Below are 127584 nucleotides of genomic sequence, written 5' to 3'. Positions count from 1 at the left end.
AAAATGGAGAAAACTTACTCCATTTTCACCTCGCCACAAAAAGCAGCCGTAAGAAGCCTTACGCTGACTATTGGAGACCCGTAACTCCCTAAACTGGCTGCTAAAATAAACCTAACACCTAACGCATGCTCAATGTCTATCTACCTGTCAACCGCGATCCCCCCCCGAAATCCCTAATAAAGTTATTAACCCCTAAACCGCCGCTCCCGGACCCCGCCGCCATCTACATAAACTAACCCCCTACTGTGAGCCCCTAAAACCGCCGCCATCTACCTTATCTATCCCCTAATTAGAACCCCTTACACCGCTGTCATCTACCTTATCTATCCCGTAATCTGACCCCTTACACCGCCGCCACCTATATAAAAATTATTAACCCCTAATTTAATCTACCTACCCCGCCGCCAGCTATGTTATCTATATTAACCCTAAGTATATTATAGTTAATATAGTTATTACATTATATATATTAACTATATTAACCCTAATTATATTAGGGTTAATATAGTTACTATAGTATTTATATTAACTATATTAACTCTATCTAACCCTAACACCCCTAACTAAATTTATATTAAATGAATCTAATTCATTTATAAACTAAAATATTCCTATTGAAATCTAAATACTTACCTATAAAATAAACCCTAAGATAGCTACAATATAATTAATAATTACATTGTAGCTATGTTAGGGTTAATATTTATTTTACAGGTAAATTGTTAATTATTTTAACTAGGTATAATAGATATTAAATAGTTATTAACTATTTAATATCTACCTAGTTAAAATAATTACCCAATTACCTGTAAAATAAATCCTAACCTAAGTTACAAATACACCTACACTATCAATAAATTTAATAAACTACAAACATCTATCTAAAAATACAATTAAATTAACTAAACTAAATTACAAAAAAAAAAAAACACTAAATTACAAAAAATAAAAAAAAGATTACAAGATTTTAAAGCTAATTACACCTATTCTAAGCCCCCTAATAAAATAATAAACCCCCAAAATAAAAAAAATTCCCTGCCCTATTCTAAATTAAACAAATTTCAAAGCTCTTTACCTTACCAGCCCTTAAAAGGGCCTTTTGTGGGGCATGCCCCAAAGAATTCAGCTCTTTTGCATACAACAAATACAATCCCCCCCCCATTACAACCCACCACCCACATACCCCTATTTTAAAACCACCCAAACCCCCCTTAAAAAAGCCTAACACTACCCCCCTGAAGATCTCCCTACCTTGTCTTCACCACACCGGGCCGAACTCCTGATCCGATCCGGGCGATGTCTTCCTCCAAGCGGCAAAGAAGAATTCTTCCTCCGGCGATGTCTTCCTCCAAGCGGCAAAGAAGAATTCTTCCTCCGGCGACGTCTTCCTCCAAGCGGCAGAAAAGTCTTCATTCTTCCGGCGGCATCTTCAATCTTCTTTCTTTGCTCCGCCGCCGCGGAGCATCCATCCAGGCCGACGACTGAACGACGAATGAGGTACCTTTAAATGACGTCATCCAAGATGGCGTCCGCCGAATTCCGATTGGCTGATAGGATTCTATCAGCCAATCGGAATTAAGTTAAAAAAATCTGATTGGCTGATTGAATCAGCCAATCAGATTCAAGTTCAATCCGATTGGCTGATCCAATCAGCCAATCAGATTGAGCTCGCATTCTATTGGCTGATCGGAACAGCCAATAGAATGCGAGCTCAATCTGATTGGCTGATTGGATCAGCCAATCGGATTGAACTTGATTCTGATTGGCTGATTCCATCAGCCAATCAGAAAATTCCTACCTTAATTCCGATTGGCTGATAGAATCCTATCAGCCAATCGGAATTCGAGGGACGCCATCTTGGATGACGTCCCTTAAAGGAACAGTCATTCGTCGTTCAGTCGTCGGGCCGGATGGATGTTCCGCGCTGGAGGTCTTCAGGATCCTGCCGCTTCGCTCCGGATGGAAGACCATAGAAGATGCCGCCTGGATGAATTCTTCAATCGGATGGGAGATCCTCTTCTGCCCCGCTTGGATGAAGACTTTGACCGGATCATGGACCTCTTCAGCCCCCCGCTTGGGCTTAGATCAGGACATCGGAGGAGCTCTTCAGGACGGATCGGTGAACCTGGATGGTGAAGACAAGGTAGGAAGATCTTCAGGGGCTTAGTGTTAGGTTTATTTAAGGGGGGTTTGGGTTAGATTAGGGGTATGTGGGTGGTGGGTTGTAATGTTGGGGGGGGGGTATTGTATGTTTTTTTTTACAGGCAAAAGAGCTGAAATTCTTGGGGCATGCCCCGCAAAGGGCCCTGTTCAGGGCTGGTAAGGTAAAAGAGCTTTTAACTTTTTTAATTTAGAATAGGGTAGGGAATTTTTTATTTTGGGGGGCTTTGTTATTTTATTAGGGGGCTTAGAGTAGGTGTAATTAGTTTAAAATTGTTGTAATATTTTTCTTATGTTTGTAAATATTTTTTTATTTTTTGTAACTTAGTTCTTTTTTATTTTTTGTACTTTAGCTAGTTTATTTAATTGTATTTATTTGTAGGAATTGTGTTTAATTAATTTATTGATAGTGTAGTGTTAGGTTAATTGTAGGTAATTGTAGGTAGTTTATTTAATTAATTTATTGATAGGGTAGTGTTAGGTTTAATTATATCTTAGGTTAGGATTTATTTTACAGGTAAATTTGTTATTATTTTAACTAGGTAACTATTAAATAGTTATTAACTATTTAATAGATATTGTACCTGGTTAAAATAATTACAAAGTTGCCTGTAAAATAAATATTAATCCTAAAATAGCTATAATGTAATTATAATTTATATTGTAGCTATATTAGGATTTATTTTACAGGTAAGTATTTAGCTTTAAATAGGAATAATTAATTTAATAAGAGTTAATTTATTTCGTTAGATGTAAATTATATTTAAGTTAGGGGGGTGTTAGTGTTAGGGTTAGACTTAGCTTTAGCGGTTAATCCATTTATTATAGTAGCGGTGAGCTCCGGTCGTCAGATTAGGGGTTAATAATTGAAGTTAGGTGTCAGCGATGTTAGGGAGGGCAGATTAGGGGTTAATACTATTTATGATAGGGTTAGTGAGGCGGATTAGGGGTTAATAACTTTATTATAGTAGCGCTCAGGTCCGCTCAGCAGATTATGGGTTAATAAGTGTAGGCAGGTGTCAGCGACGTTGTGGGGGGCAGATTAGGGGTTAATAAATATAATCTAGGGGTCGGCGGTGTTAGGGGCAGCAGATTAGGGGTACATAAGGATAACGTAGGTGGCGGCGCTTTGCGGTCGGAAGATTAGGGGTTAATTATTGTAAGTAGCTGGCGGCGACGTTGTGGGGGGCAGGTTAGGGGTTAATAAATGTAATACAGGGGTCGGCGGGGTTAGGGGCAGCAGATTAGGGGTACATAGGGATAACGTAGGTTGCGGCGGTTTATGGAGCGGCAGATTAGGGGTTAAAAAAAATATGCAGGGGTCAGCGATAGCGGGAGCGGCAGATTAGGGGTTAATAAGTGTAAGGATAGGGGTGTTTAGACTCGGGGTACATGTTAGGGTGTTAGGTGCAGACGTAGGAAGTGTTTCCCCATAGGAAACAATGGGGCTGCGTTAGGAGCTGAACGCTGCTTTTTTGCAGGTGTTAGGTTTTTTTTCAGCTCAAACAGCCCCATTGTTTCCTATGGGAGAATCGTGCACGAGCACGTTTTTGAGGCTGGCCGCGTCCGTAAGCAACTCTGGTATCGAGAGTTGCATTTGCGGTAAAAATGCTCTACGCTCCTTTTCTGGAGCCTAACGCAGCATTTGTTGGAACTCTCGATACCAGAGTTAAATTTATGGTGCGGCCAGAAAAAAGCCCGCGGAGCGTTAACAGCCCTTCTACCGCCAAACTCCAAATCTAGGCCTTAGTTTTTTTTTATTTCACAGGTAAGTTTTTATTTATTTTAAGATAGTTATATTGTAAATTTAATTTAAAGTTAGGAGGGGTGTTAGGTTTAGGGGTTAATAGTTTAATTTAGTGTGTAGGGATAAGGTGGTCGGCGGTTTAGGGTTTAATATGTTTATTATAGTAGTTGCGATGTGGGGGGTCAGCAGTTTAGGGGTTAATAGGTTTATTTAGTGTTGGCTATGTGGGTGGGCGGCAGATTATGGGTTAATACTTTAATTTAGTAGTAGCAATGTGGGTGGGTGGTGGATTAGGGGTTAATATATTATAATAGAAGTTGCGATGTGGGGGGTCAGCAGTTTAGGGGTTAATAGGTTTATTTAGTGTTGGCTATGTGGGTGGGTGGCAGATTATGGGTTAATACTTTAATTTAGTAGTAGCGATGTGGGTGGTGGATTAGGGGTTAATATGTTTAATATAGTATTTGTGATGCGGGGGTGGCGGTTTAGGGGTTAATAGGTAGTTTATGGGTGTTAGTGTACTTTGTAACATTTTTGTTTTGAGTTTTGTGAAACATTTTTGTTTCACAAAATCCATAACTACTGATCTCTGATCGCAGAATGGATTGTGTCGGTATAAGCCATAACACTAGCGTTATACCCGGACCGCACAACCTGTAATGCACTTTAACTATTACTTACTGTTATAATTTGCTGTTAGCAAGGGAAACCATTTATGTGTTACATAGTTCATTGACTTTTTATTTTTTTATTGCTTGGTGATACCAGTATACATAATCAAAAATAAAAAACCCAACCAGTACAAGCCCTATCCTAAAACTAAAGTCCCCTTAAAAAAAACTCTATACTTTATCTATAACCTACTCTAAAAATTGCCCTAAAAAGTGTATTTGTTGGGCAGTGCCCTAGTTGAAAAGATCAGCTCTTTTGCATAAAATATCCTTTACTAAAACCAAAGTAACCCTCACCCCAAAAAATCTTTATAAAACCTTATCCTTCAAAAATGACATGAAAAGGGCATAAGTGATTTAGCTCTTTTGCTTAAAAAAAAAAAAAAAAAACTATACTAAAACTAAAAAAAAAAACCCTACAGCTAAACCCCAAAAGATGGAACTCACCAACTTGAATATGTCTTCTTACAGGGACAGCTGCAGGTCCATGATGGCCTCCTCTGGGATTATTGTCCTCTTCCATCGAAAACATCTTCTTTTCTTCTATCTTTCATCCAATGGGGCCCATTTATCAAGCTCCAAATGGAGCTTGTAGGCCCATGTTTCTGGCGAGTCTGAAGACTCGCTAGAAACACAAGTTATGAAGCAGCGGTCTAAAGACCGCTGCTCCATAACCCTGTCCGCCTGCTCTGATGAGGCGGACAGGAATCGCCGGAAATCAACCCGATCGAGTACGATTGGGTTGATTGAGACCTCCCTGCTGGCGGCCAGTCTTCATGCTGTCCTTGTAGCATATTGACAATTCAATGCAAGGTTCCCTTTTATTTAGGGATGCCCTTGCATTACTATTGGAAGATTTTTTAATTCTTAGTCCAATCAGCCAAAAGAATGAAAGCTTTTTCTATTGGCTCATTGAACTAAGAATTCAAAAATCTTTTTTATGGTGTTTTTTTTTTTTTTTTAGTTTTATTATAGCTTTTTAGTTTTTTTTTAGCAAAAGACCTAAATCACCTGATGGCATTTTTTTAGGATAGGGTTTCTTTTAAAGATATTTTTTTGGGGGGGCTGGGGGGGTTACTTTAGTTTCAGTATAGGGTTTTTTATGGAAAAGAGCTGATCACTTCAACTTCCAACAAATGTCTTTCTCAGTGCAATTTTTAGGCCCCTATTTATTAAAGGTCTTGCGGACCTGATCCGACAGTGCGGATCAGGTCCGCAAGACCTCGCTAAATGCGGAGAGCAATACGCTGACTCGCGGCCAATGGGCCGCCAGCAGGGGGTGTCAATCAACCCGATCGTACTCGATCGGGTTGATTTCCGGCGATGTCTGTCCGCCTGCTCAGAGCAGGCGGACAGGTTATGGAGCAGCGGTCTTTGTGACCGCTGCTTCATAACTGCTGTTTCTGGTGAGTCTGAAGACTCGCCAGAAGCACGAGCCATCAAGCTCCATTCAGAGCTTGATAGATAGGCCCCTTAGAGTAGGTTTTAGTTGTAGTATATAGTTTTTTTTTAGGGGGGTTAAGGGGACATTAGTTTTAGGATAGGGCTTGTACTGGTTGTTTTTTATTTTTGGTAATGTATTTTTTGTAATGGCATTGTTTTTTATTTTGTAATGGTATTGTTTTTTATTTTGTAATGGTATTGTTTTTTATTTTGTAATGGTATTGTTTTTTATTTTGTAATGGCATTGTTTTTTATTTTGTAATGGCATTGTTTTTTATTTTGTAATGGTATTGTTTTTTATTTTGTAATGGTATTGTTTTTTATTTTGTAATGGCATTGTTTTTTATTTTGTAATGGTATTGTTTTTTATTTTGTAATGGTATTGTTTTTTATTTTTGTAATGGTAGTGTTTTTTTATATTTTGTAACTTTTTAACAAAGTCTTGGTGGGGGGTTAGCTGTTAGGAGGTTATGGGGTATTTTGCCATGGAGGATTGTAGGGGTTAATAGGTTAGGGGGTAGTTTGTGATGGGGGTTATGGTGGTTAGGGGTTAATAGGTTCATTTGAGACAGGGGTGTGGGGCTTTAGGGGTTAATAGTGTATGGAGTTTATTGTGGTGGGGGTTGTGGCGGCTTCAGGGTTAATAGCGTATGGAGTTTATTGTGGTGGGAGTTAATGCACAAGTGTAGTTTTTTTTTTTACATTGTTGTTCCATTAATTTCAATGAGGTTAATGTGATATCGTGAACACGATATCCTCTGGTTAACTTTTTGTGTGCATTGGGTTTTGTGCCAGCGCAAACATTTTATTTGCTACCCGACTCGCGCAAAAAGTTAACTTCTAGTGATTGTAGCTATTTAAAATGATCCATTTTACCTGCTGGAGTTTATTGAATTGTTTGCAAACAGCCCTTTCCCCTTTATTTTGTTATTTGAAATAGCTGATTTTGCCTGTAGAAACCACCACACTTAAAATATAAATAACAAACATATTTTTTGTAGAAAATCTATGCAAACATTAGACAACAGCATTATTTAATCTCCTATTTGGATGTAGGAGAGACACACTGATTTTTTTTAAATCTGATGTAACTAGTTGTGCCCAGATATAATTAGCATTTGCATATTTAACTATGTTTAGACAAAGATAACATTAGCAGGGAATTTCTATGGACATAGCCTTCAGAAGAACAGGTGATGTTTCTAATGAGCAAAACCAGCTATTTCTAATGCAAAAATAAATATGAAGGAACAATTTCCCATACATTTAATACTATTCAGTAGATATAACAAGTCATTTGAAACACTTTAAATAAAAACAAACTTTATCAGTACAGCTTCCCTTTAAATGATTATCTCCTAACTCTTAACCTAAAAAGTCATTCTTATATCATAGTATAGACTGCCCTTACTGGATTGAGAAGTGTCATTTTGATTTTATAGCCTTATTTTGTTTAGACTCTTCTAAATAAGGGATGATTCACAGCTGTTAGAATTGACCAGTGGTCCTTAAACTCAATTTTTTTTCTTTCATGATTCAGATAGAGAAGCAATTTTAAGCAACTTTCTAATTTACTCCTATTATCAATTTTTTTTTGTTCTCTTGGTATCTTTATTTAAAAAGCAGGAATGAAAGCTTAGGAGCCGGCCCATTTTTGGTTCAGCACCTTAGGTAGCGCTTGCTGATTGGTGTGTGAAATGTAGTCACCAATGAGCAAGCGATATCCAGGGTGCTGAACCTAAAATGGGCCGGCTCCTAAGTTTAGATTCCTACTTTTTCAAATAAAGATACCAAGAAAACAAAGAAAAATTGATAATAGGAGTAAATTAGAAAGTTGTTTAAAATTGCTTCTCTATCTGAATCATGAAAGAAAACATTTGGGTTTAGTTTATTTCTAAGGTAGATTGTAAATAAGTTCCCCCCTCTCTCCTTCTATAACATCACCTATTTCAGTCTCTTTATCTCCCTGGGATCACGAGAACAAACCTCAGTCATTCATTTGCACCTTGCATATTATGTAATACATTCTTGGCTGCCAACTTTCATTTAACAGTGACCAGTATGTTTTACAGTGTGTGATTGTCATATTGAGAATCAGGTTTTATGTCCTCATGTATCATTTAAACTTATCTTTCCCTTCTTATAATTGACATTTTCAGAGTAGAATGTTCCACTTTGCACATAAATTTAAGTCCGCTCTCTGAGTTCTGTGAGGAAGTGATTAATCTTGCAGTACAGGTATAAGTGCCATCAGGCTGCTTTACTTGTGGGAGAACTGGAATATTGCATTTTGTTTTGTCCACAGGAACATAGTCGCCTCCTTCCTCTTTTTGATACCATGTGACTTGCAGATCATCTGGGAAATAGTTGTAGCATTTACACTGATACTCAGCTTCTGAACTCTTTCCCAGCATGTGTTTTTCTATATCGTCTACTTCTGGCGCTTTAGGACCTGTAAGAGAATGAATACTCAGGTAACAATCTGGCTCTGGAAAGAATCTTTACAAACAACAAACTAGCTCGGCCTACAACCCCTACTGCTAACTCACAGTAAGCCCTGAATATCTGCTGGTGAGAGCTGAAACTCTGTAGCAATGTTATCTGGGAATATACATATCAGTTATTATAGATTATAGCCTCAGTAATTTTATAAGCTACATTACAAATGTTGTGCTATTGTTAGCGCATGCACAATTTTGAAATATCACGTTCGTGCTAACTTGTGTGTGTATTACAAGTTGAAAGTAAACGCGAAAGCACAAGTGCAAACTACATTTGTGCTTGTGGGGTTTTAACGAAAGTTCTTGTGTAAAGGGTTATGGTTATGGATAAATAAAATGTTGCACCAGACACAACATAAATACATTAAAATAAAAGCGTTACACTCATATATACACTATATGATAAAAATTATTCATAGAAATATTTTTTTTTTTAAAAAGCGTATCTGAAGACCTCTTGTTAAGTATAGTGAGTAAAATAAAAAGTTGCACAAAACACATCAAAAATACATTACAATGTACAGTTACACTCATAATAACAATGTCTAATAAAAATAATTAAAAAAATAATACACACAAAAGTTATAAAGGCTCAAAGATATGAGATCTCAGGTGTAAGAAAAAAAAAACAGCCAAAGGGTTTTAACATGGACATAAATACATATACATGTCTAAATATGTATGTATATATAATGTTTATACTGTATATGTGTACATATGTATCATATGCATTTATATTTGTATATATGTATTTACAGACATATATACACTACATATGTACACATTTATAGACATATAAAAGGGCATTGGAGCCCTTTGCCGTTAGGTAGATGAAAACATGTAGAAACATATTTATTCAATATTCATATTTCATAAAGGTTTTAACTATGTATTTACTGTAAATATTTCACATTCCAATGTTCTGTACATAGCAAAATATGTTCTATGTATTCCTAAATAGATATTCCTATATATATCTGTATGTATGTGTATATATATATATATATATATATATATAGTACCAAAAAAACATCAAATATATGCATAAATATGTATTAATAAATAAATAGAACATATTTTGTTATGTGCAGAACATTTGAATGTGAAATATTCAAGTTTTTATGTTGGGTTAGCGCAAATGAGAATATGCGATCATGTTTGCTCGAAAGGGTGTTAGGTTTTTTCAACTTTTTTTTCTCTGACTTCCATGGAGCACACGTGAATGGGCATGCTATATTCTATCTTCGGATTTTTGCGCTCGTTGGGATATATATATATATATGTGTGTGTGCGTGTGTTTATATGTGCATGCATGTGTATTTATGCGTTGATATGTATTGACACCGGGTTGCCACAAACCTTTGTAAAAAATGCAATATCTGCGAAACGCAATAAAGTTAAGCGCAATAAGAAGAAGCTATGCCTGTACCTATACATATAAAAAAACATAATTTATGCTTACCTGATAAATTATTTTATTTCAAGGCAGTCCGCAAATTCATTCATTACCTATGGGAAATATTTCACCTGGCTACAAGGAGGAGGCAAAGACAACCCAACAAAGCCTTAAATATCCCTCCCATTTCCCCTACCCTCTGAGTAGTTCAAGCTGAGGATAAGGAAAAGTAAAGGGATAAAAAGGGGTACAGAAATGCCAGAAAATTCCCGCCACTACAAACATTTCAGGGCAGGATTGTGGACTCTCAAAAATGTATGTTTTCTTTCTAATGGCAGTGAGAGTCCAAAAAATCATTCATTACCTATGGGAAATGAACACCCAAGCTGTAGAGGACCCAAAATGAATAGGTAGGTAAGGCAGTACTAAGAACTAGGCACCATCACTTTAAGAACTTTTCTCCCAAAACATGTATCAGCTGAGGTAAAAACATCAAATTTGTAAAAAATTGTGAAAGTAGCAGCCTTATATATCTGTTCAATTGAAGCCTCCTACTTGAAGGCCCAGGAAGAAGACACCGCACGGGGAGACTGTGCCGTAAATCGAGATGGAGGCTGCTGGCCCTCTTCAACATATTCAACATAACATTTCTTAGGGAGCCATTTCTTTTAAACCTAATGAGCATATTTTGTTTTCCTGTTTTCATTCCTGTAATAATTTATACCTGCAGGTTGTTTGATATTCTTCTCAGTACAATCTCCTCCTGATGCAAATGTGTCACTGGTCCAAGATATTTTTGCTAATAAAGGTTCTCCTGACTTATCTGGTCTGGGGCAACTTTCAATTCTTCCCATATTTTCTTGTGTGACAATGTCTCCTGGTACGTTTATTGTTTTGTTTGGTGTCACAGCTCTTCCTGTTACATCTACAAAATAGGTATCATGGTTAATATGTTAAATCAATTAATTGTCAAAAGTGCATAATCTCTAATGACTTCAGGTGGTAAAAATGTATTTAAATAATTTGCTGCCAAATATAAGTTGTCATAAGAGAAATATATATTACTTCTGTTCTTATAGAAAACAAATGACTTAAAATGCAAAACAACACTAAAACATAACTATGAAACAGAAATAATTGAATAGAATATAAAAAAAAATATCACAATTTAAATAGTCTTAAAGGTACAGTCTAGTCAAAATTTAACTTACATTATCCAGATAGGGAATGCAATTTTAAAAGTTTTCGCATTTTTATTTATCATCAAATTTGGTTTGTTCTCTTGGTATTCTCTGTTGAAAGCTGAAACTAGGTAGGTTCATTTGCAAATGTCTAAGCCCTTGAAGGCTGCCTCTTATATAAGTGCATTTTGACAGTTTTTCAAAGCTAGACAACACAAGTTCATGTGTGCCATATAGATAACATTGTGCTCACTCCTGTGGAGTTATTTATGAGTCAGCACTAATTGGCTAAATTTTAAGTTTGTCAAAAGAACTGAGATAGGAGGCCAGTCTGCAGAGGCTTAGATACAAGTTAATCACAGTTGTAAAAAGTGTATTAATATAACTGGGTTTGTTATGCAGAACTGGGTAATAGGTAATAAAGGGATTATCTATCTTTTTAAACAATAACAATATAGAGTAGACTGTCATTTTAAGAACAAAGTTGCAAGAGACGGCATAAGAACCTAACCACAGCTAAGAGGGTAAGTAACTCAGCGATGGCAGCAAATAAAAATACATAGATATATGCTTATATACATATACATTTATGTGTTAATTAGTGATGTCGCGAACATAAAATTTTGCGTTCACAGACCGCGAACGCGAACTTCCGCAAAAGTTTGCGAACGGGCGAACCGCCATTGACTTCAATAGGCAGGCGAATTTTAAAACACACAGGGACTCTTTCTGGCCACAATAGTGATGGAAAAGTTGTTTCAAGGGGACTAACACCTGGACTGTGGCATGCCGGAGGGGGATCCATGGCAAAACTCCCACGGAAAATTACATAGTTGATGCAGAGTCTGGTTTTAATCCATAAAGGGCATAAATCACCTAACATTCCTAAATTGTTTGGAATAACGTGCTTTAAAACATCAGGTATGATGTTGTATCGATCAGGTAGTGTAAGGGTTACGCCCGCTTCACAGTGACAGACCAAACTCTCCGTTTAACGCACCGCAAACAACCGCAAACAGTCCATTTGCACAACCGCAAACTCCCCATTTGCACAAGGTTGGATACCAAGCTAGCCATTTTTTTTAAATGTACACTTACACTACTATTAAACAAGATATTAGTGGTGGCACTGGGCAAGTGGGCACAGTATACGCTGTGAGCCTGACACAAAAAAGTAGACTGATGTTTCACAGTCAAATAAGTTTTTTTTTTTAAATGTACACTTAAACTACTATTAAACAAGATATGAGTGGTGGCACTGGGCAAGTGGGCACAGTATACGCTGTGAGCCTGACACACACGCTGGCAGGCAGGCAACTGCAATTAGATTACACAAGCAGACTGATGTTTCACAGTCAAAAAAGTTTTTGTTTTTTTAATTTATACTACTGTTACACCAGATATGAGTGGTGGCACTGGGCAAGTGGGCACAGTATACGCTGTGAGCCTGGCACACATGCTGGCAGGCAGGCAACTGCAATTAGATTACACAAGCAGACTGATGTTTCACAGTCAAAAAAGAATACACTAGCCTAGCTATAGATGTCCCTACTAAATCAGCAGCAGCTACACTGTCCCTCCTCTCACTAACAATGCAGCTTCCGAATGAATCTAAAATGGATGCTGTCCAGGAGGTAGGAGGGTCTGGGAGGGAGGGTCTGCTGCTGATTGGCTGGAATGTGCCTGCTGACTGTGAGGTACAGGGTCAAAGTATTACTCAATGATGACGAATTGGGGGCGGATCGAACATCGCATATGTTCGCTTATATAAATATGCTTATATAAATATATATTTATGTGTTAATATGTGTATATACACATATTTTTTTTAAAAAAAGTCCAAAAGTGGCAGCAAAATGGAGTTTATTTAAATACACACAAGGAATAACAGAGCAACGTTTCAGGAAAGGTCCCTTTGTCAAGCTGACAAAGGGACCTTTCCCGAAAGGTTGCTCTGTTATTCCTTGTGTGTGTTTAAACTCCATTTTGCTGCCACTTTTTGACTTTTTTTAAAAAAAATATGTGTATATACACATATTAACACATAAATATATATTTATATAAGCATATACATTTATTTACTGGGAACACACAGTTCCCATAGACCACAATGTAAAGGCACTTTTCAGTTCCATTTTTTTTCTAACACCCAACTCCTGCCAACTTTACCCCCAAAATACTGCCTACTAAAGTTATTTAATTAAAACATTAAAATAGTACTATGCTGTATTTTGGGGGCATTTGGGGCATAATTATAAAATTAACCATAGATCTGATCTCTAATTAATTTTATAAGCGCTAATTGCTACCTCAAGCTCACGGTAGCAATAACCAGCCACTTGTAATGACTGTTTATTTATTGCGTGCCCTGCAAATGGGCAAATATATAAATGTGTGTGTGTTTGTGCTTTTGGGTGTACACTCTAATGCAATAGGATGTGCACGCCTATGGTGATTAATATATGTTACTACCTGGATATATTTCTTCTGACTTGTTCATGACAGACAGCGCCTCTTCAGCTGACTGACCTGTAAAGTAAAGCAGCAGATACAGCTGTTAATCACAATATTTTGATCATGTTATAATTTGGGAGTATACTGATCTATGATATTCAACTAACTTTTTGGTGTGATACTATAGTGGGAAAAAAAGCCCTAATCGAGTCGGAACATAGAGAGCGGTTACAAACAACGTGAATACATTGTTATTATTGTAACAGTGTTTTAGAAAAAAATGCTGAGGAGTAGCTTTGGAAGAGGAGGGCAAGTTGGATTACAACTACTTTGTATATTTGTGATTTTGAAAATATTCTTACGTTTTAGGATATATATCTGGTCATTGTTAGCCACATTGAACTAAGACATTTATAACTTATCTAGTTAAATTTTACCACTAATGGAACAATTTTATAATGTTTTATATTAAATAACCTTTTTAATAATTGTCAATTGAAGTTTTAGATAAACCATTATTGTCTTCTGATCTGAGGTGCAGCTTATAGACTATTCTTAACGCACCTTTGGCTTTAGCGCAAGTAGCATAGCACACCTTTTAGTGTGCAAGCCAAACACGCAAGAGGGTTTTGTGGTGCGCCCCATGGATGTTTGATGGGAAGGGAATTTAGCGAGGCTGCACTATCCAACCTTTCGCTTGCGTGCAAACCGTTTACTATCAACTCATAGAATGGGTGAAAGAATACAAGAGCTATTTATTTACCTTGAGCGCTAATATTTTTGTGCTCCACTTGTAATCTAGTCCAATATGTATAAATAAAACAAATGTATCAGCAAAAAAAAAAAACATAATTTATGCTTACCTGATAAATTCCTTTCTTCTGTTGTGTGATCAGTCCACGGGTCATCATTACTTCTGGGATATTATCTGCTCCCCTACAGGAAGTGCAAGAGGATTCACCCAGCAGAGTTGCTATATAGCTCCTCCCCTCTACGTCACCTCCAGTCATTCGACCAAAGACCAACGAGAAAGGAGAAGCCAAGGGTGTAGTGGTGACTGAATTATAATTTAAAAAATATGTACCTGCCTTAAAAAACAGGGCGGGCCGTGGACTGATCACACAACAGAAGAAAGGAATTTATCAGGTAAGCATAAATTATGTTTTCTTCTGTTATGTGTGATCAGTCCACGGGTCATCATTACTTCTGGGATACCAATACCAAAGCAAAAGTACACGGATGACGGGAGGGATAGGCAGGCTCATTATACAGAAGGAACCACTGCCTGAAGAACCTTTCTCCCAAAAATAGCCTCCGAAGAAGCAAAAGTGTCAAATTTGTAAAATTTGGAAAAAGTATGAAGCGAAGACCAAGTTGCAGCCTTGCAAATCTGTTCAACAGAGGCCTCATTCTTAAAGGCCCAAGTGGAAGCCACAGCTCTAGTGGAATGAGCTGTAATTCTTTCAGGAGGCTGCTGTCCAGCAGTCTCATAGGCTAAACGTATTATGCTACGAAGCCAAAAAGAGAGAGAGGTAGCAGAAGCTTTTTGACCTCTCCTCTGTCCAGAATAAACGACAAACAGGGAAGAAGTTTGACGAAAATCTTTAGTTGCCTGCAAGTAGAACTTGAGGGCACGAACTACATCCAGATTGTGTAGAAGACGTTCCTTCTTTGAAGAAGGATTTGGACACAAGGAGGGAACAACAATCTCTTGATTGATATTCCTGTTAGAGACAACCTTAGGTAAGAACCCAGGTTTAGTACGCAGAACTACCTTGTCTGAGTGAAAGATCAGATAAGGAGAATCACAATGTAGGGCTGATAACTCAGAGACTCTTCGAGCCGAGGAAATAGCCATTAAAAATAGAACTTTCCAAGATAACAATCTTATATCAATGGAATGAAGGGGTTCAAACGGAACACCCTGTAAAACGTTAAGAACTAAGTTTAAACTCCATGGCGGAGCAACAGTTTTAAACACAGGCTTGATCCTAGCTAAAGCCTGACAAAAGGCCTGGATGTCTGAATTTTCTGACAGACGCCTGTGTAACAAGATGGACAGAGCTGAGATCTGTCCCTTTAATGAACTAGCCGATAAACCCTTTTCTAAACCTTCTTGTAGAAAAGACAATATCCTAGGAATCCTAACCTTACTCCAGGAGTAATCTTTGGATTCACACCAGTATAGGTATTTACGCCATATTTTATGGTAAATCTTTCTGGTAACAGGCTTCCTAGCCTGTATCAGGGTATCAATAACCGACTCAGAAAACCCACGTTTTGATAAAATCAAGCGTTCAATTTCCAAGCAGTCAGCTTCAGAGAAGTTAGACTTTGATGTTTGAATGGACCCTGAATCAGAAGGTCCTGTCTTAGAGGTAGAGACCACGGCGGACAGGATGACATGTCCACTAGATCTGCATACCAAGTCCTGCGCGGCCATGCAGGCGCTATTAGAATCACTGATGCTCTCTCCTGTTTGATTTTGGCAATCAATCGAGGAAGCAGCGGGAAGGGTGGAAACACATAAGCCATCCTGAAGTTCCAAGGTGCTGTCAAAGCATCTATCAGGACCGCTCCCGGATCCCTGGATCTGGATCCGTAGCGAGGAAGTTTGGCGTTCTGGCGAGACGCCATGAGATCTATCTCTGGTTTGCCCCAACGTCGAAGTATTTGGGCAAAGACCTCCGGATGAAGTTCCCACTCCCCCGGATGAAGAGTCTGGCGACTCAAGAAATCCGCCTCCCAGTTCTCCACTCCCGGGATGTGGATTGCTGACAGATGGCAAGAGTGAGACTCTGCCCAGCGAATTATCTTTGATACTTCTATCATTGCTAGGGAGCTTCTTGTCCCTCCCTGATGGTTGATGTAAGCTACAGTCGTGATGTTGTCCGACTGAAACCTGATGAACCCCCGAGTCTTTAACTGGGGCCAAGCTAGAAGGGCATTGAGAACTGCTCTCAATTCCAGAATGTTTATTGGCAGGAGACTTTCCTCCTGACTCCATTGTCCCTGAGCCTTCAGAGAATTCCAGACAGCGCCCCAACCTAGAAGGCTGGCGTCTGTTGTTACAATTGTCCAGTCCGGCCTGCTGAAAGGCATCCCCCTGGACAGATGTGGCCGAGAAAGCCACCATAGAAGAGAGTTTCTGGTCTCTTGATCCAGATTCAGAGTGGGGGACAAATCTGAGTAATCCCCATTCCACTGACTCAGCATGCACAATTGCAGCGGTCTGAGATGTAGGCGTGCAAAGGGTACTATGTCCATTGCTGCTACCATTAAGCCGATCACCTCCATGCATTGAGCTACTGACGGGAGTTGAATGGAATGAAGGACACGGCATGCATTTAGAAGCTTTGTTAATCTGTCTTCTGTCAGATAAATCTTCATTTCTACAGAATCTATAAGAGTCCCCAAGAATGGAACCCTTGTGAGAGGCAAGAGAGAACTCTTCTTTTCGTTCACTTTCCATCCATGCGACCTTAGAAATGCCAGAACTAACTCTGTATGAGACTTGGCAGTTTGAAAGCTTGAAGCTTGTATCAGAATGTCGTCTAGGTACGGAGCTACCGAAATTCCTCGCGGTCTCAGAACCGCTAGAAGGGCACCCAGAACCTTTGTGAAAATTCTTGGAGCCGTGGCCAATCCGAATGGAAGGGCTACAAACTGGTAATGCCTGTCTAAGAAGGCAAACCTTAGATATCGGTAATGATCTTTGTGAATCGGTATGTGAAGGTAAGCATCCTTTAAATCCACTGTGGTCATGTACTGACCCTTTTGGATCATGGGTAAGATTGTCCGAATAGTTTCCATTTTGAACGATGGAACTCTTAGGAATTTGTTTAGGATCTTTAAATCCAAGATTGGCCTGAAAGTTCCCTCTTTTTTGGGAACCACAAACAGGTTTGAGTAAAACCCTTGTCCTTGTTCCGACCGCGGAACCGGATGGATCACTCCCATTAATAATAGATCTTGTACACAGCGTAGAAACGCGTCTTTCTTTATTTGGTTTGTTGACAACCTTGACAGATGAAATCTCCCTCGTGGGGGAGATAATTTGAAGTCTAGAAGGTATCCCTGAGATATGATCTCTAGCGCCCAGGGATCCTGGACATCTCTTGCCCAAGCCTGGGCGAAGAGAGAGAGTCTGCCCCCCACTAGATCCGGTCCCGGATCGGGGGCCCTCGGTTCATGCTGTCTTAGGGGCAGCAGCAGGTTTTCTGGCCTGCTTGCCCTTATTCCAGGACTGGTTAGGTTTCCAGCCTTGTCTGTAACGAGCAACAGCTCCTTCCTGTTTTGGTGCAGTGGAAGTTGATGCTGCACCTGCTTTGAAATTCCGAAAGGGACGAAAATTAGACTGTCTAGCCTTAGCTTTGGCTTTGTCTTGAGGTAGAGCGTGGCCCTTACCTCCTGTAATGTCAGCGATAATTTCTTTCAAACCGGGCCCAAATAAAGTTTGCCCCTTGAAAGGTATATTAAGTAATTTGGACTTAGAAGTTACATCAGCCGACCAGGATTTTAGCCACAGCGCCCTACGTGCCTGAATGGCGAATCCTGAATTCTTAGCCGTAAGTTTGGTTAAATGTACTACGGCCTCCGAAATGAATGAATTAGCTAGTTTAAGGACTCTAAGCCTGTCCGTAATGTCGTCCAGCGTAGCGGAACTAAGGTTCTCTTCCAGAGACTCAATCCAAAATGCTGCCGCAGCAGTAATCGGCGCGATGCATGCAAGGGGTTGCAATATAAAACCTTGTTGAACAAACATTTTCTTAAGGTAACCCTCTAATTTTTTATCCATAGGATCTGAAAAAGCACAGCTATCCTCCACCGGGATAGTGGTGCGCTTAGCTAAAGTAGAAACTGCTCCCTCCACCTTAGGGACCGTTTGCCATAAGTCCCGTGTGGTGGCGTCTATTGGAAACATCTTTCTAAATATTGGAGGGGGTGAGAACGGCACACCGGGTCTATCCCACTCCTTAGTAACAATTTCAGTTAATCTCTTAGGTATAGGAAAAACGTCAGTACTCGCCGGTACCGCAAAGTATTTATCCAACCTACACATTTTCTCTGGTATTGCAACAGTGTTACAATCGTTAAGAGCCGCTAAGACCTCCCCTAGTAATACACGGAGGTTTTCCAATTTAAATTTAAAATTTGAAATATCTGAATCCAATCTGCTTGGATCAGAACCGTCACCTACAGAATGAAGCTCTCCGTCCTCATGCTCTGCAAGCTGTGACGCAGTATCAGACATGGCCCTAGAATTATCAGCGCACTCTGTTCTCACCCCAGAGTGATCACGCTTGCCTCTTAGTTCTGGTAACTTAGCCAAAACTTCAGTCATAACAGTAGCCATATCTTGTAATGTTATCTGTAATGGCTGCCCAGATGTACTAGGCGCCATAATATCACGCACCTCCCGGGCGGGAGACGCAGGTACTGACACGTGAGGCGAGTTAGACGGCATAACTCTCCCCTCGCTGTTTGGTGAAATTTGTTCAATTTGTACAGATTGGCTTTTATTTAAAGTAGCATCAATACAGTTAGTACATAAATTTCTATTGGGCTCCACCTTGGCATTGGAACAAATGACACAGGTATCTTCCTCTGAATCAGACATGTTTAACACACTAGCAATAAACATGCAACTTGGTTACAATCTTATTTAACAAAAACGTACTGTGCCTCAAAGAAGCACTAAACGATTAAATGACAGTTGAAATAATGAACTGAAAAACAGTTATAGCATCACTCTTTAAAAACAACACAACTTGTTAGCAAAGGTTTGTTCCCATTAGTAAAGTAACACTAATTAAATTTTAAACATAAAAATCACAGAGCAATGTTTTAAAACACAGTCACTACATAAATCTCACAGCTCTGCTGAGAGAATCTACCTCCCTTCAAAGAAGTTTGAAGACCCCTGAGTTCTGTTAGAGATGAACCGGATCATGCAGAAAATACAAGTGTAACTGACTGGAAATTTTTTGATGCGTAGCAAAGAGCGCCAAAAACGGCCCCTCCCCCTCACACACAGCAGTGAGAGAGAAACGAAACTGTCATAAGCAAAACAAGCAAACTGCCAAGTGGAAAAATAATGCCCAAATATTTATTCACTCAGTACCTCAGAAATGCAAACGATTCTACATTCCAGCAAAAACGTTTAACATGAATTAAATACCTATTAAAAGGTTTAATGTACTTTTACAGAGTAATTCCGGTGAAATACCATCCCCAGAATACTGAAGTGTAGAGTATACATACATGTCATTATAACGGTATAGCAGGATTTTCTCATCAATTCCATTCAGAAAATAAAAACTGCTACATACCTCAATGCAGATTCAACTGCCCGCTGTCCCCTGATCTGAAGCTTTTACCTCCCTCAGATGGCCGAGAAACAGCAATATGATCTTAACTACTCCGGTTAAAATCATAAGAAAAACTCTGGTAGATTCTTCTTCAAACTCTGCCAGAGAAGTAATAACACGCTCCGGTGCTATTGTAAAATAACAAACTTTTGATTGAAGTTATAAAAACTAAGTATAATCACCATAGTCCTCTCACACCTCCTATCTAGTCTTTGGGTGCAAGAGAATGACTGGAGGTGACGTAGAGGGGAGGAGCTATATAGCAACTCTGCTGGGTGAATCCTCTTGCACTTCCTGTAGGGGAGCAGATAATATCCCAGAAGTAATGATGACCCGTGGACTGATCACACATAACAGAAGAAATAGACTTTATTTCAGTGGGTCTAGAATGGAAGATAAACAAGGGGCGCCAACATAGTGTGAATCGTTCAAACAACAAGTATAAAAGTGATGTGCAAAAAACTACTCACAAGGAAAGTGGCACCTTAAATGAATAAGGTGCGATAAAGCAGGCTGACATTCAAATTCCAGCAGTCAGTACGCTGGAGGTCTCACCCAGAGGACCTGTGGAATCCAGATAGGCGTCTAGAAAGTAGCACCCACGTTTTTTAGGGCCAATGGCCGGACCAGGTGAGCTGCAAGCTGATAGGTGTTCTCCTGCTGCACTCACGCCACCGAGACTTTTCTCCAAAAACGACAGTGTCAGTGTATGAAAGGTTCTGTGGTAAAAGTCCTGTTTCAAAAACAAGTGGATCGTGGAAAGAAGCAAAAATACCGGGTCGTGGTATAAAACAAACAGTATTTATTTTGCAACGCGTTTCTCAGTCTATTCCAGACCGTTTCATCAGGCATAATCATAGTTAACAATAGAGATCTATTTAAACCCACAGTGACCCGGAATTGAAACAAAAGGTCAACTCTATTAACAATGTTGCAATTGCAAAAACATTTAACTTTTGATACATTGTATAAATTGGTTTGAACAATTTTGACCACACAGATAACACTTAAATAAAAAGTATATAAAAAACCCTATTCGCAATTACCAAATATATCTGGAAAAAAATAAAATATCTCATAGTAAACTGGACATATATTAACATGTGTGTATATGTATATCTCATCTCCTGGTTGGATTCGTACCCAGGACCTAATGTGTGCTAGGCAATGGAAAAATCAAAAGGCTACCTTTATGTCTTGTTTGAATTTCTTGCAAAAAGGATTAGTATTGATACAAAATATATAAATTGATCTACATGTCTCACAATGTCTAGAAGATAATCTTATTTGGTCTTTTTAATAAATGACTCTAATTTTTAAAACCAAACTAAAAGGAATTTTCTTATAAATATAAAACTAAAAAAGAAATGTTCGTGACAAATGCTTACTATAAATAAGTGACATATAAAAATTGTAAAAAATATATATGTATATATATATTTTATTTTATGGCTCCACTGGACTTGAACTTGGGACCTTCTGTATGTTAAGCGAGCATGAAATTGATAAGGCTATCTTGAAGGGCTATTTTTATGTTATATATTGGAGCAGAAATATGTTAGGAATTATGTGATTAATAATATGTATATATATATTTGGGACTCCACTGGACTCGAACTTGGGACCTTTTGTATGTTAGGCGAACAAGAAATTGGTAAAGCTATCTTGAAAGTTTATGTTATATATTGGGGCGGAAATATATTTGGGAATTATGTTATTAATTGTTTCCAATCATATACAACAACCAAATAGACTAAAAAGTGTATCCAGAATGTATATAAACAATTGTAGGTGTATGTATTGATGAATAATCAAACATTCAAAAAGATGAAATGTGCAAAATAGTGTATCGTAGAAAATAATATAAATCAGGTATGTAAAATATAATATAATATGAAACTATATAGGTGCTTGGACTATTAGGTTTAGAACCGGATAGACAAGTGCATACATATACACAACTATGTGGACATGCTCATCATGGGCATATACACATAAATATAAGTGTATGGAAACATAACATATTCTATATGTGTCTAAATTGCATTAATGCAATATATTATTGAAGACTGACAAAGAAGAGAAAAAGAAATAAGAGAGATATAATGTAGTGGTATCAACATATTGTAGTGTTTGTTAATGTATATCAAAAATATAAGAAAATATGATGTACTAGACCCTAAAAGCTAAATCTCATATTAGATATAAATGTAACCTGTATAAAAGTGATAATTTATGTGAAGGCTGCCAAATCTACATTGGCGTTTAAGCCTAATGGATACAAGGTTTTGAGTTTGTGTATCCAATATGTTTCTAATTGCCTGAGTTTAATCAGACGATCATAATCTGTGGAAGGTGGTACATGATCAATAGGGATAATTTTATAGATATCTGAACTCCCGTCATGTATCGTTTCACAATGGTTGGGGACACTATGGTTGGTTTTAGTTTTTTTACAATTTTTACAATTTCGATGATGTTCACCCCAACGGGTACGGAGATTTCTAATAGTGCGCCCTACATACTGGACGCCACAAATACAATTAAGGAGATACACTATATATTTAGATTCGTAATTGAGACGATGTGTGATTTGATAAGTTAAACCAGTAATATTGGATTTAAAAGATTTTTGTGAAATTGTAAATTTGCACATGTTGCAACCTCTTTTGCCACATTTAAATGATCCATGGGAAGCTAAAAAGTTTAAAGTTTTGGTTTGTTTATTGGACCGAAATTGGCAATGTTTTACTCTTTTACTGGGGGCTAATTGATTCCTTAAAGTGGGAGCTCGTCTATATACAATTTTGGGTTTTTCACCGACTATATCTTTAAGGAAAGGATCCTTTTGGATAATGTTCCAATGTTTATGTAGTATGTTTCGAATTTTGTAGTGGTTGTTATTGTATTGTGTAATGAAAAGTGGTTCACAAACAACGTTGTTTGTGGATTTCTTTTTGGTTTGATTGTTGGTGCTATTTTGGACTTTTTCAAAGATTAATTCTCTATCTAGATTGCGTGCTTTTTTAAGACATTGATTTAGTAGATCTATAGGATAACCTTTGTCTACAAAGCGTTGGTAAAGAACCTTGCTTTGAATGTCAAAAGATTCTAAATTGGAGCAATTCCTGCGTATTCTCTTAAATTGGCTGTATGGGATGTTTCTTTTCCACCCTATATGGTGGTTACTAGAGAAGTCTAGATAGCTGTTGCTATCGACTTTTTTGAAAAAAGTTTGAGAAATGATGTTACCTTGATTATCCCAACTTAGTAATAGATCCAAGAATTCTATTGAAGATTTTTGTATATTAGCTGTGAAGGTTAAACCCATCTGATTCTGATTTAAATGTTCTATTAGTGTGTTAGCTAGCTCGTGGCTCCCTCTTAAAATAAAAATCAGGTCATCTATATAGCGGCCATAGTATACCAGGTTCGCCCAAAAGCTTGAGGAATAAATATATCGGTCTTCAAAGATTCCCATAAACAAATTTGCAAAGCTCGGGGCGAACCTGGTACCCATGGCCGTCCCCTTGACCTGTAGAAAAAATCTATCTTGAAAAATAAAATAATTGTGCTTGAGGATGTATTCTATTCCTTCCAATATAAATTCTTTTTGGATGTCTGGCATATATAGGTCCTTTTCCAAAAAGATGGAAACTGCATTAATACCCATGTTATGGCAAATGTTAGAATAAAGGGAGCCAACATCACAAGTGATCCAAATTAGATCATCGTTAGTAGAAATGTTTTTAAGTTGATATAGTAAATGTGTGCTATCTCTGATATAGGAGGGTAAAGTAACAACATATTTTTGTAAAAATTGATCTAAATAAAAAGATAAATTGTATGTGAGGTTACCAATGCCTGCTATAATGGGGCGTTCCAAGCGCATCCTCTTAAGTTTTTTCCTCCTCAGGAATTTCTTTTTATTTTATTTCAGTGGGGCATTTTGATATGGTTCTCTACTCTTCCCTAAAGACAATAATCTATTTTTTCTATTATATACTTTACTAGTACCATATTCTAATGTAGTACATAAGTTATGTTTTGGTAACAGGCATCGCTGGTTTTAATAAAATGATGACGATAACTAAACCAGACTTTTTTATATTAACTTTAAAAAAGCTTCAAAAGTCTCAGATTTAATTTACAAATAAAACATTTAAGAATCGCTTGTATAAAGTAAATATGTTGAGGTAGATTGTAAGCTCTTCAGAGTAGCCTCCTCCTGCTGTATTAATATGTTTAGTTTAGTTTATTGATGTAACTGTATTTTTTACTACAACAAAGTGTCACTGTGCACCCCCACACATGTCGCAGTTCTATGGAATTTGGTGAAACTTTACAAACAAATAATAAATCAATAAATTAAAATGATAATAATAAGACTGCAAATAAAGATACATATACACAATTATATAAAACAATCCTGCCCAGACTTTAAGCTACTGTTTTACCTTATGTCAAGTCTAAGGGGCTGAATTATCATGCTCCAAAAGGTGCTTGATGCCCCTGTTTCCGTGAGAGCCTTCAGGCTCGCCAGAAACAACAGTTTTGAAGCAGCGGTCTAAAGACAGCTGCTCCATAACTTGTCAGCCTGCTCTTAGGTTGCGGACAGAAATTAACCTGATCGAATACGATCGGGTTGATTGACACCCCCTGCTAGCGATCGATTCATAGACCATGGAAAAGCCAAGCTGTGATTGGCGGAACGTACGTCGGAGCATAGTAAAGTCCCAAAAGGGGCAGAGTCTTATTCCTTAAAGGACCTCTATCAGCATTCACCAGACATTGATAAAATGTTAGTACTTTTTTACCACTTCTGATTCATTCCTTGTGAAGCTGGGATCTCGTTCTTTGCCTTGTCTCCTATTAGGAGTTTCCTGTGCACTTATATCTAGAGCTTGATCTTCAAGCTCTAGACAATGTGAGTACCGTTTCTGGCTCTTCCAAAACATTTAAAACCACAGAACTTCACTATATGTGTTTCTTTTTTCCCTGAGGTTCACCTGCTGTGAAATTACCACCGTGATTACCTAACCTGGGACATTTATCCTTTTCTGTGCAACAATCACATTTTTTTTTGCTGTTTATATATATATATATATATATATATATATATATATATATATATATATATATATATAAATGTGTGTGTGTTGTGTATATATGTATGTAATATTCTGAACAGCTAAGGGGATCTGAAGGAAACGTCACTTTAGGACACCAACATCAACATTTTTTTTAATATTTGATTGTAAATCTCACTCATTCGGGCCGATTTATGAAAATGCGGACAGACATGATCCGCTGTAGCGATCATATCCGCCGCACATTGATAAATGCCGACAGCATATGCTGTCAGCATTTATCATTGCACAAGCAGTTCTGGTGAACTGCTTGTGCAATGACGCTCCCTGCAGATTCACGGCCAATCGGCTGCTAGCAGGGGGTGTCAATCAACCCAATCGTCTTAAAACCGCTGCTTCTTATCTCCCGTTTCCGGGGAGCCTGAAGGCTCACGTGGAAACAGCTGCATCAGCTCCATTCAGAGTTGATGAATCTGCCCCATTGTCACTAACAGTGCTGGGGTTATTAAAATCATGTTTTTAAAGGAGATTGCTTAATTGGTGACTTTCATAGTTAACTATTGTAATCCATTTCCACCTGAACCCCTGCTAACCCATCTGAATGCATCTTTTAGGTTGTCAGGATGGGCAGACTGAGCACTTTAAAAAAAAAAAAAAAAATTAACATTGTTTGAACTATAAATCTTGAAGCCTCTGCCTTGCAACACTGTAACTTCTTAACAGATCATTCATTATATAAATAGATTTATGCACCAATCTCAGCGCTCCCTTAATTTAGGAAATATATTTAGTTTTCTTGTATTTAATATTTAAAATCTAAAAAAGCCTTAGTACTCAAATATAATCAGGTGAAAGTAAAAAAACAATAATAAAAAGCCTCAATTCTTAATATGTAAACATCATAACTCTTAAAACAATAAAAATAAACATAACCATAAATTATTTAGTTATCCAAAATGAATATATACCATACATATAAAACCGAAAAACTGGGAAAGGACATTAAGGACTTTAAGGAAGATAAAGTATATTCTTATAAGAGAAAGGTTAATAAACCAAAAAATAAAATTTATCAGAATTGGGGTACTTCACAACCAATTAAAACGGATACAGAGAATTACAATAAAAATGAATTTGTGGTAAAATCGAATAAAAAAAACTATTATCAAAGGGGCATTAATAGGGAATATAAATCTAAGGATCCAAAAAATCATTTGAAATATGATAAGGATTTGCCCTCTAATCAGTTAGAGACTACAAACTTAGAACAGTCTTTTCCCCAGAAAAACAGATTCATACCACTATGCGAGGAACAGTATGAGGTAGAAATAGATGAATTGGGTAATATTTGGACACATCAAGGTGCAAAACCCAAACAACAGAAATTAACAAAACCATTAGAGAAAAGTGAGAATTTGATTAATAATAAGAATAACAACAATAAAAATAAAAATATAAGTAAAGAACCTAGCTCAAAGGAAGACACAGCCCCTTTTCAAATCTTCAAACCCAGAATCAGGAAAAGAAGTTTAGAACAAAGCGGGGGAGAAGATCAGGTAGAATCCAAAAGGGGAAAGAAAGCAAAAAAGAGAAATTAGAAAGTTCAAGAAATTTAATTTATCTGATCATGTATTAACTACTAATGAAACTAAATTGTTGCAAAATGGTTTAAGTTTTGCGCCCAAAACTAAACCAAATAAATTTAGTACCTACATAGATTTGCAAAATTTTATACGCAAAATGACTCTTAAAAGACACTTTGCAAAATTTAATAGTAAAAATGTTTGTACTAAGTCTTTGGAAGGAAATGATTGGGCGTATGTAACTATGCTGGAAAAGATGGATACTTCCAGGACTGTAAGTGAAAGCGTTAATAGTACAAAGGAGGGAGATGGTATTTCACAAGATCCAATGGCAGAATTGCTGGATTTAAGTCTCCATGATGATGAACTTAAGATAATACACTCAAATTTGAAACGTCCATCCAATTTTTATCCAGTGTCCTCACAAGGTCCATATATTTCTATTTTCAATAAATTAGTTACTGACGAGTTCAATAAAATGATGAACAACAAAAAAGTTATGAAATCAATGAAATACAAGGACAATCTAAATAGACAGGAGAGAAGGGCATTAGATTCATTATCCAAAAATACTAATTTAATTTTCAGGCAAGCAGATAAGGGTGGTGGATTGGTGATACAAAATAGGACAGAGTATTTAAAGGAGGCTTTTAAATTACTGGGCTTTAGAGATACTTATAAGAAGCTATCCGTGAATCCTATTGACAAATATAACAAAGAAATGCTGATATTATTAAACAAAGCCAAGAGTGATCAGATATTGAATGAAGATGAATTTCGGTTCATCTTTGAACCTAATCCCAGAATCCCAATTTTTTATAATTTGCCGAAAATCCACAAGGACCCAGTGAATCCCTCGGGGAGACCCATCACATCAGGAATTGACTCTGTTACTGACCATCTTTCTAAATACATTGATGGATTTTTACAACCCATTGTGAAAAATATAAAAAACATAATTTATGCTTACCTGATAAATTTATTTCTCTTGTAGTGTATCCAGTCCACGGATCATCCATTACTTGTGGGATATTCTCCTTCCCAACAGGAAGTTGCAAGAGGATCACCCACAGCAGAGCTGCTATATAGCTCCTCCCCTCACTGCCATATCCAGTCATTCGACCGAAACAAGACGAGAAAGGAGAAACCATAGGGTGCAGTGGTGACTGTAGTTTAATTAAAATTTAGACCTGCCTTAAAAGGACAGGGCGGGCCGTGGACTGGATACACTACAAGAGAAATAAATTTATCAGGTAAGCATAAATTATGTTTTCTCTTGTTAAGTGTATCCAGTCCACGGATCATCCATTACTTGTGGGATACCAATACCAAAGCTAAAGTACACGGATGATGGGAGGGACAAGGCAGGAACTTAAACGGAAGGAACCACTGCCTGTAGAACCTTTCTCCCAAAAACAGCCTCCGAAGAAGCAAAAGTGTCAAATTTGTAAAATTTTGAAAAGGTGTGAAGCGAAGACCAAGTCGCAGCCTTGCAAATCTGTTCAACAGAGGCCTCATTTTTAAAGGCCCAGGTGGAAGCCACAGCTCTAGTAGAATGAGCTGTAATCCTTTCAGGGGGCTGCTGTCCAGCAGTCTCATAGGCTAAGCGTATTATGCTCCGAAGCCAAAAGGAGAGAGAGGTTGCCGAAGCTTTTTGACCTCTCCTCTGTCCAGAGTAAACGACAAACAGGGCAGATGTTTGACGAAAATCTTTAGTAGCCTGTAAGTAAAACTTCAAGGCACGGACTACGTCCAGATTATGCAAAAGACGTTCCTTCTTTGAAGAAGGATTAGGACACAATGATGGAACAACAATCTCTTGATTGATATTCCTGTTAGAAACCACCTTAGGTAAAAACCCAGGTTTGGTACGCAGAACTACCTTGTCTGAATGAAAAATCAGATAAGGAGAATCACAATGTAAGGCAGATAACTCAGAGACTCTTCGAGCCGAGGAAATAGCCATCAAAAACAGAACTTTCCAAGATAAAAGTTTAATATCAATGGAATGAAGGGGTTCAAACGTAACTCCCTGAAGAACTTTAAGAACCAAGTTTAAGCTCCACGGGGGAGCAACAGTTTTAAACACAGGCTTAATCCTAACCAAAGCCTGACAAAATGCCTGGACGTCTGGAACTTCTGCCAGACGCTTGTGCAAAAGAATAGACAGAGCAGAGATCTGTTCTTTTAAAGAACTAGCTGATAAGCCTTTGTCCAAACCCTCTTGGAGAAAGGACAATATCCTAGGAATCCTAACCTTACTCCATGAGTAACTCTTGGATTCACACCAATAAAGATATTTACGCCATATCTTATGGTAGATTTTCCTGGTGACAGGCTTCCGAGCCTGTATTAAGGTATCAATGACTGACTTGGAGAAGCCACGCCTTGATAGAATCAAGCGTTCAATCTCCATGCAGTCAGTCTCAGAGAAAGTAGATTTGGATGATTGAAAGGACCTTGTATTAGAAGGTCCTGCCTCAGAGGCAGAGTCCATGGTGGAAGAGATGACATGTCCACTAGGTCTGCATACCAGGCCCTGCGTGGCCACGCAGGCGCTATCAGAATCACTGATGCTCTCTCCTGTTTGATTTTGGCAATCAGTCGAGGGAGCAGAGGAAACGGTGGAAACACATAGGCCAGGTTGAAGAACCAAGGAGCTGCTAGAGCATCTATCAGCATTGCTCCCGGGTCCCTGGACCTGGATCCGTAACAAGGAAGCTTGGCGTTCTGGCGAGATGCCATGAGATCCAGTTCTGGTTTGCCCCAACGATGGACCAGTTGAGAAAACACCTCCGGATGGAGTTCCCACTCCCCCGGATGAAAAGTCTGACGACTTAGAAAATCCGCCTCCCAGTTCTCTACGCCTGGGATGTGGATCGCTGACAGGTGGCAAGAGTGAGACTCTGCCCAGCGAATTATCTTTGAGACTTCTAACATCGCTAGGGAACTCCTGGTTTTCCCTTGATGGTTGATGTAAGCCACAGTCGTGATGTTGTCCGACTGAAATCTGATGAACCTCAGTGTTGCTAACTGAGGCCAAGCTAGAAGAGCATTGAATATTGCTCTTAACTCCAGAATATATTTATTGGGAGGAGTTTCTCCTCCTGAGTCCACGATCCCTGAGCCTTCAGGGAGTTCCAGACTGCGTCCCAACCTAGAAGGCTGGCATCTGTTGTTACAATCGTCCAATCTGGATGGACCCGAGAAAGCCACCAGGGAAGAGAATCTCTGGTCTCTTGATCCAGATTTAGTAGAGGGGACAAATCTGAGTAATCCCCATTCCACTGACTTAGCATGCATAATTGCAGCGGTCTGAGATGCAGGCGCGCAAATGGCACTATGTCCATTGCCGCTACCATTAAGCCCATTACTTCCATGCACTGAGCCACTGACGGTCGTGGAATGGAATGAAGAACACGGCAAGCATTTAGAAGTTTTGATAACCTGAACTCCGTCAGGTAAATTTTCATCTCTACAGAATCTATAAGAGTCCCTAGGAAGGAGACTCTTGTGAGTGGTGATAGAGAACTCTTTTCCACGTTCACTTTCCACCCATGCGACCTCAGAAATGCCAGAACTATCTCTGTATGAGACTTGGCAATTTGAAAGCTTGACGCCTGTATCAGGATGTCGTCTAGATACGGAGTCACCACTATGCCTCGCGATCTTAGAACCGCCAGAAGTGAGCCCAGAACCTTTGTAAAAATTCCCGGGGCAGTGGCCAACCCAAAGGGAAGAGCTACAAATTGGTAATGCCTGTCTAGAAAGGCAAACCTTAGGAACCGATGATGATCTTTGTGAATCGGTATGTGAAGGTAGGCATCCTTTAAGTCCACTGTGGTCATGTACTGACCCTCTTGGATCATGGGTAGGATGGTCCGAATAGTTTCCATTTTGAATGATGGAACTCTGAGGAATTTGTTTAAGATCTTTAGATCTAAGATTGGTCTGAAGGTTCCCTCTTTCTTGGGAACCACAAACAGATTTGAATAAAATCCCTGTCCTTGTTCCATCCGTGGAACTGGATGGATCACTCCCATTACTAGGAGGTCTTGCACACAGCTTAGGAATGCCTCTTTCTTTATCTGGTTTGATGATAACCTTGAAAGATGAAATCTCCCTTGTGGAGGAGAAGCTTTGAAGTCCAGAAGATATCCCTGAGATATGATCTCCAACGCCCAGGGATCCTGAACATCTCTTGCCCACGCCTGGGCGAAGAGAGAAAGTCTGCCCCCACTAGATCCATTTCCGGATAGGGGGCCGTTCCTTCATGTTGTCTTGGGGGCAGCAGCAGGCTTCCTGGCCTGCTTGCCCTTGTTCCAGGACTGGTTAGGTTTCCAGGCCTGTCTGGAATGAGCAACAGTTCCCTCTTGTTTTGAAGCGGAGGAAGTTGATGCTGCTCCTGCCTTGAAATTTCGAAAGGCACAAAAATTAGACTGTTTGGCCTTTGATTTGGCCCTGTCCTGAGGAAGGGTATGACCCTTGCCTCCAGTAATGTCAGCAATAATTTCCTTCAAGCCAGGCCCGAATAAGGTCTGCCCCTTGAAAGGAATGTTGAGTAATTTAGACTTTGAAGTCACGTTAGCTGACCAGGATTTAAGCCATAGCGCCCTACGCACCTGGATGGCGAATCCGGAATTCTTAGCCGTTAGTTTAGTCAAATGAACAATGGCATCAGAAACAAATGAGTTAGCTAGCTTAAGCGTTCTAAGCTTGTCAATAATTTAATTCAATGGAGCTGTCTGGATGGCCTCTTCCAGGGCCTCAAACCAGAATGCCGCCGCAGCAGTGACAGGCGCAATGCATGCAAGGGGCTGTAAAATAAAACCTTGTTGAATAAACATTTTCTTAAGGTAACCCTCCAATTTTTTATCCATTGGATCTGAAAAAACACAACTGTCCTCAACCGGGATAGTGGTACACTTTGCTAAAGTAGAAACTGCTCCCTCCACCTTAGGGACCGTCTGCCATAAGTCCCGTGTAGTGGCGTCTATTGGAAACATTTTTCTAAATATAGGAGGTGGGGAAAAGGGCACACCGGGTCTATCCCACTCCTTGCTAATAATTTCTGTAAGCCTTTTAGGTATAGGAAAAACGTCAGTACACAACGGCACCGCATAGTATCTATCCAGCCTACACAATTTCTCTGGAATTGCAACTGTGTTACAGTCATTCAGAGCAGCTAATACCTCCCCAAGCAATACACGGAGGTTCTCAAGCTTAAATTTAAAATTAGAAATCTCTGAATCAGAGATGTCACCCACAGACTGAAGCTCTCCGTCCTCATGTTCTGCATACTGTGACGCAGTATCAGACATGGCTCTAACAGCATTTGTGCGCTCTGTATCTCTCCTAACCCCAGAGCTATCGCGCTTGCCTCTTAATTCAGGCAATCTAGATAATACCTCTGACAGGGTATTATTCATGATTGCAGCCATGTCCTGCAAGGTAATCGCTATGGGCGTCCCTGATGTAATTGGCGCCATATTAGCGTGCGTCCCCTGAGCGGGAGGCGAAGGGTCTGACACGTGGGGAGAGTTAGTCGGCACAACTTCCCCCTCGACAGAACCCTCTGGTGATAATTCTTTTATAGATAAAGACTGATCTTTACTGTTTAAGGTGAAATCAATACATTTAGTACACATTCTCCTATGGGGCTCCACCATGGCTTTCAAACATAATGAACAAGTAGGTTCCTCTGTGTCAGACATGTTTAAACAGACTAGCAATGAGACTAGCAAGCTTGGAAAACACTTTAAAACAAGTTTACAAGCAATATAAAAAACGTTACTGCGCCTTTAAGAAACACAAATTTTCCCAAATTTTGAAATAACAGTGAAAAAATGCAGTTACACTAACGAAATTTTTACAGTGTATGTAATAAGTTAGCAGAGCATTGCACCCACTTGCAAATGGATGATTAACCCCTTAATACCAAAAACGGAATAACAAATGACAAAAACGTTTTTTAAACAGTCACAACAACTGCCACAGCTCTACTGTGGCTTTTTACCTCCCTCAATATGACTTTTGAAGCCTTTTGAGCCCTCCAGAGAAGTCCTGGATCATGCAGGAAGAAGCTGGATGTCTGTGTCTGTAATTTTTGCTGTGCAAAAAAAACGCCAAAATAGGCCCCTCCCACTCATATTACAACAGTGGAAAGCCTCCAGGAACTGTTTCTAGGCAAAATTCAAGCCAGCCATGTGGAAAAAACTAGGCCCCAATAAGTTTTATCACCAAACATATGTAAAAAACGATTAAACATGCCAGCAAACGTTTTAAAATACACTTTTATAAGAGTATGTATCTCTATTAATAAGCCTGATACCAGTCGCTATCACTGCATTTAAGGCTTTACTTACATTACTTCGGTATCAGCAGCATTTTCTAGCAAATTCCATCCCTAGAAAAATATTTTAACTGCACATACCTTATTGCAGGAAAACCTGCACGCTATTCCCCCTCTGAAGTTACCTCACTCCTCAGAATATGTGAGAACAGCAAAGGATCTTAGTTACTTCTGCTAAGATCATAGAAAACGCAGGCAGATTCTTCTTCTAAATACTGCCTGAGATAAACAGTACACTCCGGTACCATTTAAAAATAACAAACTTTTGATTGAAGAAATAAACTAAGTATAAAACACCACAGTCCTCTTACGACCTCCATCTTAGTTGAGAGTTGCAAGAGAATGACTGGGTATGGCAGTGAGGGGAGGAGCTATATAGCAGCTCTGCTGTGGGTGATCCTCTTGCAACTTCCTATTGGGAAGGAGAATATCCCACAAGTAATGGATGATCCGTGGACTGGATACACTTAACAAGAGAAACTTATATTAGAGATACAATGGATGTCATAAATAATTTTGAGGCTACCCCGTGGAATTCTGGGTCCTTGTGGATTTCTTGCAATGTATCAGCACTTTATACTTCAATTCCCCATCAAAAAGGTATTAAGGCTGTAGCTTCACATTGTGCTAAAAGTAATATGAGGGAGAAGCACATTGCATTTATCATAAAGGGTATTCAGTTCATCCTAGATCCTAATTGTTTCCTATTTGAGAACCAATTTTATAGGCAAATAGAGGGAACTGCCATGGGTACAACCATGGCCCCTTCATATGCGAATATTTATATGGGGGAATTTGAGGAACAACATATATGTACTAAAAATCCATATTTAAAATATATAAAAAAGTATTATAGATTCATAGATGATCTGCTGTTTATTTGGGAGGAGAATGCTCAGGAAGCTTCAAAATTTGTGGAACATCTAAATTGTAATACATTTAATTTGAAGTTCACGAATGTAATATCTGAGGACACTATCAATTTTTTAGATCTGACTTCATACATTGATATTTCAAACAAAATAAGTGTAAGAAATTTCAGAAAAGAAACGGACAGAAATAATTTTTTAAGTGCAAATAGTGGGCATTTGACGAAGTGGATTCAGAATGTACCACTGGGGCAATATCAACGCCTAAAAAGAAATTGCACAGAGGAGTCTGATTATTTCAAAGATGCCGATATCCTGACAAATAAATTTAGGGATAAGGGTTACAAAGAAGAATGGCTTTTAGAAGAAAGAAATAAAACAGATTTGATATCTCGTAAACATCTATTAATCCCCAAATCTGAAAGAAATAACACTTTGTCACAAAAGAATACAGTTTTTGAAAATTAACCCCTTTTTATTACAACTTACTCTGAAGGGTCAAATCAGATTTGTAGGATTCTGAACAAGAATTGGAAAATGTTAAAACAAGACCCAATCCTAAACCCAATATTAGGAGAAAAACCAAAGATTGTGTTTAGGAAAAATAAGGATCGAAAACATTTTCTAGCACCTTCTAAATTAAAGGATGTTCAAACAACAGTCCCTAAATCGAATTGGCTAACCCCCAAACAGGGTATGTTTAAATGTAGAAAAAAAAACTGCAACATGCGTCCGCATGTGTTGCAATCTAATTCTTTTTTAAATGCATTAGGGGACACAAGTTTTAATATGAAATATAGATGCACGTGTGAGTCAACTTATGTGGTTTACCAACTTATTTGTCCATGTAAGAAAATCTATTTAGGAAGAACAAAAAAAAAAACGAGATTCTGGGAACATACAAATAATATCACAAAAGGTGTTGTGAAACATAGTGTAGTAGATCATTTCAGGGACTTTCACTCTAGTAACCCGGCAGGCCTAAAAATCAAGGTGATTGATTGGGTCCCCCACAAAATAGAGGGAACAAATCGTCTCACAAAACTAAGAAGGAGGGAGACTTTTTGGATCACGGAATTAAAAAGTCTCCATCCTATAGGACTGAACATTGACCAAGATTTAGCTGCCTTTTCATAAAATATACTAAGACAACATTTCAATATTTAAATATTTCAATATAATTCTATAAGTCATATTTTTAGAAGTTGATTTTAGATATAAAGATTGGTTAACATTTATTAGACAATATCCCTTTCGAATCCCAAACTCTTAGGAGTAATACATATAATGGATTGTGAAATCAATTGTGCCCGTAATGGGTTAGCTTCGTATATTGGTTTGTCAGTGACATTAGTATGATCTTTTTCAAATAAGAGTTATAAGGTCTAATCAAAGTATGTTACTAGGGTGGATTTATTTTTATCTATATTTTTATTTTTATGTAAGCATTTGGTTGAGCCTCTGTATAGCATATATTATGCATTTAAAATGTTTAAGGTAAGGCTGTAACAAGAATGGATAGGGTGTATTGATGGGGCACTAGGACCCAGTAAGAATGTATACCTGTATAAGAACCAGCTTTCTTGACAGGTCATATCCGGTACAAGGGCTTTAAATTTTGGTACTTTTTAAGAATTTTTAACTAAGTTAAAAGACTAATACCCCTGAAGAAGTTTGCCTGTTGCAAACCAAACGCGTAGGGTACATTAAGGGTTAAAATTAGTGACAGTTTTGGGTTGCCGAACGTTGGTTAAGACGAACAGGTCAGGATTTTGCTGTGGAAGCCGCCGACATTGGGCTACAAAGACCGCTGTTTACAGGAGAGCAGCTAATCCTGTGGGTTGCAAGCACAGATAAAGATCCAGGAAAGGACGTTTTGATCTGAAATCAGCTCACGGGAACCAACGGACAACCGCTGCCACATTTATGATAGGCTGTTTTAACACTACAATCTTGTAAGTGTAAATTTTTATCTCTTTGCACATAAATAAATTGTTCTTAAGCTACTTTAAATCAGTGGGCCCTGTGTGTTTATATCTTTCAGATCATTATATGAGATTGCGCCTAAAAGACTGGGTGTTTTATAGGGGATGTGCCTAAATGTGCACTAAGTGGCTGAATTATCACGCTCCGAATGCAGCTTGATGCCCCCTGTTTACGCGTGAGCCTTCGCCAGAAACAGTAGTTATGAAGCAGTTAACAGTGAAAGTCACAATTAAGCAATCTATTTTAAAAAAATATTTCAGTAACGTCAGTTCTGTTAGAGACAATCATGACAGTGCGACAATCATATATTAAAAATAAAACATTTGTAGATGTTGGTGTCATTATGTGACTATAGAATTATGTCCATCATGCCAAGATACATATGGCAATCATGTGGGTACTGAATGTTGAGGATGTATTCTGATGACAATAGGTTATTGTCACACATGGAAATTAGTATTTTATTTGCATTGGTTAAAAAAATTGAGCTTTCCTGTAACCTTAAGAGGTGTGAATGGGCTATTGTATGTGCCAGTTTCAGGATACATCCCAGTTTCTATATCAAAAAGAGGTGTTTTACACAGGGAAAGTCCTTTTTGTGAGATTTTCGGTTTAAAACATATTCGCTGTGGTGGAGTTTTACCAAACTAAGGGCTAAATTACGAGGGGAGCGCTAACTGTTGCGCACAAGTGATAAGGGGTTTATCAAGGCTCATTGTGCACGTTGGCATTAGCGTTCATATTACAATTTGAAAGTAAACACGTTTGCTTGAGCGTAATTTAATTTACCGTGCACCAGGATAGTGCAACTTCAGAGCTCTGGTTAACTGTTACGTGAGACATAATAGTTTCACAAAAACATTTAAATTACATTTAAAAGTACAGTTTCACTCATAATAACATTATCTAATACAAATTGTTTTTATAAAATTGCAATAAAAAGATATAAGAGCTCAAAGATATGTGGTCTCAGGTGTTAGAAGAAAAGGCAGGCAAAGGGCTTTAACATACAGATACATACATGTCTAAAGATGTATATGTATGTATGTACTGTGTATATATATGTGTGTGTGTGTGTATACATATGTGTGTCTTTAGAACTGCCTTAATTATTTGTGGCATAGATTCAACAAGGTGTTGGAAACATTCCTCAGACATTTTGGTAATACTGACATGATAGCATTACACAGTTGCTGCAGATTTGTTGGCTGCACGTCAATGTTGCAAATCTCCCTTTCCTCTACATCCCAATGGTGCTTTATTGGATTGAGATCTGGTGACTGTGGAGGCCATTGGAGTACAGTGAACTCATTGTCATGTTCAAGAAACCTGTTTGAGATGATCCGAGCTTTGTGACATGGTGCATTATCCTGCTAGAAGTAGCCATCAGAAAATGGGTACACTGTAGTAATAAAAGGATGGACATGGTCAGCAACAATACTCAGGTAGGCAGTGACGTTTAAATGATGCTCAATTGGTACTAAGGGGCCTAAAGTGTGCCAAGACAATATCCCCCACACCATTAAACCACCACCACCAGCAGCCTGAACCATTGATACAAGGCAGGATGGATCCATGCTTTCATGTTGTTTACACCAAATTCTGACCCTACCATCTGAATGTCACAGCTGAAATCGTGACTAATCAGACCAGGCAACATTTTTCCAATCTTCTATTGTCCAATTTTGGTAAGCCTGTGCGAATTGTAGCCTCATTTTTCTGTTCTTATCTGACCGGAGTGGCACCCGGTGTGGTCTTCTGCTGTTGTATCCCATCTGTTTCAAGGTTCGACATGTTGTGCAATCAGAGATGACATTCTGCATACCTTGGTAGCAACAAGTGGTTATTTGAGTTACTGTTGCCTTTTTATCATCTCAAACCAGTCTACCCATTCTCCTCTGACCCCTTACATCAACAAGGTATTGTCATCCACACAACTGCCGCTTACTGGATATTTTCTCTTTTTCAGACCCTTCTCAGTTAACCCTAGAGATGAATGTGAGTGAAAATTCCAGTAGATCCCCAGTTTTTGAAATACTCAGACCAGTATGTCTGGCACCAACAACCATGCCATGTTCAAAGTCACTTAAATCCCCTTTCTTCCCCATTTTGATGCTTGGTTTGAACTTCAGCAAGTCATCTTCACCACGTCTAGATGCCTCAATGCATTGAGTTGCTGCTATGTGATTGGCTGACTAGCAATTTGTGTTACCAAGCAATTGAACAGGTATAGCTAATAAAGTGGCCAGAGAGTGTATATACATATATACTGTATATATACACATACACACATATTCACATTAAAAGGTAAAATAAAATTAGTGGTGATACTTAAATATACATTTAATTAAGTTTTACCTTTATTCTTGCTTTTTCGCTTGCACACGATGATGACAGGAATCACAATCAGCAAAAGAAAAATAATGACCACAAAAACAGCTATTAAAGTTGTTTGATATGTTTTGTTTCCTGGAAATATTTTGTTTGCTGGAGAAGAGAAACAAACAGATAAAAAAAAATAGACAATAATTCTTTGTACTATTTATTATAAATATCCTATATTATAAAAAGTGAAAAAACCTGCACAATATATATTTATGCTTTGATACAATTATGGATTATTTTTATTGTTACCCCATAAACCAGAAATAAATATAGTTTTAGTTTATTGTATTTTAAATAAGATAGTATAGGCCTTTTGTATGTCTGTGTCTGGGTATATGTGTATATTTGTGTGGATATTTGCATAAGTGTGCATTTGTGCTTGTATGTATGTGCAGGTATATGTATGTTTGTGTGTGTGTGTATAGGTGTGTGTGTGTATAGGTGTGTGTGTGTGTGTATAGGTGTGTGTGTGTGTGTGTGTATAGGTGTGTGTGCATATATAGGTGTGTGTGTGTGTGTGTGTATAGGTGTGTGTGTGTATAGGTGTTTGTGTGTGTGTATGTATGTGCAGGTATATGTATGTTTGTGTGTGTGTATAGGTGTTTGTGTGTATATAGGTGTGTGTGCATATATAGGTGTGTGTGTGTGTATAGGTGTGTGTGTACACATGTCCTTGTGAGCTTTATTATATGTAAAATATAACTTTTTATACTGAATATAAGTATAAGATTAAGAATTTAAATGTGAGCCTTTATGATTCCACATTGTATGTTATATACACTTAAATACCAAGAAATCAACCATATGTTTACATTTTGACGGGAAGGGAATCTAGGCAAATTATTTCTAGGTTAAGATTCATATTTATTGCCCAACTGTATACATAGAGATCAAGATTTATAATTATTGCCCAAAGCTATAAATAGAGATTAAGATTTATATTTATAAGATATAAATTATAGCTCTTATAACATTTTAGCAATTGCAGATAATTACAGGGCTCATGTCCTCTTGTTTCTCTTTGACTATGATCATCACCTTAACCAAACATATTGAAAAGGGAAGCAAAATGGTATATTCATTCTACATACACTACTCCAGATTCCGCTCTACATCTTTATGTTTTCTCTCATTTCTTCAGCTTTCACTTTTGATATCTACCTCATACTCATAACTGGACCATCTTTTTTCGATATTTCTACTTTCTACTACTTCTTTGACCTATTATCCCTTCACCTACTGCTAACTTTAAAGTTCAAAACCTTGACTACATTCTGATTAAAGTAAACACTGTTAGAAGCAACATCATCTCACATAAGCCCTGCCTCAACTATTGTCCTCAACCATGCTCTTCTGCTTTCCTATAATTAAAGAGTCTTCATTCTTATTATCCTCACACCACACAATCTCTGAGGTTATCAAATTCCACCACAGCAGTGACTCATTTTTTTATACTCTCCCTGTCCTGTGACAAATGTCCATCATATTAAAAAAGATCCAGCACTAACCAATTTTAAATGCTCCTACTGTTTATTTGTCCACACTGTTTGATGGCATGACATGTGATAGATTTTACACATTTAAATAATTTATGTGGGAGGTCCCATTTTGTATTAATCTATGTATGTTAAGTGAAAAATAGTAGGGGGGGTTTCCATTTCTCATACACATGGGCAGGTAAACATTTACCATAACTGGTTAAAATCAGTCTTGAGACTCATCATCAAATAAAACCCTGTTTGAAAAATGATTTTAATATTTTTGTATCTTGTCAAAGATATTATGGGCATTGTTCCTGTTTAAAGCTTACGTTGTTGCAACAGGCTTCAGTGTCATTTTTCTTTTTACTACCTAGGGTTTTGCAAAGTCTATTTTTCTCCATATTCATAATATTATGAGTGGTGTGTCAAGACAATGTTATTGTCTTTATTAAACAGATATAATCGCATTATTCATGGCGTCAATCTTTCTTAATCTGCACCTCTTAGACAAGAGAATTTGGGGAAAGGCAGAGATGAAATCCAATTTCACACATCGCAACAACCTCCAACAAGGCATTCCATTCTTCTCTTGCTTCTATAACTCCAATTATCTACCTAGATTAGAGGATTTTTTTGTATCAATCTGTTATTCTTTGTAATTAAATTATTGTTCACTTGTCATATATACATACTATCACCAGTGTGTGTGAATGTATGTATATATATATATATATACAGTATATATACCTACAGTATATATACCTATACACGCAGTATATACATATATACACACACACCAGTTCAAACGTTTGGGAGTCATTTAAACAGTTCCTTATTTTCCATGAAAACATACATGAAATGAGTTTGAACAGGATATATAGCCATTAGCAAGGTTAGAAATAATGAATTTTAAGTGAAATAATAATTGTGTCCTTCAAACTTTGCTTTCGCCAAATAATCCTCCACGTGCAGCAATTCAAGCTTTGTAAACCTTTGGCATTCTAGTTGTCAATTTGTTGAGATTATCTGAAGAGATTTCACCCCAAGTTTCCTGAAGCACCTTTCACAAGTTGGGCACTTCTTACCTACCATATGGTCAATCTGCTCCAACAACAGCTCATTATGGTTGAGATCTGGTGACTGTGCTGGCCACTTAATTAAAGACTCTTTTAAAGACAGAATACCATCTGACTGCTTGTGCCTTAAATAGTTCTTGCATAGCTTGGAACTGTGTTTTGGGTCATTGTCCTGTTGTAGGAGGAAATTGACTCTAATTAAGCACTGTCCACTGGATATGGCATGGCGTTGCAAAACGGAGTGCTAGTCGTTCTTTCTATTTCAAGGTTCCTTTTACCCTGTATAAATCTCTACCACCACCAAAGCACCCCCAGACCATGCTTGACAGATGACTTCCAGATGGCGTCAAGCACTCCTCCAGCATCATTTCATTTGGTTTGCACCTCACAAATGTTCTTCTTTGTTATCTGAACACCTCAAACTTAGAGTTCTTTCTATAACCTTTTTTTCCAATCTTCCTCTTTCCAGTGTCTGTGTTCTTCTGCCTATCCTAATATTTTCTTTTTTTAGGACAGTCGGAGATATTGCTTTTTTTTCTTTGCAACTCTGCCTAGAAGGTTAGCATCCGGGAGTTGCCTCTTCACTGTTGACGTTGAGACTGATGTTTTGCAGGTACTATTTAATAAAGGTGCCAGTTGAGGATCTGTGAGGCATCTTTTTTTTCCAAACTAGACACTCTAATGTATTTGTCCTCTTGCTCAGTTGTGCACCTGGCCTCCCACTTCTCTTTCTATTCTGGTTAGAGTCAGTTTGCGTCATTCTGTACAGGGAGTAGTACACAGCGTAAAATGATATTTTCTTGGCGATTTCTCGCATGCAATAGCCTTCATTTCTCAGAACAAGAATAGACTGACAAGTTTCAAAAGAAAGTTTTTTGTTTCTGACCATCTTGAGCCTGTAATCAAACCCACAATTGCTGATGCTCCAGATACTCAACTAGTCTCATGAAGGTCAGTTTTATTGCTTATTTAATCAGCACAACAGTTTACAGCTGTGCTAACATAATTGTAAAAGGGTTTTCTAATAATCAATTAGTCTTTTTAAGTGATAAACATATCAAACACAACATGCCATTGGAACACAGGACAGATGGTTGCTGATAATGGGCCTCTGTATGCCTATGTAGATATTCCATTAAAAATCAGCCGTTTCCAGATACAATAGTCATTTACAACAATGTCTACACTGTATTTCTGATCAATTTGATGTTACTTAAATGGACCAAAAAATGTAGTTTTTCTTTAAAAAACAAGGAAATGTCTAAGTGACCCCAAACTTTTTAACACCTGTGTATATATAAATATTTATATATATATATATATATATATATATATATATATATATATATATATATATATATATATATATATATATATATATATAAAGAGAGAACAGCACTCCTGAGATAGAACAAAAGCTAGAATAACTTCCATGCCTGTTCATTTCAATTGCAACTCAGGGTGCGCGTTCTTTTAGCACACGTTGATGCCTTTCCACAGAGAAAAAATATCCTGTAGCATATCAGTCTGATCCTGCCCAATGACAGTCCAGCGCCGAAATACCAGGAAATTCTTCTCTGAACAAAAGAAACAACAACCCCAGACGATCGTTTCAGCCTTCTGTGGGCCTCATCAGTGAAGTGCAGTTGTATCTCTCTAAGGGCATGTGTGCAAGGAGTCTCCCTAAGAGTAATGGGTAAGCCAGACGTGGACTCCTTGCACACATGCCCTTAGAGAGATACAACTGCACCTCACTGACGAGGCCCACAGAAGGCCGAAACGATTGTCTGGGGTTGTTGCTTCCCTTGTTCAGAGAAGAATTGCCAGGTAATTCGGCGCTGGACTATCATTGGGCAGGATCAGACTGATATGCTACAGGATATTTTTTCTCTGTGAAGGGACATAGTGTGCTAAAAGAACCTGCACCCTGAGTTGTAAATATAAATGAACAGGCATGGAAGTTATTTTAGCTTTTGTTCTATCTCAGGAGTGCTGTTCACTTTCTAGCGTGCTAAATTCAATTAAAGATTATTATTACCTTCATAGTCAAGTCGGAAATCTTTCTGAAGAGGTTCTTGGAGAGAGGCATGTACGACTCTAATTGAGTAGGTCTGATTTTCATTTTCATCAGTCGGTGTTATTGTGACAGAGCTTTTCAGTGAGTAAGTCCCATCAGAATTTCTCTGAGGTGTGTAATGAACAGACTTCAGTACCTCTTTTTCACTGAGCCATTTAATGTCAATGTCGATTGGATAGAAGCCGGTGATAGTGCTTTTAAGAACGCTCTCCTTATTCTTTTCAACAACATTATTTGTAATAGTGATTGTTGGGGTAGCTGTAATAAATAATATGAATAAATATATTTTGTTCTATGTTCTGTAGATTGTAATCTTTGCAGTTATTGTTTTTAATTTCTTAGCAACACAGGTCTTCTCAAGGCAGATACCAATAAGTGACCACATAACCCAACCTTATGGAGAGATGTACTAACCCTATACAAGATAATTAAGGTTTGAGTGGCAAAAATTATTGAATAAGTGACCTAAACCAGGAGACAAGAAGGCGCCACAATAGGGTAATAACGTTGGTGCAATTTGATACACTAGGATGATCAGAGTAATACTCACAAGCGAGACGGCACTATGGCGTGCCTGAAATTGCAGACCGGGACCTCACAGTCGTCCGGTAGACCACACAGGGCAGTAGCAGCTCCCAGCCGAACACGTGGTTAGTGCAACCAATCCGGATCCAATCCAGGTACACACCTTCCCTTCCACACTCCAATTGTAAGGATAGTTTTGAGGGGGCGTACAATGGCAAGGAACCACACTACGAACTACGGTCATGCAAAAATGTGATATAAAGTTTATGGAAAGAGGGGAGACCAGCTCCAGCAGGATACAAATAAAACAATTTTATTAAAATGTTTAAAATCCAGGATAGTTGATAGCTGGATTTTAAACATTTTAATAAAATAGTTTTATTTGTATCCTGCTGGAGCTGGTCTCCCCTCTTTCAATAAACTTTATATCACATTTTTGCACGACCGCAGTTCGTATTGTGGTTCCTTGTCATCGCACGCCCCCTCGAAACTATCCTTACAATTGGAATGTGGAAGGGAAGGTGTGTACCTGGATTGGATCCGGATTGGTTGCACTAACCACGTGTTCGGCTGAGAGTTGCTACTGCCCTGTGTGGTCTACCGGGCGACTGTGAGGTCCCGGTCTGCAATTTCAGGCACGCCATAGTGCCGTCTCGCTTGTGAGTATTACGCTGATCATCCTAGTGTATCAAATTGCACCGACATTATTACCCCATTGTGGCGCCTTTTTGTCTCCTGGTTTAGGTCACTTATTGTTTGCATCCACTTTGGAAGAGCCGCCTCCCCTCTGGACATATCTGACTTTTTTCATCATTACCCCTGAGTGCACCTCTTTATGGTGAATATACCCTTGAACTTTGTAAAAATTATTGAAGCCTAACAGGCCAGCTCTATCTTACTGTTCTGTGGAATTTAAAGGGATATGAAACAGGGCTACTTTAGTAGAAACCAATATGTTAAAACCGTTTGTATTAAAATAAATCAAATTACTTGAAGGTAGATTACAAGTTTGTGCGTTTGTCTTTTAACGCTGAAATAATGGTAATTTCAGTGTTAAAACAGTAATGCAGCCATTACAAGTCTTTTCGGTATAGCTGTACAGCAAGCCTTTTAGCCTGTAATGCAACGTCAGTCCCGCACTCGTAAAAATTAAGTTTTTTAATGGGATTTCCATAGCGTTGGTATTACAAGTTTTTCTGTGAGGCTAAAAAGCTAGCGTTACACTCTATAACGACAAGATCCATACCGCCATCTGAGACCAGTAGTTATGAAGAAGAGAAGAGGCAGCACACTTGATAACTCCAATAAAACGGAACTTTATTCCAACATTAGGATTGTGAAACAAACAACCAACATGAAGGAGCAAAAAAGGTGCGTGTCCTTACGCGTTTCGTGCCGTGCGGCACTAAGTCATAGGATAATGAGGAAGTACAAATAAGGTAAGTATATACCCCTGAACCACCAATCATAACAAAACAATTAATGATGGGAGGAACAAAGTGTATAAAGAAACAGTTAAAAAATGCACAAAAGGATTAGTATCAAAGTGTTCACAGGCCAAAAGAACATATATTGCTCAATTTCTTAGATATTACAAAAAGACTGAACATTACAAATTGAGGGGAAACACTGTTGCTATAAACACACTAGAATCTTGCAACAAATTTGGTACATTACAAAATATATAATATATAATAAGATACATAGAAGTCACCATATCCCACATCCTGTTGTGAAATATACCAACAAAGCCTTCATTATTATTAAGTGTTCGAACAAACTGCCACAGAATTCTCTGATTAGTTAAACAGATGATAGATCTTCTCTAATTCCTTTATATCCTGTAACACCTATCTTCCTCCACCTACCCAAGACCCATAAGAGTATGTTCAACCCACCTGGCCGTCCAATTATATCTGGGATTGGCTCATTATTTGAGCCTTTGTCAGAGTGGGTTGACTCTATCCTTCCACCTATAGTTCAAGGCCTGAGCAGTCACTTAAGGGACTCTGGTCATCTTATTTTGCTGTTGGAACATACAAGTTGGTCTAAAGATTTTGGGTGGGTGGTGGACGATGTTGTTTCGTTATATTCTAATATTTCCCACCATTTGGGGTTAAAGGCTATTTATTTTTTTCTATGCCACAGAACCAACTTTTCTGAGGAATACAGATTTTTTATCTGTGAATATGTTGAGTTCCTACTATCCCATAACTTCTTTATGTTTGATGGTATTTATTACCTACAGACTTGTGGTACGGCAATGGGGGCTAAGTTTGCCCCCTCGTTTGCTCATTTATTTATGGGATGGTGGGAACTCAACTTTCTTTACAATGATGCTAACCCCTTTAAGGAGAACATTCAATTATATATGAGGTATATAGACAATCTTATTTTCATATATAAGGGTGATTTTGCTTTTGATGATTTTTTGAAGTTTATTAATGATAATGACTTAAATTTACGTTTCACAGGAATGGTCAATAAATTTGAGGTTCATTATTTAGATCTCAAGTTATCAGGGTCCGCACAAACCAACACCATCATGACAGATATTTTTCATAAACCTACTGTGGGTCTTGCCATCCAACACATTTGATTAGGGCAATACCGAAGAGCATATTTTTAAGGTTAAGAAGGAATGCTTCTTCTGACTTTCTATTTAATAAACAGGCCAAATTACTTACCGAAAGGTTGCTTCTCAGGGGTTACACACTGGACTCACTGGAAAAAGCATTAAAATAAGTCAGAGATAAACCCCTGGAGGACATTAAGAGAAAAGCCGTAAAAAAGTCAGGTGGTTTTTCTGGCGAGTCCATTGTTTTTTCTACAGAATACTCATCCCATTATGGAGAGATTTGTAATATCATTAAGCGCAATCTCACGTTTTTGAGAGGTGATGATATACTCTCCAACTCGGTTAAACACATAAAATTTGTGTCTAGGAAAGCACCTACTTTGGGTAGCAAACTTGTTCCCAGTATGGTTATCAGTAATGAGAACAATAGTAGGACTACTTGGCTTAACAAAAAGGGCACTTTCCAGTGTTTAGCATTCAACTGTGGCACTTGTGAATTATCTCAAAAGGTGAAACCTTTAGCATTTTGTCTACAGGAAGTGTCTATAAAATAGATCATTATGCTAATTGTGCCTCTACTTTTGTGGTTTATCTTTTGGAGTGCAATCTTTGTAAAATCCAATACATAGGTCAGACCTCACATTGCCTGAGATCTAGAATAGGTGAGCACAAGAGAGATGTAAAAAATTATGTGAAGGATTCAAGCATAGCGAGGCACTTCAATGGGTTTCACTTCACTCATGTTCCCAACATAAATGTCAAGGTGATTGACGTTGTGAAACTGCCACCTAGAGGTGGTAATAAATATAAGATCCTTATAAAAAAATTACTTTTTTGGATTCTCACGCTCAACACCAGAGAACCACATGGTTTAAATAAAGAATGGGATATAAGTTTTTTCATTGAGTGAAGTGTCACCGACATACGCTTTATTATGCACCTTTTATGACATTAGGTTATTCTGTTATAGCATTGGGCTCACACTGATGAAGGTATTAGATATTAGTGACAAATTTATGTGGTGCCTTATTTATGTGGTGCCATGACAATATACATTTGTGTGAGTTTTTGTTGCATATTTTTGGGGTCTTCAGCTTACTGTTGAAAGTAGGGATCTGATGTAGCTTTGAACATTCTACTGCATATTTTCTATGTATGATTTAGGAAGTGCTTTGACCTATGAATATTTGTCTTCATGCAAGTGTGGTTATCTATATGTTTATACTCAGAAGTTACTTGTTAAGTGCGCCCCTTCTTAGTGCACATTTTTTCATATACATACATATATATCACGTACTTTGTTAGTCCTTTTCGCTTTTATGACGAGAGACAATATCATTTAGTACTCATATAAATTATATCAAACGTATACCATAATATGATGTTATGTGTTGTAAGGAACAAATCTTCAATATGTTTTTGAGTCCTTTACTTTTTGTTTATTTATTATAAGATGTTCTGTTTAACTAATCAGAGAATTCTGTGACAGTTTGTTTGAACACTTAATAATCATGAAGGCTTTGTTGGTATATTTAACAACAGGATGTAGGATATGGTGACTTCTATGTATCATATTATATATTTTGTAATGTACCAAATTTGTTGCAAGATTCTAGTGTGTTTATAGCAACAGTGTTTCCCCTCAATTCGTAATGTTCAGTCTTTTTGATATATCGAAGAAATTGAGCAATATATGTTCTGTTGCCCTGTGAACACTTTCATACTAATCCTTTTGTGCATTTTTTAACTGTTTCTTTATACACCTTGTCCCTCCCATCATTGTTTTGTTATGATTGGTGGTTCAGTGGTATATACCTTGTTTGTGCTTCCTCATTAACCTATGACTAAGTGCCGCACTGCACAAAATGCGTAAGGACACGCCCCTTTTTTGCTCCTTCGTGTTGGTTGTTTGTTTCACAATCCCAATGTTGGAATAAAGTTCCGTTTTATTGGAGTTATCAAGTGTGCTGCCTCTTCTCTTCTTCCCTGCATTTATTGGATCGATTCGTCCTGTTTTGTGGCGTGCACCTCATCGCTTCAGCTGATATTTAAGAAGCATTTTCTTACTTCATTTTGCTTCTCTCACTGACGGAATTCATGAAACGATCCTAGAGGTTTTCCTGGAGCTGTGCTGTTTCCTTCCTTGTTGTACCAGTAGTTATGAGTTTTACGCCACAAAACTGTTACATAAAACTCATAACTAAAGTTTTACAAAGTACACTAACATCCATAAACTACCTGTTAATGCCTAAACCGAGGCCCTCCCGCATCACAAACACTATATTAAAGTTATTAACCCCTAATCTGCCGCTCCCGTCATCACCGCCACTAAGAAAATGTATTAACCCCTATTCCGCTGCTCCCCGACATCGGCGCCACTATAATAAAGTTATTAACCCCTTAACCACTGCCCTCCCGCATCGCAAACACTATTTAAATATTATTAACCCCTAATCTGTTGTCCGCACACACCGCCGCCACTATAATAAACCTATTAACCCCTAAACTGCAAGGCCCCCACAACAAAATATACTAAATTAAACTATTAACCCCTAAACCGAAAGCCCCCCACAACGAAATAAACTAATTTAAACTAGTAACCCCTAAACATAATGCCCCCCTAACTTTATATTGAAATTACAATTTCCCTATCTTAAATTAGATTAAAACTTACCTGTCAAATTAAAAAAACTAAGTTTAAACTAACAATTAAACTAATATAACTATTAAACTAAAATTAAACTAACTACCAATTAAAGAAAACTAAAATACACATTAAAAAAAATCCTAATACTACTATACAAATTACAAAGTATCTAATTACAAAAACTAAAAAATACTAAATTACAAAAAATAACAAACACTAAATTACGAAAAATAACAAGTGAAATTATCAAAAATAAAAAAGAATTACACCTAATCTAATATCCCTATCAAAATAAAAGCCCCCCTAAAAAATAAAAAAAAAACTAGCTTACAATAAACTACCAATAGCTCTTAAAAGGGCCTTTTTTTAGGGCATTGCCCTAAGTTTAACAGCTCTTTTACCTGTAAAAAAAAATTCAAAGACCCCCCCAACAGTAAAACCCACCACCCAACCAACCCCCCAAAATAAAAAACCTAATTCTAAAAAAAACCCTAATCTACCCATTGCCCTGAAAAGGTATTGAAAAGTCTATTCTGTCAGATAAGATAAGTGAATATGTATTTGTTGAACATCCAAGAGTACCCTTATTCAAATTTCTACTGAAAGTGCATAAATCTCTGGTCAATCCCGCAGGTAGACCCATTATTTCAGCTATTGGTTCCCTGGGGGAGAGGCTAGGTCAATGGGTGGATGCACAATTGCAACCCATAGTACAATCTTTACCTGGTTTTCTAAAAGATACTAAGCATCTTTTGAGGTTATTACAAAATGTTAGTTGGAATAGAGATTTGACTTTTGTGACTATTGATGCTGTTTCACTTTATTTGTGTATACCTCACGACTTAGGTTTGATTGCTGTTAAGAATATGTTAATAAGATTCTCTGATTATGATCTTGAGTTTATTGAGTATATATTGGAGATTATTTCTTTTTTATTGGAGCGTAATTATTTTATCTTTAACAGTGAATTTTTCATCCAATTAAGAGGAACAGCGATGGGGGCGAAATTCGCCCCTTCGTATGCGAATCTATATTTGGGAGATTTTGAAAGAATATTTATCTTTAGTGAAGAAAATTTTATATGCAAGTAATATTAAATTTTACACAAGATTTATAGATGATATTCTATTAATATGGGAGGGCCCAGTTACAACCCTAAAAGCATTTATAGAACATTTGAACAATAATATTGGCAATTTAAGTTTCACGTATAGTACATCAGAAACAAGTATGCCATATATTGATATATTATTGACCCATGATCAAGATAACATTATTACAGAGGTATACAGGAAAGAAATCAGTGGTAACACTATCTTATGAGCAAACTCATCACATCCTCAGCATCTAAAAAAAGGCATACCCAAAGGCCAATATATCAGACTAAGAAGCAATTGTACTGATTTGAAATCATACTGAAACATGCTAGAGAGTTAACATCACGTCTAATAGAAAGGGGTTATTATCCATCTATATTAGACAGTATTTCAGAAAAGGTATCTGAATTTGACAGAAAGAACCTTCTTAGTGATAAAATAAAAGACAAGAAAAACTATGGAGATATACATTTTATAACCACCTATAGCAGACAATATAAAAGTATCTGTGAATTTATCAAAAAGAGGATGTCAATATTAGAAAAGGACAATGATCTCAAAAATGTGTCCACAAACTGCAAATTTATTTCTAGTAAAGCGGAAACAATTGGAAACATATTAGCTAGAAATTTTGCAACAAATATAAATAAAAGTGAAGTTAAGACAAATTGGCTCTCAAACAAAATAGGCTTTTACAAATGTGGATGCAAACCTTGTAAGAGTTGTAGTTATGCTACAATAGGAGATACTTTCACATCCACTAATACAGGTAAAAAGTACAACAATGGAAGATAAACAAGGGGCGCCAACTTAGTGTGAATCGTTAAAACAACAAATATAAAAGTGATGTGCAAAAAACTACTCACAAGGAAAGTGGCACCTTAAATGAATAAGGTGCGATAAAGCAGGCTGACATTCAAATTCCAGCAGTCAGTACGCTGGAGGTCTCAGCCAGAGGACCTGTGGAATCCAGATAGGCGTCTAGAAAGTAGCACCCACGTTTTTTAGGGCCAATGGCCGGACCAGGTGAGCTGCAAGCTGATAGGTGTTCTCCTGCTGCATTCACGCCACCGAGACTTTTCTCCAAAACTGACAGTGTCAGTGTATGAAAGGTTCCGTGGTAAAAGTCCTGTTTCAAAAACAAGTGGATCGTGGAAAGAAGCAAAAATACCGGGTCGTGGTATAAAACAAACAGTATTTATTTTGCAACGCGTTTCTCAGTCTATTCCAGACTGATGCCTGATGAAACGGTCTGGAATAGACTGAGAAACGCGTTGCAAAATAAAAACTGTTTGTTTTATACCACGACCCGGTATTTTTGCTTCTTTCCACGATCCACTTGTTTTTGAAACAGTACTTTTACCACGGAACCTTTCATACACTGACACTGTCAGTTTTGGAGAAAAGTCTCGGTGGCGTGAGTGCAGCAGGAGAACACTTATCAGCTTGCAGCTCACCTGGTCCGGCCATTGGCCCTAAAAAACGTGGGTGCTACTTTCTAGACGCCTGTCTGGATTCCACAGGTCCTCTGGGTGAGACCTCCAGCGTACTGACTGCTGGAATTTGAATGTCAGCCTGCTTTATCGCACCTTATTCATTTAAGGTGCCACTTCCTTGTGAGTAGTTTTTTGCACATCACTTTTATATTTGTTGTTTTAACGATTCACACTATGTTGGCGCCCCTTGTTTATCTTCCATTCTAGACACCCTGACCCATCGCACCGCGGGACACAAGAGGAGCACGCCAAACACCTGAACACATCACCGTTCACATATTAGGATTGGACACTTATTTTTTACATCACAGCATTTTTTGGGACATTGATAAGTACTTTTTATATATTTTACTCATCGCCACAAATATCATTGTTTATCTGTGATATCTGATTATTTCAATGTATCACTAATATTATACACAAATTGTCCTGAGCACTTGTTTTACTCACAATTTATTTTCGTCATTATTATTAATTTTTCACACATACCAAACACTGTGCTGTTTATATTTTTTTATTTATGCATACGGGTACAAACCCAATCATAAAGTGTTAGGTCCTACTTTGACAACCTGTGTTCCAAGCGCATCCTCCTAAGTTTTTTCCTCCTCAGGGATTTCTTTTTATAAAATGTACAACATTAGAAGTAGATTAAATTGTAACTCAACATACGTTGTATATCTTATCACTTGTGGTTTTTGTAATTTTCAATATGTGGGTCTCACCTCTAGGTTTCTAAAAGACAGAATAAGGGAACATCTTCTATCTTTAGAAGCGGAAGTCCCTAAAACTCCAGTGGCAAAACATTTTGCTAAGCACAATGGAGGATTGGCCCACTTTAAGTTTCAAGGTATAGATCAAGTTAGAGTTAATGTTAGAGGCGGTGACAGATATATGGCACTTAGTAAGAAAGAAGTTTTTTGGATTTATACTTTAAGAACAGGGCATCCGCTAGGAATTAATAAGATCAGTGATGTAAAACTCTTTATAGATCACAGTTAACTCTCTTACTAACAATTAAAACTTGCACTCTTGATAATATGGGTCTTTTAGTCTCATCATTATTGTTTTTCTTTGTTCAAATGATAGGATCTATATAGGAGTTGTTTAAGTGTTTAATTCGAGGAGACATTTTATAAATATTTTGTACATTCAATTTTCTATACATAGTTCTTATATAAATGTCTCTGTGTCAGAATTAATTATATGTGATAATATTATCAATTTTTGTATATTACAAATGTTTCACATCTAGTCACCTCTAGTAGAGATTCAGTAATGGAGATTCAGAAATAATGATATAGGTGATTATATTAATCCTTTAGTGTGTATGTTATTCCATTCCAGCCTTTTATATGTGAATAGATTGATGTCAAATTGTATACATGACAGGTTAGCATAGTGTAACACTATGCCCCTTAGATTACGAGTGGAGTTACTCATTTGTAGTGTGAATCAGCTAAGACAGAGTTCTGTCATATTATTGGTTCAAATGGACGGCTCCACAGGTAATTTAACATACTCAATCACACCTGTATTCTAGCTCTGAGGAAGTGCCGCAAGGCAGGAAACGTGTCAGCTGCAGTTACTGTGTGCTGTGCCCTTTTGTTCTTTTAACTTTGTACAATAAAGTGGACGTTTTAAACTACAATTTTTCTCCAGTTTGATGCTTTTGGATTCGCTATTTTTGCTGCTTCTTTTAAGACTGTGCAAACCCTAATCTAAAATAAAAACCCACCCAAAAAAAACTTAAAAAAAAACCTAACACTTACCCCCAACGATCCACTTACAGTTTTTGAAGTCCCGATTGAACGATCTTCATCCAGGCGGCGAAATCCTCATCCAGGCGGAGAGAAGTCTTCATCCAGGAGGCCTCCTCTATCTTCATTTAAGCAGCGAAGCTCTCATCCAGGAGGCGAGAAGTTTTCATCCAGGCGGCCTCTTCTATCTTCATCCAGATGGCATCTTCTATCTTCATCCCGGCGACGCAGAGCAGGTCCATCCTGAAGACATCCGGCGCGGAGCATCCTCTTCATACGGTCGCCGCCGTATACTGATTCTTCAATGCAAGGGAGCCTTTTCAAAATGGCATCCCTTGTATTCCTATTGGCTAAAAGATTTTAATCAGCCAATAGGAATTAGAGCTGCTAAAATCCTATTAGCTCTTATTCTATTGTCTGTTTCCAATTAGTGGATCGTCGGGTGTTAGTGTAAGGTTTTTTTAAGGGTTTTTTGGGTGGGTTTTTATTTTAGATTAGGGTTTTGGCTTTTTGGAAAAGAGCTAAATGCCCTTTTCAGGGCAATGCAAAAAATCTAAATGCCCTTTTAAGGGCAATGCCCATTCAAATGCCCTTTTCATGGCAATGGGTAGATTCGGTTCTACTTTATTATTATTTTGAGGGTTTGGGGAGTGGGGGTTTGTATACTGTTAGGGGGTGTTTGATTTTCTTTTGTAGCAAAAGAGCTGTTAACCTTAGGGCAATGCACTACAAAAGGCCCTTTTAAGGGCCCACAAGAGGCCCTGTTAAGGGCCCCCTGGTAGTTTATTTTAGATTAGGGTTTTTTATTTTTGGGTGGGTTATTTTTTATTTTAAAAGGGTATTAGAATAGGAATAATGTTTTATTGTTTTGGATAATTTTGTTTATTATTTTTTGTAATGGTAGTTTTTTTTTTATTTTTTGCAATTTTAGTGTTTGTTTTTTTTGTAATGGTAGGTTTTAGTGTAAGGCAGCTTATGTTTTATTTCACAGGTAAGTTTGTATTCATTTTAACTAGGTAGTTAGTAAATAGTTAATAACTATTTACTAACTAGTCTACCTAGTTAAAATAAACACAAACTTACCTGTGAAATAAAAATAAAACCTAAGCTAGCTACAATATAACTATTAGTTATATTGTAGCTAGCGTAGGTTTTATTTCACAAGTAAGTATGTATTTAGTATTAAATAGGTATTATTTATTTAATAATTGTAACTTTAATTTAGCTCTATTTTAATTATGTTAAAGTTAGGGGGTGTTAGGGTTATGGTTAGGGTTACGTTAGGGTTAGGGGTTAATATATGCGATGTGGGGGGCTGGTGGTTTAGGGGTTAATAGGTTTATGTAGTGGTAGTGATGTGGGAGGCCAGAGGTTTAGGGGTTAATAACTTTATTTAGTGGCTGCGATGTCGGGGAGCGGTGGAATAGGGGTTAATAGATTTATTATAGTGTGGGTGATGTTGGGGTGCAGGGGAATAGGGGTTAATAACTTTAGTATAGTGGCAGCGATATCGGGAGCGGCAGATTATGGGTTAATAGCTTTATTTCGGTGGGGCAATATCGGGAGTGGCAGATTATGGGTTAATAACATTATGTAGGTGGCGGTGATGTCGGCGGCAGCAGATTAGGGATGTTTAGACGTGGGGTTTATGTCAGGGTTTTAGGTTTAAACATAACTTTTATTTTCTCCATAGACATCAATGGGGCTGCATTATGGAGATTGCAGGTGTTAGGTTTTTTTCTGACACTTTCTCCCCAAAGCCTGCACAAGCACGTCAAAATAGCGCTTGTTTTTGGTGCGGTATGGAGCTCAACGCCACCATATCATCCGCATAAGCCTGCTTTTTCCAAACTTGTAATGGCAGCGCTATAGAGGGTGAAATAACGCCACTTTTGTTGCGGTCATTAAAAATCATCTAGCGAGCATAACTCGTAATCTACCTGTGTGTTTCTTTCTAAATGATGAGCACACAAAATTGTCATTGTAGCCACTGCCCACAGCTAGATAAGAGCTACAGAACTTAAGTTCCATTGTTACATGACATTTGATGCAAAAGTCATTTACTGAACATAGCCAATAAACTATAGGGGGCCTATTTATCAAGCTCTGTATGGAACTTGAAGGCCCATGTTTCTGGCGAGCCTTCAGGCTCGCCAGAAACACCAGTTATGAAGCAGCGGTCTAAAGACCACAGCTTCATAACTTGTCCGCCTCCTCTGAGGAGACGACAGACATCGCGGGAAATCAACCCGATCGAATGCAATTGGGTTGATTGACACCCCCTGCTAGCGGCCGATTGGTCGCGAATCTGCAGGGGGCGGCATTGCACCAGCAGTTCACAAGAGCTGCTGGTGCAATGCTGAATGCGGAGAGCGTATTGCTCTCCGCATTCAGCGATGTCGGTCGGACATGATCCGCTGACAGAGGGTTGATAAATCTGCCTCTATGTGTCTCCTAGCAACAAACAATAAACGATAGGTGTCTCCTAGCAACACTTCAAAGCAAAAACTGACAATTTGCCTTTCTGTAGAGACCACTATGTGATAGTTATGGCTCCTGCACATGAAGTTAAAAAAAAAAAGAAAGAAAAGGTAAACTCATTTTAAAATTATGAATAATGCATATTGTAATGATTTATATTAAGCATAAGCCAGTGCTTAGTGCTTTCTATTACAACCGTGAAATATACTATTTTATATCTCTTTAAGTTAGTTGTAGGAATACATTTAGTTTAACATTTTAATATTGTGGTATTACACCTAAGAGCTCAATCGAAGCGTGTGTGTGAATAATTGTGTTTGTTTTTATATATACAAGCACTTTATCCTTCCCTTATGTGTAGTTTGCCTGGGTTCAATCCTTGTTTAACTTATAGAAGAACCAATCACTGAAGGGCACTCACAGGTCTTAAAACCATAGCACTTTAGTTCTTCAAAGTTAAAACATATATATATATTTAACATTCTTACCATAGGCTTCAACCAAGACTTCCTTCTCCTTATTTTCTTGACTATAAAACACTAAACACTTGTAGATTCCACTATCAGATATCTTTAGGTTGGAAAGTGACAGAGACGCTACCCCTTCTTTTGTCATGCTTGTGTTTAAGGATGCCCTAGGATGTGATGTTCTCAGAACAGTATCGTATTTCAAGATTTCCTTTCCTTGAAAGTACCAAACTATTGCAAGTAATTCAGGGTTTATAGGGAGCTTATCCATGCTGAAGGTGCAAGGGATGAGGATATTGGCTCCTACGTTAGCACTCTGAGGAACAGCAGTCAGTTCCAGAACGGCACCTAGAGAAAACAGACATAATAAATACATACAAAATATAATGTTACTGAATACACAGGGGTGTCTATTGAAATAAGGATGACTGTTATAGCAGATGTTTTATCCACAGTAAGCTTTTATTCTCTTTAGTAAATGTGGTACCACAGATAAAGAAGGTAATCATCAAATCTGATATGTACTAAGTTCGACTGCAATAACAGAGGCCTTTTTTTAAAGTACTTTAATGCCATTAATAAATATCCTTGTTACCATACTGCCTCTAAACAAGGTTACTTTAGCATGATATTTAGACCAATTACAACAGAATTCATCAAATACTGTTCTTTTATCATTTTAACAATATCTTATTTCCGTTGCCTTCTTTTTCTGATTTCTGACCATCACAACTTACATTTTGCTCTCATGTAGGGGCCTATTTAACATTGTGTGAGCAGACATGATCCGATTTTGCGGATCATTACACTGCACATCGATAAATGCCGACATCATACGCATTTATCATTGCAGCAGCAGTTCTTGTGAACTGCTGGTGCAATGCCGCCTTCTGCAGATTTACGGCCAATCAGGGGGTGTCAATCAACCCAATTGTATTAGATTGGATTGATTTCTGTCCGCCGCCTCAGAACAGGCGGACAGGTTATGGAGCAGTGGTCTGAAGGCTCGCCAGAAACACGGGGTATCAAGCTCCGTTCGGAGCTTGATAATTCGGCCCCTTAATGTCTAAGATCTCACTTCCACAAATACTTCATTTGCTTACAAAAATCCCAATGCCTACAGGAATTTTTCAACTTAGGGCCAGAGTGTGAGTGGTGCCTTAGTTGGTGGTTTATCGCGGGTGTTTGCTCGAGTTGGAAGTACTGCGCGTATTACAAGTTGAAAGTAAATGCGTTCACTCGAGCACAGTTGAACTTAACATGCGTCGGGTTAGCACAACCTCAGAGCCCTGGTTAACTGTTATCCTCTAATAAAAAATGTCACAAAAACATAAAAAATACATTACTAAGTACAGTAACACCTATAATAACACTGATAAAAAAATATTAAATAAAAAAAATGCACAAAAATGTTATAAAGGCTCAAAAATATGAGGTCTAATGTGTTTTTATATGTGCTCATACATGTGTACATATTTATTTATGTATTTATTTGTGTCTACATTGGAGAAGGTATTAGTAGACGAAAAAGCAAAGTTATTATCCTGCTTTAAAGATCATTAGTTAGGCCTCATCTGGAATACTGTGTACAGTTCTGGAGACCATATCTTCAGAAAGATATAAATAAACTAGAAACTTTCCAAAGGAGGGCTACTAAATGGTACACGGTCTAAAAACAGAATTTATGTTTACCTGATAAATTACTTTCTCCAACGGTGTGTCCGGTCCACGGCGTCATCCTTACTTGTGGGATATTCTCTTCCCCAACAGGAAATGGCAAAGAGCCCAGCAAAGCTGGTCACATGATCCCTCCTAGGCTCCGCCTTCCCCAGTCATTCGACCGACGTAAAGGAGGAATATTTGCATAGGAGAAATCATATGATACCGTGGTGACTGTAGTTAGAGAAAATAAATCATCAGACCTGATTAAAAAACCAGGGCGGGCCGTGGACCGGACACACCGTTGGAGAAAGTAATTTATCTGGTAAACATAAATTGTGTTTTCTCCAACATAGGTGTGTCCGGTCCACGGCGTCATCCTTACTTGTGGGAACCAATACCAAAGCTTTAGGACACGGATGATGGGAGGGAGCAAATCAGGTCACCTAGATGGAAGGCACCACGGCTTGCAAAACCTTTCTCCCAAAAATAGCCTCAGAAGAAGCAAAAGTATCAAATTTGTAAAATTTGGTAAAAGTGTGCAGTGAAGACCAAGTCGCTGCCTTACATATCTGATCAACAGAAGCCTCGTTCTTGAAGGCCCATGTGGAAGCCACGGCCCTAGTGGAATGAGCTGTGATTCTTTCAGGAGGCTGCCGTCCGGCAGTCTCATAAGCCAATCTGATGATGCTTTTAAGCCAAAAAGAGAGAGAGGTAGAAGTTGCTTTTTGACCTCTCCTTTTACCAGAATAAACAACAAACAAGGAAGATGTTTGTCTGAAATCCTTTGTAGCCTCTAAATAGTATTTTAGAGCACGAACTACATCCAAATTGTGCAACAAACGTTCCTTCTTTGAAACTGGATTCGGACACAAAGAAGGCACGACTATCTCCTGGTTAATATTTTTGTTAGAAACAACTTTCGGAAGAAAACCAGGTTTAGTACGCAAAACCACCTTATCTGCATGGAACACCAGATAAGGAGGAGAACACTGCAGAGCAGATAACTCTGAAACTCTTCTAGCAGAAGAAATTACAACCAAAAACAAAACTTTCCAAGATAATAACTTGATATCAACGGAATGTAGGGGTTCAAACGGAACCCCCTGAAGAACTGAAAGAACTAAATTGAGACTCCAAGGAGGAGTCAAAGGTTTGTAAACAGGCTTGATTCTAACCAGAGCCTGAACAAAAGCTTGAACATCTGGCACAGCCGCCAGCTTTTTGTGAAGTAAAACAGATAAAGCAGAAATCTGTCCCTTCAAAGAACTTGCAGATAATCCTTTCTCCAAACCTTCTTGAAGAAAGGATAGAATCTTAGGAATTTTTATCTTGTTCCATGGGAATCCTTTAGATTCACACCAACAGATATATTTTTTCCATATTTTATGGTAGATTTTTCTAGTTACAGGCTTTCTGGCCTGAACAAGAGTATCAATGACAGAATCTGAGAACCCTCGCTTTGATAAAATCAAGCGTTCAATCTCCAAGCAGTCAGTTGGAGTGAGGCCAGATTCGGATGTTCGAACGGACCTTGAACAAGAAGGTCCTGTCTCAAAGGTAGCTTCCATGGTGGAGCCGATGACATATTCACCAGATCTGCATACCAAGTCCTGCGTGGCCACGCAGGAGCTATCAAGATCACCGATACCCTCTCCTGTTTGATCCTGGCTACCAGCCTGGGAATGAGAGGAAACGGTGGGAACACATAAGCTAGGTTGAAGCTCCAAGGTGCTACTAGTGCATCCACTAGAGTCGCCTTGGAATCCCTGGATCTGGACCCGTAGCAAGGAACCTTGAAGTTCTGACGAGACGCCATCAGATCCATGTCTGGAATGCCCCACAATTGAATTATTTGGGCAAAGATTTCCGGATGGAGTTCCCACTCCCCCGGATGAAATGTCTGACGACTCAGAAAATCCGCTTCCCAATTTTCCACTCCTGGGATGTGGATTGCAGACAAGTGGCAGGAGTGAGTCTCCGCCCATTGAATTATTTTGGTCACTTCTTCCATCGCCAGGGAACTCCTTGTTCCCCCCTGATGGTTGATATACGCAACCGTCGTCATGTTGTCTGATTGAAACCGTATGAATTTGGCCTTTGCTAGCTGAGGCCAAGCCTTGAGAGCATTGAATATCGCTCTCAGTTCCAGAATATTTATCGGGAGAAGAGATTCTTCCCGAGACCAAAGACCCTGAGCTTTCAGGGGTTCCCAGACCGCGCCCCAGCCCACCAGACTGGCGTCGGTCTTGACAATGACCCACTCTGGTCTGCGGAAGCTCATCCCTTGTGACAGGTTGTCCAGGGTCAGCCACCAACGGAGTGAATCTCTGGTCCTCTGATCTACTTGTATCGTCGGAGACAAGTCTGTATAATCCCCATTCCACTGACTGAGCATGCACAGTTGTAATGGTCTTAGATGAATTCGCGCAAAAGGAACTATGTCCATTGCCGCGACCATCAAACCTATTACTTCCATGCACTGCGCTATGGAAGGAAGAAGAACAGAATGAAGTACTTGACAAGAGCTTAGAAGTTTTGATTTTCTGGCCTCTGTCAGAAAAATCCTCATTTCTAAGGAGTCTATTATTGTTCCCAAGAAGGGAACTCTTGTTGACGGAGATAGAGAACTTTTTTCTACGTTCACTTTCCACCCGTGAGATCTGAGAAAGGCCAGGACAATGTCCGTATGAGCCTTTGCTTGTGGTAGAGACGACGCTTGAATCAGTATGTCGTCCAAGTAAGGTACTACTGCAATGCCCCTTGGTCTTAGCACCGCTAGAAGGGACCCTAGTACCTTTGTGAAAATTCTTGGAGCAGTGGCTAATCCGAATGGAAGTGCCACAAACTGGTAATGCTTGTCCAGAAAGGCGAACCTTAGGAACCGATGATGTTCCTTGTGGATAGGAATATGTAGATACGCATCCTTTAAATCCACCGTGGTCATGAATTGACCTTCCTGGATGGTAGGAAGAATTGTCCGAATGGTTTCCATTTTGAACGATGGAACCTTGAGAAATTTGTTTAGGATCTTGAGATCTAAGATTGGTCTGAATGTTCCCTCTTTTTTGGGAACTATGAACAGATTGGAGTAGAATCCCATCCCTTGTTCTCCTAATGGAACCGGATGAATCACTCCCATTTTTAACAGGTCTTCTACACAATGTAAGAATGCCTGTCTTTTTATGTGGTCTGAAGACAATTGAGACCTGTGGAACCTCCCCCTTGGGGGTAGCTCCTTGAATTCCAGAAGATAACCTTGGGAGACTATTTCTAGCGCCCAAGGATCCATAACATCTCTTGCCCAAGCCTGAGCGAAGAGAGAAAGTCTGCCCCCCACCAGATCCGGTCCCGGATCGGGGGCCAACATCTCATGCTGTCTTGGTAGCAGTGGCAGGTTTCTTAGCCTGCTTACCTTTGTTCCAGCCTTGCATTGGCCTCCAGGCTGGCTTGGTTTGAGAAGTATTACCCTCTTGCTTAGAGGATGTAGAACTTGAGGCTGGTCCGTTTCTGCGAAAGGGACGAAAATTTGGTTTATTTTTAGCCTTAAAAGACCTATCCTGAGGAAGGGCGTGGCCCTTACCCCCAGTGATATCTGAAATAATCTCTTTCAAGTCAGGGCCAAACAGCGTTTTCCCCTTGAAAGGTATGTTAAGCAATTTGTTCTTGGAAGACGCATCCGCTGACCAAGATTTTAGCCAAAGCGCTCTGCGCGCCACAATAGCAAACCCTGAATTTTTCGCCGCTAATCTAGCTAATTGCAAAGTGGCGTCTAAAGTAAAAGAGTTAGCCAATTTAAGAGCGTGAACTCTGCCCATAATCTCCTCATAAGAAGAATCTTTATTGAGCGACTTTTCTAGTTCATCGAACCAGAAACACGCTGCTGTAGTGACAGGAACAATGCATGAAATTGGTTGTAGAAGGTAACCTTGCTGAACAAACATCTTTTTAAGCAAACCCTCTAATTTTTTATCAATAGGATCTTTGAAAGCACAACTATCTTCTATAGGGATAGTAGTGCGTTTGTTTAGAGTAGAAACCGCCCCCTCGACCTTGGGGACTGTCTGCCATAAGTCCTTTCTGGGGTCGACCATAGGAAACAATTTCTTAAATATAGGGGGAGGGACAAAAGGTATGCCGGGCCTTTCCCATTCTTTGTTTACAATGTCCGCCACCCGCTTGGGTATAGGAAAAGCTTCGGGGGGCCCCGGGACCTCTAGGAACTTGTCCATCTTGCATAATTTCTCTGGAATGACCAAATTGTCACAATCATCCAGAGTAGACAACACCTCCTTAAGCAGAGCCACCAAAAAACTCTAAGCCATCTCCGTGGAGATGTTGCCTGTGCAACGGCAAAGAGAATGACTGGGGAAGGCGGAGCCTAGGAGGGATCATGTGACCAGCTTTGCTGGGCTCTTTGCCATTTCCTGTTGGGGAAGAGAATATCCCACAAGCAAGGATGACGCCGTGGACCAGACACACCTATGTTGGAGAAATATAAAATGTAAAAAGAAAGACTCTATGATCTAAATATGTATAGTTTAGAGGAGAGAAGGGAAAGAGGTGACACAATAGAAACCTTCAAATATAATAAATATAATAAGCTGAAAGCATTTTCCACAAAAAAAAAAACAAATGCCAAAACAAGGGGTTACAATCTTAAGTTAGAGGGTTACAGATTTAGGATAAATGTGAGGAAGCATTTTTTACAGAAAGGGTGGTGGATTCATGGAATAATCTTCAAACGGAGGTGGTAAACACAAAGACTGTAAAGGAATTAAAAAATGCCCGGGACATGCATTAGGCTATTCTAAGAAAAAAGTGACCTGTAGTATGGGTAGACTTGATGGGCATTTTTGGTTCTTATCTACCGTCAAATTCTATGTTTCTATATATGTACAGTATTTACAGACATATACACATATAAACACATATGTATACCTATATGTGTGTGTGTGTGTGTGTGTGTGAGTCTGAGTGTGTGAATTGGAGTCCTTTGCAGCCAAGTAGATGAAATCATGTAAAAGCATATTTATGCAATATTCATATTTTATAAAGTGTTATACTGTGTATGTACTGTAAATAGTTCACATTGTTCATGTTCATCACATAGGGGAATATGTTCTAAGTGTATATATATATATATATATATATATATATATATATATATATATATATATATATATATATATATAATTCCAAGTAAAAGATCCGCACTTGCTGGACTTTCAAAAAACAATAGTTGGTCCCCTTCATCAGACCAAACAAATTGAACAATAAGCAGTGTTTAAATAGCCAGTGACCCCACCCCCCAGGAAGTGACACAATTGCAGTATCCATGGAGACTCAAATTAAGAAAATAAAACAATCCACAATGGAAGTGTTATACATATAAATGTGTTTATAAAGTGTAAATCTAGTGTTTGTTCAGGGAATCAATAGAAAAAAAAACAAGGAAATGACCTCACCTGGGTTAGACCATTTGTTAGATCTTTGTTAGATCAGGTTAGATCAACTGTTTTTTTATTCGTTAGATCTACTCTAAAATATGAAATATTAACAATCTTTTTCAGAGGGGCTAACCCATATCCCGCCCCCACTTAACAAAAATGTTGACAAAATGTAATTGATTATGATAGCTCCATCAGCCAAAAGTTTTGTTAGATCTAGTCTAATTACTGAGATAATGCATTTTTAATAAGGGGGGACTAGCCCCCCTCAACTTAAATCTGGACCAAATTTTATTGATTTTGATAGATATATGTTAGATCAGGTTAGATCAACTGTTTTTTTCGTTAGATCTATCACGCAAGCTGCAGTATTCACAATCCTAGTTTGTGTGTGGGGAAGGGTGATCCCCGGGTTAGCCCCCCTCAACTGAAATCAGGACCAAATTTTATTGAATTTGATAGCTATACGTTAGATGAGGTTAGATCAACTGTTTTTTTGTTAGAGCTATCACGCATGCGGCGGTATTCACACTCCTACTTTGTGTGCAGGGAGGGGTGATGATCCCCGGGTTAGCACCCCTCAACTGAAATCTGGACCAAATTTGATTGATTTTGATAGATATACGTTAGATCAGGTTAGATCAACTGTTTTTTTTCGTTAGATCTATCACGCAAGCGGCAGTATTCACAATCCTAGTTTGTGTGCGGGGAAGGGTGATCCCCGGGTTAGCCCCCCTCAACTGAAATCTGGACCAAATTTGATTGATTTTGATATATATGTTAGATCAGGTTAGATCAACTTTTTTTTTGTTAGATCTAACACGCAAGCGGCGGTATTCACAATCCTATTTTGTGTGCCGGGGAGGGGTGATCACTGGGCTAGCCCCCCTCAACTGAAATCTGGACCAGATTTTATTGGTTTTGATAGATATACGTTAGATCAGGTTAGATCAACTGTTTTTTTAGTTAGATCTATCACGCAAGCGGCGGTATTAACAATCCTATTTTGTGTGCGGGGGAGGGGTGATGATCCCTGGGTTAGCCACCCCTCAACTGAAATCTGGACCAAATGTAATTGATTTTGATAGATATACGTTAGATCGGATTAGATCAACTGTTTTTTTTGTTAGAAATATCACGCAAGCGGCAGTATTCACAATCCTAGTTTGTGTGCGGGGGAGGGGTAATCACTAGGCTAGCCCCCCTCAACTGAAATCCGGACCCAAATTTTATTGAATTTAATAGATATATGTTAGACCAGGTTAGATTAACTGTTTTTTTCATTAGATTTATCACGCAAGCGGCGGTATTAACAATCATATTTTGTGTGTGGGGGAGGGTTGAACCCCGGGTTAGCCCCCCCTCAACTGAAATCTGGACCAAATTTTATTGATTTTGATAGATATACGTTAGATCAGGTTAGATCAACTATTTTTTTCGTTAGATCTATCACGCAAGCGGCGGTATTCACAATCCTATTTTGTGTGTAGGGGAGGGGTGATCACTGGGCTAGCCCCCCCCAACTGAAATCTAGACCAAATATTATTGATTTTGATAGATATACGATAGATCAGGTTAGATCCATTATTTTTTTCTTTAGATCTATCATGCAAGCGGCGGTATTCACAATCCTATTTTGTGTGCGGGGGAGGGGTGATCACTGGGCTAGCCCCCCCCTCAACTGAAATCCGGACCAAATTTGATTGATTTTGATATATATATGTTAGATCAGGTTAGATCAACTGTTTTTATTCGTTAGATCTATCACGCAAGCGGCAGTATTCACAATCCTAGTTTGTGTGCGGGGAAGGGTGATCCCCGGGTTAGCCCCCCACAACTGAAATCTGGACCAAATTTGATTGATTTTGATAGATATGTTAGATCAGGTTAGATCAACTTTTTTTTTTGTTAGATCTAACACGCAAGCGGTGGTATTCACAATCCTATTTTGTGTGCGGGGGAGGGGTGATCACTAGGCTAGCCCCCCTCAACTTAAATCTGGACCAGATTTTATTGGTTTTGATAGATATACGTTAGATCAGGTTAGATCAACTGTTTTTTTTGTTAGATCTATCACGCAAGCGGCAGTATTCACAATCCTAGTTTGTGTGCGGGGGAGGGGTGATCCACGGGTTAGCCCCCCTCAACTGAAATCTGGACCAAATTTTATCGATTTTGATAGTTATATACGTTAGATCAGGTTAGAGCAACTATTTTTTTCGTTAGATCTATCACGCAAGCGGCGGTATTAACAATCCTATTTTGTGTGCGGGGGAGGGGTGATCCCCGGGTTAGCCCCCCCCTCAACTGAAATCTGGACCAAATTTTATTGATTTTGATAGATATACATTAGATCAGGTTAGATCCATTATTTTTTTCTTTAGATCTATCATGCAAGCGGCGGTATTTACAATCCTATTTTGTGTGCGGGGGAGGGGTGATCACTGGGCTAGCCCCCCCCCCCCCCAACTGAAATCTGGACCAAATTTTATTGATTTTGATAGATATACGTTAGATCAGGTTAGATCAACTATTTTGTTCATTAGATCTATCACGCAAGCGGCGGTATTCACAATCCTATTTTGAGTGCGAGGGAGGGGTGATCCCCTCCCCTCTCAACTGAAATCTGGACCAAATTGTATTGATTTTGATAAATATACATTAGATCAGGTTAGATCAACTGTTTTTTTGTAAGATCTATCACGCAAGCGACGGTATTCACAATCCTAATTTGTGTGCAGGGGAGGGGTGATCACTGGGCTAGCCCCCCTCAACTGAAATCTGGACCAAATGTTATTGAATTTAATAGATATATGTTAGATCAGGTTAGATCAACTGGTTTTTTTGTTAGATCTATCACGTAAGCGGCGGTATTCACAATCCTATTTTGTGTGCAGGGGAGGGGTGATCACTGGGCTAGCCCCCCCTCAACTGAAATCTGGACCAAATTTTATTGAATTTGATAGATATAAGTTAGATCAGGTTAGATCAACTGTTTTTTTTTGTTAGATCTATCACGCAAGTGGCGGTATTCGGTAGCATGCAGCAGCGCATGTCCATGCACAGAGCAGTCAGTGCTTTCGCACGCACTGTGTCCATTTGGCCTGTGAGGGACGTTATTATAACCCTGCCCCCAAAGCTCTGCACAAGACCAAGAGACATCAGGCAGTGACAAACTATGCCCCCCACATATCACCAGGGTGTAGGAAGCAGGGATTATTCTACACTTTATGGGATTATTTTGTAGTATACATTTGTCCTATAACAGAAGAAATACATTCTTTAGTATTGGGTTCTATAAAATTACAAGTAATGCATCTTCTATTATCACATTTAATATTGCTGATTTTGAAATTTGATTGATTTTGATATATATACGTTAGATCAGGTTAGATCAACTGTTTTTTTCGTTAGATCTATCACGTAAGCGGCAGTATTCACAATCCTAGTTTGTGTGCAGGGAAGGGTGATCCCCGGGTTAGCCCCCCTCAACTGAAATCTGGACCAAATTTGATTGATTTTGATATATATGTTAGATCGGGTTAGATCAACTTTTTTTTTTGTTAGATCTATCACGCAAGCGGCAGTATTCACAATCCTAGTTTGTGTGCGGGGGAGGGGTAATCACTGGGCTAGCCCCCCCCAACTGAAATCTAGACCAAATATTATTGATTTTGATAGATATACGATAGATCAGGTTAGATCCATTATTTTTTTCTTTAGATCTATCATGCAAGCGGCGGTATTCACAATCCTATTTTGTGTGCGGGGGAGGGGTGATCACTGGGCTAGCCCCCCCCTCAACTGAAATCCGGACCAAATTTGATTGATTTTGATATATATATGTTAGATCAGGTTAGATCAACTGTTTTTATTCGTTAGATCTATCACGCAAGCGGCAGTATTCACAATCCTAGTTTGTGTGCGGGGAAGGGTGATCCCCGGGTTAGCCCCCCACAACTGAAATCTGGACCAAATTTGATTGATTTTGATAGATATGTTAGATCAGGTTAGATCAACTTTTTTTTTTGTTAGATCTAACACGCAAGCGGTGGTATTCACAATCCTATTTTGTGTGCGGGGGAGGGGTGATCACTAGGCTAGCCCCCCTCAACTTAAATCTGGACCAGATTTTATTGGTTTTGATAGATATACGTTAGATCAGGTTAGATCAACTGTTTTTTTTTGTTAGATCTATCACGCAAGCGGCAGTATTCACAATCCTAGTTTGTGTGCGGGGGAGGGGTGATCCACGGGTTAGCCCCCCCTCAACTGAAATCTGGACCAAATTTTATCGATTTTGATAGTTATATACGTTAGATCAGGTTAGAGCAACTATTTTTTTCGTTAGATCTATCACGCAAGCGGCGGTATTAACAATCCTATTTTGTGTGCGGGGGAGGGGTGATCCCCGGGTTAGCCCCCCCCTCAACTGAAATCTGGACCAAATTTTATTGATTTTGATAGATATACATTAGATCAGGTTAGATCCATTATTTTTTTCTTTAGATCTATCATGCAAGCGGCGGTATTTACAATCCTATTTTGTGTGCGGGGGAGGGGTGATCACTGGGCTAGCCCCCCCCCCCCCAACTGAAATCTGGACCAAATTTTATTGATTTTGATAGATATACGTTAGATCAGGTTAGATCAACTATTTTGTTCATTAGATCTATCACGCAAGCGGCGGTATTCACAATCCTATTTTGAGTGCGAGGGAGGGGTGATCCCCTCCCCTCTCAACTGAAATCTGGACCAAATTGTATTGATTTTGATAAATATACATTAGATCAGGTTAGATCAACTGTTTTTTTGTAAGATCTATCACGCAAGCGACGGTATTCACAATCCTAATTTGTGTGCAGGGGAGGGGTGATCACTGGGCTAGCCCCCCTCAACTGAAATCTGGACCAAATGTTATTGAATTTAATAGATATATGTTAGATCAGGTTAGATCAACTGGTTTTTTTGTTAGATCTATCACGTAAGCGGCGGTATTCACAATCCTATTTTGTGTGCAGGGGAGGGGTGATCACTGGGCTAGCCCCCCCTCAACTGAAATCTGGACCAAATTTTATTGAATTTGATAGATATAAGTTAGATCAGGTTAGATCAACTGTTTTTTTTTGTTAGATCTATCACGCAAGTGGCGGTATTCGGTAGCATGCAGCAGCGCATGTCCATGCACAGAGCAGTCAGTGCTTTCGCACGCACTGTGTCCATTTGGCCTGTGAGGGACGTTATTATAACCCTGCCCCCAAAGCTCTGCACAAGACCAAGAGACATCAGGCAGTGACAAACTATGCCCCCCACATATCACCAGGGTGTAGGAAGCAGGGATTATTCTACACTTTATGGGATTATTTTGTAGTATACATTTGTCCTATAACAGAAGAAATACATTCTTTAGTATTGGGTTCTATAAAATTACAAGTAATGCATCTTCTATTATCACATTTAATATTGCTGATTTTGAAATTTGATTGATTTTGATATATATACGTTAGATCAGGTTAGATCAACTGTTTTTTTCGTTAGATCTATCACGTAAGCGGCAGTATTCACAATCCTAGTTTGTGTGCAGGGAAGGGTGATCCCCGGGTTAGCCCCCCTCAACTGAAATCTGGACCAAATTTGATTGATTTTGATATATATGTTAGATCGGGTTAGATCAACTTTTTTTTTTGTTAGATCTATCACGCAAGCGGCAGTATTCACAATCCTAGTTTGTGTGCGGGGGAGGGGTAATCACTAGGCTAGCCCCCCTCAACTGAAATCCGGACCCAAATTTTAATGAATTTAATAGATATATGTTAGACCAGGTTAGATTAACTTTTTTTTTCGTTAGATTTATCACGCAAGCGGCTGTATTAACAATCCTATTTTGTGTGCGAGGGAGGGGTGAACCCCGGGTTAGCCCCCCTCAACTGAAATCTGGACCAAATTTTATTGATTTTGATAGATATACATTAGATCAGGTTAGATCAACTATTTTTTTCGTTAGATCTATCACGCAAGCGGCGGTATTAACAATCCTATTTTGTGTGTAGGGGAGGGGTGATCACTGGGCTAGTCCCCCCTCTCAACTGAAATCTGGACCAAATATAATTGATTTTGATAGATATACGTTAGATCAGGTTAGATCAACTGTTTTTTTCATTAGATCTATCACGCAAGCGGCAGTATTAACAATCCTATTTTGTGTGCGGGGGAGGGGTGATCCACGGGTTAGCCCCCCCCCTCAACTGAAATCTGGACCAAATTTTATCGATTTTGATAGTTATATACGTTAGATCAGGTTAGAGCAACTATTTTTTTCGTTAGATCTATTACGCAAGCGGCGGTATTAACAATCCTATTTTGAGTGCGAGGGAGGGGTGATCCCCGGGTTAGCCCCTCTCAACTGAAATCTGGACCAAATTGTATTGATTTTGATAAATATACATTAGATCGGGTTATATCAACTGTTTTTTTGTAAGATCTATCACGCAAGCGGCGGTATTCACAATCCTAAATTGTGTGCAGGGGAGGGGTGATCACTGGGCTAGCCCCCCTCAACTGAAATCTGGACCAAATGTTATTGAATTTAATAGATATATGTTAGATCAGGTTAGAGCAACTGGTTTTTTTGTTAGATCTATCACGCAAGCGGCGGTATTCACAATCCTATTTTGTGTGCAGGGGAGGGGAGATCACTGGGCTAGCACCCCTCAACTGAAATCTGGACCAAATTGTATTGAATTTGATAGATATAAATTAGATCAGGTTAGATCAACTGTTTTTTTTGTTAGATCTATCACGCAAGAGGCGGTATTCGGTAGCATGCAGCAGCGCATGTCCATGCACAGAGCAGTCAGTGCTTTCGCACGCACTGTGTCCATTTGGCCTATGAGGGACGTTATTATAACCCTGCCCCAAAGCTCTGCACAAGACCAAGAGACATCCAGCAGTGACAAACTATGCCCCCCACATATCACCAGGGTGTAGGAAGCAGGGAATGGAAGATTATTCTACACTTTATGGGATTATTTTGTAGTATACATTTGTCTTATAACAGAAGAAATACATTCTTTAGTATTGGGTTCTATAAAATTACAAGTAATGCTTCTTCTATTATCACATTTAATATTGCTGATTTTATTATAATAAGTATTAACTTTCATATCGCTTACATCTTGATGTAAGAGATATAGAAGTTAATACTGTGCTAGTAGAGGCAGACTGCGAGCTCTGTGTCCCAGCTCACTGCAACAACAAGGTAGCTGGTCTCTCCAATGTCTTACATGGACCAAATAAGCTCAGACTTATTTTTTTCCCCGATGTAATCCTATGGAAAAAATGCGCATGTAATGAAAGAAATACGCTCGTAACTGCTGCGCTGCGCAAGAAGTTTGTGAAGTTGGCACCCCATGTTTGTAAAAACTGAATACAAATATACCATTTGTGCTATGTTTGTGCTTATTTGTGCTGCAAAAACTAACGTTTGGTTTGGTTTAGGAGATATTGCACATTATTTTTTAATGAAACTCTGCCAACACCAAAGAGGTTGGGAGTCACTTAGATGTGGTCAAGCTGCAATTTGTGATGTCACATAACCCCGCCCCTGCTTTGTTGAGCATTACCAGCAGCAAATGTTGGTAGGCATGCTATTAACACCAAGGTGAACTGAGATGTTTGTGCATTCTATCATTGTTGCATATATATCATGTTCTATTTAACTGTTTGAGTGTCAGAGGCTTTCCAATGCATTGGACACATAGCTAGCACTAAAAAGATTGCTAAGCCATGTCTGTGAATAAATGAGCTGCCTTATGACAAATCAATCACAACAAATAAAAAAAAGACTACTAATGGTAACCTTGAAATTTTTAGGGCTGTTATTGCAAGTACCAAGCACTTTTGCTGTTATGCACATTTGAAAAGAAGTCACCCTTCATGAACATAACACCCAATTCTATGCACATATTTTATAAAATAAATTATTTATTAATGATCATACAAACATGCACACATTTATATGCATATCCACGCTCATAAACAAATAAAAAAAAAGAACTTAATTTCTTCCTTGTATATAAATATCCTATGCACACATACCCCCCAACTGTCCCGATTTTCGCGGAACAGTCCCAATTTTAGGAGTCTGTCCCCCTGTCCCGGGTTGATAGCCATCTGTCCCGATTTGCCCCAAGCATTAAAAATAAAAAAATATATATATTCAATTCTATTGGGCCCATACTCAGAAGCAGCTGGCTTTGCTCTCACAGGGTTAGATACCTGTTAGATTCCCTGTGGAAGAAGAATAGTGTGTGGGTTAAGCAGGAGTAAGAAGGCTGTATACACGCTGACCACGGGTAATGGTGACCTCTCTAACCTACCTCTGGTAGTGATGATGTCTAACTCCTGGTGATAATACTAGCATGCCTTCAGTTTTATACAATGAGCAGTGCTAATACCAGGGTAACGAACAGTGGCAGCCGCAGACTGCCAGCTAATGTGCTTGCCAACCCCAGGACCCCATACAATGAATTACAGATACCCATATATGATGTAGTGTGTGTGTATGTATAAGTCTATGCTATGTAGTGTGTGTGTATCTGCATGTATAAGTGTATGCTATGTAGTTTGTGTGTATCTGCATGTATAAGTGTATGCTATGTAGTGTGTGTGTATCTGCATGTATAAGTGTATGCTATGTAGTGTGTGTGTGTGTGTATCTGCATGTGTAAGTGTATGCTATGTAGTTTGTGTGTATCTGCATGTATAAGTGTATGCTATGTAGTGTGTGTGTATCTGTATGTATAAGTGTATGCTATGTAGTGTGTGTGTATTTGCATGTATAAGTTTATGCTATGTAGTGTGTGCCTGCATGTATAAATGTAAGCTATGTAGTGTGTGTATCTGTATATAAGTGTGTGTGTGTATCTGCATGTATAAGTGTATGCTATGTAGTGTGTGTAACTGCATGTATAAGTGTAAGCTATGTAGTGTATGTGTATCTGTATGTATAAGTGTATGCTATGTAGTGTGTGTGTGTGTGTGTCAATCTGTATCCATAACTGTGTGTGTGTGTATCTGTATGTATAAGTTTATGCTATGTAGTGTGTGTGTGTGTCTGCATGTATAAATGTAAGCTATGTAGTGTGTGTATGTGTATCTGCATGTATAAGTGTGTATCTGCATGTATAAGTGTATGCTATGTAGTGTGTGTGTGTGTCTGCATGTATAAGTGTATGCTATGTAGTGTGTGTATCTGCATGTATAAGTGAATACTATGTAGTGTCTGTGTATTTGCATGTATAACTGTATGCTGCATGTATAAGTGTATGCTATGTAATGTGTGTGTGTGTATCTGCATGTATAAGTGTATACTATGTAGTGTCTGTGTATCTGCCTGTATAAGTGTATGCTATGTAGTGTCTGTGTATCTGCATGTGTAAGTGTATGCTATGTAGTGTGTGTGTATCTGCCTGTATAAGTGTATGCTATGTAGTGTGTGTGTATCTGCATGTATAAGTGTATGCTATGTAGTGTGTGTGTATCTGCATGTATAAATGTATGCTATGTAGTGTGTGTGTATCTGCATGTATAAGTGTATGCTATGTAGTGTGTGTGTATCTGCATGTATAAGTGTATACTATGTAGTGTGTGTGTATCTGCATGTGTAAGTGTATGCTATGTAGTGTGTGTGTATCTGCATGTGTAAGTGTATGCTATGTAGTGTGTGTGTATCTGCCTGTATAAGTGTATGCTATGTAGTGTGTGTGTATCTGCATGTGTAAGTGTATGCTATGTAGTGTGTGTGTGTATCTGCAGGTGTAAGTGTATGCTATGTAGTGTGTGTGTATCTGCATGTATAAGTGTATGCTATGTATTGTGTGTGTATCTGCATGTGTAAGTGTATGCTATGTTGTGTGCTACTGTGCATTTTTGCTGACTTTAAAGGCCAGAATCTAGAATATTAATGGGGAATGCAGAGAGCAGTTTTAAAGAATGTATTATTAAATGTCCAATTAAGATAAAAATATTTAGCAATGTCTTTGCAAAGGCTAATTAAATACATAGCTCACATAGCCATACCAGTGGTTTGAGCTTGTGTTTAATTTGCTGCCTTAGTGTATTAAAATATATGACTTTATTTAGCATTTTATTTATATTACTTTGGTCTTATAATTTTTTAAGCCCCGCCCACCACATTTCAAATTTTTTGCCGCGGGGGGTCCCTCTTTTGAATTTTGAAATGTTACGAGGTATGTGCACAGTAAACCATTTAGTTACTGTAGTGGTCACACAGATGCTTACTTCTAACAGGAAGTGTTTATTTGATAACTGTTCTGGCTGGAGGGAAAATTATTATCCAATCAAAGAAGATGTTATTCACTGATTATTATTTAAGTTTCAAATATCACTTATAACTCAGTTGTGGACTATAATTCCTATTATTCTAAGCCAGCACAAAACCTCCAATCATGCTGGCTGTGCATCATAATAAATGTGTTGCATAGCATCTTCAACAAGTCTTCTTCTTTGTTCCATACCTGAGGGAGGTTCACCAGTGTGATCCATGGAGATGAAGGAGGGCTAATCTCATAAAGTATTAACTTCTATATATCTCTTACATCAAGATGTAAGAGATATTAAAGTTAATACTTATTATAATAAAATCAGCAATATTAAATGTTATAATAGGAGATGCATTACTTGTAATTTTATAGAACCCAATACTAAATAATGTATTTCTTCTGTTATAGGACAAATGTATACTATAAAATAATCCCATAAAAGGTAGAATAATCTTCCATTCCCTGCTTCCTACACCCTGGGGGCGTAGTTTGTCACTGCTGGATGTCTCTTGGTCTTATGCAGAGCTTTGGGGCGGGGTTATAATAACGTCCCTCACAGGCCAAATGGACACAATGTGTGCAAAAGCACTGACTGCTCTGTGCATGGACATGCGCTCCTGCATGCTACCAAATACCGCCTCTTACATGATAGATCTAACAAAAAACAGTTGATCTAACCTGATCTAACGTATATCTATCAAATTCAATAAAATTTGGTCCAGATTTTAGTTGAGGGGTCTAGCCCAGTGATCACCCCTCCCCCGCACACAAAATAGGATTGTGAATACCGCTGCTTGCGTGATAGATCTAACGGAAAAAAAAAAAGCTGACCAAACCTGATCTAACATATACAGGGAGTGCAGAATTATTAGGCAAATGAGTATTTTGACCACATCATCCTCTTTATGCATGTTGTCTTACTCCAAGCTGTATAGGCTCGAAAGCCTACTACCAATTAAGCATATTAGGTGATGTGCATCTCTGTAATGAGAAGGGGTGTGGTCTAATGACAACAACACCCTATATCAGGTGTGCATAATTATTAGGCAACTTCCTTTCCTTTGGCAAAATGGGTCAAAAGAAGGACTTGACAGGCTCAGAAAAGTCAAAAATAGTGAGATATCTTGCAGAGGGATGCAGCACTCTTAAAATTGCAAAGCTTCTGAAGCGTGATCATCGAACAATCAAGCATTTCATTCAAAATAGTCAACAGGGTCGCAAGAAGCGTGTGGAAAAACCAAGGCGCAAAATAACTGCCCATGAACTGAGAAAAGTCAAGCGTGCAGCTGCCAAGATGCCACTTGCCACCAGTTTGGCCATATTTCAGAGCTGCAACATCACTGGAGTGCCCAAAAGCACAAGGTGTGCAATACTCAGAGACATGGCCAAGGTAAGAAAGGCTGAAAGACGACAACCACTGAACAAGACACACAAGATGAAACGTCAAGACTGGGCCAAGAAATATCTCAAGACTGATTTTTCTAAGGTTTTATGGACTGATGAAATGAGAGTGAGTCTTGATGGGCCAGATGGATGGGCCCGTGGCTGGATTGGTAAAGGGCAGAGAGCTCCAGTCCGACTCAGACGCCAGCAAGGTGGAGGTGGAGTATTGGTTTGGGCTGGTATCATCAAAGATGAGCTTGTGGGGCCTTTTCGGGTTGAGGATGGAGTCAAGCTCAACTCCCAGTCCTACTGACAGTTTCTGGAAGACACCTTCTTCAAGCAGTGGTACAGGAAGAAGTCTGCATCCTTCAAGAAAAACATGATTTTCATGCAGGACAATGCTCCATCACACGCGTCCAAGTACTCCACAGCGTGGCTGGCAAGAAAGGGTATAAAAGAAGAAAATCTAATGACATGGCCTCCTTGTTCACCTGATCTGAACCCCATTGAGAACCTGTGGTCCATCATCAAATGTGAGATTTACAAGGAGGGAAAACAGTACACCTCTCTGAACAGTGTCTGGGAGGCTGTGGTTGCTGCTGCATGCAATGTTGATGGTGAACAGATCAAAACACTGACAGAATCCATGGATGGCAGGCTTTTGAGTGTCCTTGCAAAGAAAGGTGGCTATATTGGTCACTGATTTGTTTTTGTTTTGTTTTTGAATGTCAGAAATGTATATTTGTGAATGTTGAGATGTTATATTGGTTTCACTGGTAAAAAAAAAAAATTGAAATGGGTATATATTTGTTTTTTGTTAAGTTGCCTAATAATTATGCACAGTAATAGTCACCTGCACACACAGATATCCCCCTAAAATAGCTATAACTAAAAACAAACTAAAAACTACTTCCAAAACTATTTAGCTGTGATATTAATGAGTTTTTTGGGTTCATTGAGAACATGGTTGTTGTTCAATAATAAAATTAATCCTCAAAAATACAACTTGCCTAATAATTCTGCACTCCCTGTATCTATCAAAATCAATAACATTTGGTCCAGATTTCAGTTGAGGGGGTGCTAACCCTGGATCATCCCCCTCCGGCACACAAACTAGGATTGTGAATACCGTCGCTTGCGTGATAGATCTAACGAAAAAAATTGTTGATCTAACCTGATCTAACGTATATCTATCAAAATCAATAAAAATTTGTCCGGATTTCAGTTAAGGGGGGGCTAGCCCAGTGATCACCCCTCCCCTACACACAAAATAGGATTGTGAATACTGCCACTTGCATGATAGATCTGACAAAAAAAAACTGTTTATCTAACCTGATCTAACGTATATGTATCAAAATCAATAAAATTTGGTCCAGATTTCAGTTGAGGGGGGCTAAGCCGTGATCACCCCTCCCCGCACACAAAATAGGATTGTGATAACTACCGCTTGCGTGATAGATCTGACGAAAAAAATAGTTGATCTAACCTGATCTAACTTATATCTATCAAAATCAATCAAATTTGGTCCAGAATTCAGTTGAGGGGGGCTAACCCAGGGTCACCGCTCCCCGCACACAAAATAGGATTGTTAATACCGCCGCTTGCGTGATAGATCTAACGAAAAAAACAGTTGCTCTAACCTGATCTAAAGTATATCTTTCAAAATCTATAACATTTGGTCCAGATTTCAATTGAGGGGGGGCTAAGCCGTGATCACCCCTCCCCCGCACACAAAATAGGATTGTGATAACTGCCGCTTGCGTGATAGATCTGACGAAAAAAATAGTTGATCTAACCTGATTTAACATATATCTTTCAAAATCAATAAAATTTGGTCCAGAATTCAGTTGGGGGGGCTAACCCGGTGTCACCCCTCCCCCGCACACAAAATAGGATTGTTAATACCGCTGCTTGCGTGATAGATCTAACGAAAAAAACAGTTGATCTAACCTGATCTAACATATATCTTTCAAAGTCAATAAAATTTGGTCCAAATTTCAGTTGAGGGGTGGCTAACCCGGGATCACCCCTCCCCTGCACACAAAATAGGATTGTTAATACCGCCGCTTACGTGATAGATCTAACGTAAAAAAAAACAGTTGATCTAACGTATATCTATCAAAATCAATAAAATTTGGTCTAGATTTCAGTTGAGGGGGGCTAGCCCCCCCCTCATTAAAAATGCAATATCTCAGTAATTAAAATATATCTAACAAAACTTTTGGCTGATCAAACCTGATCTAACGTGGAGCTATCATAATCAATAACATTTTGTCAACATTTTTGTTGAGGGGGGGCTGGCTACGGGTTAGCCCCCCCTTAAAAAGATTGTTAATATTTCATATTTTAGAGTTGGTCTAACGAAAAAAAAACAGTTGATCTAACCTGATCTAACAAAGATCTAACAAATGGAATGATCGTTTGTTAAAATTTTGACTATGGGGGGCTAACCCGGGTGAGGTAATTTTTCCTAGTCTCAATAAAGAATAGAAGCTGAGGGATTGATCCTAAAGTGCATATGTACTTTTCTTTCATGATTTTCACAACTTTCCAATTTACGTCTGCTACCTAATTTGCTTAGTTCTTTTAGTAGCCTTTGTTGAAAAGCATACCTAGGTAGGCTCGGGAGCAGCATTGCATTATTACAAGGATAGTCACTTTCATAAAGTTAGTATAAAGTACTAAAGTATTGCAGCTCTTATTAGTTAAAGCCAGTTAGGGAAATATATGTAGCAGGGTTAGCCTTTAAGTTTTGAGAATAAATAAAAAAAATCAACAGTTTCAAAAGAAAATTTAAATAAAAAGGAGGCAAAATAAATAATACAAATATGTTACAAACTTGTTTCAGTTCACATTGTATGTAAAAATCTCAAGGCGTTTACTGTCCCTTTAATATAAATTGAATTATTTATTCTTTATCCATTACAAACACTTGTGATTTTTTTATTACAATAAAGAGAATGTGCTTCTATACATTTTATTCTACATTTCTCTGTGCACTAAATCTGTTGCAGAGATATTGTGTTAATAAATATACAGTAAATATTATGCAGATGTGAAAACAACAGATTATTAAAGGTCAGAGTTTAGGTTGTAAAAGGATTAGATAGAACAGATTATTTGCCTCTCTCTGAAGATAACAACATATTAATGTGCAGGAGAATATGATTTAGTATAGAAAACAACCCCACCTTAAAGTCCCTCGTCTACAAGAACAAGCAGTAGCCACTCAGCTGTCACACAATCTTATCTTTGTTCTCTCTAGCGTCCTTATTCCTCTTATCAAGCCACACAGAATATAAATAAATCAGGAAACTTACTTGTTTGATGCAAAAAGACAAAAAATAGAAATCCCCTGAACTCCATTGCTACATCCTGGTACAACCACAGCTAAAATATTTGCTTTCACTTTCAATTTGAGTAATCCGTTTGCTTTAAAAGGCAACAAAGGTTTCTCAATAGTCTCTAGTGAACAGATTGTTTGCTAAATTTGGCCATATTCTGTAACGATTGCCTATCTTGTCAGGTCAGTTTAATAAAGAGCCAATGGAAGTAAATTTTCACTGTATGAAATTTAAAATCAATTGTATCAATAATCAATCAGCCTCATATTTAGCACATGTTACATTAAAAGCATTCAAAGTTATTCAAATAATCATCTAAGATATGGGTGAGTTTTCTATATGCAGAATTAAAGTATTTTTTTCTTTAATGAAAGACTTTAAAATGCAAACAGATAATATTTATCATTACCCCTCTACATCAATAGTGTCTTTAAAATATTTAAGGGCACCTCAGTGAGAATATATTTAGTTTTCACAATAAAACATTGTAATTTTTCTAAGCATTTTTTATTGTTAATTAATTCATTAAGATTTAAAGGGACAGTGTACCCTAATTTTGTCTCCCTTTAAATTTGTTCCAAATGATCAATTTTATCTGCTGGAGTGTATTCAATTGTTCACAAACAGCTAATTTACATTTATATTGGTATTTGAAATAGCTGATTTTGTCTGTGGTATCCTTAACTATACTGAAAGTTTCTATACTTAAAGGGACAGTCTACTTTTTTTTTATTGTTTAAAAGGATAAATAGTTCCTTTATTACCCATTCTCCAGTTTTGCATAACCAACACTGCTATATTAATACACTTCTGTAATTACCTTGTCTCTAAGCCTCTGCAGACTTCCCCCTTATCTCAGTGATTTTGACAAACTGACTCATAAATAACTCCACGGGAATGAGCACAATGTAATATATATGGCACACATGAACTAGCACTGTCTAGCTGTAAAAGCTAATAAAATGCACCAAGAAAAGAGATGGCCTTAAAGGGCTTAGAAATCAGCATACGATCCTACCTAAGTTTAGCTTTCAACAAATAATAACAGGGGCCCCATTCAATATGGCGTAGCATACAATTTACGCCCGTATATTTCACCCGTCGCCCGCAATTCTTACTTCCATAGGCTAACATGGGACCGCGTCGTAAATCGGTATCCAATATCCAGCGCAAGGCCTTATGTGGTGAAAATGGAGAAATCTTACTCCATTTTCACCTCGCCATAAAATGCAGCCGTAGCAGGCCTTGCGCTGAGTATGGGAGCACTGTAACTCCCGAAAATGCCTGCAAAAATAAACTAACACCTAATGCATGCGCAATGTCTATCTGCCTGTTAACCGCAACCCCCCACCGCAATACCTAATAAAGTGTATTAACCCCTAAACCGCCGCTCCCGGAGCCCACCGCCATCTACATTATATGTATTAACCCCTAAACCGCCGCTCCAGGACCCCACCGCACCTAAATAAAGTGTTTAACCCCTAAACCGCCGCTCCCGGACCCGCCGCCACCTACATTAAATTTATTAACCCCTAATCTGACCCCTTACACCGCCGCCACCTACATTAAATATATTAACCTCTAATCTGACCCCCCTACACCGCTGCCACCTACATTAAATATATTAACCTCTAATCTGACCCCCCTACACCGCCGCCACCTACATTAAATATATTAACCTCTAATCTGACCCCCCTACACCGCTGCCACCTACATTAAATATATTAACCTCTAATCTGACCCCCCTACACCGCCGCCACCTACATTAAATATATTAACCTCTAATCTGACCCCCCTACACCGCTGCCACCTACATTAAATATATTAACCTCTAATCTGGCCCCCCTACACCGCCGCCACCTACATTAAATATATTAACCTCTAATCTGACCCCCCTACACCGCTGCCACCTACATTAAATATATTAACCTCTAATCTGACCCCCCTACACCGCCGCCACCTACATTAAATATATTAACCTCTAATCTGAGGTTAATATATTTAATGTAGGTGGCGGCGGTGTAGGGAGGTCAGATTAGAGGTTAATATATTTAATGTAGGTGGCGGCGGTGTAGGGGGGTCAGATTAGGGGTTAATATATTTAATGTAGGTGGTGGCGGTGTAGGGGGTCAGATTAGGGGTTAATAAATTTAATGTAGGTGGCGGCGGGCTCTGGGAGCGGCGGTTTAGGGGTTAATACTAGGATAGGTTTATTGCGGTGTGGGCTATGGCAGTTTAGGGGTTAATAATTAGGCTTATTGCAGTCCCGTAAGTCACTGGTGACTCCAGAAATTTGTAGTTACGCTCATTTCTGGACATCGCTAGTTTATCTGACTTACGACACTTTAGCAACTGCAGGCGGGGTATATGTAATACCCCGATGTGCGAGGTGAAACTACGGGCGGCGCGGGTTCCCTCGCTTGCGCCGAAAACTATGCCGTATATCGGATTACGCCCCAAGAGAACAAAGCAAATTTGATGATAAAAGTAAATTGGAAAGTTGTTTAAAATTGCATGTCCTATCTGAATCATGAAAGTTTAAATTTTAATTTTGACTTTACTGTCCCTTTAAGTAAAGTCTTTATAAATGTTTATAAACACAGGAAGCAGAGGATATTACACTCACAATGGTAGGTAGGAGAGATAAGTAATAAAATGTTAATGTTCAATTGTTTTCTCTAACTACTTGACTGTGGTATGAAGACAAAGATAAAATAAAGAAGCATTTTGTGTACAATAATATATAATTTTCCTATAAGTTCAACCCATGTTAATGGGATGTGGTTTAAAAAAACAAAATGAGCTAATTCGTATACAAACATAAACCTAAAGAAGCAATGTGCAGCTGGTATAACAAGATAGTGGAGACAAATAAAGGTAAAAACAATTTTACAGTACACTGTCCTTTTAAAAAACAAATACATATTGTATCTCAATGCCTAATAAAGGGCCAGATTACAAGTGGAGCAGCATTTAACGCAATAACAAGTTTAAAGTAAGCTGTTTTCCCTCGCACGCTAATGCGATCTGCATAAAAAGCCGAACTTAAAATATTTTGCGAGTGATAACCTATTCCCCCATAGAAGTCAACACCCTACTCATGCGCAAACACGATCGCATATTCTCAAGTGCGTTAACTCAAAATGAAAATATGAATATTTCACATTCCAATGCTCTTCACAAAGCAGAATAAGTTCTATTTATTCATAAATGCATATTTATATATATATATCTGATGGTGTTTTAGTACAATATATATCTATACCTATATATATATCTGATGGTGTTTTAGTACAATATATATCTATACCTATATATATATCTGATGGTGTTTTAGTACAATATATATCTATACCTATATATCTGATGGTGTTTTAGTACAATATATATCTATACCTATATATATATATATCTGATGGTGTTTTAGTACAATATATATCTATACCTATATATATATCTGATGGTGTTTTAGTACAATATATATCTATACCTATATATATATATATATATGATGGTGTTTTAGTACAATATATATCTATACTTATATATATATCTGATGGTGTTTTAGTACAATATATATCTATACCTATATATATATCTGATGGTGTTTTAGTACAATATATATCTATACCTATATATATATATATCTGATGGTGTTTTAGTACAATATATATCTATACCTATATATATATATATCTGATGGTGTTTTAGTACAATATATATCTATACCTATATATATATATATCTGATGGTGTTTTAGTACAATATATATCTATACCTATATATATATATCTGATGGTGTTTTAGTACAATATATATCTATACCTATATATATATATATATATATCTGATGGTGTTTTAGTACAATATATATCTATATCTATATATAAATATCTATTATAAAATACATAGAACCTATTCTGCTAGACGTTGATTCCTGGAAGCAACTGGCACCACTAAACAAATATAGTACAGAGTGTTTTTCACAGCTGAAGTTAGAAGCTGGAGTCGGCTGACACTACTTTCAAAAGGGAAGTTTTTTACTTTTGTATTTTCACTTTTTTCCTCATATTAAGAACCCTTATTTACTTTTTGTTTTGTTTTTTTCTAACACCTGAACCCTCATATGTTTGAGCCCTTAAAACTTTTTTTGTGCAGTTTTTTTAAAAATAATTTTTATTATATGGTGTTATCATGAGTGTAACTGTACTCTGTAATGTATTTTTTGACACTTTTTTCTTTTGTGAAACAGTTAACCAGTAGTGATGTCCCGAATAGTTCACCGGCGAATAGTTCCCGGTGAACATAGCTTGTTCGCTTTCGCCGTGGCGGGCGAACATATGCGATGTTCGGTCCACCCCCTATTCGTCATCATTGAGTAAACTTTGACCCTGTACCTCACAGTCAGCAGACACATTCCAGCCAATCAGCGGCAGACCCTCCCTCCCAGACCCTCCCACCTCCTGGACAGCATCCATTTTAGATTCATTTGGAAGCTGCATTCTTAGTGAGAGGAGGGACAGTGTAGCTGCTGCTGATTTAATAGGGAAATCGATAGCTAGGCTAGTGTATTCAGTGTCCACTACAGTCCTAAAGAACTCATCTGATCTCTGCTGTAAGGACAGCACCCCAAAAAGCCCTTTTTAGGGCTAGAACATCAGTCTGCTTTTTTTTTTCCCTGTGTAATCTAATTGCAGTTGCCTGCCTGCCAGCATGTGTGTCAGGCTCACAGCGTATACTGTGCCCACTTGCCCAGTGCCACCACTCATATCTGGTGTAACAGTAGTGTACATTTAAAAAAAAAACAACAATTTTTTGACTGTGAAATAATAGCAGACAGCTGCCAGTACCCAAGATGGCCGCCAATAAGGCAGATGGGGAGGGTTAGAGAGCTGTTTTGGGGGGGATCAGGGAGGTTGGGGGCTAAGGGGGGATGCTACACCACAGCATATGTAAATATGCTATAAAAAATGTAAAAAAATTTAAAAACCTTTTATTTTAGTACTGGCATACTTTCTGCCAGTACTTAAGATGGCGGGGACAATTGTGGGGTGGGGGAGGGAAGGGAGCTGTTTGGGAGGGATCAGGGGGTCTGATGTGTCAGGTGGGAGGCTGATCTCTACACTAAAGCTAAAATTAACCCTGCAAGCTCCCTACAAACTACCTTATTAATCCCTTCCCTGCTAGCCATAATACATGTGTGATGCGCAGCAGCATTTAGCAGCCTTCTAATTACCAGAAAGCAACGCCAAAGTCATATATGTCTGCTATTTCTGAACAAAGGGGATCCCAGAGAAGCATTTACAACCATTTGTGCCATAATTGCACAAGCTGTTTGTAAATAATTTCAGTGAGAAACCTAAAATTGCGAAAAAATTTAAGTTTTTTTTAAATTTGATCGCATTTGGCGGTGAAATGGTGGCATTAAATATACCAAAATGGGCCTAGATCAATACTTTGGGTTGTCTACTACACTACACTTAAGCTAAAATTAACTCTACAAGCTCCCTACATGCTCCCTAATTAACCCCTTCACTGCTGGGCATAAAACACATGTGGTGCGCAGTGGCATTTAGCAGCCTTCTAATTACCAAAAAGCAATGCCAAAGCCATATAAGTCTGCTATTTCTGAACAAAGGGGATCCCAGAGAAGCATTTTCAACCATGTATGCCATAATTGCATAAGTTGTTTGTAAATAATTTCTGTGAGAAACCTAAAGTTTGTGAAAAAGTGAAAAAAATTTTTTTTATTTGATCGCATTTGCCGGTGAAATGGTGGAATGAAATATACCAAAATGGGTCTAGATCAATACTTTGGGATGTCTTCTAAAAAAAAATATATACATGTCAAGGGATATTCAGGTATTCCTGACAGATATCAGGGTTCCAATGTAACTAGCGCTCATTTTGAAAAAAAATGGTTTTGAAGTAGCAAAGTGCTTCTTGTATTTATTTCCCTATCACTTGCAAAAAAAGCAAAGAACATGTTAACATTGGGTATTTCTAAACTCAGGACAAAATTTAGAAACTATTTAGCATGGTTGTTTTTTGGTGGTTGTAGATGTGTAACCGATTTTGGGGGTCAAAGTTAGAAAAAGTGTGTTTTTTTCCATATTTTCCTCATATTTTATAATATTTTTAATAATTAATTATAAGATATGATGAAAATAATGGTATCTTTAGAAAGTCCATTTAGTGGAGAGAAAAACGGTATATAATATGTGTGGGTACAGTAAATGACTAAGAGGAAAATTACAGCTAAACACAAACCCCAGCTGAAATGTAAAAATAGCCCTGGTCCTTAAGGGAAAGAAATTGAAAAATGGCCTTGGTCCTTAAGGGGTTAAAAAAAAACTAGAAATTTGACTGTGAAATAATAGCAGTCAGTTTCCTTCACACGTGTGCGTTTCAGGGCCTGCCAGGGCACAGTGTCACACCAGTGCAACTCATATCTGGTGTAACAGTAGTGTACATTAAATAAAAAACTAGAAATTTGACTGTGAAATAATAGCAGTCAGTTTCCTTCACACGTGTGCGTTTCAGGGCCTGCCAGGGCACAGTGTCACACCAGTGCAACTCATATCTGGTGTAACAGTAGTTTACATTTAAAAAAAACCAACACTTTTTTGACTGTGAAATAATAGCAATCAGTTTCCTTCACACGTGTGCATTTCGGGGCATGCCAGGGCACAGTGTCACACCAGTGCAACTCATATCTGGTGTAACAGTAATGTACATGTAAAAAAAAAATACAATTTTGACTGTAATAGATTGAATAGCAGTTAGTTGTCTGCAAGCGTGTGTTTCAGGCCTACATCTACTCTGCCAACTTCTGCCAGTGCACAGTGTCACTCATATCTGTTGTCACAGTAGCTTGCATGCATAGTACCACTAATCGAAAAAAAAAATGACAGGCAGAGGCAGGCCACCCCGCAGGGGCCGTCGTGTTTGTGGTGCTGTGATTCCCTTTGGCCCTAGAATAATGCCCAGTGTTCAGAGGCCACGTACCCTGAACTCGAAAAGTTCTGAGGACATAGTTGACTGGCTAACACAGGACACCCAATCTTCTACAGCTTCCGCTCGGAACCTTGACGCACCATCCTCTTCCAGCTTAGCATCTGGCACATCTCAAATTATCACTCGCCCGCCTGCCGCCACCACTAACACTAGCACCACAGCCGCTTCACTTGATCTGTCAGAGGAGTTATTTACACATCAGTTGGAAGAAATGAGTGATGCGCAACCATTATTGCCAGAGGATGTAGATAACAGGGATATGTCTCAGTCAGGCAGCATTACACACATGGACGTACGGTGTGATGATGATGATGTTGTACCCGCTGCTGCTTCCTTTGCTGAGTTGTCAGATACAAGTGAAGCAGTTGATGATGACAATGCGTCATGGATGTCACGTGGGTGCCCGCTAGAAGAGAAGAACAGGGGGAAAGTTCAGATGGAGAGACAGAGAGGAGGAGGAGACGAGTTGGAAGCAGGGGGAGGTCATCGCAAGGAGCTAGTGGCACAGTCAGACAGCATGCATCGGCACCCGGGGTCAGCCAGACAGCATGCCAATCAACGCATGCTGTTGCCACCACCAGAATGCCGTCATTGCAGAGCTCAGCAGTGTGGCATTTTTTGTGTGTGTCTGCCTCTGACAACAGCGATGCCATTTGCAACCTGTGCCAAAAGAAACTGAGTCGTGGGAAGTCCAACACCCACTTAGGTACAACTGCTTTGCGAAGGCACATGATCGCACATCACAAACGCCTATGGGATTAACACATGAGTACAAGCAGCACACAAACTCAAAGCCGCCATCCTCCTCCTGGTCCAGCATCTTCAGCCACGTCAACCACTGCTGTCCTCCTTGCCCCCTCTCAACCATCCGCCACTCCGTCTCTCACCTTGAGCAGTTCCTGCTCATCTGCCCACAGTCAGGTGTCTGTCAAGGACATGTTTGAGCGTAAGAAGCCAATGTCACAAAGTCACCCCCTTTCCCGGCATCTGACTGCTGGCTTGTCTGAACTCTTAGCCCGCCAGCTTTTACCATACAAGCTGGTGGAGTCTGAGGCGTTCCAAAAATTTGTAGCTATTGGGACACCTCAGTGGAAGGTACACGGCCGAAATTTCTTTGCACAAAAGGCAATCCCCAACCTGTACTCGATTGTGCAAAAGGAAGTAATGGCATGTCTGGCACACAGTGTTGGGGCAAGGGTCCATCTGACCACTGATACCTGGTCTGCAAAGCATGGTCAGGGCAGGTATATCACCTACACTGTGCACTGTGAAGCGGACGTAACCCTTACACTACCTGATCGATACAACATCATACCTGATGTTTTAAAGCACGTTATTCCAAACAATTTAGGAATGTTAGGTGATTTATGCCCTTTATGGATTAAAACCAGACTCTGCATCAACTATGTAATTTTCCATGGGAGTTTTGCCATGGATCCCCCTCCAGCATGCCACAGTCCAGGTGTTAGTCCCCTTGAAACAACTTTTCCATCACTATTGTGGCCAGAAAGAGTCCCTGTGGGTTTTAAAATTCGTCTGCCTATTGAAGTCTATGGCGGTTCGCCTGGTTCACCCGTTCGTGAACATTTGCGGAAGTTCGCGTTCGCCGTTCACGAACGGAAAATGTTATGTTCGCGACATCACTATTAACCAGTACTTTGAGGATGCGGTAATCATTCTAGAGTAAATTGCAATTGCGCTAATTTATTTTCAACCTGTAATACGAGCAGTAAACCCAACGCGTGCAAACACCCCAGATAACCCCTTCCAGATAACCCCCTTTTCTCTTGCATTTAATTGTTAACACGTCACTTGTAATCTGGCCCAAAGTGACCTGCACTTTCCCTTTAATGGTTTAGTGATGTGCAATATTTTCTTCCATTATTAAACTGAGTGGAATGTTGCATTCAAAATTGATTAAATTCACCAAAAACAGATAAAGTCACAACATAATGTTTTACACATGGAGTGAGGGAACTGTTTCCTATAGTTAACAATTTAGTTTGTGTGTGTGTCCCTCTCTGCTGTTAAATTGATTGAACCCCCCAGCAGTGATTTTGCCAGTGGGGGCCACGGGGCACTAGTCCCCTCCAGCAAAATTGCTTCCCCCATGTGCCCTCCCCCAATGATGGCTTCCAACCACCAGTACATCCACGCCCAGCCACAGCATGCCCAATCCTGCATATGACATGACTGAGCCTCACCCACTACAGCCCAGTCTAGGCCATGACATGCATAGTCCTGCCTCTGAAACACCAAGTCTTGCCTTGCCACCGATGCCCCACCCATGGGCCCTCAAAGAAGAAATTTCAGGGGATGCCACTACTCCTTAGGGTACTTAATTCTTTAAATACAGGTACCCAGGGGTCACCCATGTGTCTGGTGAGTAGGGGGAACAACATTCAAGCAGCCCCTCCACCTGAAGAGCAAAGATGGACGTGAAAAGTAACCATTAAACGTCCATTTTGAAGGATTCCTGCATGTCTGCCTGCTTTGTATCTCTGATTGGCTGGGTGGGGACTAACGGGTGAGTCACCAAGGACTCCCAGCCCAAGTGATCAGCGAAACACAGCATGGACTTTTCTGAAGGGAAGTGTATTCTTTGCTGTAGAGTGTTGAGCTTACTGGTGGAGGGGGAAGTTGCCCCTTGCCCCCCTGACCCACTAGAAATGTTGCTCCCCCCCAGGACCTGGATTAAGATCCTTAGGTATCTTAAGTGGTCAATTACTTCAACAATAGGGTGGATAAGAGAATAATTGAAAATTAATAAAAATCCATTAATAAAAAGTCAACTTCAAATGCCATTATTTTTAGCAATATCTATGATGATGAGATTTGTTATTTATAGAAAAAGAGGGTATTTTAAAAGTGTTTTCCTGTCCCCTGGTGATTTAAATAAAAAAGAAAGGCGTCAATCTAGGCACATTTGCTGGAGTCGATGCGCTCGTCAGATATCGCTGCTGCAAATCTACATTCAACTGCCTTATTTATCGACAAGTCTGTCAAAAACATGTGCCTTATGTACGGCGCGATTAGCATCGGACTGCTGATAAATAAGAGCCATCGATGTTGCGGATATCCTTCTTTATCAAATTATCTACCCTGAATGTCCATCGAATGAAAACAGTTTTGTCTTTTTTTCCAACTTTATTTATACCATTTCATTACTGTCCATGAACAAGCACATTTCTCTAAAGCTAATCTTTTAATTTTTAATCTGTTAATGTCCAATACATTGCTAGATTTATACATCAACAAACAATATCTCATAGAAAGTTATTTTTCTATTTATTTTTTATACAAAAAATCTGATATATGATATTTTCACATAAATTAAAGGGATAGAAAACCCCACAATTTTCTTTTATGATTCAGATAGAACATACAATTTTAAACAACTTTCCAATTTAATTCTATTATCAAATTTCTTCATTCTCTTGTTATCCATTGCTGAAGGGATAGCATTGCATTGCACTACTGACAGGAAGCTGAAAATATCTTTTTAGCCAATCACAAGAGACAAATGTGTGCAGGTACCAATTAGCAGCAGCTCCCACTAGTGTATGATATGTGCGTATTCATTTTTTAACAAGGGATACTAAGAGAACGAAGCACATTTGAAAATAGAAGTGGATTATAAAAGTGTCTTAAAATGACATGCTCTATGTGAATCATGCAAGTTTAATTTTGAATTTCTATCCCTTTAATGTGTATTTGTATTTCTAGAAATCATGATATGCTTATCTCATGTTTTTTCTTTTTAAAAAATGATTATTAATGCTAGAATTTGTACATATATCTTTGCACATTCTTGTATATATATATATATATATATATATATATATATATATATATATATATATGTATTTATTTGCAAACAATGGATATTTTAAGAGCTGGGGCAGTTTTCTTTCTGCACCTGTGTATCACTTCTTTTTTTTGTTTTATGATTTAGAAAGAGTATACAATTTTAATCAACTTTCTTTTTTTTTTTTTCTTTATAAACCGTGTGTTATCTAATTAGCCCCAATGGGTACCGTTTTCTATTTTAAATAATTACATCAGCATATACATTATATTGTGTAATCTATTTATCATCAATCATGCAGAGTTATCTTTGTAAATTATGTGGGATGGGGTGGGATGGAAGGGGGGAAAAAAAGGGGGGATTATACATATATTTATTATATGTATCACCAAATCCCGAGTAGAACTATTTTGCTATTTCTAAATGGAAGAATAAGATGTTCTATTTCATTTGGAGTAAAACTTCTAATAAATGGAGACCATTTCTTAAAAAAAATTACAAATATCTCTATCATTATTCATATTTATATTGTATTGTTCTAGAATATATTGTTTCTCCAAATAACTTTTATTTCAGAAATGCTAGGGACATTCACCTCTTTCCATTTTCTGAATATTAAATATCTGACTGCCAAGATAATCATATTAATCAACTTTTTATGTTGGGGTCTTTGTGTCCCTTCCCATAGAAATATTATTTGTTTAAGATTAATATCTTGCATAGGAAGTTTAAGAGTGTTAGATGCCCAATAAATAATATTATGCCACATTTGGCGGATCCCGGAACAATCCCAGATCATATGCATCAGTTGGCCTTATAAAAGGAGCATTTTGGGCATGAGCTAAAAAGAACATTTCCCCATCTGGCTCCTCTCTCAGGTGCATAGTATGTCCTATATAATAATTTCACGTGGGATTCTATCCATGTGGAGGACAGTGTAGTCTGGGAAACCAGATCAAGGTACCTTCGAACAAGATCAATATCAGGGCCGGCCCTAGCCATTGCGGGGCCCAAGGCAGGATGACAAAATGGGGCCCCCTTTCTCCCCGCCCCAACCACGCCCAATCTCCGCCCAACCCGCGCAATATCCGACCCAACTGTGCCCCAACTCTGCCCCAATCTCGCCCAATCTCTGCCCCCAACCCCGCCCCCCCAGCTTTTAAAATGAAAAATAATAGGAGAAAAAATATTTAAGGTAATGCACAACATTTTATATATAAAAAAACATATAAATCCACTATTGTGGAGCCCTATAACATTGTATATATTGCAATATACCATTTGTACTATTGGAACAACTGTTTATGTATATAATGAAGAATTATGCTAACAATTAGGAACAGTTGAGTTGAACTGGGCCTTATTTTTATGTGTTTTCTTATGATAACAAGAACATTACAGAGACGCCAGGGTCGGCCCTAGCAAGGACAGGTTCCTAGGCAGATTGACAGCGCTGTGCGGGGCCTCTACCCAGAACAAAAATTACTTAAAATAAATGGGGCAATGCACTGTACCACACAAACACACAGATATAATACACACACTGAGATACTTATATACACATACGTCCACACACTCAGAAGACATACACAGGTGCACAGATATATACATACACAGATTTACACACACAGCCAACACACACACACACACACAGCCAGCCCACACACACACAACCAGCCTACACACACACACACAGCCAGCCCACACACACAGCCCACACACACACAGCCAGCCCACACACACACAGCCAGCCCACACACACAGCCAGCCCACACACACACACAGCCAGCCCACACACACAGGCCCCCCCCCACACACAGCGAGCCCACACACACACAACCAGCCCACACACACACACACAGCCAGTACACACACACACACACAGCCAGTCCACACACACACATACAGCCAGCCCACATACACACAGCCAGCCCTCACACACACAGCCAGCCCACACACACACAACCAGCCCCCACACACACACAGCCAGCCCACACACACACACACACACAGCCATCCCACACACATACACACACAGTTAGCCCCCCCCACACACACACAGCCAGCCCCCCCCACACACACACAACCAGCCCACACACACACACCCCACACACACACAGCCAGCCCACACACACGCAGCCGCCCCCCCCCACACACACACATCCAGCCCACACACATACACACACAGCCAACCCCCCCACACACACAGTCAGCCCACACACACACACACACAGCCAGCCCCCCACACACACAGCCAGCCCCCCCACACACACACAGCAAGCCCCCCCACACACACAGCCAGCCCCCCCCCACACACACACAGCCAGCCCACACACACACAGCCAGCCCCCACACACAAACACACACACAGACAGCCCCCCACACACACAGCCAGCCCAGACACACACAGCCACCCCCCCCCACACACACACATCCAGCCCCCCCACACACACAGCCAGCCCCCCCCCACACACACACAGCCAGCCCCCCCCCCACACACAGCCAGCCCCACACACACACAGCCAGACCACACACACACAGCCAGCCCACACACACACACACAGCCAGCCCACACACACACACAGCCAGCCCATACACACACACAGCCTACACACACAGCCAGCCCACACACACACACAGCCAGCCCACACACACACACACACAGCCAGCCCATACACACACAGCCTACACACACAGCCAGCCCACACACACAGACAGCCCACACATACACACAGGCAGCCCCCCCTACACACACAGCAAGCCCACACACACACACAGCCCACACACACACAGCCCACACACACACATACACAGCCCCCCCCCCCACACACACAGCCCCCCCCACACACACAGCCCACACACACACAGCCAGTTGTCCTAATAAAAGGAGAATTTTGGGCATGAGCTAAAAAGAACATTTCCCCATCTGGCTCTTCTCTCAGGTGTATAGTATGTCCTATATAATAATTTCATGTGGGATTCTATCCATGTGGAGGACAGTGTAGTCTGGGAAACCAGATCAAGGGACCTTCGAACAAGATCAATATCAGGGCTGGCCCTAGCCATTGCGGGGCCCAAGGCAGGATGACAAAATGGGGCCCCCTTTTTCCCAGCCCCAACGCGCCCAATCTCCGCCCAACCCACCCAATATCCAACCCAACTCCGCCCCCAACCCTGTCCCAACCCCGCCCAATCTCCGCCCCCAACCCCGCCCCCCAGCATTTAAAATGAAAAAAAATGGGAGAAAAATCATTTAAGGTAATGTACAACATTTTATATATATATATATATATATATATATATATATATATATATATATATATATATATATAAAAAACATATAAATCCACTAATGTGGAGCACTATAACATTTTATATATTGCAATATACCATTTGTACTATTGGAACAACTGTTTATGTATATCATGAAGAATTATGCTAACAATTAGGAACAGTTGAGTTGAACTGGGCCTTATTTTAATGTGTTTTCTTATGATAACAAGAACATTACAGAGACGCCAGGGTCGGCCCTAGCAAGGACAGGTTCCTAGGCAGATTGACAGCGCTGCGCGGGGCCTCTACCCAGAACAAAAAAATACTTAAAAGAAATGGGGCAATGCACTGTACCACACAAACACACAGATATAATACACACACACAGCCACATACTCAGAAGACATACACAGGTGCACAGATATATACATACACAGATGTACACACACACACAGCCAGCCCACACACACACACATACACACCCAGCCCACACACACAGCCAGCCCACACACACAGCTAGCCCACACACACAGCCAGCCCATACACACAGCCAGCCCACACACAGCCAGCCAACACACACACAGCCAGCCCACACACACAGCCAGCCCACACACACAGCCAGCCCACACACACACACAGCCAGCCCACACACACACACACACACACACACACACACACACACACACACACACACACATACAGCCAGCCCACATACACACAGCCAGCCCACACACACACAGCCAGCCCACACACACACACAGCCAGCCCAACCACAAACACACAGCCAGCCCCCACACACACACAGCCAGCCCACACACACACAGCCAGCCCACACACACAGCCAGCCCACACACACACACAGCCAGCCCACACACACACAGCCAGCCCACACACACAGCCAGCCCACACACACACAGCCAGCCCACACACACACACAGCCAGCCCATACACACAAACAGCCTACACACACACACACACACAGCCAGCCCACACACACACACAGTGCGCACACACACATAGTGCCCACACACAAACACACCCTACAATAGTGCCCACACACAAACACACACAGCTGCAAAGGCACTGAGCTGTCTGTTTAATTTATAGCCTTATCAATTCAAACTGATTGATTTAGAATCTAGACATCATGTATATTGTGATTCTAATGGAGTCAGAGAGTGGGCTTGGAAGTTTATCAATTTTGCATTTATACGTATAGAGGAAATATATTTAGTTAGAAGCTATATATGGGGATATCCAGTGTTTTTTTTAAATAATTGGTGAAGCTTTGTGACAACAGGTTAGATAGTAGCCAATCCCTTTTACCCTTTGGGGTTAACAGTTGCTTTTTAACTTGGCAATTAGGGATATTTCATTCAATTAAGTTTCCACATATATTCCAATAGGGATAGTCACCCTATTTGTACTTGCTTCACATGCTATACAGGGAGTGCAGAATTATTAGGCAAGTTGTATTTTTGAGGATTAATTTTATTATTGAACAACAACCATGTTCTCAATGAACCCAAAAAACTCATTAATATCAAAGCTGAATAGTTTTGGAAGTAGTTTTTAGTTTGTTTTTAGTTATAGCTATTTTAGGGGGATATCTGTGTGTGCAGGTGACTATTACTGTGCATAATTATTAGGCAACTTAACAAAAAACAAATATATACCCATTTCAATTATTTATTTTTACCAGTGAAACCAATATAACATCTCAACATTCACAAATATACATTTCTGACATTCAAAAACAAAAAAAAAAACAAATCAGTGACCAATACAGCCACCTTTCTTTGCAAGGACACTCAAAAGCCTGCCATCCATGGATTCTGTCAGTGTTTTGATCTGTTCACCATCAACATTGCGTGCAGCAGCAACCACAGCCTCCCAGACACTGTTCAGAGAGGTGTACTGTTTTCCCTCCTTGTAAATCTCACATTTGATGATGGACCACAGGTTCTCAATGGGGTTCAGATCAGGTGAACAAGGAGGCCATGTCATTAGATTTTCTTCTTTTATACCCTTTCTTGCCAGCCATGCTGTGGAGTACTTGGACGCGTGTGATGGAGCATTGTCCTGCATGAAAATCATGTTTTTCTTGAAGGATGCAGACTTCTTCCTGTACCACTGCTTGAAGAAGGTGTCTTCCAGAAACTGGCAGTAGGACTGGGAGTTGAGCTTGACTCCATCCTCAACCCGAAAAGGCCCCACAAGCTCATCTTTGATGATACCAGCCCAAACCAGTACTCCACCTCCACCTTGCTGGCGTCTGAGTCGGACTGGAGCTCTCTGCCCTTTACCAATCCAGCCACGGGCCCATCTATCTGGCCCATCAAGACTCACTCTCATTTCATCAGTCCATAAAACCTTAGAAAAATCAGTCTTGAGATATTTCTTGGCCCAGTCTTGACGTTTCAGCTTGTGTGTCTTGTTCAGTGGTGGTCGTCTTTCAGCCTTTCTTACCTTGGCCATGTCTCTGAGTATTGCACACCTTGTGCTTTTGGGCACTCCAGTGATGTTGCAGCTCTGAAATATGGCCAAACTGGTGGCAAGTGGCATCTTGGCAGCTGCACGCTTGACTTTTCTCAGTTCATGGGCAGTTATTTTGCGCCTTGGTTTTTCCACACGCTTCTTGCGACCCTGTTGACTATTTTGAATGAAACGCTTGATTGTTTGATGATCACGCTTCAGAAGCTTTGCAATTTTAAGAGTGCTGCATCCCTCTGCAAGATATCTCACTATTTTTGACTTTTCTGAGCCTGTCAAGTCCTTCTTTTGACCCATTTTGCCAAAGGAAAGGAAGTTGCCTAATAATTATGCACACCTGATATAGGGTGTTGATGTCATTAGACCACACCTCTTCTCATTACAGAGATGCACATCACCTAATATGCTTAATTGGTAGTAGGCTTTTGAGCCTATACAGCTTGGAGTAAGACAACATGCATAAAGAGGATGATGTGGTCAAAATACTCATTTGCCTAATAATTCTGCACTCCCTGTATAAACACTATTGCTTTTCACTTATCAGGAGTCACACATATTTTACTTATGTTTTATTCCATACATTTTTAATTGTAAAATGAAATGTTTTATTTCATACCCATATTGCTTGGTATTTACATTTGAGAATATTGTGTTATGGAAGATAATAAAGAACTTTGGCATTAGAAAGCGTCAGGCAGCCCATGCAAATAATTACTCAGGTGTGTGGTGTACTGGAACTGGAAACATGCACTGCTGCCATTTAAAGGGACAGTTTACTCAAAATTTTGTCTCCCCTTTAGTTTGTTCCCTATGATCCACTTTACCTGCTGGAGTGTATTCAATTGTTTACAAGTAGTTCCTTTACCCTTATATTGGCATTTGAAATAGTTGATTTAGCTTGTGATATCCCCACCTATTCTGAAAGTTTGTGGCCGCAGGTCCAAGATATAGATAAGCTTTGTAAACACAGCCAGCAGAAGAAATTACACTCGCAGTGGGATATAGCAGAGATAAGGTAATAAAATGTTGATTTTCCATTTTTCTCTCCAAGTACTGGTGATTGTTTTATGGACAGATATAAGATAAAGAAGCAGGTATATGTACAAAATGTGATAATGTAATGAGATGTGATTATACCTACAGATATAAAATACAGACACATGTATATGTACACAATGTGATAAAGTAATGAGATCTGATTATACCTACAGATATAAGATACAGACACATGTATATGTACACAATGTGATACAGTAATGAGATCTGATTATACCTACAGATATAAGATAAAGAAGCAGGTATATGTACACAATGTGATAAAGTAATGATATCTGATTATACCTACATATATAAGATAAAGAAGCAGGTATATGTACACAATGTAATAAAGTAATGAGATCTGATTATACCTACATATATAAGATAAAGACACATGTATATGTACACAATGTGATAAAGTAATGAGATCTGATTATACCTACAGATATAAGATAAAGACACATGTATATGTACACAATGTGATAAAGTAATGAGATCTGATTATACCTACAGATATAAGATAAAGACACATGTATTTGTACACAATGTGATAAAGGAATGAGATCTGATTATACCTACAGATATAAGATAAAGAAACATGTATATGTACACAATGTGATACAGTAATGAGATCTGATTATACCTACAAATATAAGATAAAGACATGTATATCTGCACAGTGTGATAAAGTAATGAGAACTGATTATACCTACAAATATAAGATAAAGACATGTATATCTGCACAGTGTGATAAAGTAATGAGATCTGATTATACCTACAAATATAAGATAAAGACACATGTATATGTACACAATGTGATAAAGTAATGAGATCTGATTATACCTACAGATATAAGATAAAGACACATGTATATGTACACAATGTGATAAAGTAATGAGATCTGATTATACCTACATATATAAGATAAATACACATGTATATGTACACAATGTGATAAAGTAATGAGATCTGATTATACCTACAGATATAAGATAAAGAAGCATGTATATGTACACAATGTGATAAAGTAATGAGATCTGATTATACCTACAGATATAAGATAAAGACACATGTATATGTACACAATGTGATAAAGTAATGAGATCTGATTATACCTACAGATATAAGATAAATACACATGTATATGTACACAATGTGATAAAGTAATGAGATCTGATTATACCTACAGATACAAGATAAAGACACATGTATATGTACACAAAGTGATAAAGTAATGAGATCTGATTATACCTACAGATATAAGATAAAGACACATGTATATGTACACAATGTGATAAAGTAATGAGATCTGATTATACCTACATATATAAGATAAAGACACATGTATATGTACACAATGTGATACAGTAATGAGATCTGATTATACCTACAGATATAAGATAAAGACACATGTATATGTACACAATGTGATACAGTAATGAGATCTGATTATACCTACTGATATAAGATAAAGACACATGTATCTGTACACAATGTGATAAAGTAATGAGATCTGATTATACCTACAGATATAAGATAAAGACACATGTATATGTACACAATGTGATACAGTAATGAGATCTGATTATACCTACAGATATAAGATAAAGACACATGTATATGTACACAATGTAATACAGTAATGAGATCTGATTATACCTACAAGCTCAACCCATTTTATTAGGTTGTGGCTTCAAAACACAAAATCAGAGCTTTAATATACACAAATAAACCTTAAAAAGCTAATTTTCATACATTTTTTTACTCTGCAGTTGGTAAAAAAGCAATTGTAAATACATTAAGGGAAAAACTATTTAACAGTATACTGTCCCTTTACAAGACAATTCCTATTAGGTAGAGATTACTAAACCATGGATGAAAACGTGATGTGGTGTCTGTGTTTTTTGTGTGTGTTTTTTTTTTTAATAAATGCAAAGTTGCCCAAAGGTTATGATTACATTAAAATACATAACTTAGAATGTAATTTATATTAGATGCAGGTTACTGACCATGTAAACAGTTTACATGGTCAGTAACCTGCATCTAATATAAATTACATTCTAAGTTATGTATTTTAATGTAATCATAACCTTTGGGCACCGCATCCTTTGCATTTATTAAAAAAAAAAAAACACACAAAAAAAACACAGACACCACATCACGTTTTCATCCATGGTTTAGTAATCTCCACCTAATATGAATTGTCTTTTAAATGGCAGCAGTGCATGTTTCCAGTTCCAGTACACCACACATCTGAGTAATTATTTGCATGGGCTGCCTGCCGATTTCTAATGCCAAAGAACTTTATTATCTTCCATAACACAATATTCTCAAATGTAAATACCAAGCAATATGGGTATGAAATAAAACATTTCATATTACAATTAAAAATGTATGGAATAAAACATAAATAAAATATGTGTGACTCCTGATAAGTGAAAAGCAATAGTGTTTATATAGCATGTGAAGCAAGTACAAATAGGGTGACTATCCCTTTTGGAATACATGTGGAAACTTAATTGAATGAAAGATCCCTAATTGCCAAGTTAAATAGCAAATGTTAACCCCAAAGGGTAAAAGGTTTTGGCTACTATCTAGCCTGTTGTCACAAAGCTTCACCATTTATTTAAAAAAACACACTGGATATCCCCATACTTAGCTTTATATCCTGAGAAAGATCCAAACAGCTCAATAATTGATAGCACTTTTGGTATATTTACCCTAGTATTAGACATATATAACAAAACATCATCTGCATATAAAGTAATCTTCAGCTCTTTTTGTCTGATTTTAATACCCTCCTGATATTGTCGTATCATAATGGCTAGGGGTTCAATTGAAAGATTAAATAGCAGGAGAGATAGCGGTCATCCTTGACACGTCCCTCTATTAAGCATTATGGGTGTCGATAGATTATTATTTACTATTAATTGTGTAGTGGAATTGTTATATAGGTTCCGAATAAATCTAACAAAATTTTTTCCTTGAATCCAAATTTAAGTAAGGAGAATATCAGATGATCATACTGAACAGAATCAAAAGCTTTTTCTGCATCGATCAAAATAATTGCTAGATCCATGGAGATATTCCCACCTGCCCAGGCAGTCCTTTCGAGGAATTGAAATAGCCAATAGTCAGAAAAGCTTCTCTAATCTTAGCTGCAGAATTTATTTGAAGCATGAATCCTGCTTTTGTGTATAATATTTGGTAATATAATTTGAAGACGATTAGCCAAAATGGATGTAAGTATTTTGTAGTCGAAGTTAAGCAGTGCTATGGGCCTATATGATTCTTTTTTTTTATAGAATCATTCCCTTGTTTTAAAATCAATTTAGTCATAGATGCAGAAATATTGGGAGGGATTGTTTTATTTTTAATGTAAAAATAGTTAAAGAGATTTTCTAGATAAGGGGTAATGTTTTGAGATAGAATTTTATTGAATTTGTTAGGAAGTGCATCTGGTCCAGGTGCTTTATCCATTGTTAAATTCATAATTACTTTTTTAATTTCTATTTCTGTAATAGGGGCGTTAATTTTTGTAATCAATTCAGAAGATACAATAGGGTTTTGAATATTTTCCCAAAATGCTTCCCTGGTTTGTATGTTAGACTCCTGTGAAGTGTATAACCTAGTGTATTATTTAGTAAAAATGTGCATTATTTCTTCTGGAGTTGTAGCTATCATCTCATCGCTTTCAATTCTATTAATTGGTGGTGATTTATTAGTATTCTTAACAAGTGTTGCTAATAATTTTCCCGATTTATTTCCATGTTTATGGAATCTAGCTTGTGATCTTATTTTGGATTGGGTTGTTTTGTGTGTTAAATAAATATCCCTTTCTTTTTTTGCCTGTGTATAAGTGTTCCAGTTTTCTGTGGTTCTTTCTAGTAAGTATCGATTATATGATCTGGTTAGAAAGTTTAATACCTCTTGTTCCCTCTTCCTGTATTTTTTCCTCAGTGCTGTAGTGTATGCTATAATCTCCCCCCTAAGGACCGCTTTAGCTGTTTCCCAAAATATTACTGGTTTAATTACATATTCAAGATTATGCGGGTGGAATTCATCAAACTTTCTTTTGAGAAATTCCTTAAATTTTATATCATTAAATAAGTACTTTGGAAAGAAAAATTGTTTAGAAACAGAGCTACGGCTGGGGATGGCAACTGAGAGAGAGATTGGGGCATGATCTGAAAGAGTAATAGGGTGTATTGTAGCTTTAATTTGTAATTTAGCTGTCCTATCATCTATTAAAAACACATCAATCCTAGAGAATGTGTTATATACCTTGGATAAACAAGTATATTCTCTAGTGTCCAGATTCTGTATCCTCCAAATATCCCTGACTAACAAATTCAGGCAAATTTTCCTGAACATTTTGGTCTCTAAATTATCTCTTTTGGTTTTAATTAAAGAATACTTTTCCCTATGCCTGTCTAGAGGACATTCAGGGGCCATGTTGGAATCACCTCCAATAATTAGATATCCATCTATATTCTGCAATATTTTCCCTGCATCCCAGAAATCACCACTAATAGTATTAGGGGCATATATGTTGCAGAGCATAAACATATGTTTCTCTATTTTTAATTTCAGAAGAAGGTCCCTACCTTCTGGGTCTTAAAAGATCTGCAGGACTTGATAATCTACCTTTTTCCCTATTAAAATAGCGACTCCTCTTTTCCTTCCAATACTTGGCGAGGCAACAACTCCACCAACCCAAGAGGTTTTTAACTTTGCAACTTCAATTAGAGCTAAGTGTGTCTCTTGGAGCAGGGCAATATCACATTTTAGTTTTTTTCAATTGTGCTAGAACCGTTTTCCGTTTAATTGGTGAGGTGAATCCCCCTACATTCCATGATATTATATTTAAGTCCATCTCTTGCGCCTAAAAGAGAAAAAAAAAAACATTTCCACCCCATCCCCGCCGCACACATCACTGCTTTCTCCATTATCTTGGATATGCAGGAGAACAAAAAGAAAAATCAAGAGGGAAGCCCCCCCTCTTTACCCAGTTTTGAGGAAGTAGTATACTTAATAAGAAAAAAGAGGAAAAACAAAACAAAAAGAGATAGTAATAAAAATAAAAAAATAAATAAAAATGAAGGACATAAGGGAGGGGAGACATTTCTTATCACTATATATTTCTCCCTCTCTCTCCTGTCCCCTCCCTCTCATCCTGCCTCTTTCTCTGTTAAAAACTTCTCGGCCTCCTTAGGATTTTCAAAGAAAAACATTTGGCCATTCAGTGAGAGTCTAGCCGGATAGATTATAGTGGCCTGCACTCCCTGCTTGATAAGTCTAGTACATATAAGAGAAAGATCTTTTCTTTTCGAGGATGTCTCAGCTGAGAAATCCTGAAAAAGAAGCATTTGGGCCCCTCCTATCTGAATGGGCTGGTTTTTCCGATAGTATTGCATTCAGATGGTTTTATCGTGAAAATTAAGAAGTTTGGCAATGACTGGCCTGGGTCTAAAATCTTTACTCTTATCGTTTTTCTGTACCCCTATTCTATGTGCCCTTTCCTCTATAATAGAAGGATATGTTGGGGGAATGCCCAAAGTTTTAACCAGTGTGCTAGACACAAATTCTATTAAGTTTTCCTTTGTTTTATTCTCTGGTAGACCGATTATCCTAATATTATTTCTCCTGGATCAGTTTTCCAGGTCTTCTATTTTGGACTGCAATTTTAGAAGCGTTAAATTGTTGTTTTCAAATTTGGATCTAAGTGTCTCATTGTTGTCCTCCAGATCCGATATCCTTTGTTCAGCCTCTTGAAGTCTATTTGAAAATTGTCTCACTTCATTAGTCAGTGTAGATATATCTTGTTTAGTTTTGGCTTAAAGGATATCGAACTTGGGTGACAGTGCAGTTGCAATGCTCTCAACCAGGGTTTGCATATCAGTTTTATCATTGTAATATATAGGATTAGTATTTGTAGAATGTATCTCTGCTGCTGTATCCACAGAGTTTTTGTTTTTCCTCTCTCTAGGTTTACCAGCCATAGCTGGCGAAGCGGTTTTTAAATAGTTTGGTGATTTAATAAATGTATCCATATATTGGGAACCTCCAAAAAAAAGTGAAAAGTGAAAAAGCAAAAAAGTGAAGTGAATTAGTGAATGTGAGAAATAAAAAGTAGTGAGTGAATAAATAAGTGAAGACAAAAAAGGAAGAACTTTTTTGTTTTATGCTTTTATTTTTTATTTTTTTATAAACCTCTCTTCCTTGTAGCAAGAGTTTAAGTGCATATCTTCAGTTTTGTATCTTTCTAGTACATGCTTAGTTGGTTAAGGCTAAAGATGTATAAACATTTTGATCTGTGGCCAGTTTTTACATAGACCTATGCCAGTCCACAACCATCTGCAAGCAAAAAAAAAAAAAGCAAAGCAATATAGTATTTAGCCAGTTCCAGAGAGCAAAGTTTTTAGTCGGTTAGAGTATAGATCAGCAAAGCCGTTTCAAGCAGTAAACATCTAAGTTAAACTATGCAGGATGATGCCCAAGTCAGGTCCGTTTAGTATGTTTAGAAATAAGTCAGAAAGTATTATATGAGAGAGATCTTTTAGATATAATAAAGATGCAAGCAAGATTCGTTAATCCATCATTTCACATGCATTTTTTTCCAGCAACAAACATATCACATATAAAGTTTATGCAAAATAAAAAAAACAAGCCCACTTTGTGCGATACTTGCTGTTAGGGGTCTCTCCGATTGTAGCCTGACAGCCCGCTTTTCACATACAGGAGACTGCTGTTAAATCAGGAGCCTTTCAGTCACACTGCGGTTGCGTATCAGACCTTATTTCAGTGAGAGGTGCAGTCGGCTTTTTAACTTAGGATAAACAGCACTCTTGTGTCCACCAAATTGATCACAGCCTTATTTCACCTCCGGTGAGTTTTGCCCTTTTGTCTCCTCCAATACTTTGCCATGGCAAGCAAGCCGTCAATCTCCCTCTCGCAGCACAGGTGGGAGGGAGAGAGAAAGAGTTAGACAGTGCTTCTCAGCATTGATTCCTGAAATCCTAGGGCTCGCTAGATTCCATTGCGCTTAATGCCTCCTCAGTCACCACCTTCTATGACAGGGGCGCTGGTGTCTCACGCCTCTCTTCCGCCACAGTCTGTTGCTCTTCTGCCGCACAATCTCCCCAGTCACAGGGGCTCCAGGCGCCATTTTCCCCGCCTTAGGAACAGGTGCCGGGGTATCAGAGAGAAGTGCTGCGTGACTTGCGCTTAGCTTCTCCTCTTCCCAGTGTCTCTCTGAGGCAGACAGGAATCGCCGGAAATCAACCCGATCGAGTACTATCAGGTTGATTGACACCCCCCTGGGGCTGCGAGTCTGCAGGGGGCGACATTGCACCAGCAGCTCACAAGAGCTGCTGGTGCAATGCTGAATACGGAGAGCGTATTGCTCTCTGTATTCAGCAAGATCTGTCGGATCTAATCTGCAGTGTCGGATCAGGTCTGACAGACAGATGATAAATAGGCCCCGATGTAACAAATGATCAATGACACAAATATAGAGCAATTTGATTAGTTAGTGATAGTAGAAAATGTATATTTAAATCAGATTGGCTGATTTCATTAATCACGTGATTATTAATTTCCCAATAAAAACTGGTGGAAAATGTCACTAGTTTGTTGGTTGTTTAGGAGTTAAACATTATGCAAATAGATTTATAAAAAAAGGATCTGCTAGATTACGAGTCTTGCGTTAGCCTTAAAAAGCAGCGTTGAGAGGTCCCAACGCTGGATTTTAACGCCCGCTGGTATTATGAGTCTGGCAGGTACAGGTGTACCGCTCACTTTTCTTCCGCGAGTTGAGCTTACCGCAAATCCCCTTACGTAAATTGCGTATCCTATCTATTCAATGGGATTTTCCTAACGCCGGTATTACGAGTCTTGGATGAAGCCTTCTGCCCGTCTGGAGGTCCTCTTCTGCCCGGATCGGATGAAGACTTCTGCCCCTCTGGAGGACCCCTTGTACCTGGCTGGGTGAAGACTTCTCAAGGTAGGGTGATCTTCAAGGGGTTAGTGTTAGGTTTTATTAAGGGGGGATTGGGTGGGTTTTAGAGTAGGGTTGGGTGTGTGGGTGGTGGGTTTTAATGTTGGGGGGGGTATTGTATTTTTTTTTTACATGTTAAAGAGCTGATTACTTTGGGGCAATGCCCCTTTTAAGGGCTATTTGTAATTTAGTATAGGGTAGGGAATTTTATTATTTTGGGGGGCTTTTTTATTTTATTAGGGGGATTAGATTAGGTGTAATTAGTTTTAAAAAATTGGAATTATTTTTTTATTTTCTGTAATTTAGTAGGGGGTTGTACTTTAGTTTATTTAATTTAATTGTAATTAATTGTAGTTAGTTTAGGTAATTAATTTAATGATAGTGTAGTGTTAGGTGTAATTGTAATTTAGGTTAGGATTTATTTTACAGGTAAATTTGTAATTATTTTAACAAGGTAGTTATTAAATACTTAATAACTATTGTACCTAGTTAAAATAAATACAAAGGTGCCTGTAAAATAAAAATAAACTCTAAGATAGATACAAATGTAACTAGTAGTTATATTGCAGCTATCTTATGGTTTATTTTATAGGTAAGTATTTAGTTTTAAATAGGATTCATTTATTTAATTCTAGTAATTTTATTTAGTTTTATTTAATTTTATTTAGTTTTATTTAAATTATATTTAAGTTAGGGGGGTGTTAGACTTAGGTTTAGGGGTTAATAAATTTAATATAGTAGCGGCGACGATGGGGGCAGCAGATTAGGGGTTAATAAATAGTATGTAGGTGTCGGCGATGTGGGGGCAGCAGATTAGGGGTTCATCGGGATAATGTAGGTGGCGGCGGTGTCCGGAGCGGCAGATTAGGGGTTAAAAATATAATGCAGGCCAGTGATCTATTTAAGAAGTTGAAAGACTTATGCCCGTATAAACTTCAACATTGTAAGATTAAATATTTGGGTATTGACCTAACACCAAAGTCTAACATGCTCTTTCAACATAACTACATCCCTCTGCTAAATAGGTTAAAAAATGATTTTCGGCTCTGGCAAGACAAACCCTTGACCTGGTGGGGTAGAATCCAGGCCATCAAAATGACCACGCTCCCACATATCTTATACATACTCCAAACAGTTCCTATACACCTTAATAAGTCATTCCTATCGCAACTACAGTCAGAAATAAATGCATTTATATGGGGAAAGGTTAGACCACGGATAAACAAAGCTACCATGCATAGACCTCTAGGTAAAGGGGGTATAGGGGTGCCGAACATAGAAAGATACTACAACGCTGTGACACTCCAACGTGTTTTAAATTGGCACTGTAAAATCGAAAACAAAGCATGGCCCACAATTGATTCCCATCTGTTACAAGCAACATCGTTAGGTGCTCTATGCTGGGTTCCACATCACATAAGGCCACAGTTAGCTAGAACCTCCTCACTATATATACATATTTTCGACAGCTGGGATACTTTAAGAGATTCTAAAATAGGCATTTCATCTGGGGTATCGCCTCTTTCACCTATATCATATAACGCAGAATTTCTAGGTGGAATAGAACCTAAAACAAATACCCAAGGCGACCTGGGATATACGATCCCGTTCGTTAAATTGACCATTAACGGTAGATTGAGGCATAGACATGAAATGGGGGAGATAGTGGGTGGAAACTACTCATCATGGCTAAAACATGAGCAATTGCGCCATTTAGTTCACAATTCTAAACACAAGTCAGAATTACTTAGATCCCCTACAAGATTTGAAAAATTATGCTTATTGGAGGTACCTATGTCAGGAACTTTATCTTTGACCAAGCAGCTACTAGAGGACACCATAACTAAGGCACTTCCACCTTACACTTTAAGTTGGCAGAGAGAACTGGAGATTTCCATTTCAGAGGAAGATTGGGAGAACATATTCCATAATACCCATAAGTCATCAGCTTCACCAAAGACACTAGAATTGAACCACAAAATACTGACTAGATGGTACATGACCCCTAATCGTTTAAAACATATTTACTCTAGCGCAGATGACAGATGTTGGAGGGGATGTGGCATGAAAGGCAACATGTCTCACATATGGTGGCAATGTGACAGGCTTAGACCACTTTGGACACAGATTGAGAAGGACTTTCAAACAATATTAGGAGACGTTTTTGTACTGTCCCCTTTGACTGCAATTCTAAATTATAAACCAAAAAACATTTGCAAAATTCGATGGAACCTATTGCTGATAGGACTTAATAGCGCTAGGAATTTGATAGCTAGAAATTGGAAATCTTCTTGGATCCCCTCTAGGAATGACTGGATACAAAACACGACTACCTTGCTGTCCCACGAGGAATATGTCTATTATAGACGGGGAACCTTGACTAGATTTTATGATATCAAATTTTATTGGGACTCTTTTTTAGGTACTACAGATAAATGACTCACACACAATAGATGTTTCCAGCAAGGAGTCCTTTTCTCCCTTCCACCCTTGGTTCTCATTCTCTTCCAACATATATCATCCTCTTCTATCCCCTTCCATCGCACTTTCCCCTTCTATTTCTTCTTACTCTGCTTCATATAAATTTCATAACTTTGGTTTACTCTACGGCAAATACTTGAGACAATTGTATGATTATACATATCAAGACAGTGATGTTAATGAATGCCTTTTTTTTTCTTTGTTTTTGTTTTTGTTTTTTGTTTTTGTTTAGGGTTTTTTCTTTTCCTCCTGTTACAATGTGTTTTGACGGTATGACTTGTAATACCGATATGTTTGTTTGAACACTGAAAGATGGCTATACCCTTGTTTGTGTAACAGGGCCATGATTGTTTTCAGTTCAAACTAAGATGGATATGTAGCCCTACATATTGTTCTAAAGTAACATGTCGTATATATATTTATGTTTCCAAAACTTTATCTACCGTTGTATGTTTTGAAAACCTCAATAAAAATTTATTATTAAAAAATATAATGCAGGTGTCGGTGATGTCGGGGCGGCAGATTAGGGGTTAATAAGTTTAAGATTAGGGGTGTGTAGACTCAGGGTTCATGTTAGGGTGTTAGGTGTAGACATACATTTTATTTCCCCATAGGAATCAATGGGGCTGTGTTAGAAGCTGAACGCTGCTTTTTTGCAGGTGTTAGTTTTTTTTTCCAGCTGAATCTGCATTGTTTCCTATGGGGAAATCGTGCACAAGCACGTTTTACCTGCTCACCGCTACCGTAAGCAACGCTAGTATTGAGGTGAAATGTGGAGCTAAATTTTGCTCTACGCTCACCTTTTTGCGGATAGTGCCGGGTTTAAAAAAACCAGTAATACCAGCGTTGTCTTAAGTGAGCGGTGAAAAAAAATGCTCGTTAGCAGCGCACCCCTGTTACCGCAAAACTTGTAATCTCGGTGGAAGTTAGCTATATTATGTAATGTATTTATGTCATTTTCATAAACCAAAGATTTCTAAATATGCTTTTGAAAATAATCTGTCCCTTGAAATTACATGTGATTATAATATTGTTATTTAACATATTATTTAGATACTCAACATGCACCTTTGTTGGCTGTGTTCTCCGTAGCCCATAAGTAGGGTAACATCTCCCTACTTGATTTTATTTAGTAATAAGGGCAGATCTAGGTTTCTGTTTGTCAACTTAAAAGGACACGAAACACATATTTTGTTTTATGATTTAGAAAGAGTATACAATTTTAATCAACTTTCTAATTTACTTTTATTATCTAATATACTTCATTCTCTTGCAGCATCGAACATAAGCTTTCTGTATTTTCTTTATTGATTTGTATGGCATTTGCGGCCTCAAAGGTGGCGGTTTGAACGATAGGTATGCTGCATCGGAATAGACGCGAGTGTACCTGTTGAATGTTTGATAAATTGGTAAGAGGGTCAAATAGATTCGAATGTGACGGCAGATCAGCAGTATTACGCTCGAATAACGCAAGCATCGGTTTGCATCGTATTGATTTTGCTTGAGCGTATATTACCTCGAACATTTCAACATTTGACAATGTTGGCGCTGTGTTAACTACGGTGGATTAACTTTGCATCTACACACACATACACGCACGCACACACATACACACACATACATACACACACGCACATACACACACACATACATACACATACACACAGACATACACATACACGCACGCACACAAATACACACATATACATACACACATGCACATACACACATATGCATACATGCACACACATACATACACATACACACAGACATAAACACACACACACTGCTGTTGGGAGCCCCCACCAGTGAGAAGTCTTCCATTTAATGAACCAGCTGATCCCTGCCGATGAAAGCTGCCAACATCCAGTGCAAAATTTAACTTAATACCTCAAAGCAAGTGCAGGTGACTGAACAGTTCATGAGCAGACATTTATCCACATAAAATTGACCCTCAAATTTACAGGGATTAATAGGCAGCAACTGAAATGTGGATTCAATATTAAACTTAGCCTTTAAAGTGACCTGATAGTGAGTCCAACGCATCATGGGGATATGATGATAAATGCTGAATAAGGCAGAACCTTCCAGGTTCCTTCTGTGGCACTAACACACCTTCAGCCTTAGTGCAGTTGATCTAACTCAGTGTTGGGCTAGCGCACAAGCGATAACTGATACTTTTCTTTGTAGTGCACCCCATAGAAGTCTCCAAAGACCTGAAGTTAGCGCTCCTGAGTCTTTCCCGTCTGCCAATGTTTTGAGCACAGAGCATGCATAATTTTTTTGGATTAATACATCTTGTAGAATTTTATATTCCAAAACAAATGCAAGGAATGACCCTAATGCTCACCCACAAATATCCGAGATCTCCTAAGACACAGAAGAAATAGATAAATACAATCAACAAAAATGGGAAGCCTTGCTTTTAGCGCTTCCCATTCTTGTCGATAGAATTTTATATTCCTTAAGGTGTGTACATTTAGGAAATATATATTTTTATAGGGTTATTTTATGTGGTTATCTTAAACCTGAAGGACATTTTTGTCATAAAAACTGTAGGCTTGTTCAGGCATATGACACATTGTAAAAGTTTAGGTTCTGGTAGTCATGAGAAGAAGAAAATAAAATGTTTGCTATCTATAAGACATTCCTATTTACCTTTTTAGTTTCCAACAGCAACTAACTGTCCTAAAACTTGTTCAGAATCTGAAAGGAAAGGAATACTAAGTCTCAAAAAATTGTGAAGAGCACCGATCATAGCTAAAGGTCTCTTGTGAAACCTTATAGGGGCATATTTATCAAGCTCTGTATGGAGCTTGATGCCCCGTGTTTCTGGTGAGCCTTCAAGCTTGCCAGAAACACCAGTTATGAAGCAGCGGTCTAAAGACCGCTGCTCCATAACCTGTCCACCTGCTCCGAGGAGGCGAACAGACATTGCCACAATTCAACCCGATCCAATATGATCAGGTTGATTGACACCCCCTGCTAGCGGCCAATTGGCCTGCAAATCTGCAGGGGGCAGCGTTGCACCAGCAGTTCACAAGAGCTGCTTTTGCAATGCTGAATGCGGAGAGCATTTTTAAAGTTCAGTCATGAAGATAATATGATTGCGTAAGACTTTGGTAAGGTATCTTTTTATTGGCTGTGCTAGCTATACATATTTTGTATCTGTGTGTTCAAAAGACATGGAGCATTCTAAATAACCACTTTTTCTTTCTCCTTCAATGGAGTCGGCAGGAATTTATTATGGGGGGACATGTTAGAGGCCCATCTTTTCTTGGCAATGGGAGGGGCGGGACAGGATGAGTTGTGGGTGGAGCAGCAATGGGAGGGCTAAGACTGGATGTGTCATGATCAGAGTGTGCAATGGCTGGGCGGGACCAGGTAGAGCTGGGGAAGCCATTAGCAAAGAGGCGGTGAGAAAACAAAGGGTAATTGTAAAAACTAAAATACCTAGATTTGATACTTATTTCTGGATTTACATTTTTATGGATAAAGACCTGTTCTGGATTTTTATTTTGCTTTGACATTAAACTGCTGGATACAACTACAGTTGAGCAATTTCTACTTAGTTATTATGCTATTGTTTTCCCTTCGGTGCCTGCAGCCCTCTTCAAATCTGTTCTCTTATTTTATTCAATACACGTGCCGGTTACTGAAGCTTCACATCTTCATTCTGGGTGGTGCCATCTTGGAGCATGTGTATTTTTGCACTCTGTGACAGAAGTGGTGCATGTGCAATGATCAGTGATGCTGTGGCTTTTTCACAGCTTTACCTTGTACTTAAGTATAACTTTCAAAACAAGCTTAACATTTTGCAGTTATTTTTTTATAACATCTGGTGCTGACTGCAATTGGCGTTACATTTACCTTGTGAATCCACCGTGTTTTTCCAAACTCTGTTAGCTTTCTTAATGATGATCCCAGAAGGTCACGCCAACAGGGCTGGACCTGCATTCAGGAACTAACACAATAAAAAAACTAACTTAGAACATTGCTCTGTATGTACTAGGTCTAATATGCACCTGTCTGACTTTGTTAACCACTGTTTTTTATGGGTTTTTTTATAAATATTTATTTACCACAACCGTGATTCTTCCCACTTGATACTTTTATAAACACATTTATACTTAGAACATCTGCTCTAGTCTAGTCATTTATTTTACATATTAGACTTTCTTACTTTATGTTTGTCTCTCATTTCCTGAGATACACCCTCAAGAATGAAAACGCTGCTTGGACGGCATTATTTACTTTATTTATATTATTTACTTATAATAAATTGAATAAATGATAACCACTCCTCTAAAATACCATTTTCTACTGCTGATGTGTAGTTCTGTGGAAATGTATCTTTATACCTAACCTTATAGGTTATAACCGCTTGTGCTCATGTAAGTTATAAAACAATATAACTATATATGACGGTTGTCAGAATTTTTAAAGCTCTTGTGTTAAACCAGGAATGACTATGTAGTCACTCTCAAAAATTATTTTATGTATCCATCAAACCATCTTTAAAAGGTTTGTTTTTCCAAATTTATTCTCAAAAATGAGTAACACAAAATACAAATGTATTACATTATATAACACCAACAAATGTGATAGTGCACCAAAAAGGATAAATGTCCCAGGTTAGGTAATCACGATGGGAAAACCTCAGGGGGAAAAAGAAACACATATAGTAACGTTCTATGGTTATAAAATATTTCTGAAGAGCCAAAAATGGTACTCACATTGTCTGGAGCTTCAAAATCAAGCTCTAGATATACAGGCACAGGAAACTCCTAATTGGAGACAAAGGCAAAGAACAATATCCCAGCTTCACAAGGAATAAAAGTAGTTAAAAAGTTATAACATATTTATTGAAAACAAGTCACAAGGCATACAAAATGAGACTGTCCCAATCATAGACCACTGCAAGCAAAAGACCTTGTGTATCACAATGTCTGGTGAATGCTGTTTAGGTCCAGTGGAACAAGGCTCTGTCTCTTTTGTGACGTTGCTACGCTCCGACATTCCTTACCGCCAATCGCAGCTTGGCTTTTTCGAGGATGACTTCAAGTTGATTCTAGTGTCATTATATAGTTGTAACTCCACTTCTGATTGGGTCCTGGATTCGTATACAGGTGTTAGACAGGGTCATTTTGTCTTAAAGGTTTGGTTAAGAAAATGTAAACATAATTTGATGTATAACAGAGTACAATACTAATAATATAAAATGCACATAATATGAAATGCGATCAATCTATACCTAAGTAAATAAAAAAATTCTTTAAAATAAAATGATAAAAATTACATAGGTCAATACAGGAAACAAACCCATGTCCTAAAGTATCATAAAAAATACTAAATATATGACTTAGCATCCTGTGCTACCAGGGTGGTTCAGAATACATAGAAATTCCACGTATGTTAATAGTCATTAATTACAAATAATATGTCATAAGTTCGAACTGGTGACCTCATTGTTTCAAAATTATTATTTATACAGCCTTAACACACTTAGCTGTTGGGGTTCAGGGTAACTGGAAGAAAAAGTATCTAATCTACTAAGAAGATGTAACCAGAGGAGAATACTATTATAAAAAATTATGTAATTTAACGTCTGTATTGAGACCGTGTGGGATAAAAGTATTAAGGTTAAAGATCCATTTCATTTCTAGTCTTCCTAATATCGCATTAATGTCCCCGCCTCTCCAATGCACTTGAGCTTTTTGAATACCTAAATATAACTTTATATGTTTAGGATCACAGTTATGTGTCCTTTTAAAATGATCAGATAACGAATATTTGTCAAAACCCTTCTTAATATTATATACATGCTCTCTAAATCTAACCGAAAGTTTCCTTGAGATCCTTCCAATATAGACCAAATCACACGAACATTTCAGTAGATAAACGACATTATTCAAATTGCAAGTAATCATTTGTCTTATCTCATACTGTTTATTTATACCCATTACTAGGGACCTAGTATTCCTATCTTGTTGAGAGAATTCTTTACAGCCGATACACACAGCTGTAAAACACACAGTCCTGTAGTATCCCTTTGTCTCCTCCAATGCTTCAGATTTCATGTTACAGTACTTAGGCCTAGATTTAGAGTTTGGCGGTAGCCGTGAAAACCAGCGTTAGAGGCTCCTAACGCTGGTTTTAGGCTACCACCGGTATTTGGAGTCACTCAAAATAGGGTCTAACGCTCACTTTTCAGCCGCGACTTTTCCATACCGCAGATCCCCTTACGTCAATTGCGTATCCTATCTTTTCAATGGGATCTTCCTAACTCCGGTATTTAGAGTCGTTTCTGAAGTGAGCGTTAGAGCTCTAACGACAAAACTCCAGCCGCAGAAAAAAAGCAGGAGTTAAGAGCTTTCTGGGCTAACGCCGGTTCATAAAGCTCTTAACTACTGTACCCTAAAGTACACTAACACCCATAAACTACCTATGTACCCCTAAACTGAGGTCCCCCCACATCGCCGCAACTCGATTAAATTTTTTTAACCCCTAATCTGCCGACCGCCACCTACGTTATACTTATGTACCCCTAATCTGCTGCCCCTAACACCGCCGACCCCTGTATTATATTTATTAACCCTAACCTGCCCCCCTTAACGTCGCCGCCAGCTACTTACAATAATTAACCCCTAATCTGCCGACCGCAAAGCGCCGCCACCTACGTTATCCTTATGTACCCCTAATCTGCTGCCCCTAACACCGCCGACCCCTATATTATATTTATTAACCCCTAATCTGTCCCCCTCAACGCCGCCGACACCTGCCTACACTTATTAACCCCTAATCTGCCGAGCGGACCTGAGCGCTACTATAATAAAGTTATTAACCCATAATCCGCCTCACTAACCCTATCATAAATAGTATTAACCCCTAATCTGCCCTCCCTAACATCGCCGACACCTAACTTCAATTATTAACCCCTAATCTGACGACCGGAGCTCACCGCTACTATAATAAATGGATTAACCCCTAAAGCTAAGTCTATCCCTAACACTAACACCCCCCTAACTTAAATATAATTTACATCTAACGAAATTAATTAACTCTTATTAAATAAATTATTCCTATTTAAAGATAAATACTTACCTGTAAAATAAATCCTAATATAGCTACAATATAAATTATAATTATATTGTAGCTATTTTAGGATTAATATTTATTTTACAGGCAACTTTGTAATTATTTTAACCAGGTACAATAGCTATTAAATAGTTAAGAACTATTTAATAGTTACCTAGTTAAAATAATAACAAAATTACCTGTAAAATAAATCCTAACCTAAGTTATAATTAAACCTAACACTACCCTATCAATAAATTAATTAAATAAAATACCTACAATTACCTACAATAAAACCTAACACTACACTATCAATAAATAAATTAAATACAATTCCTACAAATAACTACAATTACATAAACTAACTAAAGTACAAAAAATAAAAAAGAACTAAGTTACAAAAAATAAAAAAATATTTACAAACATAAGAAAAATATTACAACAATTTTAAACTAATTATACCTACTCTAAGCCCCCTAATAAAATAACAAAGACCCCCAAAATAAAAAAATGCCCTACCCTATTCTAAATTAATAGAGTTAAAAGCTCTTTTACCTTACCAGCCCTGAACAGGGCCCTTTGCGGGGCATGCCCCAAGAAAATCAGCTCTTTTGCCTGTAAAAAAAAACATACAATACCCCCCCCCCAACATTACAACCCACCACCCACATACCCCTAATCTAACCCAAACCCCCCTTAAATAAACCTAACACTAAGCCCCTGAAGATCTTCCTACCTTGTCTTCACCTCAACAGGTATCACTGATCCGTCCTGGCATCCGGTGCTGAAGAGGTCCAGAAGAGGCTCCAAAGTCTTCCTCCTATCCGGCAAGAAGAGGACATCCGGACCGGCAAACATCTTCATCCAAGCGGCATCTTCGATCTTCTTCCATCCGGTGCGGAGCGGGTCCATGTTGAAGCAGCCGACGCGGATCCATCCTCTTCTTTCTGCGTCTCCCGACGAATGACGGTTCCTTTAAGGGACGTCATCCAAGATGGCGTCCCTCGAATTCCGATTGGCTGATAGGATTCTATCAGCCAATCGGAATTAAGGTAGGAATATTCTGATTGGCTGATGGAATCAGCCAATCAGAATCAAGTTCAATCCGATTGGCTGATCCAATCAGCCAATCAGATTGAGCTCGCATTCTATTGGCTGTTCCGATCAGCCAATAGAATGGGAGCTCAATCTGATTGGCTGATTGGATCAGCCAATCGGATTGAACTTGATTCTGATTGGCTGATTCCATCAGCCAATCAGAATATTCCTACCTTAATTCCGATTGGCTGATAGAATCCTATCAGCCAATCGGAATTCGAGGGACGCCATCTTGGATGACGTCCCTTAAAGGAACCGTCATTCGTCGGGAGACGCAGAAAGAAGAGGATGGATCCGCGTCGGCTGCTTCAACATGGACCCGCTCCGCACCGGATGGAAGAAGATCGAAGATGCCGCTTGGATGAAGATGTTTGCCGGTCCGGATGTCCTCTTCTTGCCGGATAGGAGGAAGACTTTGGAGCCTCTTCTGGACCTCTTCAGCACCGGATGCCAGGACGGATCGGTGATACCTGTTGAGGTGAAGACAAGGTAGGAAGATCTTCAGGGGCTTAGTGTTAGGTTTATTTAAGGGGGGTTTGGGTTAGATTAGGGGTATGTGGGTGGTGGGTTGTAATGTTGGGAGGGGGGGTATTGTATGTTTTTTTTTACAGGCAAAAGAGCTGATTTTCTTGGGGCATGTCCCGCAAAGGGCCCTGTTCAGGGCTGGTAAGGTAAAAGAGCTTTTAACTCTATTAATTTAGAATAGGGTAGGGCATTTTTTTATTTTGGGGGTCTTTGTTATTTTATTAGGGGGCTTAGAGTAGGTGTAATTAGTTTAAAATTGTTGTAATATTTTTCTTATGTTTGTAAATATTTTTTTATTTTTTGTAACTTAGTTCTTTTTTATTTTTTGTACTTTAGTTAGTTTATGTAATTTTAGTTATTTGTAGGAATTGTATTTAATTTATTTATTGATAGTGTAGTGTTAGGTTTTATTGTAGGTAATTGTAGGTATTTTATTTAATTAATTTATTGATAGGGTAGTGTTAGGTTTAATTATAACTTAGGTTAGGATTTATTTTACAGGTAATTTTGTTATTATTTTAACTAGGTAACTATTAAATAGTTCTTAACTATTTAATAGCTATTGTACCTGTTAAAATAATTACAAAGTTGCCTGTAAAATAAATATTAATCCTAAAATAGCTACAATATAATTATAATTTATATTGTAGCTATATTAGGATTTATTTTACAGGTAAGTATTTATCTTTAAATAGGAATAATTTATTTAATAAGAGTTAATTAATTTCGTTAGATGTAAATTATATTTAAGTTAGGGGGGTGTTAGTGTTAGGGTTAGACTTAGCTTTAGGGGTTAATCCATTTATTATAGTAGCGGTGAGCTCCGGTCGTCAGATTAGGGGTTAATAATTGAAGTTAGGTGTCGGCGATGTTAGGGAGGGCAGATTAGGGGTTAATACTATTTATGATAGGGTTAGTGAGGCGGATTAGGGGTTAATAACTTTATTATAGTAGCGCTCAGGTCCGCTCGGCAGATTAGGGGTTAATAAGTGTAGGCAGGTGTCGGCGATGTTGAGGGGGGCAGATTAGGGGTTAATAAATATAATATAGGGGTCGCGGTGTTAGGGGCAGCAGATTAGGGGTACATAAGGATAACGTAGGTGGCGGCGCTTTGCGGTCGGCAGATTAGGGGTTAATTATTGTAAGTAGCTGGCGGCGACATTGTGGGGGGCAGGTTAGGGGTTAATAAATATAATACAGGGGTCGGCGGTGTTAGGGGCAGCAGATTAGGGGTACATAGGGATAATGTAAGTTGCGGCGGTTTACGGAGCGGAAGATTAGGGGTTAATAATATAATGCAGGGGTCAGCGATAGCGGGGGCGGCAGATTAGGGGTTAATAAGTGTAAGGTTAGGGGTGTTTAGACTCGGGGTACATGTTAGAGTGTTAGGTGCAGACGTAGGAAGTGTTTCCCCATAGGAAACAATGGGGCTGCGTTAGGAGCTGAACGCTGCTTTTTTGCAGGTGTTAGGTTTTTTTCAGCTCAAACAGCCCCATTGTTTCCTATGGGAGAATCGTGCACGAGCACGTTTTTGAGGCTGGCCGCGTCCGTAAGCAACTCTGGTATCGAGAGTTGCATTTGCGGTAAAAATGCTCTACGCTCCTTTTTTGGAGCCTAACGCAGCATTTTTTTGGACTCTCGATACCAGAGTTAATTTTATGGTGCGGCCAGAAAAAAGCCCGCGTAGCGTTAACAACCCATCTACCGCCAAACTCCAAATCTAGGCCTACGTCTTTTATATCATACAAGTTGCTGAACAATAGTGATCAATAGTTTGGCTCAAGTCACGTTGTAGTAAAACACCATGGGCTTCATTTATGAAGCAGCAGATGCTGCCTCGGAGACCCATTGTTTCAGGTTCACCTGAAACTGAAGTTTAGAAGTATCGGTCATAAGATCTCTGCTCCTTAACCTGTCTGCCAACTTTTAGGTGGCAGATTAAAATCAACCCGATACGATACAATTGGGATGATTGACAGCCCTTGCTAGCAGTCGATTGGCCGCCAGTGAACAGGGGGGGGGGGCATTGCACAAGCATTTCACTAGAAATACTTGTGCAATGATAAATGCCAACAACGTTTCCTGTCGGCACTTAGTGATGTCGAGCAGACATGATTCGCTATAGCTAATCATGTTCGCTCGACATTTAGTAAATCTTCCCCCATAAATACATTCAAACAAAACAATTTTCACTAGATATTTAATTTACATGCAGAAATCAACATAATAAATACATTCATATAAAACAATTTTCACAATTTTCACTTGAGATTTCGTTTACATGCAGAAATCAACATAATAAATACAATCACACATTAAACAATTCATATCTTAAACAATAGATGTTGAGTAATATTCTACTAAGGGTTCCACCAAAATGTACATAAACTACTTTTATAGGAAATTTAGCTTCATTGTTACTATATTTTTTTTTTATTTTTTTTTTTTATTGAGGTTGAAGGAAGATGTAACATACAATAATCCATCTGCACAGGTTGAATACATAATACAATGCCACAATAAAAGTTTTACAACAGTAGATACTGATTGTCCTATTCAAAATCTAAGGTACACTAATAATAGAAAGATAATTATAACGATGAAAAATAACCCGTGCAGAAGTGTGAAAGACCTCTTTTTCTGTGAACCATACACTACCAGGTAGTGCAAGTCATATTATGAAATAGGTATAAAGATTTGGAAAACCCATTATTGAGGCATATAGAGTATAAATGGTGCAAGGGTTAAGGAAGATTAGTCGCTGCTGCTGAATGAGAACCTAAGGGTTAAGTATATAACGAATGTACCTATATGGGAAAATGGGTAGTGGTATGGTCTGGGGGGGGGATGGGAAAGTCAGTGGACAAGAGCCACTTTTAATTGGGGGAAGGGGGGGCGGGCTAGTGTGATAGGAGCGAGGGTAACTGAAAATGCCATAGCTACATTATCAAAGGAAGAAGGACACAGCCAGCACGACAACATGATCCGTATGATGGGATAATTCCGTTATAGGTGATGAGCATGAAGGGTTTAAGGAAGAGCAATAGTTATCTGGTAGCAAAATATATATTTAGCAATGCTCTCCTTAATATGTAGTAACTGGGTTGCTGCAACATAATAAGGATCTAGTAGTGAGTGTAACAATAAAGGTTATTATTCTCTAGGGTCCCAGCCGCAGACCCATAAATATAACACTAAGAGTTCTAAGCAATCTAGACCCAGTTTACCAGTTTCCTTCACGGATCTTTGGACACCACTATGTGAGATGTCCTAAATATAGATATGTAGATATCAGACTAACTGTACCCGTCAACAATGTGGGTATTCTTATACATATGCCTAAAAGGGAGGGACAAGACGAAATCCAGGTACCACAGCTAATATGATGGGATTTATCTGTCAAATGGGATGGACATAATAGACTTGACCATCTATATGGAAAATGTAAGTTTAAAAACATATACATATTCGATGTGTACACAGAGGATGTCAACTACTGAGGAGATGATCGTATATGGGTCTAAGCCTAAAGATGAAAGTTGCTAAACACTCAAATCTACTGACTAAGTGGCGTTCACAAAAATCTACAGACCTGTAGGTAAACATATAATTGCATATAGATGGTGAAGTGCCAGCCTAAACATTCAACAGGCAACATTGCATAACAGTTATCACATAACAAGACAGAATGTACAATAGCAAACTATAGAATGTCATGGTAAAGATATACCTTTGCCAGATTAGTTAATGAACATATAGCTGCGTCAAAAGGGACACTACCTACGTATACTATAATATGCTGTATAGCTTTGTCTGTTCAGAGGGTACGGTGTAGGCTGCTATATATCCTGAACCAATACCATTTATACTCAAATAACATTGCAACCTTTTTTATGTCTAAGTAACCCCATAGTATCCCACGCTTCTTACATTACAGTGATATATTACTGAGCTGGGTAAAATATGGTAAGGATAGCGAGCAGTCCAGAATAGTTGTACTAGGCATCTCATATCACATCAGAAACTATAGGATGTATATGTGGAGTTTTATACACTTAGGCAATGGGCAGTGCTATTTCAATAAACGTAGGTATGTCATAGCGAGGTAAAATTATGCATCAGCATTTACAAAAGCAAAATCAATTACAATAGCATGTGAACACATCAGGCTAAAACTATTTCAGGTCCCTTAATAATAATAGGAACTTGTGCTGAGTGAATGGTATCTTGTGTAACATATATCAGAGTTCCACTAAGGTTAGTTACTACACTTGTTTCTGTGAATAATTCCAATACCTACACATCCCTATGACATAAAGCTATAGGCTGAGTCTCTTGACATGAAGAGCATATTAATATAATTTAGATCAGGGCATATCATCATTACCAGGGTATCTACCTGTCTGATATGTCCTACATTAAATAAAAGTAATGTGGATTGTCAAATATTCCTACCTTCTGTTTGTTGACAGTCCATATTTGGAGTAGAAAACGGAACCACTAGGAAATATCTTAGTCATAAGTGAATCTTATGTTTCTATGCTGCCATCTAGTGGGCCAGAGAGGAAATGCTCAGAATGTCGAAAAAGGGAAACTTATTTTACATTTTTGCCGAACTAGCAGCTATAATAGTGAAGAGCTACCTAAATGGGGTTACACAAGTAACTTAATCATATCAAATGATACAGGAGTCTTAAGATCAACAAAGCAATTACCTTGGGATAGGAATGCAAAAAGCTATCAGAATCCTGAGGCAAAATAAGGCAATTGCTTTGTCAATGTATAAACTAAACTAAACTGTATTGTTAGGCCTCTAAATTACCAGACCGAAAATATAAGGTTAGATGCACTTTCTTAAATGGGAAGTTTTTCATGTCCAGGAAATAGAGCTCTGTTACGAGGTACCCATTGAAGCACCAGGATTAGAGATCTACAGCCTTACCTCATTGCCAATGAAACTAATAAACTATTTAAGTAAAAAAAAACTATCAGCCTCTGGAGTATTGTCGGGGATCAAACAGATCTATGAGTACCGTTATATATAGTTTAGCTTGCCCTCTTATACAGTTCTAAAACAATCAGCTTAGATAACTTTAAAAAGCAAAGCGTCTAGTGTGTGTGGAAATTAAAGAGTTCTCTCCCGGTGATTTTGACTGTGAGTCCTTAGTATGAGCTTAGTGTCTGAGGAGTTAGCCATAAGCAAAGTGTATCGACTAAAATAGGAGAGGAACAGCTTAAGGGAGATTGACTTTACTGACTGGGAAGGTTATAGGGGGTTGGGGGCTAGGCGTAGCCCCTTCCTTTGGATAGCACAGCTATAGCAGGACAATAGAAGAAGGGATGGGCAGTGTAGATAAGCTGCAACTAGCTGATCCTAAATAGGCTAGCACAGGGATTGGCCAGGAGGGGGAGAGGGGGTATGAACAGGAGTTGAGGAAATTAACTGCCTATAAAGATGATTGCACAATGCTTGGAGCTCACAATAATTATTTTCTTTTTTCAGAGCAGAGCAGTTTTCTTTGTTGCAGAAATGGCTCCAAGGAACAGGATAATTGCTAAGAAATTGGGAAAGAACTTTGTATACTGAAGTCTCATTCATTGTTACATTTCTAGCTGGTAATGTATAAATAGGTTCTACAGCTTAAAGCTGTGATTTAATAGCGTATTTTATACCTGTAATTTAATATCAAATAGATCATTGTATCCTATATAATATTCATCCTAGCATTGATTCAATTTACCACTGTAGAAAGGGTTTTTGTTTTTTATACTCATAAGCTATTTTTAGTTACTGGTAAATGTTTTGAAATTGATTGTGGCCAGATCAGACTCATTATGCTGTACTTGTTGATATATTGAATTGTTAATAGGTATAAAATGCTCTGGTTGATTATTTAGTCAGTGTTTTTACATGTTTGTTTAAAATTAGGAGCCAGTAATAATATTTAGGAGCCAGGCATATCTTCTGGAGCCAGACAGTTAGATTTGTATATAGATATATGGATAATAACCCTTTAGGAGCCGGGGGCAAAAATTCTAGGAGCCAGTGGCTCTCTCTATTTCGGTTAGATAGCTAAATTATACCTCCTGGAAATTATAGTAGCTTTAATATTTACTAGCTATATGTTATATAAGCCATATTCCAAATTCGTTAAGGTTACTGGCTAATCATAAATTGTTCTATCTAGTAACATTAAATGGTGATATTTTATAGTTAAGTTATTTTGAGGTAAAGTCATTTCCTAATAATAACGTGACCATATCCAGGATACAGGCGATTTAATTGAATATTAATTAATCTAATTAACCTTACTTTATATTATAATTTTTATATGGTAATAATCAATTTATATATATGGTCATAACCAATAGTCTATTTACTGCATACATATAATCACTGTGTTTATAAAAACAACCTGTTCAGAAATAAGCAAATATTTTAATTTGGGATATTTATTTATTTAATTTGATATTTGATAGTAAGCTTGTTGTCATTAATTGCTAAATATCTCAATAGTGTGATTTTGGAGTGCGCTTCTGGAATTATATAACAATTTTCTGGGGTGCACTGCTAAGATTCTACTATGTGAATTGGGGGTATTGCTGACAATAATTTTATTGTTGTTATTAATATTCATAATCCATAAATAATCTCATTGGGAGGGCACTCCTAAACTGTACTCATATTTATTGAATACACAGCTGAAATATTCTATTAAGCAAAATATCTAATGGAGGGGAGAGAACGGGGGTTTAAAGGATAAGGATACAGAACAATCTGATCAGGAATATGATGCAGATGATGAAGTCTCAGCAACAAGGTTGCTGCCGTTATCTAGGCATTTAAAGACAAAATTAGTGGAAAACGCTGAGAAGGCCCTGAATGGGTTATAGGTTTTGCTTTCTATGCACAGACAAAAGGGATGATGAGGTATTTGCATTTGATCGCTGATTGTTACATGGATGGCATATGGGGGGTTCTTACAAATTCCCAGAAGTTTTGAGAGAAAAACTAGGGAAGGAGGTAGCCTTAGGAAGGATGGCAGGCCCCCCCTTTAATGACAAACAGCTAAAGAATTTGATTACATTATCTTTGGGGTGGTTACCAAAAAAGAGGCTGGTAAATTCTGAATGATTCAGCGATTATCCTACCCTAAGGGTCAGTCAGTAAATTATGCATCAGTATCCTACCAGCATTTGACCAGGCAGTAAATTTGGTTAGGTTGGCAGGCTGGGTCCTGATTTAGCAAAAGTTGATATGGAATCTGCATTCAGATTACTACCTATAAAGCCAAAAAGTTTTGTTTTGATGGGATGCAAATTTGAGGGCAAGTTTTATATTGACAAATATCTGCCTATGGGGTGCGCTATATCTTGTGTGGATTTTGAAATGTCCAGCACTTTTGCATTGGCTGGTAGAGAGAAGGGCAGGTGAGAGTAGTATCGTGCATTACCTTGATTACTTCATGGTAGTAGGTAGAAAGTGTACAGGAGAATGTGATAGAGTTCTTAATGTACTGCTGAAAATGTTTGTAGAGATGGGGGTTCCAGTGGCAGATGACAAATCAGGGTGTCCCTGTTCTAAGTTATTCTTTCTAGGCATTTAGAGTTATTCAGTAATCCCCATTGCAGATTGCCCCAAGATAAGGTTGTGAAGATAAGGGAGGCCATACGGCAGGTGATTTATAAAAGAAGGTATCACTTGGAATATGCAGAAATTACTGAGGCTGTTACATTTTGCATGCAGGGTGATTCCAGTGGGAAGAATCGTTAAAAGAAGGTTGGAAGTGAGTACCAGAGGGGTTGTAAAGCCTAGTCACATGATTTGACTGAACAGTCAATAAAAAGGGGATTTAAAAGTATGAGATCATTTCCTAAGTAGTTTTAATGGCATCAGGATTTGGGAGCAGAAGGTGACAGCTAATGAAATCCGGTTATATACAGATGCTGCAGGAAGGGCAGGGTTTGGGGCTTATTTGGATGGCAGAAGATGCGTGGGTAAGTGGCCGCAGGCTTGGCATGAAAAGGGTTGGTGTTACTTGAATCTTTCCCAATTGTGACAGCGATAGAACTATGGGGGAAAGAATTGGCTAACAAAAGCATTTTGTTCCAGTCTGACATAGAGGAGTTGTAATTGTATTAAATAACCTATCAGCATCTTCCCCTCAGGCCATAGCATTCACGCAGCCTCTAGTTTTAAAATGTTTAGAGCATAATATAAAGTTATAAACACATACCAGCAGTTAAGAATGTCGTAGCTGATGCTTTATCAAGGTTTAAATGGGAGGCCTTTAGGAAGCTTGCACCCAATGCGGCGCAGAAAGGCAAGGATTGCCCCATTTATCTTTGGCAGATTGGGAGCAATTAGAGGTAATCAATGGTTTGGTCAGACAATCATTGACAACACGGACATGGATATTTTTGGACAATTTGGTATAACCTAGGCACGCAGGTATCAAGAAAGGCAACTTAAGCACTGTAATGGCAGGAATCTCCTTTGCGCAGCTGTTGGAGGAAGTGGATGCGACAAAAAGATTCCTGGTTAGGAAAAGGGTTAGAGGTTGGTCAGCGGAGAGATTGGAAATCTTAGAAAAAATTTTAAACAAGGTTTGTACTGCTGGTTTTGAGAATACAATTTTTGCGACAATATTTATGCTGGCTTTGGGAAAGCATTGAGGATGGAATGCCTGTAGAATCAGGACTAATATTCATATGAAGATCAGACAGATAGGGAAGGGAAAGGGGCTTGGATAACTTCTAAAGCAACAGGGGGTAAATATGTCCTGTTTCACATGTGAGAGGCTATTTAGGTGTAGCCCCTGCTAAGGGCGTCATGTTCTTTAGGCACAAGAATGGTAGTAGTTTAACCAGGTTCCAGTTCAAAAGGGTTTTTTCATTAGTAGTGGAGAAGCTAGGTTACGTTGTGGTGATAATGTGTTGTTTGGTGTGTACATTTCAGGTAGAGCCACAAGATTATGGATAATCAGACACTCCTACGTGCACTGGGCAGCTTCACACACAGCTGCAACCAGACAGGGAGCAAACTTAGGTTTTAGTCCTAAAGAAGCAGGAAGTAGGTGGATTGGGAAGAGAGGGATGAAATGAAACCAGTTATTTGGGACAGCACAGATCTCTACGAGAAAGTGGGGTCTACCCGATATCTTAATTATACACCTGGGTGGGAACGACATAGGTTTGGTTCCTTCAATTGAGCTACAGGAGCAGGTAAAATAAATATTCAGCTGGTTCAAGCTAAAATGGGTGGGGACTGAACTAGTCTGGTCTCTGTCTTGGAGGGATAGTGTCACACAGGAAGGATGGACATTGAGTGGTGGTCTGCCGGTAAAAATAACATGCTCGCCTGCTCTTCAAACCTTGTGTTATTTGCTATGTCCTACAACTTCTTAGTCACGTGGGGCCGCCTATTTCTTTACAATGCTGGTGCCTTGATCTGTATGATCGGACAAGAGTAGGAAAAAGGTAAACCAGGCTGTTATGATCTGTTATGATCCAACAAGGGTAGTAAAAAGGTAAATCAGGCTTTTATGATCTGTTATGATCCGACAAGAGTAGGAAAAAGGTAAACCAGGCTGTTATGATCTGACAAGAGTAGGAAAAATGTAAACCAGGCTGTTATGATCTGTTATGATCCGACAAGAGTAGGAAAAGGTAAACCAGGCTGTTATGATCTGTTATGATCCGACAAGAGTAGGAAAAATGTAAACCAGGCTGTTATGATCTGTTATGATCCGACAAGAGTAGGAAAAGGTAAACCAGGCTGTTATGATCTGTTATGATCCAACAAGAGTAGGAAAAATGTAAACCAGGCTGTTATGATCTGTTATGATCCGACAAGAGTAGGAAAAGGTAAACCAGGCTGTTATGATCTGTTATGATCCGACAAGAGTAGGAAAAAGATAAATCAGGCTGTAATGATCTGTTATGATCCGACAAGAGTAGGAAAAGGTAAACCAGGCTGTTATGATCTGTTATGATCCGACAAGAGTAGGAAAAGGTAAACCAGGCTGTTATGATCTGTTATGATCCGACAAGAGTAGGAAAAATGTAAACCAGGCTGTTATGATCTGTTATGATCCGACAAGAGTAGGAAAAGGTAAACCAGGCTGTTATGATCTGTTATGATCCGACAAGAGTAGGAAAAAGGTAAATCAGGCTGTTATGATCTGTTATGATCCGACAAGAGTAGGAAAAATGTAAACCAGGCTATTATGATCTGTTCTGAGGTCTGAGATCTGAGGGCCATCGTAAAGACCCTTACAAGGTAAGAAAAGGTCACTAGGTGTGCTTTGGTTGGCGGCAAGAGGGTCCTCTTTTGGTGGCGGGAAGTGGGCGTCCTGGCACGTGGGTAATGCAGTAATGGGGGGAGGTGTGTAGGGTACGGGGGCGGGGTATTGGTCTGTCGGTCAAACCCACAAGCCCTCCTAGTCTGCAGACCTTTCGGCCCGTTACTAGCAAATTGACGCCCCTGAGTTGCGCGCGGTCACGCTCCTTGGTTACGTGGGGACGCCCAGTTCTCTCGTCATGCTGTTGCATGAATTGTGTTATCAATTCAAATCCAAATTGGATTAAGGATATGTTATTATCCTAGTAGTTGAGGATCGCTCATTTTTCATAATTTAGATTTGAATTTAATAAATGTGACCTTTTCTAACGCCAAATCTGTGTCTGTCATTATTGGTATATGAAAATTGGGTAAAAGGGGTTACCAAACTAAAGGTAAAGTGGGAGCATTTGGGTAGCAGGTACCTGTGAAGATAGTTAAAGTGTAAATCCCTTAGCAAAGTGTATCGACTAAAATAGGAGAGGAACAGCTTAAGGGATATTGACTTTACTGACTGGGAAGGTTATAGGGGGTTGGGGGCTAGGCGTAGCCCCTTCCTTTGGATAGCACAGCTATAGCAGGACAATAGAAGAAGGGATGGGCAGTGTAGATAAGCTGCAACTAGCTGATCCTAAATAGGCTAGCACAGGGATTGGCCAGGAGGGGGAGAGGGGGTATGAACAGGAGTTGAGGAAATTAACTGCCTATAAAGATGATTGCACAATGCTTGGAGCTCACAATAATTATTTTCTTTTTCCCTCCCTCTTTCCCTAGAAATGAAGAAGCCTAGCCCAAGGAAGAGGTCACGCACAAGAGCGATCACAAGCGACACGGCTAAGGGCAGATGCTGTGGTGTTTCCGCCACTCAGATTAAGACCGCCCGTGTAGCGCCCCTTAAGGGTTTTTTGCCACGAAGCAGGAAATCAGCTACTGGTCTGTCGGTCAGAGCTGGTGGATGGCATAGAGAAATCATGGCATTTTTAGTGGTATATTTCATGACGCGGCGGGAAGTGGGCGTCCTGGCACGTGGGTAATGCAGTAATGGGGGGAGGTGTGTAGGGTACGGGGGCGGGGTATTGGTCTGTCGGTCAAACCCACAAGCCCTCCTAGTCTGCAGACCTTTCGGCCCGTTACTAGCAAATTGACGCCCCTGAGTTGCGCGCGGTCACGCTCCTTGGTTACGTGGGGACGCCCAGTTCTCTCGTCATGCTGTTGCATGAATTGTGTTATCAATTCAAATCCAAATTGGATTAAGGATATGTTATTATCCTAGTAGTTGAGGATCGCTCATTTTTCATAATTTAGATTTGAATTTAATAAATGTGACCTTTTCTAACGCCAAATCTGTGTCTGTCATTATTGGTATATGAAAATTGGGTAAAAGGGGTTACCAAACTAAAGGTAAAGTGGGAGCATTTGGGTAGCAGGTACCTGTGAAGATAGTTAAAGTGTAAATCCCTTAAAACCCTTGTGACTGCAGCGGCCCTCCAGAAAGTGACACCCAAAGCCTCTAACCCACTCCTCTCCTAAAGCGGATAGTAGTCTTATGCTCATAACGATCTGTGGGCAGGTCTGGGGTAGAATTAAGGGATATCTCCATTCTGTACCCTGTAGATTTTGTCCCCGATGTGACTACTAGAGATCCCAAGTAGTACCTGATCTCACAAAATTTCAGAGGGGTAAAGTAGGTGCGAGAAGGATCTGGAGTGATATGTGTCTCTCGATACCCAGAGGCTGCTCCTCCATGGTCAAGGATCTCAAGGGTGTAGTGCTCATTAGTGATGTCCAGTTCATGAACGAATCGTTCATTTGAACCGGATCTTTTCAGTGAACTGTATGAATCAGTTCACCAGACTGAACTGATTCGTTTCAAACAGTTCACTTCCTTAGTCTGCAGCAGCACTGGTAATACAATTCTAGAGTGAGTTCTGCTTCTGCTAACTCCTCCTTTGCAATGAATCAGACAGCCTCACTCTAGGATCATATTACCAGTACTGTTACTGATTCAAGAAGTGAACTGTTTGCAAACGAATCAGTGTACTGTTAACTCCTTTGCAATGAATCATTCAGTTAACAGTATACTGATTCAAATATACCCCTAACTGCACCTAAATTAACCCTTACAAAAGTAGCAGGTCTCAACCTTATATTTATAAAACAAAACTCTGTATGGCTTATAAATAAATATAAGGTTGAGACCTGCTGCTTCTGTAAGGGTTAATTTAAGGTGCAGTTTGGGGTATATTTGAATCAGTGTACTGTTAACTGAACGATTCATTGCAAAGGAGTCAGTTAACAGTACACTGATTCAAATATACCCCAAACTGCACCTTAAATTAACCCTTAGAGAAGCAGCAGGTCTCACCCTTATGTTTATTCA

General features: G+C 38.7%; 1 gene segment (V, D, J or C); it reads right to left on the bottom strand.

Annotated features, from left to right (window-relative positions):
* Window positions 1-8027: 8027 nt before the first annotated feature.
* Window positions 8028-78089, bottom strand: LOC128641855 (tapasin-related protein-like). The segment is given in 5 exon segments: window positions 8028-8473; window positions 38163-38291; window positions 42785-43081; window positions 55896-56222; window positions 78030-78089. Coding segments are annotated over 5 exon segments (1125 nt in total).
* Between the last annotated feature and the right edge of the window lie 49495 nt (window positions 78090-127584).

Source organism: Bombina bombina, chromosome 11 (assembly GCF_027579735.1).
Source record: "Bombina bombina isolate aBomBom1 chromosome 11, aBomBom1.pri, whole genome shotgun sequence".
Lineage (NCBI taxonomy): Eukaryota > Metazoa > Chordata > Amphibia > Anura > Bombinatoridae > Bombina > Bombina bombina.
This window is presented reverse-complemented; position numbering and strand designations above follow the sequence as displayed.